The 141431-nt window shown below is 42.9% G+C and overlaps 1 protein-coding gene and 1 long non-coding RNA gene across 3 annotated transcripts; one reads left to right on the forward strand and one right to left on the reverse strand.

The window, feature by feature from the left end:
- Nucleotides 1–55316: 55316 nt before the first annotated feature.
- LOC147899450 (ABC transporter C family member 14-like) lies at nt 55317–121633 on the forward strand. Of its 2 annotated transcripts, XM_087377847.1 has the most exons (13): nt 56810–56863; nt 56955–57831; nt 59060–59380; nt 65671–65757; nt 65965–66648; nt 66930–67094; nt 67223–67517; nt 75623–75837; nt 76114–76419; nt 101889–101952; nt 102097–102336; nt 113559–113697; nt 121507–121633. In XM_087377847.1, exons 2-12 carry the CDS (start codon nt 57019–57021, stop codon nt 113666–113668), a joined length of 3300 nt encoding a protein of 1099 aa, XP_087233973.1. In that variant the 5' UTR covers nt 56810–56863; nt 56955–57018; the 3' UTR covers nt 113669–113697; nt 121507–121633. The 2 variants fall into 2 exon arrangements, with proteins under 2 accessions (XP_087233972.1, XP_087233973.1); XM_087377846.1 differs by having other exon boundaries at nt 55317–57831.
- On the reverse strand, nt 100669–113619 carry LOC147899451 (uncharacterized). Its single transcript, XR_015541393.1, has 4 exons — nt 113540–113619; nt 101106–101239; nt 100895–101029; nt 100669–100783 (listed from the first exon to the last, which is right to left on the reverse strand). It is a non-coding gene; the product is annotated as an uncharacterized LOC147899451 (long non-coding RNA).
- Nucleotides 121634–141431: the final 19798 nt, after the last annotated feature.

Below are 141431 nucleotides of genomic sequence, written 5' to 3' on the forward strand. Positions count from 1 at the left end.
TCCTTCTTCCTTCATGTTCCTTGACACATGATGATATTGTCGCTAATTTTTCTCCCTTAGAAGAATGAACTAGAAGAAATGTCATCTTCTATGATAACAGAGTCAAATATACTTAGTAGTTTAAACTTAATAAACTTTGTAATTCAGAACATAAATATGAATGGGTTATTAGTTTGATCTTTGGGATTTATTGGTATGGCCTTTATGCATACCTTATGTCCAAAGTTTTGAGTGTTAGTATAGCCTTGTGGGTGAAAAAAATGAGGAAAAAAGATTGAAAGTTTGCTTAAATGTTTGACCACTTTGTTATGGTAACTAATATGAAAAGGAAGAGCAAGTTTTAATCATTTTGTTAGCTTTAGCAACTTGTCAAGGAATCATCATGTACAAATGTTTTTTTAATTTTGATTTTCAAATGTTTTGTTTTAAAATAATAATAACTAATTTTATTGATATGAAATTTCTCTTTCCTTAGTTATTATGGTCAAAATGAATTCCATTGTCCTTATCTCTCAACTCTATTATGATCCCACAATCGCTTTTTTTTCTGTTCATGTCATGGTTACTTGAAGGTTCACGGGTAGGCAAGTGCCAAGGCCTAGGGGGAATGTTTTCTAGAAGGGAAAATTGCTAACTTTAGCTCTTTGCCCCCACGCCAAGAGTCCAAGAGTCCAAGCCCCAAGGGAGACCTCCTTGTTTTGTTGAAGTGCTACTTTCCCAAAGATGCAATGAGACCCACGTGAGGAGGGTCTCCTCCAACAAAAAGTGCTCCCTAGGCCTTTTATAAGGTTGCCTCCAAGCTTTTTTTTTTTTTTTGCAGTGCATGTTTCTCCGAATTAATGCGCAGCATAGAGAGTCTCTTTTGAGCAAATTAGGACCTGAACAGATCCTTACTCCCTTTTCGGGTGATAGGTAGGATCCTGAACTAAAGTCCTTCTTGAGGCTGCCTTCTTTTTTTTTTGTACATTTCACTTTTTCGTTCAATATAATTCTGGAATCTGCTATGTTACCGCAAAAAAACATCGTATAGCGAAATGATGCTGCATAGTACAGACTATGGCTACAGTGCACACCTAGCATAAGCAGCCACCGTTCCGTGCGAAATTACGCTACGTAGTACAGACTATGGCTACAGTGCGAACCCAGTATGGATGATGCTGTCTGTGTTCACCGAGCTGTCGGTGGTAATACCCTGGTATTCGCTGACTTGTTTAAGCAAAATGCCCTGGCAATTTGCGAACCTCATGACGGGCCGTTTATAAAATTTGAGGAGCTTATTTAAAGTTCGATGCGGACTCGCGGACTGGCTAGTGAGGCTGTCCGACGTGGGTTCCCGTTCCGAATCAGAATTTCCGATTCCAGGGGCGGAGTTTTTGATTGCGTGTTCCAAGTCTTGCACATGGGCAACGCCATTACGTTTAGGATATATAAGAATACGGTACGTACAATGATGTAAACTTTATCGTCGTCCAAGAAGCAGCGTCACCGACTTGCAACAAAAAAATGATTGCATCTGGTGATCTCACCTCATATGTCAACACTCGAGAGAGATCAGTCGAGACTCGAGACCGAATTAGGAACTCGTCCGGGGACGACTGAATCGTTCAATTGTTCCTTGTCATAGCGTTTTTGTGGTACCAAAGCTCAACTTTTCCCTCTCGACCAATGAAGAGGTGCCAACTCATCTCCCAGCAAAGTAAAGACTTCCTATATCCTCGAAGCTAGTTCCTACACTCAGTCAAAGTTAGCCATGTCAAGCCTTGAATGAGGGTCAAATGTTGTGATTGTGCATTTACTATGAAAGCTTCTATGAAAGCTTCAACGAATGCCAAAAGGTGTCATGCTAAGTAACAAGCTCTAAGGCTTAGTGCACACGAGGCCACCAGTGTGAAGCTGGTGCGCCTTTGAATTTCCATTCCCAATTGTCTACGTGAACCAAAACTGATTAGCATTTAATAGGGTGCAAAGTTTGTACCTAGGTGTAATGGAGCTCTCTGACTGGCTACGTGAGCTACTGTAGAGTCTGTGTTATCTTTGAGGTGCCCATTCGTTCGATTGGGCAAAAGAAGTCTGAAGAACTTCTGAGCGGGAAAAGCATTAAAATAAGGCTGGAGGACCTTTTGGTGCACCAAAGCACCTCCAAGATCGAGGAGTGGATTGGAGCATTGGAGTCACACTGAAGCGGCATTTGCTCGAACACAACCATTTACGTGTCTTTCTACCCGTGGTGCACTGGCCCTAGGTAATTGGCAACCAAAGCTACTCATCTAGCTTGGCATTACTCATGTCATGCAAGGAAATAAATATCTAAAGTTGCCATTTTTCCTAGCATGGAATTGCTCATGAGTGGTACTAGTGCCCCAAATAGGTGTCTTGGCTCAAGGATGAGGATGACTCAATCATTGATCGCATCATTATCTTGTTGTTGATCACCTCCTATTTGCATTCAAGAGACCTACATAGCTCTTTATGCTTTTTACACCTCCCATAGGCCTAGATTCTTGCAAGTGTACAAGCTTCCTACTTTAACTCCATGCATTTTCTTGCATGAACAACACAACTCTCACTGCTAAATTTGTAACAACGCATGACGTAGCTCAACGCATGGTTAGTTTTACCAATACTGCACCCAATAGGTTACAGAACCAAGGAGGCTAAGTGAAGTTAGCATGATGATAGTGTTGTTGCTCGCACCTTCAATCTAGAGCAACCATCTATAAGTACTTTTACACAACTAGCTTGCCAATCAATCAAAAGCCCGAATTGATTTTACAAGATCCGTGAATGAGTTGAGCATCCAATTCAAAAAGCAACAATTAAGCCTCTAATGAAACGCTAGGGAGCTTTGAAGGAGGTTTAAGGGGGGGCCTCCTCTAATGCATGTCACGTGGGTTTAGAGTGGCCTTTCTCATTCATTACTTCCTTTGTGCTCTTCGTTTCAATCAATGGAAAGGGGCGAGGAGGGGGGAGGGAGCCCTCCTCCAATGCATGTCATGTGGGTCACCTACATAGAGTGGTGTTTCCCATTCATGACTTCCTTTGTGCTTCTTGTATCATTAATGGAAGGGTTCATAGAGTCTTCAGACACGAAATAACCCTTGGGGGGCTCGAGGGCAGTTCAACCCCACACAAAATGTGTGTTAGAAGGTCATTATAAAATTACTATTTGACTAATGCTACGTCCTAGGTAATTACTAATAATATATTGAATTTATATTTGAGACCATCTATGATATGTGTACTTGATTGAATGGACTCAATTGAGTATAGGAGCATCGACTACATGCTAAGTTAGGACTCTCGAGGCAACAAATCTATTATTTCTAATGTGCCAACACCTCTTTGAACTTTGTTGTGCCAACTAGTGATGCAAATAATTTACAAGTAGTACAAGAAAACCTCAATCCCCAAAAAAACATATCACCATGTGTAGGTCTATGCTCGGGGGGGTCACTCATCATATGTAACCCTATCACGTGAGTTCAACAGAAGGATTTTTTTAATTTCTAAAATTTACAAAAATAAATATACATAAGGGACTATTTAAAATAGTTTTGAAAAAAATTTACAGATTTGTATAGAAAAGGGGTACATTTTATTAATGAAATTTTTTACAGATAAGGGACTTTAAATATAGGCCTTGAACGCACGTGATATAGAGGGTTTATACATAGTGACCCCCCCGAGGGTCTATGGACCTAAAATACCATGAAGCTAATAATAAGCCCTTCCCTCTATGGTCTAGTTATACATAGCCTTCCTAATACGAGGCCAGTATAGGGACACTCTGTTCTAGTAGTTATATGAACTTATATTTGAGACCATTTTGGGTAGGCAACTATTCAATGATTTTGATGGGGGTGTGATAATAGCCATTGAGTGGGAAGTAGGATTGCCTTGCCAAGTAAAAAAATCCTATGATGTAATGAATTTAGTGGTTGAATAACTAATCTAAGTAGAAAAGACAGCATTCTCATTTCCCTCGAGAAGGGGAGGACTTATTGTAACATGATGGCTTAGTTAATGGAATATGATTTTTTATTGGGGCACTTACATGTCATTTACATATAAGATGAGGTGTATAAAAATGCTCATCTAGTATAATTATCCTAGGTGCCTATAAAAAGATGAATATTAAAAAATGCTCATCCAATGTAATTATCGTGGGCGAATATTGAAAAATGAATCTTAAATCCAATTATGGAAGGGGTGAACCATTATGGGAAATTTTATGAAATGTTAAATACAGGGGTATCTGTCATTTACATATAAGAGGAGGTGTATAAAAATGCTCATCCAGTATAATTATCCTAGGTGCCTATAAAAAGATGAATATAGAAAAATGCTCATCCAGTGTAATTATCATAGGTGAATATTGAAAAATGAATCTTAAATCCAATTCTGGAAGGGGTGAACCATTATGGGAAATTTTATGAAATGTTAAATATAGGGGTATCTTAAATGTATGCTTGCTTGCTTGTGCTATGTGGGTTTTTACAAATCAGTTGGCTACGCCAAAATCATCTCCAAATAGAGCATATCACCATGCATTGTGTCTTGCAACCTATAATCTATGTAATAGCCTCAGGTAATAGCTTGTTGGTTATTGTGGGGCAATTCTAGAAAAAACAAAGCTCTCATAGCTAGATTACTCTCGATGATGGTGGAAAATAAAGAGCTTCTTAATCAATCATATGTGGGCATAAATGTAATTTTGCAACTCAAGCGATGGTATGCCAAGTAGATTTAAGGTTGTTGAGACTTCTTAGCCTCCATGATGGCTATATTACTCTCCATGATGGTGGAAAATTAAGAGCATTTGAATCAACCATATGTAGTCATGTATGCAATTTTGTAGCTCAGGTGATCATATGCCAAGTAGACGTAAGGTTGTCAATTTTTAGCCTCCTCATAGGCCAAAATGGGGTGAGATTGGATGAATTGTTTGTGCCTATTCATGTTGCAAAGAGGCCTTTTGAGTCAACAAACTATTTGTCTTGACTACTTGGCGGCACTTTCTTGTTGTTTACTCCCATGCATATGAATTAAGGGACACTTGGTGAGATGAGCAAAAGGGTTGAGAGACAAGGGCGTATGAGTAAAGGGACGCTTGGTCAGATGAGCATAAGGTTTGAGAGACAAGAGGAGAATTTACTGAACAGGTAGAAAGTGAGCGCTTAAAGAGATAATAAAGAGTGAAGGTAGCTTCTTTTTGGGAAAAAAATGCATGCCCAAAGAAGAATACCAAACAAGTTATAAGTGTTCAGTAAAACACTAAGGCTAGTGAGAGGGCATGGCAGTCATAGTTTCAATTTTGTAGGTGAGGTGATAATATTAGATAGGTAAATACAAAAGGTTTTTGAAAACCCAAAAATCAAGTGGGAACTAAGCTTCAAGTTTAATTTGCTACAAATCTACAATGTCAATACCTAGTAAGGTAAATAAATTGGAGGGAAGGCTAGAGCAATGCCTTTTTGTGAAAACCAACGTGAGACCAAAGCGTGCAAAAGGTGACAAGCCATGCAACTTCTATCTATCCATGTCCCAAGTGAGAATGCGCCATATCCTAGCAATCTCGTGCTTTTTACAACCAAGTGGCAAGTGATGAATGAAAGAAAGTTTTAGTGAATGATGTTTTTATTTATTATTTTGTTTTTTATTGTTGTTGCTTTATGACTAGTGGTATAATACATGCCAACTTGATAGCGATTAGTTAGTGAGGGTAGGAGTCTATTGGTGGGTTTTTAAAAATAGTCTAGTCTTTAAGTTATTAACAGAGTTAGTATTGCTCTACATGTGTGTGTGTGTGTGTGCGCGCGCGTGCATGCATGCGTGCGTGCATGTGTGTGTGTGTGTCTATGCATGCACATGCATGCATGAGGCATGTGTGTGTGTGTGCGCGTGCATGCGTGTGCACGTGTGTGTGTGTGTGTTTGTGTGTGTGTGCACGCATGCACATGCACACATGTGTGTGTGTGTGCACGTGTGGCGTGCGTGCATGTGCTCCTAGGGTGCCTGGTAGACTAGTCAAATTGATGTCCTTGCACTAGTGACATTCTCCCATTGCAATTTCCTAATTTAAAATTTTGGATTTGCAATGGAGAATGGCACTAGTGTTGTATAGAAAAGAAGCTAACCAATAGAAAGATTGTCAAGTATTGGAGTACTTCTCATCTTTAGCAAGAGTGCTTCAAGAACATTGTCCATGGATGATGCTCCTATCTGAGATGACTAAGTATATTAAATATTCAAGCTATAAGATGTTTTGAAAGATCAAGCATATGAAGGCAACCTCTATCTTTAGGATGTGTGACAATTCTCCCAACTTATAGTGGCATTTCCCTTCCCACAGGTATTGCCAAACTAGACAAATTGAATTAGGCTAGATTCATATTTCCTTAAGTGAGTTAAATTTATTCCATTGGATCCATAGTAGATAGAATAGAATTAACGATTGCAACATACATTGCATAACCTTTAGCCTTACATGTAAAGGCCAAGTTTAACTCAATAGTTTTTTACACAATGTCTCCAACTTAGGCCCATGTGCGAGAATGCATAGGGGTGAGGCCTACCCCTATTGGATAACCCAAAAATTTGCTAATCTTGCCAGCATCTTCTGCTACTACAGCTTCAAGGGAGCATGTAGAGAGTTCCTTTTAGAGAGAGCACCCAATTTTTAGCCCAATTGTACACACACCTACAACAATAGAGACACACGTACAACAATAGAGAAAAAAATGAAGTAATCCTTTAGCACATTCCATGTTTCCTTGCAAGCTTTTGGAACCATGAGCATGTCTTCAGCAAAGGCCTAGCTTATGAACTGACATCTTGAAGGTAGTTCTAGGCCTTCAATATGCTTATCATTTTTCAAAGCTTGCAACTTGCATAATAGTGGGTGGGTGGCTTCTCTCCTGAGCTCATTGCTGCCCCTCCTTGCCTCCCCTATCCCAAAGCCCTCTCCCCCCTTCATTCCTCCTCTCTCGCCTCTCCTTTGGCCACGCCTCTCCTCCTCCTTCCCCTGCCCTCTTTCACGCCCTCTCGTACCTCCCCCGCATAGCTCACCATTTTGCAAAAGGGGCTGACCCCAATTTGGGGAGCCAGTGGTGTAGAATGCTTCACTACGCATACCTAGGGGATTTCTTGCCTAGCCTCCTACGTCCTTTGTGCAACCCATAGCATCGTGACGGTTTGGATTCCCCGCCTAGCCCCTGGTAGACAAGGAGGCCTCAACCCCCTCCATATACTAAGGGAGGTTGGTAAGCATCCCCCCCCTGCCGCTAGCATGTGTTGCTCGTGGGGGCACTTGGGTAGTGGGTTGGGCCTCTCGTGAAGTTGGAACACTCTTCTAGCGCTTCAAGCTGCCCCCCCAAGTGTTTTGCGAATGACTCCTCTAGCTCCTTAGTTTTGACACCCCTCTTGGTAGTTCTCTTGGGAGGTGGCTATCCTCTTAGCTCTCTAAAGGACCCTTTTCAAAGGTGCTTTGAGCACCCTTCAGTTCTTTTAGTGTTGTCCCTTTTGGGGTAGCCCACATCTGGACCTTGGCTAGATGGCTAGTTGCCTATGTTTTTATTTGATTTTGGAGCTTCTTGGTAGTGGTTGGCACCCTTGTACCCCTTGTTGGGAGCTCTCCTGTCTGATCGTTTTTCAGCCCCCTTTTTTTGGGTCAATTGAGAGGGTTTGTCCTCTCTCCCCCCCCTTTTTTTCTCCTTTATTGTAGCATAGCATTGTGTTTTCTATTGGAGAACGAATCTTGGTGGTGACCATTGGTCTAGCCAGAGGGGCTCAGATGGTAACAGCCTCAATTCACCAAGCCATTAAGGTTCTTTTCTCTAGATGATTAACACCTGGTGAAGAAATCCATACATTCACTATAGGAGATGACAATGGTAGGCCAGATAGTTGGCCTCACGCCACCCAAGAGCCAGGTGCGTGATTGGATCCAAGTGAGCTTAGCATTGGATGGGGACCACATTCAAGAGGTTACCATCTATGGCAGAGGGGTTTCCTTCAATCATCTGTGTTCCCCCCAACACTACTCGGTCACTGGGGTGGAGTGTAGCCTGATCCTCTTAGGCCCTTATCTTGTTTACCTTATCTATTGGTACCACGGGTTCAGGTTGATGATATAGAGATGACCCATCATGTACCTCACTTCCCTGTGACACTTTGATTCCCGGGGCTCCCCAAGGATTATAGGCCCATTCTCTACTCCATTAGGGGAGCCTTTGGCATGAGGAGCCTCCTCCTCAAATAGCCACTCCAGTGGTTGCAGATGATGGGATCCCCAAACTCAAGTTGATTGTGGAGTGTTTGGAGACTATCCTGGAGGAGATCCTTTTAAATACTCTGGATGGTGGTGAGTTGAGATAGCATATAGAGATTTTAGGTTTGCCAAGGTAATGCTTACGGTGCAAGCAAATGGGACATCTGGCGAAGGACTACAGGAGAGGTCAAAGCAAGGCAGTGGGAGTATAGCATGGGACAAGTCAGCAGATGGAGTCCTAGAGACCCTAGGAAGAGGATTTTAGATGGGACCTGGACCAAGGTGAAGTAAAAGAAACCCAAGAAAGATGCCTTAAAGCAATGAAGATGTTGAGCCAGACAAAGAGAGCAAAGGAGGACAGAGCATGAGGCCATGTCTCAGACGTAGCAGAAGTAGGCTCCTCCCCACCCTAAGGGAAAGCAAGTAGAGGGGATAGGAGTGGGGCATTACTATGCTTAGGGGATGGAGACTCTTGTGGATACTCAGGTAGTTCCATGGCTTCAACAAGCCAATGTTTGAACAAAAAGATCAAAGGGCTTATGCAGCATAGGTGTTAGCCAATTCAGGAACCTCTTCCTGCACTCCCCAATGGTCATGATAACTCCCTCTCCACCTCCCTCCCCCCCCCGCGCCCCCCCCCCTCCTTCTTCTCCCCCTATCCCCCTCTGCCTGCTCCTCCCCTCCCTCCTGCTGCTATCTCCCTCACTAATCACCCTTGAGTTGTTAGCCCTCCCTCTCCCCCCACTCCCTCCCATTGAGGCAAGGCCAGCAAGTCTCTTCTTCATCTTCACATCCCACCCTTGACAAAATATGAAGAGGGGAGAGGAGAAGAGTGGAGATGAGGAGAGAGGGCACAACTAGAGAAGAGCACACCACAAATGACTAACTGTACACTAGATTTAGTTGAAAATGTAGAATATATACAAACCCATTTAGGGTTAGGATTAGGGCATCTAACCCTTTCCTTTATAGCACTGTATTGGGTTAGTGCTATCCACATATGATCATGTGATGGTGCTATGCACACATGACTACATGATGTTGAGCGTGAACTCTCAACACCTTCCCTCATGATCAACATCATAAAGTAGGCCTTCCCTGAAGATGATGATTTCGGGGAATCGAAGAAGGACTGAACATTACATTTCATCACACCCCTTTAATGGAAATGTCATTCCTCTGTGTCAAACCAAATCAGTGTTTCTCGAAAAGCTCTTTACCAAGTGGTTTGCTAAAGATGTCTGCAACATTCTCTTTGCTATCACAATGCTACAGTGTGATGTCACCAAGTAACACTCTTTCTCTGATGAACTGCTCTCTAACATCAATGTGCTTTGTCCTGGAGTGATATACTAAATTCTTGGCCAATGCTTAAGCCGATTGTTTATCACAGTATATTGTTGTTAGCTTTGACTCATCAAAGTAATCTGTTTCTGACAATAGTCTTCTAACCCATATAGCCTCACACGCACCTATAGTGAGTGGCCTATATTCTGCTTCAGTCGAAGACAAAGAAATAGTTGGTTGTTTGTTTGACAACCATGATATAGCACCTTGACCAAAGAAATATGCATATCACTGTGTCGATCTCCTGGTCTCATGATCTCCGACATAGTCACTGTCACAATATCCATGCAATCGTGGATGACTTCCTTTGTATTCTATTCCAAACTGTCTTGTACCTCTGATGTATCTCAAGACTCTTTTGGATGCATTCCAGTGAGATTGTTTTGGATTTGCCATAAACTGTGCTAGTGAGCTTACTGCATAACAAATATCTGGCCGAGTGATAGTCAGATATATAAGAGATCCAATGAGCTACCTTTAGTACCTGTCATTGAATGTAGGCTTTTCTAAATCTTTAGTAAGTTTCAAACTCTATTCCATGGGAGTGGCTGCAATTTTGCAATTTTCCATATGAAACTTGTTTAGGAGACTGTCAACATACTTGAGCTGACTCATGAATGTGCTATCTAAATCTCTCCAGAACTCAATACCAAGACAATAGTGCATAAGTCCAAGATCTTTCATCTCGAACTCTGTAGATAAGTCTTGTTTGAGTTTTCTAATGAAGATATCCCTTGCTTCCGGTCACAATCAGATCATCTACATACAAAAGTGCAATAGTGATGCCTTCCCCTTGAACTTTGTATTAGAAAGTATGATCTGCATTGGACTTCATGTATCCCAGATCAACAAAATACTTTGTATACCCATTTGTTTGCTATGGTCTTCTTTCCTAGTGGAAGGTCGCATAATTCCCAAGTATTATTCTTATACAAAGCATCCATTTCTTCATTCATAGTAGTTTGCCATTCTGGCTTGTCTACTATATCTTCGAAGTACACTGGCTGTTCTGTTGCCATGATGGTAGTCATAAGAGCATAGTTCATCATTTAGACCTGAATTGCTTTGCCTTTCTAAGCATATGTCAATCTAGCTGGTGGTCTACTTTCCCTAGTAGACCGTCTAAGTTGCTGTGGCTCTACTTGGGGTATTGCTGGCAATTCTTGCTCTTCATCATCAACCTATTTTGTAGAAGACTGTGAAGTCAATTCTTCCATCTCCTGTGTATTTGAGGTTTTCCATTCTGATTCCTCATCAAATATTACATCTCTTGAGATAATGACCTTACGGTTGATGGGATCATACAACTTGTATGCTTTGCTTTCTTCACTGTAGCCAACCATGATGCATTTGCATGACTTCGCATCCAATTTCCTGCGATGATCGTCATGTATGTGGGCATATGCTATGCAATCAAATATGTGGAGATGCCCAATGTGTGGCTTGTGTCCAGTGAATGCTTCATAAGAAGTCATTCCCTGTATCAGTTCGGTAGGCAGCCAATTAAGCAAATAGTTTGCAGTGGCTTTTGCGTCTGCCCACTACTGATTCGGAAGATGCTTCTCACTAAGCATTGCTCTAGCACTATCTACCTCGTGCATGAGAGGTACTTCTACCAAAGTTGGTTCGCTTTTGTTTGCCGAAGCAGCATGCTTCGCAAACTTTTCCAAGAAACTGTAGCTTCGGAATCCCGAGTTATCTTCATCTCTCAGCAGAAATATGCAAGGGAGATCTTAAAGGCATTTGATATGTCCGAGTGAGTGCAAGGAGATAGCTACACCTATGGAGGTAAATGCAAGGCTGTCTATGGAGGATGCCTCACCACCAGCAGACATCGGGAGGTACAGGTTGGTCAGCACCATTGTCGATATACCAAGAATCCTATTCCGCTTGGTTGACTTGATAGCTAAAATCCTCTTTGGGATTGTAATCAGTGTCTGGGTACACTGTCTGGGTACACTAGATCAGTCTATTGCATTTCCTCATTTACAAGAAACATATTCCCATGTTCATTTGCAAAATGACTGTGACTAGAATGTCCACCATGATGATTTCCTCTGCCGCGAAAATTCCCTCGATTACTATTGGATTGACCGCCTTGGTCGTATTGCTTCTTGCGGCAATCTGTTTCATAGTGTCCAAACTTATGATAGTAGTTGCACTGGATGTTTGACACATTAGTGGATGCATTCCCTCGTCCTTGGAATCTTCCTTGATTAAAATGATTTCCTCTGTTGATTGTAATGTTACTGAGGATGATACTGATGCTGATGCTGATTTTGATTTTGTTGTTGATGATGACCACTTTTCTGGTATGATTGTTTGTCTTTTATCTAGAGTACATAAGCATGACCGATTTTGCTGCTGTTGCGAAAACTTTGGTTGATTTGGTTTCTCGGTGTGAGAATCCTGGAAGTGTTCTTTGAGTCGTAGAGTGCTGCGAACATATCCCATGCTTCTTTTAATGTCTTGACTGTGTTGAGCTATCCTAGCATGACATCTTGCATATTCTGCTTGATCAGATGATAGGCATACTTGTCTTTCTTATCCCATTCTGCCTGAGCTCGGGCAATGGCAGGATCTGCTACAAGTGCAAAAACTATTTGTGTAGCTATAGATCCCATTGTAGATCCCACTATTGGTGCTATGATAACAGATGGAGTAGAGCTACTGGTCGCTGGATCGTCCAATGGTCTAGGTGTAGATCCATTGACATACTCCCATTTGTCCTGAAGTGTTCTTTGACTCGTAGAGAGCTATGAACATTCTGTGTTATAAGGCTTGTGGCAAATGATGCCGGGAATAGCCAAGAGGCTTTACAAGGCTGAAATGATATGCACAATGCCATGAAATAGCCGTGTAGGCTTTACAATGGTGGCATGTGTGTGAAATCAAATGCTATCTACCCACTGAACAATTCAATGCCTCTGAACAACTCTGAAGTCTACTCACTGAACTGATGGACATCATGTTTTAGATAATGTGATGTGAAACCGTATGTGAGTGTGATGTGAAACCGTATGTGAGCGTATGGACTGAGTCGGAGTAGGTACTAGTCAGGAATTTCGGGCAAGGCTTAGATTGGCAACTTGGGGAGATTCAAAGCGTCCCCTCTATGGCAATCTTGTCTACTCTGATCTAGATCTATACCAACCGTCAATCGATGAAAGAACATCAAATAATTCCTTTTCTTTTGTTCTTTTTAAGTGCTGGGTCAAATGCATCGATGTAGAGGCAAATGTGCGTGTAGGAAGTGGATTTGTCGGCGAGGCTAAAAGTTAAGTGATACTTGTGCCAAAATATGCACGTGATGTGACGAGTGCGTAGAGCACGAAAAAACAAGCAACTTTCCTTTTTGGAGTGCCTTCAAATTCTTCCTGGACCAAGAGATACAACTTGATCTAGGTGGAGGGGCAAAAGGAGTGCAAATGGTGCTCAATGATAATGTGTCATTGTGGGTCACATGCAGTGATGATGTGGCACTATGCCTAGCAAGAGGTGTGCCTGTGGAGTAGTGTGCTGAGATGACAGCTGTGTGCACATGCAGGCTACATAGTGTGCCTGCAGGGGTCAGAGTGCCACGTGTCACTGATGATGTGGCAACTGACTGGGATGCTGATGTGGCAGTGTTAACTTGTCAAGCTAGTCAATGATGACTTTGAATGGAATGCTGATGTGGTAGATGATGTGGCACAGGTGACATGGTAGATGACGTGATAGAGGTGATGTGGCACAAGTGACATGGTAAATGATGTGGCAGAGGTGACATGGCATAGGTGACATGCCACATCAACGTGGATGGATAGGCTAACGTGGCAGCCTCATGGGGTTGCTGACGTGTCAGCTAGGGTGACGTGGTAGATTGAGGATGAATTACCACGTGGCAGAAGGGTGACCAACCCTATGTAATCCTGGAGAGGATAAGGTGATCCTGGTGGGTTAGCTCTTGTGCCACGTGTCACTAGGCACTAGAACCTTTAAGATTCTGACGAAATCTTGAAGATTCTGTCGTCTTCTCCGTGGTTGCCTTTGTAGAAGGGTTGTCTTCTCCGTGGCTGCCTTGGCTTTAAGGTCATCGAGGGAGTCTTTGCGCATCGATTGGAGGTGTGGAGGCCTTTGTGAGGCTGCACTTTGGCTGGAGTCTCATTGTTGGAGCTAGGCCGTGGGTTCGTTGGAGCGCAAGAGCAGAGAAGCATCGCTTGTGTGCACTAGTAGTTTGGAGGCTCTGAGGTTACCATCGGTGCTGGCGTCGGGTTAAGAGGCTACCCGTGAAGGAGCATTGGAGCAGTTAGGACACAAATCCGCAGCTACAAGTTCCTTAGTGAAATTCTGGCGTTTGCTGACATTCTTGTGTTAATGCCCCAGCAGAAAAGTTCATAGCTTGGAATGGCGAAACGTCACACAAGGAGAGAGTCAAATATTTGCAAGCCGTTGCAGAGTACGTCCTCGCTAGCGAGAATAATTGTAAATGAGAACCAGCGGTGGAGAGACACAAGCTTAGAATTCCTGTAGCACGATTGTGCATTGTTAAGAACGGCTTCCCGCTACATGCATTGGAGAAACGGAACAGAGTATCCCCCACTGTTGCAAGAGCTGTTGCTGGAAGACAAGGCGTTGCTGTTCGGAAGCTGATGTGAGCAGGGAGGTAGCCTTGGAGCGCCCATTGAGAGCGGTTTTGCAGAGGCTTAGGAGCTCACTGGCATGGACGCTGGGTGCTAGGCTCTTTGTTCGTTGATGGCACGGGCTTTGGAGCTATTGCAATAGATATTGCACGTTGAAGCTATGCTGTAGCAGAGTGTTGGAGAGAGCAGCAGCAAGGTAGCATTGGAGATAGCTTATGCACTGAGTTGCCAGGTAGTCAAGCTGGTCGACGTGTTGAAGGCGGATATGGTGACGTTCTTGTTGAGGCTTTGCAAAGAAGGCAATAGAAGTCGAAGTATTCTATTGAGGGCTGTCGAAGTTGCAGAAGGTCTTTGCTACAGCTTGTTGCAAGCCTTTTCTAGTCGCTAGTAGAAGAAAACACTGGACCTCATGAAGAAGAAGACCCTCTCCTCTCATAGAGAACCTCTCACACAAAATCTCAATGGACGAAAAACTCACAATGGCAGAAACTTCCTCTCAAACTCTCTCAAGTGAAGTTCACTATAGCCTGAATCTCTCAAACTCTCCCAAGGTCGGAATTCCTTCAATGCAATGGAAGAAATCAATGGATGGAATTTTCTTCCAATGAACGGAGATTTTCTCTCACTCTACGGAAGTGAATGCAATACTTAATCTCTCTTGATCTCTCCCACAAGGATGGCGCCTCAACTCTCTCGATGTATGGTAGTGTAGAGCCTCGAAAAATGGAGGGAGCATCTAGAACAAAAGCTATTTGCTATTAATTACAGCAAGGGTGAGTAGTATAGACAAGGAGAATGAGCTTGAAGAAACCGACTTTCTAAAGTAAACAACTTGTAAATAATTGTAAATATGAATTGAATTTGCAACATAGCACTGTTGTAGGCATAGCCACACATTTGGCCCATCTACCGGTAGGTGCATAAGATGATCCCAACGACATCCTACCTCATCAAGGAGTACGTACAAATAGTTTTCATTACGTAAATAGATTATAAGTCATATTGAATAGAATATTATTGTCATTACCCAAATAGAATATTAATTTCCATGTGTTTTTTTTGTGCATGCGCTAGCTAGCGCACAGGTTTGGAACCACTATTCGTATGCAGATAGAGATTCTGAGAGCTGAGATGAGGGCACTGCAGGATGCTAGGGCACCCCCTCACTTGGTTGCGAGTCTAGATTCAGTCATTGAGGCTCTGGGTCAATTGGACACAGTTGAGGACATTGTGGATACCTTTCAGGCACAGGCTGAGGCAGAGATCACTGGTCATGGCTTGGATTGGAGAGCCATTCGAGAGTTGTTTGAGCGTGAGTCACCTCATAGGCAGGCTTTAGAGGATATGTTTTGGGATGGTCACACTGAGGCGATGCGACCACGATCAGGGCTGCCCTTGCATGTTTTACGTTGTAGGCACCCCGTCATAGCAGCACACATTTATCCAAGATATCTCGCTGCGAATGGTGGTCGATTGCCTCACAACCATCAGATAGCCAGGTCATTTGCCATGTAGCTATACGCTGAGTTTGTGCTTGGTCATCGGGTAGACTACCTTAGTACCCGTCCAGGATCAGGAGCAGGACATGGTAGGATGGGGCATCAGGAGCATCAGACTATAGGTGTTCGACGTTGACACGAGGCATCAGAGTTGCACACAATCCCTTCACCGGCATTGTGAGCTGTTGGAGGATGGATTAGGGGGGACGTTCATTCAGTGGCATCATCCTTGCACGACATGGTCTCTGCCCTATCGAGATCACTTTTGATTCCACCTCCCCCACCTCCCACATCTATGGAGCCTCCCACATCTACACCACCTCCCACATCTACACCGCCTTAGCATGAGTTGGGAACTCGAGACGCATGGATTGCAGAGTTGGAGGATTGTTGACCGAGTCTAGGGATGAGGTTAGTTATTCTAATTATTTTAGTTTATTTTTTTGTTGCGTGTTTTGAACTGAAGTTTTTTGGTTAATTCTCACCATGTACGCGACATGTTTGCATTGCAGGCACATCTATTGCGACAGGATATGGAGTCTCGTGTATGACTATTAGAGGCAGATTTGGAGGAGCATAGGATTCGGACATGCATAGCGTACCATCGTGCGGAGCACTATATTTTGCAGTTGAGACATATTAGTCGTGATCCATCTCGCCATAGGATCGGACCCCAGCATGGCCCTATACCCCGCTCCTCCAGTAGATGTGCCGACTAGGACACCCATAGATGCACCAGTCATAGCCAGGCTTCCTACCGCCACTTGCGTCCTTTGCCACGAGGAGTTTGACACCGTAGGGTGGTTTGGACTAGGGTGCGACCACATCGCACATCTCCATTGCATGACCCGCCACATGGTGGCACGATCAGTGTGCCCTGTATGCTTTGTTGACATTGATGTGGCCACATACAGAGGACTAGGCATGGATGATCTGTATCCTGGTCATCGTCAGGCCATTGATCCATTCGCCCGTGTGGTCTTGACAGGCGTGTAGACAGCACTGCACGGCCTTTTGGAGGAGGCCGTCAGAGTGTCTTCCGGCTGTAGACTCCTGGATTGGAGGTGACTTCAATAACGTGGAGTTTGGGGAAGACAAGCAGGGCGGTGCCTCGTTCTCTGAGATTCTAGCAGCAGAGCGTAGCACCTGGGAGCAGTTCATTTTCATGATTAGTGGCAGAGACCCGTGGAGAGAGCCAGATTTCAGCAGGACACCTGGCAGCCTTCTCTTCGCCTTTGGACAGAGGAGACACAATGGATTGCTAGAGAGATTAGACCGTTCTCTCCTCATCTCCACTCTTCTCCTCTCTCCTCTTCATATTTTTTCATGGCATCAGAGCATGGTTCAACCGTGAAGGGTCCTTGTAGGCGTTTGTTGCAATCATAATGTCTAGAGAATGGTTTATAAATCTAGATTCTAGTTTTTTTTTTTTTTGCAGTAAAAGAGTTCCATCAAAGAGAAAAGAAAAGTATACAAACTAAAGGAAACAAGGTGAATGATATTTAATCAAAGTGGAGAAAAAGGTGGAGGATTCCAAGGGAAAGAAATAGAAAGTGGGGAGGTGGACCAATCATAAAATTTAGACTTTCACAAAAAGAAATCTCTGAATTTTGGCTTTCATGGAACACACCCTTGGTCACTATACCCTTCCCCCTTGGGACAGGCCAAAAACTAGCACGAACCTTAGTTTCAGATCCTCCCTGTCATCCTAAGAGCAGCTCCCCGTGCTCTTCAGAATGCTGAAAATGTAGCATTTGGATGCTACGCTGGCTTTGCGAAAGGCACGTCCCCGTGAAGGTATGTGAGGTTGCAGACTACTATAATGATGGCGTGACATGGATTTCGCAGGTTCGTTCAGCCAACAGGAAGACCATCCAAGTCTCTAGACCAATCAGAGCACCTGGGCATTGTAATGCTAGGGTAGCAAAGCTTGAAATGGGGTTGCTGGGCTAGAGGTGCAGAGCTGAAAGAAAGCCAGCTCTGGCAGCCCAACAGTCATGGGGCTGTGCAGTAGGGCCGTACTGGCCTGCGCGGGTGCTACTCTAAGGTTCTGGTTCTTTTCGCAAAAAAACTGTATAGCTCTTTTTACGTCCTCTATTAGTTGCATTAATCGAAAAATTAAAAAAGTTCAGGCGCGTTTATGAGCAATAAACTTTGTGGTCAACACTCCAGCAACGGGAACTTGGAAGAAACGAAATTCGCGTGATCTCAAACGCGACTCGCGAGCGATCGAGAGTCGAGGCTCGAGAGACCATTTCCGTTGAGACAAACACTCGGATCGCCCTTCCAAGTTCCCACATCCAGCACATTTCCACAGGCAGGGAATCCTTCGATATGCCAAAATCCAGTCATTGAAGAAAATGACCGGCGAATAAGCATCTCTCAAACTCGAGTACCATGAAGAGCGGTTCCCCTTCCCCGTTTGAAAATTTTCGTTCGTGACGGTTCCATTCCCTCATCCTCTCTTATCCCCAGACCGAGATTAATAACCAGCTCCACAAATACTTCAGTCATGCATGACAAGCGAATCTTTGCTGATAGATCATAGATTTCCCTCCACGGACCGCTAAACGCCCAAGCCTCCTGTATACTGTACAGCAAAGGACAAGAATTAACGGGCGAACAAGAAACGGCTGGGTTACGAATTTGATGGAACTCGTGCGAGTCGTGGGGAAGGATCGCCGGGTGCAGGAGAGTTGGCTGGGATGAGAGGTGGATTCGTTAATGAGCGCACAACGAATAGGCCGAAAAGTATGGGTAAGCAATGAGCAATGAGCATCAGCGGAGACACGAGCTTATGTCCGCTAGGCGATTCTAGTGGACTGGTAATTATTATCTACCTATGGGTGGATCGAGGCAACCCTGTAACAAGCAACTCGAGAAGCAGATGGAATCCTCCCGGCAAGCATTTTGAGATAAGAGCCGGTTCTCATGATATGCACCTCGGATTGACGTCTACTAGAGCAAGGGGAAACACTTCACCTCAAACGATTGGAATCTTATGAAAATACATGCTCAAGAGTTTCTCCTTTCTTTTCGCCATACTTGTATAACTAATAAGCCTTCGAATTGCTTCATTAACGTCACCAATATGGATGATTTTTCTAAGGAGGTCTAGATAGGTTTCCAACCTATTGCAATTTGCAATCAACAGAGCTCTGAGCATGTGTCGGGCAAGACATGGGGAAGAGTGCTTGCGGAAAACATGTTTCAAGCAAGACACTCTTTAATTAAGTAAAATCTGTATTCTATGAACAGGGAGAAATCTGAGCCGGTTTTTTCCTTGATGCAAAATTTTTCTAGCATTCTACTGTCCAGAATCCAGCGGCAACAGCCCACTCACCCCGTCCTACATGAGCGCCAAATTGATGAGAGGAGACCCCGGTAGAAAATAGCCCAAGCAATAGGGCCAGCTACTGCTGGTGATTGGAGCTTGCATGCAGTGAAAATCCGGTCAATGGGCAGGAGTTGTAAGGTCGCATGCGGCTCATCCTCTTGTCATCTGGAGGTGGAAAAGCCTGATGCATTCTTCTTTAAGTGTTGGACGGATGGGTTTGTTTCTGGAAGTTGGATGGGTTGGACGTTTGATGATTGAAGGGAGGGGAAGGGGAGAAAAACCGAGAACGATTTTGGTTAGATGAAGGACTTCCTAGAGTTCTATTCTGAATGGATCCAAAAGGAGGGACCTGCCAAACCGCCTAGCAAATTTTGGAGCCATGGCTCCCCAAAAAGCTCTACACGTACGCTTTCACACCGAAAAAATATGAAGCGTTCAGGTTTTCCCCCTTCCATGGGACCAAATTGATTATACGAGTAACCTGACCCGTCTACGACGAGCTAGCGACCTGCTCCGCCGGGTCTCAAGATGCTAAAATGTCTGAAACCAGCAACATATTCTAACCAAAAAAAAAGTCTACGACATAGTACTTCAAAATATTTAAAAAAACCTATACAAAGATTACTGAAATGAAGATTTCCCACCCAAGAAAGCCTCAAGAGGGTTTGAAAGAGCAATGTCATACTCCTAGGCTCTTGCTGTTGCCAATTGCAAAACTTCCTTGTACACAACATTTGTGGTAGAAGTATTATCCATCTCCTCGCCCCTAGCATTAGATGCACTCTGCAAAATGAAAACCTTAGGTAACAGTGTTTGATGCTCGGATATGTGAAAATGCCACGTATAGTTGGCCATGATTGAATACCGGTGTCACCAAGTACAGCCCCAAAAACAAACAATGTTTGGCCCTGTGGCTTATTGATTGTCATGCAAAATGCCAAATCGGATAGGAAATTGCCATCTCCTCATGTCGAATGGGAGTTTAAGGTTGGTTGAAATGAATGTTATCCTTCCAATAAACGTTCTATCACCAGCATTGGTACCCGTTTTTCAGCTTCTAACACTTTCTGTGAAACTCTTTCCAAATACACATCCGCAAACACAGTCATAATTGAACATATAAAATCTAAAATAGACACCTAAAAGGGAAAAAGTCTGCGGCCATGTACTATAGGGAAAAAGCCTGCGCCGACCATGTGCTCCACATCCGCCATGTCCAAAAAAAAATTTATCTATCACAGAGTACTTCAAAAATATCACATCCAAAAGTGCAATCACATGTATGAACATGCAATAGCTACATTAAACAACTGATTGATATATCCAAATACACAGCCGCAAATAAAGTCATAACTGAACATACAAAATCTACAACAGACACACAAACATTCCTAAGGGAAAAGTCTACGACCATGTGTTACACGGAAAGGCCTGCGACGTTCGCCACATCCACCGCAGTTATGAAAATACAACGGGGTACCAACATTCGTATATGGGCCAGCATCACACAGAAAGATAAATTGGGAACTATAATTATTGAGCCGGCAATCTAGGACAGCGTAATATCCCATATGGATTGTGGATGTGGAGATTCATTAGAAACCCTAAATCAGGAACAGTCCTAAAAGATAAACAATAGCATGTTTTCCCACTCACATATAATCGAAAAAAAACCTTTTATTTTAACAAAAAAATAAAGCAACAAACAATGTATACGATTCTTACCCAAGGTAGCTCTCCAGCTCAAGCAAATCCAACAACAGTTGCGCGCTCTCCAGAGATCCCCAGCCCATACGATTTGCAATTTTCTAAAAGTGAGTGACTATACTATTAAACATGTCAACATAAAACGTGGTTGTCAAGCAACTATGTACCTTGCACCTGCGCTCTTGTCATCTCCTCATGTCGAATGGAAGTTTAAGGTTGGTCGGAATGAATGTTATCCTTCGAATAAACGTTCTATCACCAGCATTGGTACCAATAATGATTTTAGCTTCTAACACTTTCGTGTGAAACTTTTTCGAGTAACCTGACCCGTCTACGATGGGCTAGCGACCCGCTCTGCCGGGTCTCAAGATGCTAAAATGTCTGAAACCAGCAACATATTCTAACCAAAAAAAATATCTACGACATAGTACTTTAAAATATTACATCCGAAAGTGAAATCAGAGAACTCATTAATATGTCCAAATACACATCCGCATACAATGTCATAACTGAACATACAAAATCTACAATAGACACACAAACATCCCTAAAGGGAAAAGACTGCGGCCATGTACTATAGGGAAAAGCTTGCGTCAGCCATGTACTCCACATCCGCCATGTCCAAAAGAAAAATTCTGTAAGACAGAGTACTTCAAAATATCACATCCAAAAGTGCAGTCACATGTCTGAACATGCAATAGCTACATCAAAGAACTGACTGATATATCCAAATACATAGCCGCAAAATAAAGTCATAACTGAACATACAAAATCTACAATACACACACAAACATCCCTAAGGGAAAAGTCTGCGGCCATGTACTGCAGGGAAAAGCCTGCGATGGCCATTCAGTCGTCCACCACGTCCGCCGCGTCCACCACGGCTACGAACATACAACGGAGTACCAACAATCGTATCTGGACCAGCATCACATAGAAAGACAACTTAGAAACTATAATTATTGAGCCATAAAACTTTTATACATGTATGTTGGTAAAACCCAACTCATTCTTTAGAGTACTTACTCAGACGCAAAGGGCTGTCAACAATGCTGGCAAAGGTGTACGTGTAGTCCCCATTTTGCCCTCGATAGAAAATTCGTGTCCACACACATTCATAGTATCCCAGCCAATGAACAGTGATGGTCTGTGGTCCATCATCCCTATGAAGCCGGCAAGCCAGGACAGCGTAATATCCCAAATGGACTCGTCCATCGAAAGGATTGTGGACGTGGAGATTCATTAGAAACCCTGAATCAGCAACAGTCCTAAAAGACAAACAATAGCATGTTTTCTCACTCAAATATAATCCAAAAAGACTTTTGTTTTAACAAAAATAAAGCATTAAACAATGCACACAGTTCTTACCCAAGGTAGCTCTCCAGCTCAAGCAAATCCAACAACAGTTGTGCGCTCTCTAGAGATCCCCAGCCCGCAGGATCTACAATTTTCTAAAAGTGAGTGACTATACTATTAAACGTGTCAACATAAAACATGGTTGTCAAGCAACTATGTACCTTGCACCTGTGCTCTTGTTTCGCTGACAAATGTGAACTGCCTAGACATCCTATCACATTGCAAAAAAAGAATGCACGTGTCAATCTACATATACTGGAAAAAAACAATAGGCTTTGAAGAGAAAATAGCCTGTAGTGTATTGCAAAACCATAACTCAAATTAGAAATGAAATCCAAACATTATCAAGGACAAAGTCATGAAATATTACGTCTCACTTCATCTTTGTATAAATAGCCAACATTCCCAAAGACCTATGATAGTTGGAATACTGAAAGAACTTAAAAAAAGCTATACAAAGATTACCGAAATGAAGATTTTCCACCCAAGAAAGTCTAAGAAGGGCTTGAAAGAGCAATGTCATCATACTCCTAGGCTCTTGCTGTTGCCAATTGCAAAACTTCCTTGTACACAACATTTGTGGTAGAAGTATTATCCATCTCCTCACCCCTGGCATCAGACGCACTCTGTGAAATGAAAACCTTAACAGTGTTTGATGCTCGGATACGTGAAAATGCCACATATAATTGGCCATGACTGTATACCGGTGTCGCCAAGTACAGTCCCAAAATTGACAATGTTTGGCCCTGCGACTTATTGATTGTCATGCCAAATGCCAATCGGATAGGAAATTGCCATCTCCTCATGTTGAATGGAAGTTTAACATTGGTCGGAATGAATGTTATCCTTGGAATAAACGTTCTATCACCAGCATTGTTACCAGTAATGATTTCAGCTTCTAACACTTTTGTGTGAAACTCTTTGCATATCAACCGTGTCCCATTGCACAAACCCTGGCGAGGATTCAAATTACGCAACAAAATTATAGGAGCATTTCTTTTCAAAACCAACCGATGCGGGGGATATCCACCACCAAGATCAAGACTGTTCAAATACTGGACTGCAAACGAAAAGGAATCTCCCCCTAAGTTGTCCACTGAGTCTGCACTTAGGTACTCCCTTTCCTCACCGGGCATTGCCTTCAATGCCGTAGCATTAAATGATATGTCCAAATACACATCCACATACAAAGTCATAACTGAATATACAAAATGTACAATAGACACACAAACATCCCTAAAGGGAAAAGTCTGCGGCCATGTACTATAGGGAAAAGCCTGTGCCGGCCATGTACTCCACATTTGCCATGTCCAATAAAAAATTTCTCTATGATAGAGTACTTCAAAAAATATCACATCCAAAAGTGCAGTCACATGTCTGAACATGCAATAGCTACATCAAAGAACTGACTGATATATCCAAATACACAGCCACAAAATAAAGTCATAATTGAACATACAAAATCTACAATACACACACAAACATTCCTAAGGGAAAAGTCTGCGGCCATGTACTGCAGGGAAAAGCCTGCGACGGCCATTCAGTCTACGTCCACCACGTCTGCCGTGTCCACCACGGCTACGAACATACAACGGAGTACCAACAATCGTATCTGGACCAGCATCACATAGAAAGACAACTTAGAAACTATAATTATTGAGCCATAAAACTTTTATACATGTATGTTGGTAAAACCCAACTCATTCTTTAGAGTACTTACTCAGACGCAAAGGGCTGTCAACAATGCTGGCAAAGGTGTACGTGTAGTCCCCATTTTGCCCTCGATAGAAAATTCGTGTCCACACACATTCATAGTATCCCAGCCAACGAACAGTGATGGTCTGTGGTCCATCATCCCTATGAAGCCGGCAAGCCAGGACAGCGTAATATCCCAAATGGACTCGTCCATCCAAAGGATTGTGGATGTGGAGATTCATTAGAAACCCTGAATCAGGAACAGTCCTAAAAGACAAACAATAGCATGTTTTCTCACTCAAATATAATCCAAAAAGACTTTTGTTTTAACAAAAATAAAGCATTAAACAATGCACACAGTTCTTACCCAAGGTAGCTCTCCAGCTCAAGCAAATCCAACAACAGTTGTGCACTCTCTAGAGATCCCCAGCCCGCAGGATCTACAATTTTCTAAAAGTGAGTGACTATACTATTAAACGTGTCAACATAAAACGTGGTTGTCAAGCAACTATGTACCTTGCACCTGTGCTCTTGTTTCGGTGACAAATGTGAACTGCCTAGACATCCTATCACATTGCAAAAAAAGAATGCACGTGTCAATCTACATATACTGGAAAAAAACAATAGGCTTTGAAGAGAAAATAGCCTGTAGTGTATTGCAAACCCATAACTCAAATTAAAAATAAAATCCAAACATTATCAAGGACAAAGTCATGAAATATTACGTCTCACTTCATCTTTGTATAAATAGCCAACATTCCCAAAGACCTATGATAGTTGGAATACTGAAAGAACTTAAAAAAAGCTATACAAAGATTACCGAAATGAAGATTTTCCACCCAAGAAAGTCTGAGGAGGGCTTGAAAGAGCAATGTCATACTCCTAGGCTCTTGCTGTTGCCAATTGCAAAACTTCCTTGTACACAACATTTGTGGTAGAAGTATTATCCATCTCCTCGCCCTTGGCATCAGACGCACTCTGCGAAATAAAAACCTTAACAGCGTTTGATGATCGGATACGTGAAAATGCCACATATAATTGGCCATGACTGAATACCGGTGTCGCCAAGTACAGCCCCAAAAGTGACAATGTTTGGCCCTGTGACTTATTGATTGTCATGCCAAATGCCAATCGGATAGGAAATTGCCGTCTCCTCATGTTGAATGGAAGTTTAACGTTGGTCGGAATGAATGTTATCCTTGGAATAAACGTTCTATCACCAGCATTGTTACCAGTAATGATTTCAGCTTCTAACACTTTTGTGTGAAACTCTTTGCATATCAACCGTGTCCCATTGCACAAACCCTGGCGAGGATTCAAATTACGCAACAAAATTATAGGAGCATTTCTTTTCAAAACCAACCGATGCGGGGGATATCCACCACCAAGATCAAGACTGTTCAAATACTCGACTGCAAACAAAAAGGAATCTCCCCCTAAGTTGTCCACTGAGTCTGCACTTAGGTACTCCCTTTCCTCACCGGGCATTGCCTTCAATGCCGTAGCATTAATTGCATCAACCTCGATGTTTCGAGGTGCAAGAATAGCACGCTCTCGAAAGTATGGTGCATAGTCCAAAATAGTTGCAAGCCCTCGATACACCCATCTAATGAGGCCTTCCATGGACTTTGTCTCTAAAAGCATATGCGATGGAATCACAACAGTATCTTCTTTTGTACATCTATTTATCCCATTGCCAATGTCCAGAACCCATTGCATGAACTCTTGCTCAGCACAATTATCACCATTCCGAAGGACCCGCATATTCTGCGTTAACTTCAATACTGTAGTGCGACCCCAAATCCTTGAGTGGCATAAGGTAGCATTGACAATGTCCTCTCGTCCTGCCTTTGGAAGAACTGGCAAGACTTGCCTAAAATCCCCCCCCAACAATACCACCTTCCCACCAAAAAGTTGCTCATTGGACATGATATCTCGCAAAGTTCTGTCTAGTGCCTCAAAAGCAAACCGATGAGTCATGGGTGCCTCATCCCATATTATCAGCCTAGCCATCTTCAAAACATCTGCCAGTTGACTATTAACCTTAATATTGCAACTGCTAGTACCATCCAGCTCCAACGGTATCTTGAATCGTGAGTGTGCCGTGCGTCCATTGGCTAGTAGCAATGCAGCAATCCCAGAAGATGCACATGCCAAAGCGATGAGCCCCTCCCCACGCAATCGAGAGAGCAAGCAATTGTAGAGAAAGGTCTTTCCAGACCCTCCTATACCATCGAGAAAAAAGACCTCACCACCGTCTCCATAAACCCTTGCCAAAATCCGATCGAATGCAGCACGTTGACAGTGATTCAAGGACATTTCCATTTGCTGGGCAGTCTGTGCTTCTTTCACACAATCAAACATTCTTTCTTCTTGCAATAAGCCATTTTCAGCTTCTAACAAAGATGTTCTATCTACAACAGGCATTCCGTCAAACTCAGCCAACCTTCGCCCATGTTGTTGAAGAATGTGCTCTAAGTGCAATATAGCCTTCTTTATTGCTAGTTCACGACGACCAATTAAATTCCCCATACTTGATTCCAATATATATAAAAAATCATCCGAAAGCTCAAGGGAAAATTTTTCCCACAAAAGTTGAGGAGATGTTGGCTCACAAAAAACCAATATTGTGACAAATAGGTGTCTCAATTGTGCACTATTTTGATAAAACACAGCCTCTTGCATACACACAAACCATTCATCATCACTCTCCAACAATCCCCGTGCTATGCATGCTGCCTTGAAAGTAGGGTACACTTGGCTGTCAAAAGTACGTAGGTCATCAAAGGACTTGCATCCCGTGCACACATTAAGAAGCATACGCATGAAGTAGAGCTCACCAGCTGAGGGGGAAATATTGTACATCCGACCTATGGTATTCCCCTTTTGTCTTCTAGTCCACCGCTTACTAGTTTTGTTCCAAACCAACTTCTCTGGCAAGTCACCATACAGCAAGTTGCTTGCGTCAGATTGCAACTGATTATAAGTGAACCATTCTGTGAGGGTGGTCTTTTGATTTTGTTCCCTGCCTACAACATTTTGCAAATCATCATCATCTCGAAAGATGATGTTATTCCGCATCGGAAGATGAACTTGCAATCTTTGCACATCGGGTTTTTCATCGTGCGTGGCATACTCATAAATCCGCCAACATGCTTCTGATGCTGACACGTAACGTGCATCTAAGTAACTACTAATCTCATCAATGCCACCGTCAACTATGTTGTGCAAATGCCCTTGCTCTCCTGCATTATTTAGCTGCATCTTGATAATGGCTCTGTCATGACCTTTGTACACATATTTATACAAATACTTAACTGCAGTGATTGTGGAGCATATTTCAACATTGATGTGTGCCTTGTACTTCATGGAGAGAAAAGGATTAAATGGCACAATCCAACGATTATCAATCACACCCCCTTTCACTTGTATCTTTCTACCATCATCACGACGCATGTAAACTGGATAGCCATCGTTGCCAACAATAGTCGTCTGTGAGAATCCACGTGGATAATGACGAATGCATTTTCCATCAACCATGCAAGCTGCAGATGGATTTAGTGCACCACACGGACCATGGACATTACATTGCCCAATAATATCATGCAACTCCGGGAACATAGCCTTATCTGGCAACTCCGCACACACTAATCGGTCATAGTGACCGATCTCCACGGGTTTGAAACCACTTTCTAATATCAACAATATGTGTGAGTGTGGCAGGCCTCTCTTTTGAAACTCTATGACACTCACATATCCAGCCACCTTCCCAAACAAATTATGTTTTATAATTGACTGCATCATGTCCTTATGCTTTTGGAAAAACACACGGGCTGTCAAATCTGGACGGTCTTGTGCAGTTTGCCCCGGCAACAATGCTATAGATATTTCAGCCCATTTGGGATTACAGGTGAATGTTATGAATAAATCCGGTTTGCCCCTTTTTCTGACAATTGCCATAGCATCTTGGTATAGCTGGCACATATACCGAGGCCCTCCCGTAAAAGAAGAAGGCAACACCACCCTACGCCCTGCAGTATTGCCAAGCACAGTACGTGTCCCATCAGCTATATTCACCATGTCCATCAACCCTTGATAGACTTCAGCGCGTAGGGAAGCTTGGTTGTTTCGTATCCACACCAACCTAGACTCTTCCATGCTACTGTAGGCATCAACCATGTATTGCTGCAGCAATCTACCCCCACGCAAAAGACATGCATTTGTATCATATCTCACTTGCAAAAGATATGCGTAGTATTGTCTCTGGGTGACACAACTCTGTCCACGTATCTCGTGCAATGGTGTGTGATTAGGAACATCACTATATGGGATATATGGATGCCAGCCATCTTCTCCCCGAGGGAACAAAAGAACATACATGAGAGGCATGTATGATCGATGCAAATTAGATATTCTACGCACAAACCCATTGCGGCTAACAATCTGAATGTCCCGATTTCCAATATCAAAGTCATCCCCTTGTCCTGGCATGATTGCAGCAACCTCGCTAGCCATAGGAGCCAAGTACTGCCTTGAGGTGGAGCGACTCTCACAAATAACCATCCTCAGGTTTGTATGTGGATTTGTTCTTAGCACTTGCCCAATAGCCATCAATGCACTGGCATATGGATTGCTCTCGTGCATCATCCTCTACAACAACTCCAAAATGCCTGGATCCAAACCAGGCATCCCATGTAAACGGTGTTCTAGTTCATGATCAGTATCATACACGTACAACTGTGCAAAACGTGGCATCTCTTGCCTAGCCTCATCCGGCAACAAATTTCCAACCTGATGATACACACTACCATGGACTCGAAAGTTTTGTATACCCCCATTCCCACGGAACATGTGATCAACATGGGCTCCCAATGAAACAAATGCCATGGCACTATTATAAGCCCTAATGTTTTTCTTAAATAGTCTGCTTCTAGCATCATGTCCGTGCAGTAGAACTCTCAAAATCTCTGGTGGTTCTTCTAATGGCAACAATGACACACGACCAACTTTGCAACAGTGCTTGCCCACAACTTGATGCATATGCATTCGCGTCTCTTGTTTTCACAGTTGAGCCTGGCAAAAGCTACATGTATGATCCATGGATCCGAGTGCATGAACAGAAGGAGCATTGAAGACCAGTGGATACAAAGATGGATGCTCTACATTTTCCCTTAACGGAAAAGTATGCAAGATAGAGAGGCTCCCCCCTGCACCCAAAATCACAGCCCTGTTGTGAACAACACGCCTTCGGGCTCCTAAATGAGTAGCATCCCTGGTTGCATCCATATGAGTAGTTGTACATACTACTGGAGCATGTTCATGCTCATTACATACTATTGGTGCAGTATGGAGGTCCATTCTATTTTCAGCAGTGCATCCTACATTACTGTGCCCATGCATTTGATTATGTTCTCTGCGTAGGCCAACTTCTACATCCATAGATTCCATTGCCCCCCTCACACTTCTAGCAACTTGTGTTCTCGACCTTGTTCTTTGTATAGCATAAATGCGACGGGCCGCCCGCGTTGAATCCATTTGAGTACTTGTACCTATTACTGGAGCATGTTCATGCTCATTATCTACAGTTGGTAAAGTATTGACGTCCATTGTATTTTCAGCAATGCACGCTACATTACTGTGCCCATACATTTGGTCCTGTTGTCTACGAAGGCCGTCTTCTACATCCATAGATTCCACAGCCACCCCCATGCTTCTAACTCCTTGTGTTTTCGACCTTGTTCTTTGTATAGCATAACCACGACGGGCCGCCCATGTTGAATCCATTTGAGTACGTGTACCTATCACTGAAGCATGTTGATGCACTCTACCTACTGTTACTGAAGTATTGAGGTCCATTGTATTTTCAGCCACAATGCATGCTACATTACTGCATCCATGTATCTGATTGTGTTGACTGCAAACTCCTACTTCTACACCCATAGATTCCACAGCCACCCTCATGCTTCTAGCACCTTGTGTTTTAGACCTTGTTCTTTGTATAGCATAAGCACGACGGGCTGCCCGCGTTGAATCCAACAATCTTCTCCTATGAGAACGTATTGAATGTAGCCTCTCTTCTATTTGTCTTGCCATCTTCTGTATCCACTCAACCAACTACATAAATATCTATTCCTCAAAGGGAAAAATAGATTAATCAAATAACTTATGCATCATCCCTAACCATGACAAAGCCATCCCTTTCCCATCTATCTAAAATTGAGAGCGGACCATCTATGCATTGAACCCATTATCTTTGGTAAGAGTAATGCTCATATTTTTTCAACATGTGGCAAAATACAATACCATATGTGCAACCATCATTTGAAACATAAAAACCAAAGCTAACATATCTAAAAAAACTCAAAGTTGACCATCTCAAAAAAAGTATAAGCGTTGCATCAGCATTTATGCAAAGAAATTACAAATATTTGAGTATATCTTAAATAAAACGAAAATGGGAAGGAACAATAGGCAATTCAAATATTGAATTAAATTAGCTTCCATTGCCATATATATGTCAAATGAAAGTAAATATAATCATTTGCAAAAAACTTGTCTTGCCAAATAACATAAGGACAACCCAACTACATGAATCCCATAGAAGCATTTGGAATTCCAGTACAAAAAGTGACATAAAAATCTCAGGAGTCAAACTTGTCTTGCCAAATAACGTAAGGGCAACCTAGAAGTACATGAATCCCATAGAAGCATTTGGGATTCCAGTACAAAAAAGTGACATAAAAGTCTTAGGAGTCTCTTAATTGTCACGGGTTGCGACCTGCTCTAGTTTACGGCTCATCCTGGTCATCAAAGCAGTTAGCCTATTTAAACCAACTTTGAACATTGACACCTCAGTGGACAGTAGTTGAACTTGTTCTTTCAGCTTATCAACTTGTAGTCTACACCCATTCTCACATACAACTGCCCCTTCTCCACCTCTCCCCAAAATCTGCTGCATCCATTGATTAGATTCCTTAACGCTATTCTCAATTTGAGAAATCCTTGCAATGAGAGTTCCAGGGAATTCTGCCATGCCCTGCGCTATTACTGCAGCACCATCTGAATGGATTTCTCCCCACAAAGACCCCAAATATCGTGTGTTCATGGCACATGCATCCTTATTATTCTCGCACATGGCTTGAATGGACTTTAAAAGATTGTAATGACTTGAATGCTCAGTTGCATGGGTTGAAGCTCTCCCCCTTGTAAGTCGTTTCATTATATTAGCAGTGCGACGTTCGCGGCTAGACTTAAAACACTTTGAAGGCAACTTGGGACCGTGATTTGCTCCATGGGTTGAAGTCTCGGCCCTTGCCAAAACTTGATTTATCACATGAAGGCTATCTGGCTCAGGAAAAGATGACAACACAATGTCAGAAATTGCAGAGCCCTCCAACCTAGCAGCTCGCTTCATTGCCCGAAGGCTTTGTCGCCCATGGAAACCCGACTCCCCAAGATTTGGAACAACGGTAGAAGCCATTTCTGGAGCTGCATCCATAACAAAATACAAAAACCTTTTCAGGTATGTATTGGCTCAATTGTATAATTGGATCACACAGATTCCATAGAACAAACATGAGCAGAAATGAATTGCCATAGGACGTAGATACCCAAAGATTGTAGCCCATCTCCTCTTAGCAAAGAATTTGGAATCAAGTTGGATGGATTGAGATATTTGTGAATGAGCTCGTGCCAAGCACTCGTGCAAATATTTTCCGATTTAAAGGCGGTAAGTTGCTTAGAGTGACCAAGGATATGGTGGTAGGAAGTAGAAATCATAGGACATGTTAAAAGGAGAAATCGACATGGAAGGCACATGGCCCTAGCGTCTATTTCAAAAATAAAATCCCCCTAACCTCCCCTTGCCATGCATTAGCCTCCTCTAACGAACCCTAAATCTAAGACCTTAGTCCTATGATTTCTACTTCCTACAATCTTACTGTCTGCTCATGAAGGTGCTCCTGCGAAAGATACAATTAACTTTGGACCTTTCATATCCAACCACATCATGGACTTATTTCACTTCTGTCCACCATTATATTTTGCTCTGTGTGTGTGTGTGTGTAGCCCCATCTATCATCCAATCGCCTCATCTCTCGAGCTTAGTTCTCATGGCTATAAAGCACATGACGTGAAACACACTTAATCCTTTACTCTCCTTGAGAAGCAAGACTAACTTCTGAAAGAGGTTAGATTAGATCACTTAGGGAAGAGGATGCTGGCTTATCTCTAGACATACTGCCAGCTCGATGCTCCTAAGAAAATACAAATACCTTTAATGATTACTGATCCAAACACATCATGGCCTTGTCTTATTTCACTTCTGGCTACCATTATATTTCTCGTCCCCTCTCTCTCTCTCTCTCTCTCTCTCTCTCTCTCTCTCTCTCTCAATGTAGCCCCACCTATCATCCAATCGCCTCAGGTCTTAAGCTTAGTTCTCATGGCTATAGTCCACACGACATGAAACATATTTGATGCTTTACTCTCATTGAGAAGCAAGGCTAGCTTCTCAAAACAAAGGTTAGATTAGATCATATTTAATGATTACTGCTCCGACCACATCATGGCCTTGTCTTATTTCACTTCTGCCCTACCATTATATCCTTTCATCCTCTCTCTCTCTCTCTCTCTCTCTCTCTCTCTATGTGTGTGTGTGTGTGTAGCCCCACCTATTATCCAATTGCCTCACGTCTCGAGCTTAGTTCTCATGCCTATAGTCCACATGACATGAAACATATTTGACGCTTCACTCTCATTGAGAAGCAAGGCTAGCTTCTCAAAACAAAGGTTAGATTAGATCACTTAGGCTAGAGGGTGCAAGCTTATCTCTAGACATATTGCCAAGTCATCAAGATGCTCCTAGGAAAGATACAATTACATTTAATGATTACTGATATCCAATCGCCTCACCTCTGGAGGTTACTTCTCATGGCCATAATGCACATGACATGAAACATACATAATCCTTTACTCTCCTTGAGAGGTTGATTAGATCACATAGGGTCCAACCACATCATCGCCTTGTCTCTAACTAATACACTAACTTCATTCACTTCTGTCCATCACTATATTTTCCCTCTCTCTCTCTCTCCCTCTCTCTCTCTCTCTCTCACCTCTATTATCTTTTAGTTCTTCCGTCTCAATAATATAATCATCTAGAAACTATAAGATCATAATGGTTTGCATGATTTAAAAAATGTAGCTTACATTTAATGATTACTGGTCCAATCACATCATCGCCTCCATTATCTTTTAGTTCTTCCATCTCAATAATATAATCATCTACAAACTTAATTCCTTTCTGTCCACCATTATATTTTCCCTCTCTCTCTCTCTCTCTCTCTCTCTCTCTCTCTCTCTCTCTCTCTCTCTCTCGCCTCTCCTAAGAGATATGCACAGACAAAGCAGGCATGGAGGTATGAGACTCTACACACAGAGCAGCACAACCACATCATTGCCTTGTCTCTAACTAATACACTAACTTCATTCACTTCTGTCCATCAATATATTTTCCCTCTCTCTCTCTCTCTCTCCCTCTCTCTCTCTCTCTCACCTCTATTATCTTTTAGTTCTTCCGTCTCAATAATATCATCATCTAGAAACTATAAGATCATAATGGTTTGAATGATTTAAGAAATGTAGCTTACATTTAATGATTACTGGTCCAATCACATCATCGCCTCCATTATCTTTTAGTTCTTCCATCTCAATAATATAATCATCTACAAACTTAATTCCACCATTATATTTTCCCTCTCTCTCTCTCTCTCTCTCTCTCTCTCTCTCTCTCTCTCTCTCTCTCTCGCCTCTCCTAAGAGATATGCACAGACAAAGCAGGCATGGAGGTATGAGACTCTACACACAGAGCAGCATAGCAAGGTCCACAATAGAAGAGATCATGCTGAGCCAATAGAAAAGGATTGTAGAAAAGGCTGGTAGTTTAGCATGCAACTGTGTTGTAGGTTGGGCTACTGTAGGTTGGGAGAGAGAGAGAGAGAGAGAGAGAGAGAGAGAGAGAGGTACCATGTTTTTGAAAAAACATGGTTCTTAGTTCAGTTTTCCCCTCCCAAGAATCTAAGCGTCCACGAATTATAAGATCAGAATGGTTTCAATGAATGTAGCCTGCAAACTCACACACACACACACAATGTGTCCTAAGGAAGCAAAGAATTCATGAATGATCAGATCGGAATGGTTTCAATGATTTTGAAAATGTAGCTTGTCTCAAACGATGCAAACTCACACACACACACACAACGTGTCCTAAGGAAGCAAAGAATTCCAAATAGAAAGCAAAGTCAATTGAAAAGCAAGGCTAGCTTCTCAAAAATGAAGGTTAGATTAGATCACTCAGGGTACACAGTGCAAGCTTTATCTCTAGACATATTGCCAGGTCATCAAGATGCCCCTACGAAAGATACAATTACATTTAATGATTACTGCTCCAACCCCATCATCGCCTTGTCTCTAACTAATATACTAACTTAATTCACTTTTGTCCACCATTATATTTTCCCTCTCTCTCTCTCTCTCCCTCTCTCTCTCTCTCTCTCTCTCGCCTCCATTATCTGTTAGTTCTTCCGTCTCAATAATATAATCATCTAGAAACTATAACATCATAATGATTTGGATGATTTTAAAAATGTAGCTTCTAAATCTCTCTCTCTCTCTCTCTCTCTCTCTCTCTCTCTCTCTCTCTCTCTCTCTCTCCTCCATTATCTTTTTGAAAAAAGATGGTTCTTAGTTTAATTTTCCCCTCCCAAGAATCTAAGCATCCACGAATTACGATCAGAATGGTTTCATGAATGTAACAGAGAATTCATGAATTATAAGATCAGAATGGTTTCAATGATTTTGAAAATGTTTAAGATGCAAACACACATACACACACACACACACAACACACAAAAAAAAGTGATCACCTACCTGGATAAACAAAAGTTGTGGAGAGAAGCTAGTGCTAGTCCAACAATAAAATGAAGCACCTGCAAGAAAAACAACCCAAAACAAAAGTAAAGCTAAGCAAACTGTACATCTCTCTCTCTCTCTCTCTCTCTCTCTCTCTCTCTCTCTCTCTCTCTCTCTCATAGAAATACGTAATGACATACACCCCCCCCCCCCACACACACACACACACAAACACACACTCTCTCTCTCACACACACATATAATCTCTCTCTCTCTCTCTCTCTCTCTCTCTCTCTCTCTCTCTCTCCCCCCTCTTCCACTTATCTTTCTCTTGCATTGGATCATCCCTCAAGATGGTTTTTAAGCATGTGCAATTCTCCCCCCTCTTCCACTTATCTTTCTCTTGCATTGGATCATCCCTCAAGATGGTTTTTAATCAAGAAATTCGCCGGTATTGGCAGCAAGGAAATACAGGAAATAATTTAATGTACTTAATGTGTCTAGTTAGAACGAATGGACTAATGTTGGGTGCTCCAATAACATACAACAATGGCTAGAGGAAGTGAATCATATGACTATATGTGATATAAGGTAGACTGATACAGTTAATTACTTGAAGGGAAAGGAGGGTGTAGCATATGTGTCTACATGCAAGGTCATATGATAATCTCGTTAGTCATTTGATAAACCCTCGACCTCCCCCCTCCCCACCTCTCTCTCTCTCTCTCTCTCTCTCTCTCTCTCTCTCTCTCTAGCTATGGTTTTGTGCATATCTTTATTTTCTTTCATCTCCTTTCCTTAGATATTCATGCCCTTTCACCTTCCCCCTAGCATCCATCAACCCCTACACCTCTCTTTCTCTCTCTCTCTCTCAAAACCTCCCCCCCCCTCTCTCTCTCTCCCTCTCTCACAAAAACACAAAAGCACACACACACACACACACACACACACACACGCACACACACACAAACACACTCTCTCTCTCTCTCTCACACATATAATCTCTCTCTCTCTCTCTCTCTCTCTCTCTCTCTCTCTCTCTCTCTCTCTCTCTCCCCCCTCTTCCACTTATCTTTCTCTTGCATTGGATCATGCCTCAAGATGGTTTTAAATCAAGAAATTCGCCGGTATTGGCAGCAAGGAAATACGGGAAATAATTTAATGTACTTAATGCTCCAATAACATACAGCAATGGCTAGAGGAAGTGAATCGTATGACTATATGTGATATAAGGTAGACTGATACAGTTAATTACTTGAAGGGAAAGGAGGGTGTAGCATATGTGTCTACATGCAAGGTTGCATGATGGCGATTGATTGACCTATAGGAGGGTGCACACTACCTCTTTTCCTTCAGGAAAATCTCTCCTTGCTTGCTCAAATCTACCTTCTTTTGTTCCTCCATTATCTTTATTTTCTTTCATCTCCTTTCCTTAGATATTCACAAAAACACAAAAGCGCGCACACACACACACACACACACACACACACACACACACACACACAAACACACACTCTCTCTCACATACACACATATAATCTCTCTCTCTCTCTCTCTCTCTCCCCCCTCTTCCACTTATCTTTCTCTTGCATTGGATCATCCCTCAAGATGGTTTTTAAGCATGTGCAATTCTCCCCCCCTCTTCCACTTATCTTTCTCTTGCATTGGATCATCCCTCAAGATGGTTTTTAATCAAGAGATTCGCTGGTATTGGCAGCAAGGAAATACGGGAAATAATTTAATGTACTTAATGTGTCTAGTTAGAACGAATGGACTATTGTTGGGTGCTCCAATAACATACAGCAATGGCTAGAGGAAGTGTATATAAGCGAACTGTACATCTCTCTCTCTCTCTCTCTCTCTCTCTCGCCCAACCTACAGTAGCCCAACCTACAACACAGTTGCACGCTAAACTACCAGCCTTTTCTATAATCCTTTTCTATTGGCTCAGCATGTATTGGCTATCAGTTAATTACTTGAAGGGAAAGGAGGGTATAGCATATGTGTCTACATGCAAGGTCATATGATAATGCCGTTAGTCCATATTTGGTTTAATCCATATTCTTTTGTTTTCGGCGCATGTAATGAAATAGTCATTGAACTGAATCACACTCCCTCACCTTTATGTCTGCACTCTGCATGCCTTTGCCCCCTCGAGATTTGCATTCGGGTCCTCACACACACACCGTCTCGCTCTCTCTCTGACCTTGCTCACACACACATATGGACTAATGTTGGGTGCTCCAATAACATACAGCAATGGCAAGAGGAAGTGAATCGTATGACTATATGTGATATAAGGTAGACTGATACAGTTAATTACTTGAAGGGAAAGGAGGGTGTAGCATATGTGCTCTCATCACTATCAAATGGGCACTTGTCAAGGTGTTGGATTCTGCTCAAACAGCTAGTGACATTCAAATTTCACAAAAGTGAGGTAAATTCTAAGGATTTGGACTCCACTCACCATTTAGATTCTAGGGGGGGGGAATTCCACTTGGGTTTGAAGAAGCGATGGAAGTCTTATTGTATCTTCAAAAACTTACTCTTATCTTAGGGGGGTGGTCAGCCCTGCCAAAAAGGACCTATCCGACATTTTTATTTTTATCTATTTATTTTTTGTAAAGCTCACTCTTATCTCACCAAAGAAACTACTCCTAGTAGCATTCGTGCTCTCATCACTATCAAATCGGCTCACACACATATAATCTCTCTCTCTCACACACATAATCTCTCTCTCTCACACACTATAATCTCTCTCTCACACACACATATAATCTGTCCCTCTTTCACCCAAAGGAAACGTGCATGCATTAAATTTGAAGCATTTAAGGGCACATTTTTAATTTAATGCCCTTTACATCCTTTAAAATATCCATTTATAGAAGTAAGCTTGTGAAATAATAATATTACTTTCTTTCTTTTCTGACTCACCCACCCAACTCACCCACCCGGTTGAGGCTTTTGAGGAGATGCCGCCCTGCCTCTACTCCCTTAGGAATTCGAATGAGGGCCATCGCCTAGGTAGGCTAGCAGCCCTTCCACTGGGCTGCCGCGGCTTTCTCAAGAAGATTACTTTTAGCACCACCTTGTTTACAATGTTTCAATGGAGATTCAGATTTATGTTTTCCGCCTCTTCAAAGAAGGGCGTGGTAAAGTCTTATTGTATCTTCAAAAACTTACTCTTATCTTAGGGGGGTGGTCAGCCCTGCCAAAAAGGACCTATCCGACATTTTTATTTTTATCTATTTATTTTTTGTAAAGCTCACTCTTATCTCACTCTTATCTCACCAAAGAAACTACTCCTAGTAGCATTCGTGCTCTCATCACTATCAAATGGGCACTTGTCAAGGTGTTGGATTCTGCTCAAACAGCTAGTGACATTCAAATTTCACAAAAGTGAGGTAAATTCTAAGGATTTGGACTCCACTCACCATTTAGATTCTAGGGGGGGGGTAATTGCACTTGGGTTTAAAGAAGCGATGGACGTCTAAATGCTTAAATTTCATAATGACCTTCTCTTTTCCGTGAAAAGCATTATCTATAAGAATTTTTTCGTTCCTAGCATTTCAGTAATTGCATTTCTTTCCTACCAAAATCCAGACAGCAAGAAAATGAGGCATAATCTTCCACACAAATCCTGTATGACGTCTAAATGCTTAAATTTCATAATGACCTTCTCTTTTCCGTGAAAAAGCATTATCTATAAGAATTTTTTCGTTCCTAGCACTTCAGTAATTGAATTTCTTTCCTACCAAAATCCAGACAGCAAGAACATGAGGCATAATCTTCCACACAAATCCTGTATGATTCTTGTGTAATTCTTCTCAGTGCCTGCTTTGTCAATGAAACAACAGGAGGAGGAGGATCGAGGCTGGATCGAACCTAAGGAGATGGAGCCAGCCGCAGGAGGTGGAGCTCGATCGAACCGCAGGAGGTGGATGGAGCCGGAGGTGGCACAGGAGGTGGAGCGATGGAGGGTGGTGGAGCCTGAAGGAGCCGTAGGACCTGCGAGCTGGACGTCGATGGAGCTGCTGGTGGACGCTGGAGGAGCTGCAGGTGGCGATGGAAGCTGGCGGTAGGTGGCGATGGAGCTGGAGGTGGCTGGAGTCGCACGACGTGGAGGAGACGCAGGTTGGCGAGGTCGTTGGACGTGGAGACGAAGGAGACGCAGACGAAGGAGACGCAGGAGACGCAGGTTGGCGTGGAGACGAAGGATATTGGACGTGGAGACGAAGGAGACGCAGGAGACGCAGGTTGGCGTGGAGACGAAGGATACGCAGGAGACGAAGGAGCCAGCCATGGAGCGGCGCGGCGGCGGTGACGGCGACGGCGCAGTATTTTGCATTGAAGCCATTGATGAAGGCGCGCCTCCCAGCCAAGACGCCTCCCACCTCGTCGACACGTGGCGCTCCCACCTCGTCGACACGTGGCTATCCTCCCTCCTCCTCCCTCCTTAATAGAATAGATAGATGGTAGTGAGACGTGATGTGGATATATTTGACACCGTCTTCTCGAGAGATTCTTCTCGGACTACGTCCATTCTTAACTCCATGTGGCATGTATATTATTAGTTTATAACTGTGTATAGAATGACCATCTTGTTTTTGTGTTTCAAAGTTGAAAGTCAAATGACAAATCTTATTCATCACGAAACTGACTGAGTCTGTAAACATTTCTCTGATGGGTATATAGTGATGGTACTCCTCCATCAAGCTCCTGACTTAATTCAGGTGAACTCTTTGTTGCTCACCCCCTTTATCATGCTTTTGCACTCTTCCCTCAACTCCTTCGCCTTCCTCATCGCCTTCTGCATCGCTTGCTTCGCCTTCTCCCACCACCGCCTCGCCTTCTCCGCTCTGCTTCTGTTGGCCTCTTCCCTCCTCCTCCACTCCAAATCCAACGCCGACAGGACCAGCTCTTCCATGGATGTAGAATCGGTACAGGACACGAGGAGTATGGAAACAACCAAACTAGAGACGGTACAGGACAGTAAGAGGACTATGGAGGCAAACAAACTGTCACGTAAATCCGCCCCCAGATTACTTCGTTCGATCTCAGATACGGTGCCCAGAAACCATTGTCGTCAAGTCGATGAAATGCGCGGAGGCGAGTACAAAGAGCCGATTCGATTGTTGCAAAGCCCAAACGAGACATCGGCGGGACGCTCACCTGTGGGTTTTGCGACCCTGATGTCTGAAGCAAGCGATCCCAAATCCGAAGCTGCCAGTCTGGAGAGAATTCCCAGCCTCACAGCTGAACAAGTGAACCAGTTGGCGGATGCTTTCATTGCACGTTTTCACGAGCAGATGAAACTGCAGAGGCAAGAATCTTACAGGAACTCGATTGAGAGGCAGAAATCCTACGAGAGATACAAGGAGAGGCTAGACAGGTCCGCAGGCTGACGATGCTAGCTCGATGCTAGCTCATTGGTTAAACCGACTCATGGACTCAACTCTCACCTACAATCACCATCTTCACCGATACGTTCTTTCTATTAGAACTGATCCATGTACTGCCGTAAGTGTTCCAATTTCTCCAGCTTGGCCATTTTCAAAGGGGAAGCATCATACAGCACATGTCCAGCTGCTACGTGAATATCCCTTTGTGGACTCGCAGTCCTTCATATCAAAATTTGATATGGTATACCAAAGTTGAGTAAGCTTTAAAAGAACACATCTTAGCCCATCAGAAGTACACGTACCATACTTCATGACTTCATCATTGATTTTGTGTTCATGTGATTCTTCAATTGAAAATTTTTCAAAAAGCGCTCATGCCAATATGCATGCTTAAGCAGAGTTGTGTCTGTACATGCATGTCTTTCGCCCACATTCCTAGATGCATGCTTGCATGCTTAAGCGGCACACCTTAAAAAATGTAACTATATGACCATAAGGGGTTCCTTAATCCAACATAAAAATACCTACAAAAGTGGTTTCTTAATACATAAAATCAAATATATATACAACGAAGGTTTTTAAAATTAAATGCTTATATATAGAAAGGAATGTAGGGCACAACACATCATATGTAGGCTTTTCAAGAAGTGCACACTAAGTGTGCATGAGAGAGAGAGAGAGAGAGAGAGAGAGAGAGAGAGAGAGGGGAAAGGGGGGGAGAATGATGGGTTGTGTTTTGATCTGCTTATCCTCAACCTCAGCATTATCTACACATGAAGTTTGGATTCTTGAATATGGGCATTTACTTCTTTCTCAAAGATGTGTAGTGAGTTCTTGTGATTATATATCTTCCTACCCATGTGAGGGAAGGACTTTTTAAGTACACTTTCAAGATGTTTCCAAGGTCCATTCTGATAATGCCAAATGTGAGAAACATGCTATACGGAGTTGAAAAATGGTGGCAATTCACATATCATATTATTATTACAAGATCCATCAAACGTTATTTATGGTTGTATATAATGTAAAGGGGCTAGGGTAAAAGAAACCCTCGTGGGTCCATTGTGAGAATGCCACATGTTTAAAACATGGGTAAAAGAAACCCTTATGGGTCCATTGTGAGACTGCCACATGTTAAAAAATGGTATAAGGAGTTGAAAATGGTGGCAATTCATATATGGGTGGAAGCACATTAACCCGCTAAACTTTTTGTGCTTTTTAGCATTGACAAGGTAGCATGAGTTAAAAGCACACACATTTGAGAATGATTCATGTTGATTTGATATTTTTATTTTTTAAAATAATGTTTAAGAGTACATGAATAATCATAATAAGGCATGGCCTTGCTCTCAAGTGAATGCAAGTGAAGTTGAACAACAGTTGAGAGCCTTAGTGAGTAGCTCAAAAAGTGTGAATTCTGTAACGGGTGATGTGCTTACACAACCTGATCATCGTGGATAGGAAGGGAAGGAGTGGCAAGCATGGGCTCCACAACTTCAGGGAGGGAAGGAAGCACAAGAGAGAACAGGTTCGAGAGAAGCCAGAGCCACCTCTAGCTCTAGCTCCGAAGAAGACTGCCAACAGGAAAAGAGAAAGCTACTCCTGCGAGAGAAGCAAGAGCCACCTCCAGGTCCAACTTTGAAGAATATTGCCAACAATAGCTTTCGAATACAAGAACAACAATGATGTAGCATCATTTCATAAGAGGTACAAGATATTGTGTTTGCACTTTAGACTCAGGTAATACAGGTGTCTCCTAGCAAGAAAGATGTTTGCACAAGAGGATAGTAGAAAAAACTACACAACACATCATGTGCATCTTCTCAAGGAACCTCAAGTTGAGTACATTCAGTGCCTTGTAGCATTCATAGAACCCAATAGATAGACTAATTTCAATGGACATGTGCAACATTACTTTACATGGTAATTGTACCCCCAAGAATTCTATTTGGTGACAACCATCACAACATATATTTTTATCAATTACTCTATCAGAGAAATATATTTCTAACCAGGAATATATATATTCACTGCTTGGGGACGTGATGAGTCCCACAAGCAGTAGAAAAGAGGAAGTTGCTCCTGCGGACTTGACAGAAAGGGAAGTAGCTGAGCCAAAGGTTCGCCTGAAGAAGAAGAAAAAACCCCTCGAAAGAGGAGGAGAGTCAACATGCAAGCTTCTTCTACTGCTCGTTTGTCCTTTTTTTAAACCTACAGGTTTGGTTTTTACTCTATGTGTCGTCTCCACATCGTTTCTTTTGTGTTTATGGCGATGGAAAGCTCCCAAACTGGAGTATTCAAAGCAAAACATAGTTGTGCCTTATGAAGGAGGCTTTTCATGCTGAATACAGCCTTAGCTTGATGGGACGTGATCCAAAAACCTTAAAGGAGGCTGATCTGTTTGAGAGGGAGTGGTTGGGTGTGTTTAAAACTCCCAAGGATCCGTCTATGTATAGAATTAAGTGCAACAGTGTCCGCCCTGAAGCATATAGGGTTTTTCTTCTTTTCCACAATAAGGTGTACCAAAAACAACGCCGTACTAATAAGGTCACAATGGCCTTTAAAAGGGCATACATAAAACAGTTTAGACTGGTTCCAATCGAGTAGGGCAGTTAAGTCGATTTTGCACAGGCAATTTTTGCAGAGCAGCCTTGGGGGGGTTCACCTCATAAAAATTTAGTGTACCACATGCATTCAAAAGGAGGGGTATTTGAATTTAACATTTTGGAAAAGTTTAACAGGTCTACAATAACAACAGGGGTTTTTTAATTCAACTTTAGAAAAATATCACTTAGTTCATAAGTAAAGAGGAGTGTTTTTATTGGGGGAAAATTTTAGTTGAGGGGTTTTTTTAATACCCCTTGAATGCACATGATACATAGGGTTTCTAAGTAGTGCACCCCCCGAGAGAGCAGCACGTCGAGGAATTAAAGAAAGCAGCTATTTTGAGAGCCACATCATTAAGTGGAAGAGAAATAATGAAGGAAGTTATGCAATCCATGACGATGAGGAATATTACTTTCAGGATGACATCCCTGGAACAGATGAGAAGGGGCATCCTAAAGCAACCCCCATATCAAGGAGATAGTTTATAGGGCATGGCAAGAAAAATAGGGGCCGTATGCTTGTTCACCACCCACATGCAGATGAAAAAATTATTTCTTTGATTGATCACTTTGATGCTAAGCTTAAAATTGTTATACAAGAATTGGAGAGGGCAAACACTTCATTAACAGATGAAATGGTTAGGAAGAGGAGTTGGGAAAGTGTAATTATAGTTGTGAAGCAACTTAGAGTAGAGAAGGAGGAAGCAGAGATTGCACTGTGATCCTTGTAGCCAAACTTTGCAGATACAAAGAGTATGTTTGAGATGCAATTGACAATTGAACATCTGTCTAAGACCCTGGCATGCTTGGACACTGAACATCCTGAGAAGGACTTGTTTGATGCCCATGCATGTGCATCCAACTTTAATAGTCACTAGTCCCAAGTTGTGTTTGTATATATTCATTCAATAATTCTATGACTTGGTCCATGCTATATCATGTTTGCACGTTGTAGTTGACCTACACTCAAAGCATTTGTCAGAGTTGGGAGGCTAGCATACTCTAGCTTTGCAGATGCTACATGACTTGAATAGCAAGGGGCATGCATAGTTTGTACCTTCCCCTCCTCATCCCCGGCCTATAATAAAGGGATAAATCAATGTTGCAGGGTGGTGCATAGGTTCCAGGGTGGCCCTTCAGCATTAGCACGCCATGATTTGGTAAGCTTGCCATGCAAACATAGCTACCATGTTCTATGCTTTGCCATAACTTAGTCCATATGCTCAGGCTTGATCCAGAGGCTGCTCTACATGGTCCAAGCAATCCCTATCATCATTTTCTGGAGAATCTGTTTTCTGCTGCTCCATCCTGTCCTGTACAGTATGTTGGTGCTGCTCCATTGTCTCCTCTACTGCCCAAGGAGCATCTGTTTACTACTGCTCCATCTTCTCCTCAACAACATCAGCAACAGGTCCTTGCTCTTGTGGCTTCTCCTCATCAGCACTAGGTCCTTGTTCCTATGGCACCACATCAACTTCATCTGTGGCATCAAGGTGTATGACACCTTCTTGTATGGCACCTATAGTGAGTGGCCTATATTCTGCTTCAGTCGAAGACAAAGAAATAGTTGGTTGTTTGTTTGACAACCATGATATAGCACCTTGACCAAAGAAATATGCATATCACTGTGTCGATCTCCTGGTCTCATGATCTCCGACATAGTCACTGTCACAATATCCATGCAATCGTGGATGACTTCCTTTGTATTCTATTCCAAACTGTCTTGTACCTCTGATGTATCTCAAGACTCTTTTGGATGCATTCCAGTGAGATTGTTTTGGATTTGCCATAAACTGTGCTAGTGAGCTTACTGCATAACAAATATCTGGCCGAGTGATAGTCAGATATATAAGAGATCCAATGAGCTACCTTTAGTACCTGTCATTGAATGTAGGCTTTTCTAAATCTTTAGTAAGTTTCAAACTCTATTCCATGGGAGTGGCTGCAATTTTGCAATTTTCCATATGAAACTTGTTTAGGAGACTGTCAACATACTTGAGCTGACTCATGAATGTGCTATCTAAATCTCTCCAGAACTCAATACCAAGACAATAGTGCATAAGTCCAAGATCTTTCATCTCGAACTCTGTAGATAAGTCTTGTTTGAGTTTTCTAATGAAGATATCCCTTGCTTCCGGTCACAATCAGATCATCTACATACAAAAGTGCAATAGTGATGCCTTCCCCTTGAACTTTGTATTAGAAAGTATGATCTGCATTGGACTTCATGTATCCCAGATCAACAAAATACTTTGTATACCCATTTGTTTGCTATGGTCTTCTTTCCTAGTGGAAGGTCGCATAATTCCCAAGTATTATTCTTATACAAAGCATCCATTTCTTCATTCATAGTAGTTTGCCATTCTGGCTTGTCTACTATATCTTCGAAGTACACTGGCTGTTCTGTTGCCATGATGGTAGTCATAAGAGCATAGTTCATCATTTAGACCTGAATTGCTTTGCCTTTCTAAGCATATGTCAATCTAGCTGGTGGTCTACTTTCCCTAGTAGACCGTCTAAGTTGCTGTGGCTCTACTTGGGGTATTGCTGGCAATTCTTGCTCTTCATCATCAACCTATTTTGTAGAAGACTGTGAAGTCAATTCTTCCATCTCCTGTGTATTTGAGGTTTTCCATTCTGATTCCTCATCAAATATTACATCTCTTGAGATAATGACCTTACGGTTGATGGGATCATACAACTTGTATGCTTTGCTTTCTTCACTGTAGCCAACCATGATGCATTTGCATGACTTCGCATCCAATTTCCTGCGATGATCGTCATGTATGTGGGCATATGCTATGCAATCAAATATGTGGAGATGCCCAATGTGTGGCTTGTGTCCAGTGAATGCTTCATAAGAAGTCATTCCCTGTATCAGTTCGGTAGGCAGCCAATTAAGCAAATAGTTTGCAGTGGCTTTTGCGCCTGCCCACTACTGATTCGGAAGATGCTTCTCACTAAGCATTGCTCTAGCACTATCTACCTCGTGCATGAGAGGTACTTCTACCAAAGTTGGTTCGCTTTTGTTTGCCGAAGCAGCATGCTTCGCAAACTTTTCCAAGAAACTGTAGCTTCGGAATCCCGAGTTATCTTCATCTCTCAGCAGAAATATGCAAGGGAGATCTTAAAGGCATTTGATATGTCCGAGTGAGTGCAAGGAGATAGCTACACCTATGGAGGTAAATGCAAGGCTGTCTATGGAGGATGCCTCACCACCAGCAGACATCGGGAGGTACAGGTTGGTCAGCACCATTGTCGATATACCAAGAATCCTATTCCGCTTGGTTGACTTGATAGCTAAAATCCTCTTTGGGATTGTAATCAGTGTCTGGGTACACTAGATCAGTCTATTGCATTTCCTCATTTACAAGAAACATATTCCCATGTTCATTTGCAAAATGACTGTGACTAGAATGTCCACCATGATGATTTCCTCTGCCGCGAAAATTCCCTCGATTACTATTGGATTGACCGCCTTGGTCGTATTGCTTCTTGCGGCAATCTCTTTCATAGTGTCCAAACTTATGATAGTAGTTGCACTGGATGTTTGACACATTAGTGGATGCATTCCCTCGTCCTTGGAATCTTCCTTGATTAAAATGATTTCCTCTGTTGATTGTAATGTTACTGAGGATGATACTGATGCTGATGCTGATTTTGATTTTGTTGTTGATGATGACCACTTTTCTGGTATGATTGTTTGTCTTTTATCTAGAGTACATAAGCATGACCGATTTTGCTGCTGTTGCAAAAACTTTGGTTGATTTGGTTTCTCAGTGTGAGAATCCTGGAAGTGTTCTTTGAGTCGTAGAGTGCTGCGAACATATCCCATGCTTCTTTTAATGTCTTGACTGTGTTGAGCTATCCTAGCATGACATCTTGCATATTCTGCTTGATCAGATGATAGGCATACTTGTCTTTATTATCCCATTCTGCCTGAGCTCGGGCAATGGCAGGATCTGCTACAAGTGCAAAAACTATTTGTGTAGCTATAGATCCCATTGTAGATCCCACTATTGGTGCTATGATAACAGATGGAGTAGAGCTACTGGTCGCTGGATCGTCCAATGGTCTAGGTGTAGATCCATTGACATACTCCCATTTGTCCTGAAGTGTTCTTTGACTCGTAGAGAGCTATGAACATTCTGTGTTATAAGGCTTGTGGCAAATGATGCCGGGAATAGCCAAGAGGCTTTACAAGGCTGAAATGATATGCACAATGCCATGAAATAGCCGTGTAGGCTTTACAATGGTGGCATGTGTGTGAAATCAAATGCTATCTACCCACTGAACAATTCAATGCCTCTGAACAACTCTGAAGTCTACTCACTGAACTGATGGACATCATGTTTTAGATAATGTGATGTGAAACCGTATGTGAGTGTGATGTGAAACCGTATGTGAGCGTATGGACTGAGTCGGAGTAGGTACTAGTCAAGAATTTCGGGCAAGGCTTAGATTGGCAACTTGGGGAGATTCAAAGCGTCCCCTCTATGGCAATCTTGTCTACTCTGATCTAGATCTATACCAACCGTCAATCGATGAAAGAACATCAAATAATTCCTTTTCTTTTGTTCTTTTTAAGTGCTGGGTCAAATGCATCGATGTAGAGGCAAATGTGCGTGTAGGAAGTGGATTTGTCGGCGAGGCTAAAAGTTAAGTGATACTTGTGCCAAAATATGCACGTGATGTGACGAGTGCGTAGAGCACGAAAAAACAAGCAACTTTCCTTTTTGGAGTGCCTTCAAATTCTTCCTGGACCAAGAGATACAACTTGATCTAGGTGGAGGGGCAAAAGGAGTGCAAATGGTGCTCAATGATAATGTGTCATTGTGGGTCACATGCAGTGATGATGTGGCACTATGCCTAGCAAGAGGTGTGCCTGTGGAGTAGTGTGCTGAGGTGACAGCTGTGTGCACATGCAGGCTACATAGTGTGCCTGCAGGGGTCAGAGTGCCACGTGTCACTGATGATGTGGCAACTGACTGGGATGCTGATGTGGTAGTGTTAACTTGTCAAGCTAGTCAATGATGACTTTGAATGGAATGCTGATGTGGTAGATGATGTGGCACAGGTGACATGGTAGATGACGTGATAGAGGTGATGTGGCACAAGTGACATGGTAAATGATGTGGCAGAGGTGACATGGCATAGGTGACATGCCACATCAACGTGGATGGATAGGCTAACGTGGCAGCCTCATGGGGTTGCTGACGTGTCAGCTAGGGTGACGTGGTAGATTGAGGATGAATTACCACGTGGCAGAAGGGTGACCAACCCTATGTAATCCTGGAGAGGATAAGGTGATCCTGGTGGGTTAGCTCTTGTGCCACGTGTCACTAGGCACTAGAACCTTTAAGATTCTGACGAAATCTTGAAGATTCTGTCGTCTTCTCCATGGTTGCCTTTGTAGAAGGGTTGTCTTCTCCGTGGCTGCCTTGGCTTTAAGGTCATCGAGGGAGTCTTTGCGCATCGATTGGAGGTGTGGAGGCCTTTGTGAGGCTGCACTTTGGCTGGAGTCTCATTGTTGGAGCTAGGCCGTGGGTTCGTTGGAGCGCAAGAGCAGAGAAGCATCGCTTGTGTGCACTAGTAGTTTGGAGGCTCTGAGGTTACCATCGGTGCTGGCGTCGGGTTAAGAGGCTACCCGTGAAGGAGCATTGGAGCAGTTAGGACACAAATCCGCAGCTACAAGTTCCTTAGTGAAATTCTGGCGTTTGCTGACATTCTTGTGTTAATGCCCCAGCAGAAAAGTTCATAGCTTGGAATGGCGAAACGTCACACAAGGAGAGAGTCAAATATTTGCAAGCCGTTGCAGAGTACGTCCTCGCTAGCGAGAATAATTGTAAATGAGAACCAGCGGTGGAGAGACACAAGCTTAGAATTCCTGTAGCACGATTGTGCATTGTTAAGAACGGCTTCCCGCTACATGCATTGGAGAAACGGAACAGAGTATCCCCCACTGTTGCAAGAGCTGTTGCTGGAAGACAAGGCGTTGCTGTTCGGAAGCTGATGTGAGCAGGGAGGTAGCCTTGGAGCGCCCATTGAGAGCGGTTTTGCAGAGGCTTAGGAGCTCACTGGCATGGACGCTGGGTGCTAGGCTCTTTGTTCGTTGATGGCACGGGCTTTGGAGCTATTGCAATAGATATTGCACGTTGAAGCTATGCTGTAGCAGAGTGTTGGAGAGAGCAGCAGCAAGGTAGCATTGGAGATAGCTTATGCACTGAGTTGCCAGGTAGTCAAGCTGGTCGAAGTGTTGAAGGCGGATATGGTGACGTTCTTGTTGAGGCTTTGCAAAGAAGGCAATAGAAGTCGAAGTATTCTATTGAGGGCTGTCGAAGTTGCAGAAGGTCTTTGCTACAGCTTGTTGCAAGCCTTTTCTAGTCGCTAGTAGAAGAAAACACTGGACCTCATGAAGAAGAAGACCCTCTCCTCTCATAGAGAACCTCTCACACAAAATCTCAATGGATGAAAAACTCACAATGGCAGAAACTTCCTCTCAAACTCTCTCAAGTGAAGTTCACTATAGCCTGAATCTCTCAAACTCTCCCAAGGTCGGAATTCCTTCAATGCAATGGATGGAATTTTCTTCCAATGAACGGAGATTTTCTCTCCCTCTACGGAAGTGAATGCAATACTTAATCTCTCTTGATCTCTCCCACAAGGATGGCGCCTCAACTCTCTCGATGTATGGTAGTGTAGAGCCTCGAAAAATGGAGGGAGCATCTAGAACAAAAGCTATTTGCTATTAATTACAGCAAGGGTGAGTAGTATAGACAAGGAGAATGAGCTTGAAGAAACCGACTTTCTAAAGTAAACAACTTGTAAATAATTGTAAATATGAATTGAATTTGCAACATAGCACTGTTGTAGGCATAGCCACACATTTGGCCCATCTACCGGTAGGTGCATAAGATGATCCCAACGACATCCTACCTCATCAAGGAGTACGTACAAATAGTTTTCATTACGTAAATAGATTATAAGTCATATTGAATAGAATATTATTGTCATTACCCAAATAGAATATTAATTTCCATGTGTTTTTTTTGTGCATGCGCTAGCTAGCGCACAGGTTTGGAACCACTATTCGTATGCAGATAGAGATTCTGAGAGCTGAGATGAGGGCACTGCAGGATGCTAGGGCACCCCCTCACTTGGTTGCGAGTCTAGATTCAGTCATTGAGGCTCTGGGTCAATTGGACACAGTTGAGGACATTGTGGATACCTTTCAGGCACAGGCTGAGGCAGAGATCACTGGTCATGGCTTGGATTGGAGAGCCATTCGAGAGTTGTTTGAGCGTGAGTCACCTCATAGGCAGGCTTTAGAGGATATGTTTTGGGATGGTCACACTGAGGCGATGCGACCACGATCAGGGCTGCCCTTGCATGTTTTACGTTGTAGGCACCCCGTCATAGCAGCACACATTTATCCAAGATATCTCGCTGCGAATGGTGGTCGATTGCCTCACAACCATCAGATAGCCAGGTCATTTGCCATGTAGCTATACGCTGAGTTTGTGCTTGGTCATCGGGTAGACTACCTTAGTACCCGTCCAGGATCAGGAGCAGGACATGGTAGGATGGGGCATCAGGAGCATCAGACTATAGGTGTTCAACGTTGACACGAGGCATCAGAGTTGCACACTATCCCTTCACCGGCATTGTGAGCTGTTGGAGGATGGATTAGGGGGGATGTTCATTCAGTGGCATCATCCTTGCACGACATGGTCTCTGCCCTATCGAGATCACTTTTGATTCCACCTCCCCCACCTCCCACATCTATGGAGCCTCCCACATCTACACCACCTCCCACATCTACACCGCCTTAGCATGAGTTGGGAACTCGAGACGCATGGATTGCAGAGTTGGAGGATTGTTGACCGAGTCTAGGGATGAGGTTAGTTATTCTAATTATTTTAGTTTATTTTTTTGTTGCGTGTTTTGAACTGAAGTTTTTTGGTTAATTCTCACCATGTACGCGACATGTTTGCATTGCAGGCACATCTATTGCGACAGGATATGGAGTCTCGTGTATGACTATTAGAGGCAGATTTGGAGGAGCATAGGATTCGGACATGCATAGCGTACCATCGTGCGGAGCACTATATTTTGCAGTTGAGACATATTAGTCGTGATCCATCTCGCCATAGGATCGGACCCCAGCATGGCCCTATACCCCGCTCCTCCAGTAGATGTGCCGACTAGGACACCCATAGATGCACCAGTCATAGCCAGGCTTCCTACCGCCACTTGCGTCCTTTGCCACGAGGAGTTTGACACCGTAGGGTGGTTTGGACTAGGGTGCGACCACATCGCACATCTCCATTGCATGACCCGCCACATGGTGGCACGATCAGTGTGCCCTGTATGCTTTGTTGACATTGATGTGGCCACATACAGAGGACTAGGCATGGATGATCTGTATCCTGGTCATCGTCAGGCCATTGATCCATTCGCCCGTGTGGTCTTGACAGGCGTGTAGACAGCACTGCACGGCCTTTTGGAGGAGGCCGTCAGAGTGTCTTCCGGCTGTAGATTCCTGGATTGGAGGTGACTTCAATAACGTGGAGTTTGGGGAAGACAAGCAGGGCGGTGCCTCGTTCTCTGAGATTCTAGCAGCAGAGCGTAGCACCTGGGAGCAGTTCATTTTCATGATTAGTGGCAGAGACCCGTGGAGAGAGCCAGATTTCAGCAGGACACCTGGCAGCCTTCTCTTCGCCTTTGGACAGAGGAGACACAATGGATTGCTAGAGAGATTAGACCGTTCTCTCCTCATCTCCACTCTTCTCCTCTCTCCTCTTCATATTTTTTCATGGCATCAGAGCATGGTTCAACCGTGAAGGGTCCTTGTAGGCGTTTGTTGCAATCATAATGTCTAGAGAATGGTTTATAAATCTAGATTCTAGTTTTTTTTTTTTTTGCAGTAAAAGAGTTCCATCAAAGAGAAAAGAAAAGTATACAAACTAAAGGAAACAAGGTGAATGATATTTAATCAAAGTGGAGAAAAAGGTGGAGGATTCCAAGGGAAAGAAATAGAAAGTGGGGAGGTGGACCAATCATAAAATTTAGACTTTCACAAAAAGAAATCTCTGAATTTTGGCTTTCATGGAACGCACCCTTGGTCACTATACCCTTCCCCCTTGGGACAGGCCAAAAACTAGCACGAACCTTAGTTTCAGATCCTCCCTGTCATCCTAAGAGCAGCTCCCCGTGCTCTTCAGAATGCTGAAAATGTAGCATTTGGATGCTACGCTGGCTTTGCGAAAGGCACGTCCCCGTGAAGGTATGTGAGGTTGCAGACTACTATAATGATGGCGTGACATGGATTTCGAAGGTTCGTTCAGCCAACAGGAAGACCATCCAAGTCTCTAGACCAATCAGAGCACCTGGGCATTGTAATGCTAGGGTAGCAAAGCTTGAAATGGGGTTGCTGGGCTAGAGGTGCAGAGCTGAAAGAAAGCCAGCTCTGGCAGCCCAACAGTCATGGGGCTGTGCAGTAGGGCCGTACTGGCCTGCGCGGGTGCTACTCTAAGGTTCTGGTTCTTTTCGCAAAAAAACTGTATAGCTCTTTTTACGTCCTCTATTAGTTGCATTAATCGAAAAATTAAAAAAGTTCAGGCGCGTTTATGAGCAATAAACTTTGTGGTCAACACTCCAGCAACGGGAACTTGGAAGAAACGAAATTCGCGTGATCTCAAACGCGACTCGCGAGCGATCGAGAGTCGAGGCTCGAGAGACCATTTCCGTTGAGACAAACACTCGGATCGCCCTTCCAAGTTCCCACATCCAGCACATTTCCACAGGCAGGGAATCCTTCGATATGCCAAAATCCAGTCATTGAAGAAAATGACCGGCGAATAAGCATCTCTCAAACTCGAGTACCATGAAGAGCGGTTCCCCTTCCCCGTTTGAAAATTTTCGTTCGTGACGGTTCCATTCCCTCATCCTCTCTTATCCCCAGACCGAGATTAATAACCAGCTCCACAAATACTTCAGTCATGCATGACAAGCGAATCTTTGCTGATGATAGATCATAGATTTCCCTCCACGGACCGCTAAACGCCCAAGCCTCCTGTATACTGTACAGCAAAGGACAAGAATTAACGGGCGAACAAGAAACGGCTGGGTTACGAATTTGATGGAACTCGTGCGAGTCGTGGGGAAGGATCGCCGGGTGCAGGAGAGTTGGCTGGGATGAGAGGTGGATTCGTTAATGAGCGCACAACGAATAGGCCGAAAAGTATGGGTAAGCAATGAGCAATGAGCATCAGCGGAGACACGAGCTTATGTCCGCTAGGCGATTCTAGTGGACTGGTAATTATTATCTACCTATGGGTGGATCGAGGCAACCCTGTAGCAAGCAACTCGAGAAGCAGATGGAATCCTCCCGGCAAGCATTTTGAGATAAGAGCCGGTTCTCATGATATGCACCTCGGATTGACGTCTACTAGAGCAAGGGGAAACACTTCACCTCAAACGATTGGAATCTTATGAAAATACATGCTCAAGAGTTTCTCCTTTCTTTTCGCCATACTTGTATAACTAATAAGCCTTCGAATTGCTTCATTAACGTCACCAATATGGATGATTTTTCTAAGGAGGTCTAGATAGGTTTCCAACCTATTGCAATTTGCAATCAACAGAGCTCTGAGCATGTGTCGGGCAAGACATGGGGAAGAGTGCTTGCGGAAAACATGTTTCAAGCAAGACACTCTTTAATTAAGTAAAATCTGTATTCTATGAACAGGGAGAAATCGAGACCCCGGTAGAAAATAGCCCAAGCAATAGGGCCAGCTACTGCTGGTGATTGGAGCTTGCATGCAGTGAAAATCCGGTCAATGGGCAGGAGTTGTAAGGTCGCATGCGGCTCATCCTCTTGTCATCTGGAGGTGGAAAAGCCTGATGCATTCTTCTTTAAGTGTTGGACGGATGGGTTTGTTTCTGGAAGTTGGATGGGTTGGACGTTTGATGATTGAAGGGAGGGGAAGGGGAGAAAAACCGAGAACGATTTTGGTTAGATGAAGGACTTCCTAGAGTTCTATTCTGAATGGATCCAAAAGGAGGGACCTGCCAAACCGCCTAGCAAATTTTGGAGCCATGGCTCCCCAAAAAGCTCTACACGTACGCTTTCACACCGAAAAAATATGAAGCGTTCAGGTTTTCCCCCTTCCATGGGACCAAATTGATTATTTGAGGTGGCTTGGGTGGAAAACAGGCCCAGCAATCGGGCTGGCTAGTACTGGTGATTCCGATGATCTCTTGGAGTGAAAATCCGGTCGATGAGGAGAGCGGGTGAGGTCCGAGGGGAGCAAAGTGCCAGTGATTTCGGTGATTGGGAGGATATTGCAGGCTGGAGTGAAAAATGCGGTGGATGAGGAGAGAGCCGTGTAAGGTCCAAGGGGAGCAAGTAGAAAGTGCGGGAGATAATGTAGGTGAAAAAGTTCGGATGCTCTTGATGGGTTGAGGAGTCTAGTGCAGATGTTCGATTGGAACCATAAATCTACGGGTCTCCTGTTTGTTTTATGGGGAGCCTTGACTAGTGTAGGACTCGCTGTTCTGACGGCCGAAAAAGTTGTCTGTGCTTATGAATAAAAGTCTATAGACAATCGGCGACCGAACGCAGGACCAGTCCTCAACCACAGTTCTCAACCATTCGTGAGCTCTACCACCAAGATTCACATTCGCTTATGCACATATGTTACGTAATTATATACATACGTTTATATACAGTTTCCCGGTCACGTCGGCATCGGAAAAGAGCTCTGGCAACGTCGGGCCCTGCCACATCCTCTACGGACAAAACAAACCCCCTAAATCTGCAGGTTGCAGGTTGAGGCTGATGATGGGAGGGGAAGGGATTGAGACTGATTTTGGTTGCATGCGCAAGAGCATGAAGCGGATGATTCGTTGATGAGGGTGACACGACGATGAGGGGGAAAAAAAGAAAACGAGAATCTTGATAATAGTTGATGAGGCAATGAGGTTGACGATGAGGAGAGAAAGAAAACGAGGATCTTGAGGAATGCGAAACGTGGTTCTTGCGCTCTCGGGAGATAGATACGTATCGATAATACGTTGTCCTCCCACGAATGCATATTTGGATCGTATATATTGAAGTTATGAAGCATCGAAAATCTTGCATTATGAACGATCGACAAACTTCCCAACGATAACCATTACCCTTCCCACGATCAATTATGACCGATCGACAAGTTCTGGAACATCGAAATCTTGCATTTTATGAATGATCGACAAACTTCCCAACGACAAATCATTAACCTTCCCACAATCAACTATGAACGATCGACAATCATACTCTTCCCACGATCATAAAATCTTCCAGTTTGCAAGTCCCCAAGTTTGCAGCGACGATATAATTTATATCGTCGCTGCGTGTTTGCTAATTGTAAAATCGTTGTATCCAAAACCACCCATTAATCCTCGTCACTCTATAAAACTTCAAATCCAAATCGAACACCCCTCCCCGAGTTCTGTCGTCGCCGGATCCGTTCCCGGCTACACGCACTTCACATGCTCTCAGCAATCACTCCGAAAGTTCATAAGAATTCGTCCCTTCCTCCCTCAGTCCCTGGTTGGTGCTGCAGTGCTGCTGCTTCCTGACAACGAAAGCCGGCTTTCGAAAACTAATCAACTGACCGTGATGCACTGCCCCAGACTACAGTGTACGCTGAGTCTTGTGTAGATATCGATCAGTAGAGATCTCGCGATCACGTACTTCCACCTCCAACCCTTCTTCCTTTCTCGTGAATTGCTATTGCTCGATCTTCCTGATTGTTTGTCTTGACAAGCCGCCTACCGCATACGACAGCAGCAGCTGCTGCGGCTCTTGGAGCTCCACTTCTCTTTCCCTCCAGCTGGAGCTCACAATGACCTCGAGCTCCCAGCTGCATCGCCCATCACCCGTCTAGCTCCCTATTTCATCACCCATCACCCCCGAAGCAGCTCTCTTGCACTCTTTGCTTCAAGCAATGTCGTGGATTTTATCCTCGACCTGCTCGGGACCTTGGGAGACTCTCGTAGACGCCACTACAGTTTTTGAGCGAGTCCAAGAATGGCTTGCCTATGTGCTCTTCGCGCAGTGCCCTCAACACTCCATTGCAACTGTCGTTCACGCGGCTTTTCTGGGGGCCGCCGCATTCCAAAACCTTGGCTGTTCACAGCGTGGGATTGCTGCCACGTTTTTCCAAGATAAGAATCAATTCAAGCAGTCGCGTCGAAACAAGGCTAACTGGACGTTCGTTCTTACGCTAACGTCAGCGATTGGTCTGGCTGCCCTCTCCACCGGAATTGTTGTATTCGGAGCTTGGGATGGTATCAGTTATGGATGGACAGAGGGAACTATTCGTGAAGAAATTTTCGTAGCAGTTGAGGCCGTAGCGTGGATAGTATGCATCACAATCTTGATCAATGAGAGAAAGAGTTGTGCCGTCGAACATCCTATGGCTCTTCGCGTTTGGTGGTTTTTTAACTTCTTGCTGTCAATCTTGGAGCTTTTGAGTTCGATCTTTCGATTATCCACGTCTTCGGGTCTCTCGTATGATGTTGTCCTTGAAGCGTTCGACATATATGCTTTGGCAAAGTTCCTTATTATGCTCTTCCTTTTGGCCATAACGATACACGGAGTTACGGGCATACAAAGTTTCGTTGATGCGTCTTACGACAAAGTTAACGAGCCTCTGTTAGTCACTGGGATTAAAGATCATGGCGTGGCTATCAGTGGCTTCGCAAAAGCCAGCATCTTCAGCAAGGCCACATTCACGTGGCTCACTCCACTGCTTGTCGCAGGATCTAAAGAGTCACTCGAGGTGGGAGATGTCCCGCAATTAGGCCCTCGTGACAGAGCCGAGAGCATGTACAACTTATTTCAATCAAACTGGCCAAAGACTGATAATCTACATCCGATGAGGGTGACAATTCTAAAATGTTTTTGGCCACAATTGATCTTAACTGGGTTGCTGCAGCTGCTTCGAATTTCAGTCATCTATGCTGGTCCACTCCTTATAAGCAGTTTCACTGACTATGCGAGTGGGAACCGTGCGTCTCTCTATGATGGTTATGTTCTTGTCATTCTGTTGCTGATAGCAAAAGGTATCGAAGTATTTTCATATCACCACTACAACTTTCATTGTTACAGATTAGGTAATAACTTACGGACAGCGGTAGTGACAACGCTTTACAGGAAAGGATTGCGTCTTTCCAGTTCGTCCAGGGAGAAACATGGCATTGGCCAGATCACTAACTACATGGTAGTGGACGCTCAGCAATTATCAGACGCGTGCTTGCAAGTACACCTCTGCTGGAGCCTACCGTTGCAAGTAGCTCTGGCAATGGTGATTTTGTTTTACGTGATTGGCATCTCAGCGTTAGGTGGGCTGGTCACAATGATTCTGATAGCAGGGTTAACTATGTACAATTCAGAGAGGCAAAAATATTTCCAAGGTCATGTCATGAGAATGAGGGACACGAGAATGAGATCAATCACTGAAGTACTTGCTTACATGAAAGTGATAAAGTTGCAGGCTTGGGAAGAGAAATTCCAGGAAAAAGTGGAAGGCTACAGGCTTGGTGAATTCGGCTGGCTTTCAAAGTTTGTTATCGTCACTGCACAAAACATGTTCACACTTTGGAACACTCTGCCTTTAGTCACCACTGTTACTTATGTGATTGCAGTCTTGCTCGATGTGGGCCTCACCACATCTAAAGTCTTCACAGCATCTTCTATATTTAGAATAGTACAGGAGCCTATAAGAAATTTTCCACAGGCAGTCATTGCACTTTCCCAGGTCCTCATCGCATTAGAGCGTCTTGACAGGTTCATGTTAAGCTCTGAGATCGATCAGTCAGCCATAACAAAGGTCTTGGTTGTTGATCAATTTCCAGTAGTTGTCGAAAGAGGATACTTCACCTGGAATGAGTTACAAAAAAGGCCTATCCTAAGTGATATCAACCTCAATATTAAGCAAGGTTCTCTTGTTACTATAGTTGGAACTGTGGGATCGGGAAAGTCATCACTATTGGCTGCCTTGCTTGGAGAGATGGTGAAACTTTCTGGAACGGTATGCTCTCTTGTATTTGAAATTGTTGGGATTGTGCATGTTGTAGTCTAAATAAACCTGCTACTGACATTTCATTTTATGTACTTTTCAGCCTTGTTCTTTGTCACACTTTCCTCGAATGAGTCTAACTGTGTTAATATGTGTACGTAACAAAGAGATATAAAGAATCAAAATGATGAAAATTGACTTTCACAGTTTTCACGCTTAAGCCCATTCAGCCTTGTGACTGTTCCACTTTTCTCTAGCAGATTAATGTTGTTCATGAGTCAACCAACTAATAAAAACAGACGAAACTATGTTGAGTACGTTATCAGAATGGAATGTCTCTGCACGAAAGTTAATTCTATATAGTTTTTTAAGGTAGCCACTAATGATTGTAAGAAATAGCAATTTTTAAGATTACAGAAAAGATCTTTTCAGAGGTGATAGAAGAATGCTGACCAGAAAAAGAAAGAAGGGTCTTGCCAGATGATCATAAGATTAGATACAGTCAGCAGCCAGGGATCAGCCTAATATTATGCTGAAGATTATACATCTGGCATTAAACCAGGAACACATAAATAGCCTTTCTGGGGTGTTAAAAGTGAGATGTCTCAGGAAAATTTTCCAAAGGTGAGAAAACTCTCATTTCAAGGTCGCTTCAGGTAAAACATAACTGAACTCTGAGCTTTCTGAGCAAGGAGCTGATAACCTGAACGATCGACATTTACACCTGCTAAGAAAAGCTACAAGATCTATTTAAATGCTTTCGTAAAAGTCCAGGTTAAAAGTCTTTTTGAGCAACAGGAAATTTGAGGACTCCAAGACTCAGGGGTATAATGACCGAGCAATATGTCTCCATTGCTTTCTGTTTGCAATAATTTGTGCTGTTGGATACTTGAAAATAATTTGTGCATAGGGCTAATGCATTGATATCACTGTGTCTGATATAGCAGACAAAGGAATGTTCTACAAGGCAAGAACTCTCCTGAGGTTGAGACTCTATAATAAGCTAAGTGACATGAATAGTATATCTAGTGAAGAGGTTTCTGGTTTATATAGCAGCTGAAATTATGGACGTTACAACGGAATGGGTTTCCTTTTGTTCGAATTCATTTGCTATTTGTCTTTGGTGTGAGAAGATTTCACCTGTTATGTTGTAAGATTGGTGGCAGAGAGAGTTGAGTGCTTAGATCAGAGTTCTATCTCAGAATGTGATCTTCCATTTTCGGGGTTTTGGTTATGACAGGCTAAAGTTGCTGGAAGTGTTGCATATGTCTCTCAAACCGCATGGATCCAAAATGCCACCATTGAAAATAATATTTTATTTGGACTACCTATGGAGCATGCTCGCTATCGAGAAGTGCTGCACACATGTGCTTTAGAGCCTGACCTTGCGTCTATGGATTATGGAGATCAGACAGAAATTGGGGAAAAAGGTATCAATTTGAGTGGAGGACAAAAACAACGAATCCAGCTGGCACGGGCTGTTTACCAAAATTGTGACATTTATCTTCTTGATGATGTCTTCAGTGCTGTTGATGCACATACAGGCTCTCATCTATTCAAGGTGTGAACCTGTTCTGTATTTTTCATAGTATCTGCAATGTGGCCTTACTTTATTATGTATAATAGGACGGTAAAATTTATATTATATGAATGCAAACTTAGAAGCTCTGGTTATCAAGGGCCCTTAAACCTTTTATCCTCTATAAAGAGGCTCTCTTTCGTCAACTTATCCGATAGACTGGCCCTGTCACAATGTCTTCTCTAGCTCAGCGAGATTATCCATTGTCCTGCTTCGCCTACCAGCTCCTGGTTTCTCGGCTCATTTTTTGATGCTCACTAGCCAATAGATAGAGCATCCTATCTATAGTTAGACATTGTAGTGATGCTATCTGGGTCTACATTCACTCTGCAAGAAAGCCTTGAAATAATAGCTTTCCTTTGCTTGACTATTTGCAGGTGTTCCAGCATTCCCATGTGCCCCTCCAAAGCGTCCCTAATCTGTTTATACTCCACAGCACTCGTGAGAGAAGTTTTAGCCATGTTGATGCCACAAGCAAAATGTGCAAGAGAGAGAAGTGTATTCATGCATGCAAGGTCATTACCCCTTCATTTACAACCCTTGGGTTTACTCAAGGACCACCTCCCCATTTAAATCTGCCCTTAGCCTAGGACTCATATACCTACCCTTTAATGCATCCTAATGCACCCTTTTCCTACTTCCCCTAGGATCTAGACACGTGAGTGAGTATCTCTATTTTAGTAAATATTGGCAAGTATAATACTGTTTGTTGGTACTATCCCATACCAGTTGGTCCCATCAAGACCTGAGGGCTGTGTCAAAACCCCTGGGCCCCAATCGAGATCTAGGCCACATAATAAGGCCATCCATTTAACACTATCAATATTACAATCAAGCACATAGCATGACAATCGCCAACGAATGTACACAAACATTGACACCATTGGTGCCTCAACTATAATCATGTCGGTGAATGTCATCGATCATGTATTTTAGCCATGGGGCAGTAAGCATCGCATCTACGGAAAGACAACAAGACAGACACCATCAATCAGAGAGTCAATTCCACTTTACATGATTCTATACAGTTTTTTTTATTATCTAGATGTGGAAATCATGTAGGCACAATAGAAATTGTGGCTCCTCCTGAAGCACCCACCCCATATTTGTGTGTGTATGTGTGGTTTTGTCCATGTTCTTGTGAGTTAATTGATCTTCTTCAGCAGCGCTTGCGAGCAAGATTCCCGACTGTTCCTTTTGGGAAGTCTTTCTGGCTCTTTGGTTTTCATCCACCCAGACCAGAGTTTCATCTTTTCTTTGTTTGGGTTCGCTATTGGGCACTCTGGACTTTATGGACAGACAGGAACTGTAAAGTCTTTAGTGATCCTATATTTTCTTTGTTTGGCTTTTTTAAGCGTCCTTCTTTGATTGCTTGCAGATGCACTGCATAGATCATGATGTATATCTAGCATACACTGAGATTTTCAGCTGATGTAATTTTGGCTGCCTCATTTTGAGGTTGCTACTCTTGTAATATAATCAATCAAAAATTTTCACTAAAAAAAAAAAGTGTGTGTGTGTGTATGTGTGTGTGTGTGTGTGTGTGTGTGTGACTGTGAGCGACGGTGAGTGCAGGCGATACCCTCCTAGGATATCTTCCCCTCCGTCCGTACGTCCGTACGATCGCCGTACGGACTCTCCTGGTGTGCAGGACCGTACAACTCGTCGTTCTTCCGTACGTCTCTAATTTTGCCGTCAGCCCTTCCATACGACGTGACACCGTCAGTGTACTCAGCCTTTCCGTACCACCCCGCCTCTTTTCGTACAATTTCGTACTTCTTTGTCAGCACTCCCTGTCCGTACAGAATACCGCTGTACAATCCTCCGTACAGCTTTCCCGGTGCTCCGTACAGTTCACATCGTGTATGACCATCCGTACAGTTTTTTCCGTACAGCACCTCTTCATCCGTACAGTGCTCTCCGTACAGTTTCTTCCTGCTGTTCCGTATAGCCTATCCCGCGCAGGCCTTCCATACAGCCTCTCCGTACAGCTTCTGCCGTACTGTTTTTGCACCTTCTCCCGGTGCCTTTCCGTACAGTTACTGTGTCTGCTTTGTCTTTCACTCTATTTCTTCCTTGCTTTGCCATATCTCAATCATGGCTTCAGGTTCAGATGTCTGTACATATGCTAGAAAAGAAAGATCTGCAGATGCCAAGCCTCGTCCTTCTCAGCCTGCATCTCAGGATGATGAGCTTACTATGGAAGCTCAATATGTGTTTGATACACTCAAGGATGACTTTCAGCAGTCATGACAGGAATGGGGCAAACCAGTTCCGGAGGTCACATACAAATTGAAATTGCCCTCCCTTGTGAATCCCCTCAGGAAGCTGTCTCAAACCGCAGTAATTATTTTCTTTCCAGGAAGAATCCCAGCCTCCAGTGATGTTGCGCAATGGATCAAGTCTATCCTTGGAGGATGTTTTGTAGAGGGTGTATATTTTGCCTCCAGAGGCTTTTATGAGGTGCATTTATCAGATGCTTTGTGCAAGCAGAGGCTCCTTGAGCTTTCTCCCCTCTTTTATGGGAAGCAGATGGTACATGCCATGCCTTGATCCCCAAACAAGGACTACCAAAGTCTTATACGTCATCATTGTCCTGTATGGGTTGAGGTTGTTAACTTCCCGGACTATATGCATGAAGAATTGCCTGGCCTGGCCGCTTCATTGGGACAGGTCATTTTCCTCCACGCCCCATGGGAAATCGTAACAGATTTTGCATCCTCTGGGACACTAATATACCTACCCCTCCTTCTATTGCAGTGGAAGTTGAGGGTGTGCAATTGGGGAAAAAGTTTTTTGACTTGAAATGGGGTGTATTTGCAGGCGCTTGCTTTGCCTGCCACAAGTTTGGGCATCTAGCCTCTGAATGTCCAATGGTTCTGCATCAACCCCCTCCTAATGCCTTGCCACCTCTGACAAGGGAAAAGAATGAGACTTTGCAAGCCAAGGCAGCAAATCGAAATGGAGCAAAGAATGCTAACCAGTTAATCAGGTGCAATCACTTGTTGGAAAAGGGAAAGAAAAAGAAAAAGAGAAGATGAAGGAATCTGTGGGGACAGATCGGGATGGGTTTCAACAGCCTAAGAAGGTGGTTGTATTGAAGCAACGCCCCTTTCAATCTCGGCAATGGGATGCTTCCTCTCCTTTACCAGGACAGGCTTCTACTTCAGCTCCTGTCCTTCAAAATTGGGTGGGGGTTTTGAAGAAGGGTATCCCCATATGTGATTCTGAAGAAGGGGAGAATGCCATATCTTTTATGGATCATGAAAGCCTGCAACCCATGCAGGCAGAGGCTTTGCCTCTCTGATATCTTGTTTCATACTTACATTTTCCTGTGTATATCTCTTTTATGCATCAAACACTTAAGTGCTTTACATACAATGTACAGAGCCTCTGCAATGTCTCAAAGTGGAGGCTTTTCTGGAATTACGTACATAAAATGCAGCCAGATATTGTTTGTTTGCAAGAGCATAATCAACACTCTAAGGCTGGTCATCATGATCACTTTGGCGGCTATGATGTTTATTATGCTGGTACCACTACCTATTCAGGTGTATACATAATGGTCAGACATGAGTTGGAGCCTCAGTTAGCATTCAATGACAGCAGTGGCCGATCAATAGTCATACAATGTAATGTCAATGGTGACATTCTTGAGCTTGCATCAGTTTATGCCTCCCAGACCTCTGCCATGAGGGCTTCTCTATGGGAATCTTTAAGCAAATATCCATGGAGATCAAATGCCTTTATCTGTGGAGATTTTAACAATTCTCCTCTGCTGAGAGATAACACCACTTCAAGATCTCATATGCTTTCATCGGAAAGACAGAAATGGGATAGCATGCTTCTCTCTGTGCAGGCTGAAGATTTATGGCTGCTTCTACAAGGGTTAGTGCCCGGATATACTTTCCATCATAATGCATTTACCACATACTGGGCAAGGCTTGACAAATGGTATCTGTTCTATCCACAACAATATGCAGATTTTAGCCTTCATCTCCTCATAGATTTCTCATTGGGATTGTCAGATCATGCCCCATTATGGTTAAATCTGCAATTTGGTATGCCACTGGATGATTTGCCGACTCTCTCCAGCAGATTACTGCATGTTAAATCAGGCTTATCTTCGACATCAATATTTCCAGCAAATGATCAGATTTGCAATTCATCCCTTGCTTTTGCATGCTCAGGAGGACATGAATTATGCTTGGGACAGCTTTGTCTCTCGTATACAGAATGTCATTAGGGACTATGGAAAATGGCACATGGCTACATGGAGGAATGAGGTCAAATGGGCAAAAAGGACAGCACAACAGTTGACTGAATTCTCACATTTAAGGCCCCTTTCTGAATCAGAAAACGATTCCCTTTCACAAGCCCGGATCAAACTGACTGATAATGATCAGCGGAAATTGCACAAATGGCAGATTAGAGCAAGAATGAAGCCCCTCATGGATAAGGGCTGCTCATCAAAAGCCTTTTTCCAGGGCCTGCATGCCACTCGAAAGAAAAACTCATGTCTAAGGGTCAGGAAACTAGATGGATCTTGGACGCACTCTTTCTCTGATCTCCAAGATGAATGCCAAAATTACTTCCAGACACTGTTCTCTACCCCTGGCTCCCAATCAAATCAAATGACTGATGCGAGGACTGAATTTCTTCAATATGTTTCTGGGATAGTGAAAATGGATGATGCTCTATTATTTGAGAGACCTTTTACTGACACAGAACTTGATAATGCATTGTCCCATCTCGACAAATACAAGTCCCCTGGCTGGGATGGTCTTACGGTGGAATTTTATATTTCTTTCTGGGATGATTTGAAAGATGTTCTCTTACAAATGATCAATGTTGCCTGGCAAGAAAATCAATTGCCGCACCTCTGGAAGCATGGCATAAATCAAACTTGTGCCAAAAAAAAATCTTTGTGATCATATGTCAGATTGGAGGCCTATTACTCTGATGCCTGTAGTTACAAATGAAACAAAGACTTTTTCTTTGGAGATGCATGACCGGCACAGTGTCAGTGGGAATAACACTTGCCAAACGTCACATTGCTTCACCCACTTGCTTACGGTGTCATGCTCCTTCAGAGACTGACCCTCATTTGCTTTGGCATTGCTAGTCTACTCGGAACCTCCTGGGGAAAATTTCGGATCATCTTCGCCTCCGTTTCCTGAGTCACATATTTGAGAAACACTTTTGGTTATTTGGCAGATTTAGGATGCCTTTATCTCAATACTCACTCTTTTTCTCATGGGTGAGATATTGGGCTCTTTGGACAATATGGGAAGAGCATAATCTGGCATACTTGGGCCGTCAGTTTCAAAAATCATATGAATCTTTTAGAGCCTCATTGAGGCAATCTTTATATGATGCATGCCATGAGGGTGATATACATGCATCTTGCATCGAGCTTTTCTTTTAATGTTTTTGATCTGTGGAATACTCTCCATCTTGGAGACTTTCCCTCTTGTAAAGTTATGACTATATAAATACACTGCACTGGATTTTACCCAAAAAAAAAAAAAGTGTGTGTGTGTAACTCTGTCTAGGAAGCACTTGTACCATTTCTTTTGCTGCACATCACCTTTTGTTATCACTGATCCAAGAAGTAGGTGTAACCTTTTGAAGTCATCTTATGCCATTGTAGAAGTAGGGTATCCAAGGCAATTCTCAATAAGGTTCGTGACGTTCTTGCCAAATGGCTTAAGACAGTCAAATCTTATCAGTTATTTTCGCAAAGTCCTAAGAAAAGACTGAATCTGGACAACCCCAAGCTAACACGCATATAGATGAGAAACAAAGAGAAGTCGATTTTTAATGGAAAAGAGCTACAAATTATCTCTTATTACTTGTATTTGGAATTGGAGGTCATAGATGACTACGAATAAAATGCATGTGGGGGAAGAGGAGCTCTTTGTGGAGCATGGACGACTCACGTGTTTCTTGGATGAAGAAGAGCAGTAAAGGAACGTAGATGGATGAATGGCGATAAGAGAATGGGGGGCTGTCTAATATTCTAGATAAATGCAGATGGGCTTTTCAATGCAGGGAAGCTCATTTTGGCATTTTCTTCAGCTTACATTGGTAGAAACATACTGTGCTATGTTTTTACAGTGTGGGAAGATGGTCCTTCCGGTGGTATGTTTTTCTAAATTTTCCACGAAAAAGTGTAAGCTCTCTCTCATTCATGCTATTTTGTGGATTCCTTGATCTGATCTGTTGATTTAAATATAAGAATCTCCTTTGACACTCTGTTGCTTGTACAGGAATGTATCCTTGGAATTCTTAAAGGAAAGACGGTTTTATTGGTGACTCATCAAGTTGAATTTTTGTCAGGAGCTGACCTTGTTGTGGTAAGAAAATTATTATAGCTGGTCTTTAAGAATGTTTCAAAGTGTATTGATGATCTTCCCGCTTTTCTGATTTCAAATTTGCAGTCTCTCGTCTTTCTACAAGTGTGGCTCAACCTTCCATTTTTATTAATCCATGGTGCCCTGATATAGAATATGGCTCCTGTTTTTTTCAAACTTGTAATCAAAAGTGTTAACTGTACTGGACAGGTTATGAAAGATGGTCAAATTGTACAGTTGGGAAGCTATGATGAAATACTTAATGTGGGAACAGATTTTGCAGCCTTAGTTGCAGCCCACAATGAAGCAATGGATCTTGTAGATTCAGAAGGATTACAAAATGATAGAAATAAGGGTGTAAATGAACCGTCAGAGAGATTGAGCTTTGAAAGAGTTCTTTCTATTGAGGAATTTGCAGACAAGCGTTCTACTTCCTCAGGAGGACTGGTTGATAAACTGCCTGCTACAGATTCATTTGTGGATTCCAGAGTACCAGAGGGTTCTTCGAAGCTTATTGATGAAGAGCAAAGAGAAACTGGTCGAGTGAGTTGGTCTGTGTATTGGTTGTACCTTACAAAAATATATGGTTGGGGCGCTGTCGTGGTGCTGCTACTGAATCAGTCTTTGTGGCAAGCATCTCTGCTAGCCAGTGACTATTGGCTGTCTGCGGAGATACCTGAAGATTCCAGTCAGACTATAAACAAACAGAGATTTATACCAATATATGTGGCTTTGAATGCCTCAGCTTGGATAAATGTGCTAATAAGAGTGACTGTGGTGGCTGCTATTGGGCTGAAAACTGCTCAAGGTTTTTTCCTGGATATGCTGCGTAACATTTTTCGTGCACCAATGTCTTTTTTTGATACCACTCCTTCGGGAAGAATCCTGAGCAGAGTAAGGGCTCCTAGAATTTACAAAAACTTTTGTCCCTACATAAGGAATATCTAGTACAGATTGAGGTTATTATTTGCGTGCCTGTTGCTTTTCATTAGGTACCAATAATTCTGGTTTTCTTGAATAGGAGTGAAGCCTGCTTATATTTTTCATGGGGATAGGTAAGGGAAAGATGGATATTTAATGGTTATTTTCTAAAAGCACCACAAGCTTTTCACCTAGACACTCTCTACCATGGACATTAGATTCTATTACTGAGAAGAGTTTCTTTCTCTTTACAGTTCTCAGCAGATCAGACAAACATCGATTTTACCCTGCATTTTTTCATTGGTGGAGCAATAAGCACCTATGTCTCTGCAATTGGTGTGATTATTGTCATATGTATATCCACATGGCCAATCATATTTCTGATTGTGCCTCTTGCCTGGCTTTACTATTGGTATCAGGTATTCAGTCACTTTGAAGAAGAACTGTCCCTATGTATTTGCAAATGCTCTGTATAGTACAATCATATAGACATGCATGGCATGATAGTTAGAGAATCTATATAAAAGTTAGAATTCTTGATTTGCAGAAATTCTACATCACTTCATCAAGGGAGATTACACGACTTGATTCAATAACTAAGGCACCACTCATTTACCATTTCTCAGAGACAGTTGCAGGGATTGAAACCATTCGCTGTTTTGGCAAGGAGGAAAATTTTGCTCTACAAAACTTTGATCGAGTCAATTCTAACATGAAAATGGACTTCCACAACAATTCAGCCAATGAATGGCTTGGTCTTCGACTCGAATCCATTGGCACAGTCATATTATGTACAACAGCTTTTCTCTTTGTTGTTCTCCCCGAGAATTCAATTAAAACAGGTGTTGTGCTCTTGCATGCATGCGTCTCTATAAGTTTGCTCACAATAGTGGATAAATGAATAGCATGGTGGGTAATCTTATAAGCACAAAAGATTGAACATAGGGAGAGAGCATATTGCGAAGGTCTATTGTTTTATGTCAGGTAGACAAGTCAGCATCTTCATTCCAACAAAAGCTGTTTTATCATGAAGTACTAGGTGGTAATAAGGCAGTGGATAAAAGATATTCATTTGCAAGAGAGTTTGGATGCTTGATCTACAAGTAAGTGCATAAGTGTCTTCCTAGGGGACTGACGAGTGGCTCCCTGCTCCCCTTTGCATGCTGCACTCCTTTCCCCTCGCTTCTGCCCTGCTCCCCCTCCGCCTTTCCTTGTGCCTTTCCCTTCTCTATTTTACGCCTCTTCTCCAGCCTCATTTTACCATTTTTTACTTTGCCAGCACCCATTTTTCTGGCCGCCTGGATTTTCCTGGCTACTCGGAGCAGTCGAGGTGCTTTAGCACACCCCGGTGCCTTTCTTCAAGCTGGTTCTTGATCTCATGGGATCTTTCCAGCAGCCAGCCTGCTCAAGCAGCCTCTCCAGTCTTTCACGCCAGCCCTTAGTCAGTTCACAGCTCCAAGAGTTCCTTCAGATCCCATTTCACAGAAATTTCCTCTGCTCAGATTGTGCCTGGCCTGCTCAGTGTTTGCTGATGTTTTTGGTTTTGGGAGTCCTTGGATCACCCCTCTAGTTGCTGGCACATTTCTCAAGGAGGCCGGTCCTTTCTTTGACGCCGGTCGCCCCTTTGTTTGGCAGTGGCTGTAGGCTTCTTTCCAGCCCACAGCTTCAAGCTTTTTGGCTCACGTGGCCCCATTCCAAGTGAGCTCTTTGGACAGCCATCTCAGTGCTTGAAGCAGCCTTTTGCTTGAGCCCTTGGCTTGTCCTCTTGAGGGGACCCTTGTCCTCATTCTCTCTCCCGCTGCCCCCCAACCCCCTCGTCCCCTTTTCCTTCTTTTTTCTCTTTTCCACCCCCTTCCCTTTTCGCAGCACAGAGTTTTTATTTTTGCCTCAAAGAAAAGAAGCTTGGTGGTGGCATTTTGCTGGCAAGAGGGGCTCTTATGGCAGCACATTTGACTCCCACAACTATAAAGGTTTTGCTTTTTCTTCAAGACGACAAACAACAAGCTCGGTTAGCATTTCAATCTGTACAGGATACGGCCATGCTAGGCAGGATTGTTGGGCTCCCGCCTTCAAGGAGCTAGGTACGGGATTGGCTATAGGAAAGCTTGGTGTTGGATGGGGATCATATTCATGAGGTCACTATCTATGGGAGAGGAGTCTTGCTTCTCTAATTGAGCTTCCCCAACACCATTCTTGCCCTTGTGGAGCAGAGCCCTATCTTCCTCGGCCTTTACATGGTCTATCTGCTTCCCGGCCCTTGTGGAGCAGAGCCCTATCTTCCTCGGCCCTTACATGGTCTATGTGCTTCCTGGGGCTCTCAAAAGAGTACTGACCTATCCTTCACTCCATTGGGAGATGCCTTGGTATGGTGCTTGAGTCTCTGCCTCAGTAAGCAGCGTCAGTGGTAGCAAATGACAGAGTTTCGCACCTTAGGATGATAGTTGAGTATCGGGAGGCCCTACTAGAGATCTTTCTTGAGACTCTCAACACAGGATAATTCAGATAGTGAGTCGAGGTCTTGGGTCTACCATGTCAATGTCGATGGTGTAGACAGATGGGGCATGTGGCACATGATTGTCAGAGCTCTGGGTAGGTCTCCTCCTCTCAAACTTGACAAGAGTAGAGGGTAGCGCACTCAGATAGACCGCAACACCCGATTTGACAGTAGCAGGAGTCCTAGACACCCTGGATAGCGATTTTTGAGAGGCCTTGGACCAGGGTGGATCATAAAAACCATAGAAAGAAGGCATTGAAGACTAGCAAGTGGCACGCCAAACTCCGAGAGCACGAGAGTGCGAGAGGGCAAGGACGAAGGTAGCTTCCTAGTCTCAGGGGAAGCGGTCAAAGGGTGTGCCAGCAAGCCGCCCCTAGACTCCGAAGGATGACACCTTCTTTGATCTTGTGGAAGACCCCAGTGACAGGAGTCCAGAGCACCCAGGCTCCTGCACAGTAGCAAGATGCCGAAGTTCCCGCGGAAACATCCCTCCTCTCCCCACCTTTTCCACACCCCCCTTGCACCTTCTCCCTCTCACTACTCGCCCCCATTTGCAGCTCTGCCCGCTTCTTTCATTGCCCGCCCGCCCCCTCAGCCCCGCCCAGATCCCCAGCCCTTGGGCATGGGTGTGGTTGACCCCTCCCCCGGGTTGTGGCTTCCTCTTCTTAGCCGCAGCCCTAGCCGCAGCCCAAGCCCCCCTTTTCGCAGGATATAACCTTCTAGGAGCAGCTAGGGTCAGGTGGTCTATTTGCACAACTTCTAGGGTCCCGTAGCCCCGCCTTGGGAAACCCTTGCTGAAAGAGTTCTAGAGGCTTGGACTCTGGAACTACCTGCAGATTCTAGATGAGTGTCCTTCCTCTTTAAAGATGATGGTGTTGATTTTGCAGCCCCAAAAAGAAAATCCATCGTAATAGGTTCTCACACTCGCCCTTTCTAGGGATTCCAACAACAATTGTTTCACATGATGGAGGAGTGGTTGGGCCCCCAGGGGAGGGAGCTTTGGATCATCCACGATGACACAACTACCTTCCAATTCGATGTCACCTCGGACAAGTAGGGCATTGTAGTCAGTGTGATTCAATTGGGGCCAAAGGAGCAGCTCAAGTAGGCTACATACTAGATGCTTAGCTGTGTGCTACCAGGTTGGGGGGTAGAGGTCTCCTTCGTGATGCAGTGGACCTTGAAGGTAGGCATAGAGCTTGTTATGCCTCTGGAACACTGTTGCATGGATGTTGATTACTCTCTATCCCAAACCCCCTTGACGTCATAGAAGTCCGTTATTGTTGTGTAGGCTCCCACTCATAGGAGAGCCTTGTTCGTCAACCCCTCTTACCCATGAGTTGGACCTTGGTAAATTGAAACGTGCCTAGGCATCATGATTGTGGATGGCAGCAGCCACAACATTTGATACTTTGCCAATAGTTGCAGAGGGCCGTTGTAGGATAGGCGGTAGACTTTCTCTTTATTCAAGAGCATATGTTATCAGCAGCAAATGTCAGATGGTGGCGCCGTCTTCTCCTAGGTGGGAGTCTTGAGGTGCAGTCTCTCTCAATAGGCAGGAGTGAAAGGTTTTGCATTTCTGTCTCGTAGGATGTATATGATCTAAGTGAGCTTATCACAGGGGGCAGTATGCCCTCCTTCTATCAAATTGGAAGCCACATCCATGTGAGGCCTATGGCTGAGAGCATAAAGAGTAACCCAATGCCCCAACTACGAAAAGGAAAAGAAAGGGGTGAGAGGGGGGTGAGTGGGCAGCCCTGCTGGAGAGAGAGAGAGAGAGAGAGAGAGAGAGAGAGAGAGAGAGAGAAGACCTTGCCTATGTGGCCACCAATAAGTATCTAACTAGAACTCATAGTGTGTAAGTACGAGACTCCTCTAATCCATTGGTCTGAGAAGCCTAATCTCTGCATGGTGCCCTCCAAGAAGCACAACTACACCCTATCATAAGCCTTCTCAACATCCAAAAGAAGGATCGCAAGAGGGTGAGACTCCTCCTTTGCCCAATCTAGTGCCTCCTAAAAGGTGAAGATATTGTCCCAGGATGTAACGTTCTTGAACAAAACTGTTTGCATGTCGTAAATGATATCCACTAGACGGGGCCATAACCGCAATCTCAAGACCTTGGCTGAGTTCTTGTATGCGATGTCTAGAAGAGTATTCGGTCTCCACTGATGAAAATTAGACCTCCTCCCTCTTCAGGATAAAGAAAACCCAACTACACCTCAAAGACTGCAGAAGATAACTTGAGTCAAAAATTCCTTGAAATGCCAAACGAAGGGGTAATGGATGCTCCCGCAAGCACCTAAAGAAGAACGGTGTCAGTCCATCATCTGTAGGGCACTTCTGTGAGGGGAAGGCCTCCCAAATCTCCTCATCATTGAAAGGCTACTGCACCTACCTCCTCATACTCAAAGAGACTACTATCGGGATACGGGCCCAAACTGCCTTGTGGGCTGCATCAACATAGGGACACCACTCCTATGGAGAAGATGCCGATGAAAGTATGTGATCATCTCTAGGATCTCCTAGGGGTTAGAGTGCATATGTGTGCTCTCATCTCTCAATATCTTTAGCTGCATCCCTATTGATCGGGGCCTATTGGTCTACAAAAACTGTTTGGTAATCCTGTTGTCACCCACCTTGCCTTGGAATAGCGATAAGAGAACTTCGCATGAGGAGTCTCAATGTCTTGGAGGTTGGGCCACGGGCACTCGTACCGATCCGCAAGCCAGTGAGAACTTGAGTTTTGCTCCCTGAGACGATCTATGGAAGCCAGGTCTTGTCTCAATGCTCTCTTGTGCTGGCGGAGAGCTTGAGACTAAAGCCCCTCACTACTCCTCTGAATCGCGTCTGTTGGCAGCCTCCCTCAGGTGGAGTGTCAAGCTACTGCCAAATCTCTATAATAGCATGATGTACCTCCTCCTCTTGGAACAAGGCATTTGAATGCATATCCCTTTTTGGGGGAGTCCCCAATGGGGCTGCCCTAGGTGTAGCAAGATTGGGGAATGGTAAGACATCATGGTACCTGCCGAAATGCCAGTGGCTCCCCCCCTATGCATTACACAATCACCCACATATCACCTACCCAACCTTTCTAGAAGTCCATGATGTTTTTGCTACTCGAAGGAGAAGCATAGGCTATCTGGAAGTTTGGAGAACTCCACCTCTTGCCAAAGGTCCTTGCCACAGATCGCAAAGATGAACTATTCCCTTGTGCTCCTCTCGGTCGTAGGCATCTCTGAGAAAGAAGGCTCTGCCCTGCTTGTTCTCCCCAAACTCTAGATTGTTGAAGTCACCAACAACAATCCAAGAGCCCACATCAAGGAGGCTCTTAATCAGCCTTCTTCAAAATGCAGGGTGTTGCTATTACAAGTAGGTGTATACACATTCGGATGCCGATCCTGGAGCCACCCAATCGTGAATGGCCCTATGTGTGGAGGGTTCAACAGAGCGGTCAGGGGGGTCCTGGATATCTATTGCAAGACCTCTAGATGGACCAAATAAGGTGGGTTCCTTATAGAGGAGGCCCAGGATAGAGGTGACCAAGGGCTTTCCTTAGTTTTATTGTATTTCATGTGGATAGACAACGAGATACCTTGGTTGCAGGGTGGGCGTAGACATATCAATAGAGCAATGCATTGCCCCAATACTAGAGAAAGTGCGGCGCAAGCTTCTTTATTGGAGCTCGGCCAAACTCTCCCTAGTAGGCAGGGCCTTGGGGCCTTGGTGGTTGATCCAATACAAGAAATCCACAAAAGACAACCTGAGGGTGAATGGTCAAGCTAAAGCAAGGAATAAGGTGCTCAAGATGATTCTCATATGAGACAGTGAACAAACCTTAAAACGATTGAGACCCCAAGCTTCAAATTGCACTATAGGCCTACTGGATTGCATTCAAAGTCACTACAAAGCACACTCCTTTAGTCTAGAAGCAATCATACTAGTGGAATTCCTTGTTCTAAGTCCAAGGGTAGCTATTCAAGATGCGAACGACTAAGAAGCCTTCCTTGCCTGGATCCTCAACTAGATGATTTAATGCACTAATAGGACCAAGAAAGCAAGTTGCAACAATGATGTTATGTTACTATTATCCTACAACACACATGATGCATGACTTGTCTTGATTCTTGGGTACACTTATACATGAGAAAGCCCAAAGCTTGAAAGAGCCATTAGTCATGACTTAAAAAAGTTTAAGTTATAAATACCAAGTTCAAGCACTTATGAAAACGTTTAAGAGACCAAAGTGGTTTCATATCCTAACACACGCACAGCAAGAGGGCTATGATGATTGGAATGAGTTAGATGCATTAGCAAAGTCTACTATTAGACTTCATCTTGCAAAGTTAGTTTATTTCACAGTAGTAAATGAGCAGACTACGGAAGATTTGTCGAAGAAACTGTGTGCCACTTATGAGAAGGAAACTGCCTTTAATAAAGTTCACCTCATGAAGAGGTTGTTTGAGCTGCAGATGAAGGAAGGGGTCTCCATTGCTTCTCACTTGAATGAATTCAATATTATTTTCAGTCAGCTTTAGGCTCAGAAGATGAATTTTGATGCGGAGACTAAGGCAATATTTCTCTTATGTTCATTGCCATCCTCATGGGATACCTTCCGTACAGCTGTCAGTAACTATGCACCTGGTGGAGTACTGATGTTGTGAGTAGCTTGTTGGCCAAGGAGACCACACAGAGAGGGACTGAGGAGCTGAGACAGGAGAATGGGAGCAGAGGCAGGGAGCTGGGAGGGAGGCGAGGAGCTGGAGAGTTGAGCGGGGGGGGGGGGGGAGAGAAGGAAAGGGAGATGAGGGAAGGGGCAGTAGCTGAGGAGCTGAGACAGGAGAATGGGAGCAGAGGCAGGGAGCTGGGAGGGAGGCGAGGGGCTGGAGAGTTGAGCTGGGGGGGTGGGGAGAGAAGGAAAGGGAGATGAGGGCAGGGGCAGTAGCTGCCAGCAAAGCAGGAGGTCTGGGAGAGAGGGAGGGGCTAGGAGAGACGAAGGGGTGGAGGGGAAGGGAGAGGGGAAGAGCATAGGGAGCTGAGAGGAAGGGCAGACGATATGAGAAGAAAGATAGAGAGAGCTGAGCTGTGCACTGAGAGGGAAGAACAGAAGGGAGACTGAGTGGAAGGAGTACCAGGGGGGGAATGACAGAGACAGTTGATAAGTGCTTGTAAGAAACACTTGCAATGCATGTAACAAATGAGTTCTCACTATGATTGGACTTGGGTTGTCAATAATTAAGTCCAAAAAAGGCTATTATTCAACATCTGGCTGGTTTTGTAGCACCAACTGATGTAAGGTCAATGCTGGCAACTTGTCAATTACCAGAACCACTGTTGTAATGATGATTGGCACTCCTTGATGAGAAAAAGGCACCGGAATCTCTATTCACAAGTATGACATGATCAGCATTGTTGGCAAAGTTCAATTTGAAGAACACGTACAACGACATGGAAAGAGTATTTGAACAAAGCATGCTAAGTGCACGTCAAGAAAAAGGCCAATGGATTGCACAAGGCAATTGTGTGTATGGCACACCAGTGAAACAATATTTTTGAATAAAAGTAGTCGAAGTGTGTGATGCATGTTGTAGAAGCAGGATTGATGTTCAATTTCCATCTTGACCCTAATGTTCCGAGTCAGAGGGCTGTGAGTGTGTAGCCAGAAGTTTTAAACCATGACACCCAGTAATTGGTTATTTTTCTTCGGTTTACTAAGTAGCAGAATGTTGATGAGTTCAATTTGCATGTTGCTGGATAGAAGCAACCTTTGTTTGGTAGGTATCAACAGGATTGGAAGAGATGGTGGTGTATATCTGGTCTCTGTCTTGTGTTTGGCTCCATAAACATCCTTATCTGAGGTCTTCTTGTCTGGGAGAATCTCCTCATCGTACTTAGACAACGTAATATCTAACTGTGCTGAGCCTAAGGTTCTTGTATTTGCAAAACTTAATACATCCTCTACTGGTACTCATGCAACTGGGCAATTGTAGTGACAAGCAAGTAGTTAGCATCTTTATTTTTTCTCTTGTTAGTTGTAGGATTACTGGTAGTCTGAGATACTGCTGTGCTATTAGAATCATCATGAAATAGTGGAGAAATGATCTTTCTTGAGTGCCAGGGTTTCTTCAATACCTACTTGTACAACTAAATGATGATTGAGAGAAGATATAAAATTTTATAGTCCTTGATCCTGTCCATAATTATGTTTGTAGGATTCTTGTGTTTTACGTGGCCTAAGCACCATTTCTGTACAATACAACCTGTCATTTTTCTGCTCAGAGCCTCATTTCGAACCTTTTTTATTACAATTTAAAACCATGACTGTATGGGCTTTCTCTTTTATCAGAAAGGTGCTTGTTTTTCTGCCATAATGATTTTTAATAGAGTTTCTACTATTGACTATATCATGCTTTAGTTTGATTTTGTTCATATGATACCTCTTCTGACATGCAGAGATAGTAAGCCTTGCATTATCGTATGCCCTTGGACTCAATGCAGCCCTATACTGGACAGTGTGGCTAACATGCACAGTGGAGAATAAAATGGTTTCGGTTGAGCGTATTAGGCAGTTCACACATATACCAAGTGAAGCAACCCTATCCATTCCAAACTGTCTACCATCACCCAACTGGCCCATGACAGGAAAGATAGTCTCAACAAGATTGAAGGTATTGTTAGAATTATGTCAAGTAACTTTTTCACAATACTTATTCTAATGTAGGTGATTCAAAATCCTCTTTTATTTGAATGAAATCTGCTTCCTAACATTTTCTGTTTCTTTTATTGCTTTAAAAAAGACACAGTCTAGACCCTTCGGTTTTTGCTTTGCTATGATCTCATATTGCCTTTTACTTCTCAAATTTCAGGTGAATGTATATAGGTCAAGAACTAAAGAGTTTGTCTCACATGTAGTGCCTTCTTTGTGATACTTTTGGTTTCTTCAGCTGCGATACCGTCCAACTACACCTTTGGTTCTGAAAGGTGTAAGCTTCAATATAGAAGGTGGGGAAAAGGTAGGCGTTGTTGGAAGGACAGGAAGTGGAAAGTCCACACTTATTCTAGCACTGTTCAGGCTAGTAGAACCTGCTGGTGGCCAGATTTTAATTGACAATGTTGATATTGCAACTATTGGACTGCATGATTTGAGGAATCGACTGGGGATCATTCCTCAAGACCCTGTTCTCTTTGAAGGAACCATCAGAATGAATGTGGACCCTCTCGAAATCTACACAGATGAGGAAATTTGGAGTGTAAGTCTTTTATGCTTCTTTACTATTTACAATCCTGCAGAAGACTCATTGGCATGTAAAAAATGATTACATTTCTGCACGACCTCTTTCTTTCTACAATGGGCTTGCCTGTGTGCATGCAAGCAGATGTGTTAATGTAAATCTCTTTCTTTCTCCAACACAGCAGGAAATTATAGATATGTAGCACAATTCATAGGTTTGACAAACGTAGCAACAAATCTATGAACACATTGTTACACTCATGATTGCTATACATGATTGCTACGTGTGGAAAAAGAAAGAAAGTTTATTAACATCTATGAAAGACCGAAGGATCAATGAGACTAAAAAAAAACAAGGTACAATGAAAGCTAAAAGGCGGGGGTTTATTAACGTCTATGAAAGACCGAAGGATCAATGAGACTGAAAAAAAACCAGGTACAATGAAAGCTAAAAGGCCGCCGGGGGGGGGGGTAAGGTTATTAAAAACGGGCACCCATACCCAAGGATGATGTTGACACGAGAAAATAAATGATCGTGTTGTCGCTGAGAGAGAGAACCCAAATGTAAAGGACAACAAGGGGAGGTCCCTGGCCATGGTCAATAATCAGCGATCCATCCAAGTGATCGGACCTGTGCTTTTTGTCCGTGGAATCAACTCCACTGGTCGGCTGAGGATAGACAAGATAAGCTCTTCGAATAGCAGCTCTAGATCTGGTGAGGCCTGGCATCATCAAGGAAGAAAAATAGTGATGGATTGCTGCTGTTGTTGCTCAGCATGAGCAGACTATCCAGGCCTCTCCCCCCTCTATATTCTCCGAGAGGAAGCTGACTTTAGACAAGTGCTAGCGCCACTCTAGTGGTCTATCTTCCCACATCAGTTGTAGAGAGGAGATGTCTTCAGTCCTCATGTGAATGTCCATCTTCATGCACTTGGGGTCTCTACTACGTCTCATCACTGCTTCCCCTCACTCATGTCACCGCTGAAGAAAAGTCCATGATCATCCTTTGACAGGGCTTTGACGATCCCTCATGTGCTCTCCTCTGAACTTGTATGAGATGATCTCTATGTCTCTGGGCCTCGAGAAGAAAATGTCCACACATCGCTAATCAAGATGTGCCAAAAACTCTCTGAGTGGGCCAAAAGCGTTACTGAAAAGACAATGATGCCATTCATGGATCATATAAAGTGCAGATCCACCTCTCATGTGGGATGCCCTCTACCTGTCCTGTCTCAATCCGTAGCCTGTGAGAAGATACCCAAAATCACCCAATTGAGATCCTTAGTGCATGTGGGAGATAAATCTCAGGGTGGCCTGTTACTTCGTCAAACCCCTCCTCTGAGATCTGTAAGTAGTGAGTCAGATGAGAGAGAGAGAGAGAGAGAGAGAGAGAGAGAGAGTGGAAAAAACCGAGATGCAATGGAAGATAAGGGATAGGGCCACTGAAAATGGGCACCCATACCCTAAGGCTGGTGTTTGAAAGAAGAAAATACATACATTGCACTATCACTAGTAAAAGAGAGAACCCAGAATTTAAAAGATAATGATGGGAGGCCACTAGTTGGCCACTAAGTTAGCTATCCTTTTAGGAGGCTAGGCCTATGTATGGTGTCCATGGGACCAAGTCCACCACTCGAATGAGAAAAGAAAAGATGGTCTCATCTGACAGTGGCTTTGGATTTAGTGAGGCCGGTGTCGTCGAGGAACGAAATCAGTGATGGATCACTGCTCTGTTGATCAGCATGCCTACACTGTCCAGGCTCCCTTGTCTTCAGAAGCCTCTAAGATAAAGCTTGTCATCTGACAATTATATATATATATATATATATATCATGGTCAATATATATGTGGATTGTAAGTGTCCATTGTTAGAATTATTGATAAATTCTAGGCAGTGACCAATGTAAAGTCAATAAGTGGGTTAGGGGCACTTTTCCCTCTTTAGAGGTTTTTCCCCCTAACCGCAGTTAGTTCACTAACTATGGTTAGTGAAGGATAAGGTTTGTCACTAGACAAAACCTTATGGCCTCTTTGTATTGTTTTACTCTCTCTTCTATTGCATATTCGACCTTTAGCTCTCACACTTTTTTGCTTCCTGCTCTCTTTCTCTCTCTCCGTTTCCATCATTTAGTATCATAGCAGCTTGAAGTCCTAGACCATCTTTTCTCTTGCATCTGTTAGCTCCCACAGCTCCCAAACATTCTATACCTACAAGAATCCTACACATCAACTACAAGCCTCTGTTCGTGCAAGTTAACCAGCAACTCACGTTGTTGTCCGTACAGACGTACGGTGGTCTTGTGCCGTACCACTTGCTCCAACCAGCAACTCACGTTGCTATCCGTATAGACGTACGGTATCTTGCGCCGTACCACCTGCCGTGCAATCCGTATAGCTCTGCCGTACAATCGTACAGACACTTCTGTCAGCCGTCCGTATAACATGCGCAGAGCTGTCTGTACAGCTTGAGCGTGCATCCGCACAATTGAAAGCAGACCGCCGTACAGTTGACCGTACACCTGCAACAATCTGTACACTTGTTCTATGTGATGTCCGTACTGCTTTTGACAGTCCTTCTGTACGTACCTGCAATAGCTCCTCTATCAATGCATATTTGGCCATACAACAGTATAGCCATCCGTACTATTCTGATCAATTGTACCTACACTGACTTCTATACCTACGCTGACATTTGGGCCGTACAACTCTCATTAGCTGTCCGTACAGTTGTACAGTCCGTACCGTATGGGCTGTTCTAGTATTTCTATAAAAGGGTGCCTTGGTTTGGAGAGTTCTCATTGCACGTGAATCTTGCAGGTGTTTTTCTTTTGTCAGGCATTTGTGCAGTGAGCCATTTATTGGTTGTGGATTCAAGCAAGTGCATTTTGGGATTTTGGGTGTGCTCATTTGCACACATTTGCAGTAGAATTTGGTTCTTTTGCAGATAAATTGCAAATTGGGGCTTTCAGTCAATTTGCCCCTTTAGAGTTGCAATTTCTTGCAAAAATTTGGGGCTTTTTGCTTTACACTGCAATTTCTTGCATTTTGGGGACTTTCAGGCAATTTGCCCTCTTTTGGATGCAATTTCCTTGAAGAAATTGGGGCTTTTGGCATTCTGATGCAATGTGGCAGTGTACAAGCATTTTGGGACTATTGCGGGTAATTTTGGACTCATTTTGAGTAACATTGCAGACATTGGCAAGTTTTGCAGTGTTTTTTTGGTAGATTGAGAGCATTTGCAGGATAATTGAAGTGCATTTTGAGCCTTTGATAGGCTATGACAATATTTGCCACTGTGGGCAGATTTTTCCTTGCATATTTTACTTGTGCATTTTACATCCTGTGCATTTTACATCCCAGGAAGGGATTTTACTTGGTCCGTTGGCTGTATTTTTTGAGATTATTTGGTGAAAATGGCTCAGAATAACCCCAATGAGGTGTTCGGAGTACTCACACAGGAGGATAAGTTGGATGGCACAACCTACTCCTTGTGGTGTTTCATGGTTAGCAATATCTTGGTTGGTAGACATCTTTGGGATTATGTCAATGGAGATGAAGCAAGACCAGATACAGCAGCTACACCTGTCACTCCTACAGCTGGAGGCAGGGGTAGAGGTGCAAATGCAGCACAAGTAGTTGGAGCATCCGCTCCAGGAGCTCCCACAATAGAGCAGAAAAGATGGGACTCTAGAGATGCACAAGCTCTTTCAGTAATTTCTCTTTCTATCAAGAGGTTCATTATACCTCATATATGGTCATGCAAGACATCTATGGTAGGTTGGGAGATACTAGAGAGTATGTTTGCAGCAAGAAATGATGTCAGAGTTTCCTTTCTGAAGCGAGAGCTTTCCCATACGCATATGGATGAGGGAGATTCCATGAATTCTCACCTCACAAAGCTTCAAGACTTGTGGAAACAATTGCTGAATATTGATGAAGCCATTCCAGATTCAGAGATGATCACCACCACTCTAAACTCTCTTTTTGAGTCCTATCTCGGTTTCCACACCTTGCTGAATTTGTCATTGAGGGGGGACAGCAATCCTCTCTCTTTTCACGAGTTGATAGGACTTCTGTTGCAGGAGGAGCAGACACACAGAAATATGGCAACCCGGGCTGGCGAGCATGCCATGCTTTTCAAGTTCAAGCCCAAGGGTAAAGGGCAACAAAAGCCACATGCCAATCAGTCCACAAATCACAATAAAGCTGATTCAAGACAGCCCTCTTATAAGGCCAAGGGTGATACAAATAAGCAGAAAAAGAAGAGCATCTATCATTATTGCAAGAAGCCAGGTCATTATATTGGAGAATGCAAGAAGCGCATAGCCAAAGAAAAGAAAAGGGATTCCGATATGGCTGTGTCAGATGCATCAGCTCCACATTCTCATGATGGGGGAGATGTTGCAGCCAACTTTGTGGAAGAGCACTATGCCTTTTTTTCTTGCACTTTAGATTTTTCAGTGGGTAGTTCAAATGCTACAGCCACTAATGATGATGATCTATATACTTTCTTGACTTGCAGTTATGATCCTTCAAAGGATGCATGCTCTCTTAGTGTTGATGAGACACTTCATACTTGGTATTTTGACAGCGGTGCTTTAAAGCACATCACTTCCAAGAAGAGTCTGTTTGTATCTTTGCATCCTCCACCCACAAAAAAGAAGGTGACTTGTGCCAATAATTCTTATTATTCAATGTGTGGAGTTAGAGACATTATTCTCACATCCACTGATGGCACAGATTTCAGAATTTTAGATGTTCTCTATGTGCCAGAGATAAAGAAGAATTTGCTTTCAATCTCCTCACTCAATAGAGGAGATTTCAGGTTGTTTTTTATGATGACAAGTGTACAGTCAGAGACAAAGAGAATGACTATGCTTTTATGTTGTCTGGCACTTTGTATCGGTATCAGGGTCTTTTTCAGCTTGATCTATATGAAAAAAGATCCGATCTTGCATTATCACTTAGCACTCCCACTGCTGCGATGCAGAATGCGGAGTTATGGCATGCCAGGTATGGGCACATGAGCTATGGCAGCTTAATGACACTTCAGAAGCATGATATGGTTCGTGCATTGGCTCCTTTGGAGTCGCCTCCTCCTCATGCATGTGAAGGTTGCATCCTTGGAAAGATGCATAGACTTCCCTTCAAGAAGGATGGTGCAGTGAAAGCTACACGAAAATTACAGCTTATTCACAATGATGTCTACGGTCCCATGAGGACACCTGCTTTTGGGGGTTATCTCTATTTTGTTACAGTTATAGATGACTTCACCAACTACACTTGGGTCTATGGTCTCAAGGCAAAAGCAGAAATGTTTATGCATTTCAAACACTTTGTGGCTATGGTTGAGAATGAGACTGGACTCAAGGTGCAGACACTTGGCGCAGATCAAGGGGGGGAGTATATGTCTCATGAATTTGAGACATTTTTGAAGGAGAAAGACATCACGCATCCGCTTACAGTGAGGCTTACACCTCAACAGAATGGCAAGCTGAGTAGAAGAATCGCACTCCCATGGAGATGGATAGATGCATGCTCATAAGTGAGAAGTTGCCTCACATGTTTTGGCTTGAAGGCCTCATGTATGCCAACTATATTTTGATACGAGCTCCTACAAAGGCTTTGAAGACAATCACTCCATATGAGGCATGGCATGGGAGAAAGCCTTCAGTGGACCATTTCAGAGTTTTTTAATGTGTTGCATATGCCCATGTGCCTGCGGAGTTTAGACACAAGTTGTCAGATAAGGCACTCAAATGCATTTTTGTGGGATATAGTTCACAAAGCAAAGGCTATCGTCTCTACAATCCTGCTACACGCAAGATTTTTGTTAGTAGAGATGTTATATTCTCTGAAAATTCAGCACATACACATACTTAATTTCAAATTCCAGCTTCTTCAGATGATGTGTTTGAGGGGATGCTTCCTATAGCATTTGGTTCCCCTGCTGAAACTCAAAATTTACAGCAACCTCCTCCAGATCCACATGTCCAAATTCAGCCACCGGCTGATTTAGTACCATCTCAGAGTGTGGATGAAGTTGTCAAGCAAGAGATTCAAGAGATACACGCAGCCAAAACTGTCCCGAATTGGTTGCTTCAGACTCTCAAGGAGAGTAGGCTTGAGGCTCCATTGCCTGGCAAGACTCGTAGTGAAGTGAGGCATGCAAGGGGGACTCCTTCAGTTGAGACAGCTTATGCAGGGACTCTTCTTGATGAAGAGAAGCCTGACTCTTTTGAAGAAGCAAAGGATAATGTGCATTGAATGCAAGCCATGCACAATGGGTTTTGGGCATTGATTATGAGGAGACATTTGCTCCTACATCCAGGATGACAACCATCAGAACTGTTATTGGCATGGCTGCACATTTGGATTGGAAAGTCCATCAGTTGGACATAAAAACGGCATTTTTAAATAGAGACTTGTTGGAAGAGGTGTATGTGAAACCACCTTCAGGCTTTGCGGTATTAGATGATATACATAAGGTATGTAAGCTGAATAAAGCTTTATATGGCCTGAAACAGGCTCCCCATGCTTGGTATGCAAAGATAGATGCCTTTCTGTCCAGCAAGGGTTTCAGCAATAGTCCAACTGAAAGCACCCTCTACATCAAGAAGGATGAGGGGGAAATCTTGGGCATCATTCTTTATGTAGATGATCTACTGCTCACAGGTCCAAATGGTGATTTCAAGGCTGAATTGAGAGCCACATTTGACATGTCAGATTTGGGCATGTTACATTATTATTTGGGGATCCAATTCATTCAAGAGAGAAGTGGTATCATTATGTCTCAATCGAAGTATGTTCAAAAACTCTTAGATAGATTCAGGATGCAAGATTGCAAGCCTATAGCTACTCCCATGGAGCCAGGGCTGAGGTTTACAATGTATGATGCAGGAGAATCTGTAAATGCCACACTCTACAGTCAGGCGGTTGGATGCCTCATATATCTGTGCAATACACCGCCCGATATTCAGTTTGTAGTATCTCAGGTGAGCAGGTATATGCACAGCCCAAAGACAACGCATTGGCAGGCTGTAAAACACATCTTCCGTTACTTGCAAGGCACAAAGTCTTATGGCTTGATGTTTCCCAAGGGGAGTGACTTGCAGATGCATGCTTACAGTGATTCAGATTGGGCTGGAGACTATGACACTAGACAGTCCACCAATGGTAATTGTTTCTTTTTGGGCAAAGCTTGCATTTCTTGGCTGAGCAAGAAGCAATCTACTATGGCTACTTCCTCGTGAAGCTGAGTACAGGGCAGCTTTCGCAACGACAGTTGAATGTGTTTGCTGCGTCGTTTGCTTGCTGATCTTCATCTTTCATTGGAGGGTCCTTCTCCGATTCTCACTAATAGTCAAAGTGCTATAGCAGTGGCAAAGAATCCTGTGTTTCATGCTCGCACAAAGCACATTGAGATTCACTATCACTATGCCAGAGAGAAGTTGCATGCAGGAGAGATAAGTATGAACTATGTGTCAACACATGACAATGTTGTAGACATCTTCACCAAAGCACTTCCACGTGAGAAGTTTGAGGCATTTCGCAGTGCCTTGAACTTATCTCCTTTTGATGATTGATCATTTCCTTGTACATGACATTGGCACTGCAGGGGGGTGTTAGAATTATTGATAAATTCTAGGCAGTGACCAATGTAAAGTCAATAAGTGGGTTAGGGGCACTTTTCCCTCTTTAGAGGTTTTTCCCCTTAAAGAGGTTTTTCCCCTTAACCCCAGTTAGTTCACTAATTACGGTTAGTGAAGGATAAGGTTTGTCACTTAGAAAAAACCTTATCCCCTCTTTGTATTGTCTTACTCTCTCTTCTATTGCATATTCGACGTTCAACTGTCACACTTTTTTGCTTCATGCTCTCTCTCTCTCTCCGTTTCCATTATCCATCTGAGGTTGAGTTTATCGAGTTGTGCATTGTGACTGTTTGCTATGTCTAGTCCCCTGCTGCCTTGTCTTGGTTCATCGGGGAAATTGAGTGATCTTTCTTTGATTGGGATCTGAAGGTTCCTCTTGTGCTCTTCTTTGCTCTCGTATGAGCTGATCTCTCTGTCTCTAAGCCTTAAGGAGAGAAACAACCACACATCATTGATTCGGGTGTGCTAGAATTATTGATAAATTCTAGGCAGTGACCAATGTAAAGTCAATAAGTGGGTTAGGGGCACTTTTCCCTCTTTAGAGGTTTTTCCCCTTAAAGAGGTTTTTCCCCTTAACCCCAGTTAGTTCACTAATTACGGTTAGTGAAGGATAAGGTTTGTCACTTAGAAAAAACCTTATCCCCTCTTTGTATTGTCTTACTCTCTCTTCTATTGCATATTCGACGTTCAACTGTCACACTTTTTTGCTTCATGCTCTCTCTCTCTCTCCGTTTCCATTATCCATCTGAGGTTGAGTTTATCGAGTTGTGCATTGTGACTGTTTGCTATGTCTAGTCCCCTGCTGCCTTGTCTTGGTTCATCGGGGAAATTGAGTGATCTTTCTTTGATTGGGATCTGAAGGTTCCTCTTGTGCTCTTCTTTGCTCTCGTATGAGCTGATCTCTCTGTCTCTAAGCCTTAAGGAGAGAAACAACCACACATCATTGATTCGGGTGTGCTAGAAACTCTCGGAGTGGGCCCAAACCCCTATTGTAAAGACAATGATGCCTCCACAAATCTCATAGTACATATAGTATTTGAATAATTGAACCTCCATCTCTGTCTCCCACATATCACATAAAGTGCAGATGGTCTCCCACGTGGGATGTCCTATGTCCGTTGTGTCTCATGTGTGAAGATTCGCAGCTGTCCAGTCAAGATCCTCCACACATGGGAGATAAATCTGATTATCATCCAATGTTTCGGTAAACCTCTTCTCTGAGATCCATAAGCAGTGATCTCTATACAAGCAGAGTTTAACTAAAAGCTTAGTAGGTGCTAACCAAGTCCTATATGTGTGTAGCTGCAATAGATCCTTTGGGTGAGTGGTTTTGGCCTTAGTAGAGTAGGGCACCCGAAGAGGATTATATCGGTGTCCTTCTCATAGACTATGTGCATCAACCGGTGTCTACAGCTAGAGGTGGTCGCCTAGACCTTCGAGAGAGAGGCATTGGGTGGAGTAGCAAGAGGTCTCACCTATAGACTACCCTTCATCACGGATAGATAGACCAAGAGAGACTATGAATTGACCCATGGTTGGAGCATATTGGAGGTGTCACCGCTGTGTAGAGAGAAACCTCAAGATGATACCGCACTGTCCATGGAACTACCCCATAGCACAGAGGATTGGCAAGAGGCACTTTGGGTTGCGGCTCAAACCCAAATGACACAACATGACTTTGCTTATGGCATTGTAGCCTGGTTGATAGAGGGGTGTCATGCCAATTAGATCGAGATGATCTCGCCAGCCTACATGATTGTTGGTCAGACGATTTTTTGATCAAGGTGCATGACTCGATCCTCTATCCAGTCAGCAGCCTGCACCCTCACTTAAGGATGGTGTTTGGGAGACGGTCCATCATACTGCTTGGAATATCTGGGTCACCCATTGTCGTTTGGTGATGGGAGGCCAGCAAGTGCCTCCAGCAGCCACCGTCATCGTTTGCAATCTTGTAGGATATCATGTATACCTTGTTTGCCACATTGGAGTGAGGGATGATGGGATTCTCGAACAACCATAGGAAGACGTACTCATTTCTGCAAGGCTTGGCTTGCATGTGTATTCTAAACATTCATGGATCAAGGCTTCCATTGGTTCTATAGCCCCTCACCATGGTTGTTGGCCTGTGTTTCTGAGATTTCCTAGGCAATGAGCTGGGTTCTTCAGAAGCAAGCTGGATAACAACAACAATTTTCCTTTACTTTCTTCCACTCCAATGCACTTGCAACTTTTAGTAGGCTGATCAATCATGTGTTGAGGACATTTTTTATCACGTTTTCCATCATTTATTTGGATGATTTACAGAAACTCCTTAGAAGAGCATCTACTGCATGTGGAAAAGGTAATGAAGAAGCTGTGTGAAAATTGGGTGTACACCAACCTAGAAAAGAGTGGGTTTTGCAAGATGTCTTAGATTTGTAATTTCCAACAAATGTCAAAGCTATAGTGACATGGATTGTCCCTCAAGCAGTGATGGAAGTCAGAAGATTCCATGGTCCGGAAGTTTTTGAAAGATTTTTCTAGGCAGTCTTGGAATGTTGAATTCTGCAGTGTAACAGTTTATGGTTCTAGTGGTTTGAGTCTTTTTAATAGACATTGTCTATGATGGCAATGTACTTGTGTTTCACATCATCAATGATGTCAGGTGTGTGTTAACTAAGTCATAAGATAAGGCTCGCTCCTTTTCTATAAAAGCATTGTAATCGGTGTATCCATGTACCAATCAACATCTCCTACTTTGCAATATGGTGTCGTCTCTCATTTTCTCATTAGTTCTCTCCTTTAGCATTTCTCTCCGCCATGGTGATCCAAAGTATACACCCTCCACAGCTGGCACATGCTTCCACATTTGGTATCAGAGCATAGGCTTGTCCTAGCTCCCTTGCATCTATCCTTTGATTCAGATCTGCCTGCCAGTTTGCCCAAGGAGCTTGCGTGACTGCTTAAGATCTACCTAGCTTCTGCCGCGGTGGCAGCAATCTCTTGGAGATCCGTCCTGACTGTTCTCAGCGAATCTGCCACCATACAGCAAGAATCTTCCCTGATTTGCCATCCTTTTGACTGGTTAACATTCCTCTACTTGGCTGACTGTCACATAGCTGCCGCCTGACCTGCCGGCCATCTTCTAAATCTGCCCCGATTTCTGTCTACATGGCTGCCCCTGGTCCATTTTTTGTCTTCCTTAGGCTGCTGCCTGGTGCTTCTCATCTGGCTGACCAGTTCTAGGAGTAAGTTACTTTGCTCTAATACTCAGTCAAAATCGTGGCTCATTTCAGATCAATGGCTGGCCCCTTTTCTCTTCCTTAACTGATGACTGCACTAGCCCCAGCTATTGATGGCTGATTCTTGACCATTTGTCCTTATCATACTAAGGTGTATTTGCTTGCAGCTTCTTTACTTCAAAATGGCTTTATCAGCATTTCGTCTCCCAATAAAGTAGCTTCTTTTAATGCGAGAAGACTATGGGAGATAGTTTCGAATGAAAGGAAGCTATCTTTTAATGCGAGAAGGACTACAGTAGATAGTTTCTGACGATGAGGAGGCTTCTTCACCAAAAATCATGGAGTTCAAAGCGTGGAAGCAACGCAATCAGCGAGCACTTTTGCAATCATTGGGCTTGAGCTTGGGCTTGCTGACTCTCTTATACATCATATCGACTTCAAATTGTCTGAGAACGAAGTATGGAACAAGCTGGAAGGTATTTCTGGAAATAAAATATCCAACTATAAGGTCTTTTGAAAGCTTCAATATTATGATCAATCATCATCTAGTTGAAATGTACTCCAATCATTAATCAACTCACAAGTCTTAAAAGTGAGCTTGATGGTGAGGATAGGATTGTGAGAATGAAAGGAAGCAGGAAGCAAGTGTGAGCAAGAGCAAAACATAGAGTGTGCAATAGAAAGATAAGGTGGGTACAAGTGAGAGGATAGTTTTGTCCAAGTGACAAAACTATACTAACCCACTAACTGTGGTTAGGGGAAAAATCCTCCTAGTGAGGGAAAAGTGCCCCTAACTCACTTATTAATTACATTGGCCACTGCCTAGAATATGCCAATAATTCTAACACCCCCCGGTAGTGCCAATGTGATGTACATGGAAGTGATGAATCACCAAAAGGAGGTAAGTTCAGGGCACTGCGAAATGCCTCAAACTTCTCACGTGGAAGTGCTTTGGTGAAGATGTCTACAACATTGTCATGTGTTGACACATAGATCATACTGATCTCCCCTGCATGCAACTTCTCTTTGACATAATGATAATGAACCTCAATGTGCTTCGTGTGAGCATCAGGATTCTTTGCCACTACTATAGCACTTTGACTATTAGTGAGAATTGGAAAAGGACCCTCCAACAAGAGATGAAGATCAACAAACAAACAACGTAGCCAAACACATTCAACTGTCGCTGTGAAATCTGCCCTGTACTCAACTTCACATAAGGAAGTAGCCACTGTAGATTGTTTCTTGCTCAGCCAAGAAATGCAAGCTTTGCCAAAAAAGAATCAATTATCACTAGTAGACTGCCTAATGTCATAGTTTCCAGCCCAATCTAGGCCGCTGTAAGCATGCATCTGCAAGTCAGCCCCTTGGGAAACATCAAGCCATAATATTTTGTGCCTTGCAAATAACGGAAGATGTGTTTTACGGCCTGCCAATGTGTTGTCTTTGGGCTGTGCATATAATTGCTCACCTAAGATACTGCATACTGAATATCGGGCCGTGTATTGCACAAATAAATGAGGCATCCAACAACCTGGCTGTAAAGTGTGGCATCCATTGATTCACCTGCATCATACATAGTAAGCTTTCAGTCCCGGTTTCTATAGGCTTGCAATCTTGCATGTTGAACCTATCTAAGAGCTTTTGCACATACTTGGATTGAGACATAACAATGACATGCTTGCCTTGTATGAACTGGATTTCCAAATAGAAGTTTAGCATGCCCAAATCTGTCATGTCAATTTCAGCTTTCAATTCAGCCTTGAAATCTGCAATTATTTCCTCATTTGACCCTGTGAGCAGCATGCCATCTACATAAAGAATGATGACCAAATATCCCCCCCATCCTTCTTGATGTAGAGTGTGCTTTCCATGGGACTGTTGTGTAACCACTTACTTGCCAGAAAGGCATCAATTGGCATACCATGCACGTGGAGCTTCTTACAGCCCATGTAAAGCTTTATTCAGCTTGCAAACTTGAACTGCATTGCCCGAAAGTTCAAATCCAGGAGGTTGTTTGATATAAACCTCTTCCTGCAAGTCCCTATTAAGTAAAGCTGTTTTTATGTCCAACTGATGGACATTCTAAACAAAATTTGCAGCCATGGCAATAACTGACCTGACGGTGGTCATCCGTGATGTAGGAGCAAAAGTCTTCATAATGTATACCCTTTTTCTGAGCATAGCCTTTGGCAACAAGCCGTACCTTGTACCTTTCAATGGACCCATCTGGCTTCCTTTTCACTTTGAAAACCCATTTGGTACCAATGGCATGTTTCCCTGGTGGCAAATTCACAACATCCCAAGTGATTTTTCTCAATGGGCTGCAATTCATTGTGCATGGCTTGCATCCAATGCACATTATTCTTGGCTTCTTCAAAAGAGTCAAGTTCTTCTTCATCAAGAAGAGTACCTGCATACGCTGTCTCAACAGAAAGAGTCCCCCTTGCATGCCTTACTGCACTATGAGTCCTGCCTGGCAAAGGTGCCTCAAGCCTACTCTCCATGATTGTAGCAACCAATTCGGAACTGTTTTGGCTGCATGTATCTCTTGAATCTCTTGCCTGACAACAACATCCACACCCTATGGAGGAACAAAATCAGCATGTGGTTGAATCAAGGCATGTGGATCATGATGAGGTTGCTGTAAATTCTCATTTTCAGCATGAGCTTATGAGCTATGGGAAGCATTCCCTCAAAAACATCATCTGAAGAAGCTGGAAGAGTAAATTCAGCATGTGTATGTGCTGAATTCTCTGAAAAGATAACATCTCTACTCACAAAAATCTTGCAAGAGGCAAGATTGTAGAGACGATAGCCTTTGCTTTGTGCACTATACCCAGCAAAGATAGACTTGAGTGCCTTATCGGACAACTTATGTCGAAAATGCACAGGCACGTGGGCATATGCAACACAACCAAAGACTCTAAAGTGATCCACTGAAGGCTTTCTCCCATGCCAAGCCTCATAGGGAGTGATTGTCTTCAAAGCCTTTGTGGGAGCTTGATTCAAAACATAATTGGCACACATGAGGCCTTCAAGCCAAAATCTGTGAGGCAACTTCTTACTAGTAAGCATGCATCTATCCATCTCCATGAGAGTGCGATTCTTCCGCTCAGGTTTGCCATTTTGCTGAGGTGTAAGCCTCACTGTAAGCTGATGTGTGATGCCTTTCTTCTTCAAAAATGCCTCAAATTTATGAGACATATACTCCCCCCCCTCTGTCAATGCGAAGTGTCTGCACCTTGAGTGTTGTCTCATTTTCAACCATGGCCACAAAGTGTTTGAAATGCATAAACACATCTGATTTTTTCTTTTGACCAAGTATAATTGGTGTAGTCATCTATGAATATAACATAATAGAGATAACCACCAAAAGTAGGTGTCCTCATGGGACCGCAGACATCACTGTGTATTAGCTGTAATTTGCGAGTAGCTCTTACTGCAACATCCTTTTCTGAGGAAATCTATGCATCTTGCCAAGGATGCATCCCCCACATGCATGAGGAGGTGACTCCAAAGGAGGCAATGCGTCAACCACAGCATGCTTTTGAAGTGTCATCAAGCTGCCATAGCTCATGTGCCCATATCTGGCATGCCATAACTCCGCATTCTGCATTGCAGCAGTGGGAGTGCTCACTGAAAGTGGAAGATCGGATCTTTTCTCATAAATGAAAAAAATCCCAATACAAAGTGTCAGACAACATCAAAGCATAGTCATTCTCTTTGTCCCAGACTGCACACTTAGCATCATTAAATATGACCTGAAATCCTCCTCGATTGAGAGAGGACACTAAAAGTAAATTCTTCTTTATAACTGGCACATAAAGAACATCACTAATTCTGAAATTTGTGCCATCCGTGGAGGTGAGTATGATGTCACCTACTCCACACATTGAATAAGAAGAATTGTTTGCACATGTCACCTTCTTTTTAGCGGGTGGTGCATGCAGAGATGCAAAAAGACTCTTCCTAAAAGTGATGTGCTTAGAAGCACCACTATCAAAATACCAAGTGTTTAGTGTCTCATTGACATTGAAAGAGCATGCATCCTTTGAAGGGTCATAGCTGCAAGTCAAGAAAGCATACGAATCATCCTCAAGAGTGGCTGTAGTATCTAGACTAGCCACTGGAAAATCTGAAATGCAAGACAAAAAGGCATAATTCTCTTCCACAAAGTTGGCTGTAGCATCCCCTCTATCATGGGCATTAGGAGCTGATGCATCTAAGACAGCCAAACCCGAATCCCTTTTCTTCTCCTTAGCTATTCACTTCTTGCATTCACCAATGTAATGACCTGGCTTCTTACAGTAGTGACAAATGCCCTTCCTCTTAGACTTCTCTGCATCACCTTTAGCCTTATGAGAGGGCTGTCCTGAATCAGCTTTATGCTGATGTGTGAGCTGATTTCCATGTTGCTTTTGCTGTCCTTCCCCTTTGGGCTTGAACTTTGAAAGCATGGCATGCTCGCCAGCCTGTGTTGCCATGTTCTTTCTTATCTGCTCTTCCTGCAACAAGAGTCCTACCAACTCGTGAAAAGAGAGAGGATTGCTGGCCCCCTCAATGACAAATTCAGTGAGGTATAGAAACCGAGATAAGACTCAGAAAGAGAATTCAGAGTGGTGGTAATCATCTCTGAATCGAAATGATCTCATCTATATTCGGCAACTTTTTCCTCAGATCCTGAAGTTTTGTGAGGTGAGCATTCATAGAATCTCCCTCGTCCATATGTGTATGAGATAGCTCTCTCTTCAGGAAGGAAACTCTGGCATCATTTCTTGCTGCAAACATGCTCTCTAAAATCTTCCAAGCTGCCTTCGAGGTCTTGCAAGATCGAATGTGAGAAATGATAAACCTCTTGACAAAAAGAGAAATAACTGAAAGAGCCTGTGCATCCTGTGAATCCCACCTTTTCTGTTATGCTGTGGGAGCCACCAAAGTAGCAGTTGCTGCTCCTACCACTTGTCCTGCATTTTGACCTCTACCCCTACGTCCACCTGTAGGAGTGACAGGTGTAGCCACAGTTTCTGGCCTTGTCTCATCTCCATTGACATAATCCCAGAGATGTCTGCCAACCAAGATGTTGCGAACCATAAAACTCCACAAGGAATAGTTGGTGCCATCCAACTTATCCTCCTGTGTGAAGACTCCAAACACCTCATTGGGGTTGTTTTGAGCCATATCTGCCAGAAAACTAAAAAATGCAGCAAACTAGATGAGTAAAATCCCTTCCTGGGATGTAAAATGCACAACCAAAGTTTGCCGAAAATTCTGCCCAAAATGACAACTGCTGTCACAGCCTATCAAAGGCTTGAATTGCATCAAAATGCTCTACAAAGGCCATCTGCAAAAAATGGCAAAGGTCTACAATGTGACTCACTCTGAGTCCAAAACTGCTTGCAAAGCTTCCAAATAATATGCCAACTGCCGAATTGCATCCAAAATGCAAAAGCCCCAAATTCTTGCAAGAAATTGCACCTGAAAGAGGGAAAATCAACCTAAAGCCCCAAATTTTACAATTATCTGCGAAAGCCCCAAATTTTGTCTGCAAGATTGCAAGCAGAGTCAAAAAGCCCCAAATTTTTGGAGCAGATTGTGTAACCTGACTGCAATGCCTGCTCCAAGTGTGCTCCTAGAATACAAGCCAAACAATGGTTGTCTGCAAAATGCACCTGTCAAAGATCACCTGCAAGGAAGAGCCTATGCGCAAGTACGTCCTGTACGGCCAGGTACACGCAATTGGAGTAAGAACTGTACGGTTGTACGGCTGATGGTGTACGGACACTCAACGTTGTACAGACCAGCTGCACGGAATGTCTTGCAGATATATGACGGTACGGACTATCCGACTGGTATGGATGTGGAGCAGAATAGTTGCAGCGGTACAGACTGTAAGCAGGTACAAAAATGTACGGGTGAAGTTCATACACCTTACGGAGGACGAGCTCCCACGTGCGGGAGCTGTAGAGATGGTGCTCCACGGACTGCTTCATACTGTACGAAATGCTGCACGCATACAGACGGAATGCGGCAGTAGCAAGAGCAGGGGGTAAGGAGCAGGTCCGGGAGCTGCCTGCTCTGATACCAAATGTGAGAATGAAAGGGAGCAGGAAGCAAGAGTAAGTAAGAGCAAAATGTAGATGTGCAATAGAAAGATAAGGTGAGTACAAGTGAGAGAATAGTTTTGTCCAAGTGACAAAACTATACTAACCCACTAACCGTGGTTAGGAGGAAAAACCTCCTAGTAAGGGAAAAGTGCATCTAACTCACTTATTAATTACATTGGCCACTGCCTAGAATATGCCAATAATTCTAACAAAGATGGCAATCCTAATCAAGAGTATTAAGAATGTAACTCGATTTCAGTCTTCCCTTGAAGTACTTCAAGTTGCGTCAACCACATTTGAAGATATGGTGGCCTTATTGCTTGAAAAGATCATAGAAACAAGCACAAAAACATTAGCAAATGAATAAATGGGTATTGCCCTTGTATCTTCTTCAAAATGAAAGGATGGAAAGAAGATTCAATGCCAATACCTCAAATGCTTTGGTCACAAGGAAGCATTTTGCTTCAAAAAGAAGGAAAAGAAGCAACATGCTGGAAGAAATGGTGTTAGAGGGAGAAATAGACAGCTAGGGAGGATAAAAAACAAACATGGATACAAGGGAAGATTTGACAATACAACCTAGACAGTTTATTCATGTTGCACTTCCTCTCAAATAGGCTCAAAGGATACATCATAGAGAGCGAAACTCAATCCTGGATCATCTCCTTGATTCTCTCAACCAGCTCATTTTGTTGTCCACTTGACATCACAACTTCGATCACTCACGTAGACACACGTTGTGATCACACACAGACACACGTAGCCTTGATATGTTCAAAGCTGTGTGAATGAGGCCTACGCAGGGACTAAGAGTTTGAAAAGTAATATAAGGAGAGATTTTCTATTTGGTTGACAATTGAAAGCTAAGCTCCTCTGTCAATCATACTCAACTGCACGGTATACCATATACATAGTACTTAAAAAGCATAATTGGTGATCTTGGTGCCCACCTTGGTATTAGAAGATGCACTAGTTGAGCACAAAATGCGTTCGTCGAAGTAATGTGCTGTGAAAATAATGTCTTTGCGTCTATGAACAAGAGCATAGACAGGATAAAATATGAAGAGGGGAGACGAGAAGAGTGGAGATGAGGAGAGACGGCACACCTAGAGAGCACATCACAAATGGCTAACTGTACACTAGATTTAGTTGAAAATGTAGAATATATAAAAACATGTTTAGCGTTAGGGTTAGGGCATCTAATCCTTTCCTTTATAGCACTCTTTATATGTTAGTGCTATGCACATGTAATCACATGATGTTGAGCGTGGTCTCTCAACTCCTTCCTTCAAGATCAACATCATGAAGTAGGCCTTTCCTCAAGATGATGATTCTGGGAAATCAAAGAAGGAATGAGCATTACATTCCATCACATCCCTTTAATGGGACGTCCTTCCTCTGCGTCAAACCAAGAGCTTGTCAGTGTTTCTCGAAAAGCTCTTTACCGACTGGTTTGGTAAAGATGTATGCAACATTCTCTTTGCTATCACAATGCTGCAGTGTGATGTCACCAAGTAACACTCTCTGTCTGATGAAGTGCTCTCTGACATCAATGTGCTTTTTCGTGGAATGATATACTTGATTCTTAGCCAATGCTTGAGCCAATTGATTATCACAGCATATTGTTGTTGGCTTTAATTCAGCAAAGTAATCCGTTTCTGACAATAGTCTTCTGAGCCATATAGCCTCTATGCACCTGTAGTGAGTGCCCTATATTCTGCTTCAGTCAAAGATAAAGAAACAGTTGGCTGTTTATTTGACAACCATGATATAGCACCTTGACCAAGGAAAATTGCATATCCTGTCACCTGTCATTGACGGTAGGCTTTTCTGAATCTTAGTAAGTTTCAAACTCTATTCCATGGGAGTGGCTGCAATCTTGCAATCTGGCATATGAAACTTCTTCAGGAGACTGTCAACATATTTCAGCTAACTCATGAAGGTGCTGTTTGAATCTCTCCAGAACTCAATTCCAAGACAATAGTGTATAAGTCCAAGATCTTTCATGTCGAACTCTGCAAATAAGTCTTGTTTTAGCTTTTTGATGAAGGTATCCTTGCTTCCAGTCACAATCAGATCATCTACGTACAAAAGTGCAATAGTAATGTCTTCCCCTTAAACTTTGCAGTAGAGAGTATGATCTGCATTGGATTTCATGTATCCCAGATCTGCAAAATACTTGTAACTTTTGGATGCTTGCTTTAAGCCATAGAGACTTTTCTTAAGATGGCAAACCTGATTCTTCTTTCCTAGTTAAACATAACCTACTGGTTGTTACATGTAGACTTCCTCATCTAGGCAACCATTGAGAAAAGCATTCTTGACATTGAGTTGATACACATTCCATCTACTGAGTGTCGCCAGTGATATCAAGAACCGTATGGAATCCATCTTTGCTATTGGAGCATAAGTCTCATCATAGTCTTGATTGTACTACTGTGCAAATTCTTTTGCAACTAGTCTGGCTTTGTATCTTTCGATGCTTCCATTTAGATTGTACTTCACTTTGTACACCCATTTGTTTGCTATGGCCTTGTTTCCTCGTGGAAGGTCGCATAATTTCCAAGTATTATTCTTGTACAAAGCATCAATTTCTTCATTCATAGCAGTTTGCCATTCTGGCTTGTCAACTGCGTCTTCGAAGTACACTGGCTCTTATGTAGCCATGATGGTAGTCATAAGAGCATAGTTGGTGGTTTCAACCTGAATTGCTTTGTCTTTCGGAGCATATGTCAATCTGGGTGGAGGTCTGCTTTCTCTAGTAGACCGTCGGAGGAGTTGTGGTTCATCTTGGGGTGCTTCTGGTAATTCTTGCTCTTCGTCATCAATCTTTTCTATAGGTGACTGAGTAATCGGTGTGTCTATCTCCTATGTATTTAAGGTTATCCATTCTGATTCCTCATTAAAGATTACATCTCTGGAGATAATGACCTTGCGGTTGATGGGATCATACAACTTGTATGCTTTGCTATCTTCACTGTAGCCAACCATGATGCATTTACGTGACTTTGTGTCAACTTTTATGCGATGATCGTCATGTATGTGGGCATATGCTATGCAACCAAATATGCGGAGATACCCAATGCGTGGCTTATGTCCAGTGAAAGCTTCATAAGGTGTCATACAGTCACTCGGTTCGGTAGGAAGCTGATTAAGCAAGTAGTTTGTAGTGGCTATTGCTTTTGTCCAATACTGATTCGGAAGATGCTCGAGCATTGTCTGCTAAAGTACCATTCTTCATTTCAGCTCTTGCATTTTGTTGAGGGGTATCTGCACAAGTGAATTGTCTTCAAATGCCGTGACTTCTGCAAAAGTTGATGAATGCTGAAGACATGTAGTTACCTCCTCTCTTTGATCTCATGACTTTGATCTTTCTGCCTGTCTAGTTTTCTGTTTGTCTAGTGTTCTACCATGACTTTGAATTCTTGAAATCTCGAAAACACTTCAATTTCTCTTTCAGAAAGTAGACCCAACAATATTTGCTGTAATCATCGATGAAAGTCAAGTAGTAAAGTGAACCATTGATGCTGCGGGTCTGGGCATAACCCCATACATCTGTATGTATCAAATCAAGAATATCTCTTGCTCGAGAGGTGCTTCTACCGAAGTTGGTTCGCTTTTGTTTTGCCAAAGCAGCATGCTTCACAAACTTTTCAAAAATTTATAGCTTAGGAATCCCAGTTGCCATATTCTAAGATGACATTCTTTTGACCTTCTAATGGTTTCATCTCTATGAACCATTCTTGATGCTTTGTCATGTGAGATGATGCACCGTTGTCGATGTACCAAGGATCGTGATCTGCTTGGCCGACTTGATAATTGAAATCCTCTTTTGAATTGCAATCAGTGTCTAGATAGATTGTATCAGTCTTTTGCATTTCCTCGCTTGCAAGGAACATATTCCCGAGTTCATTTGCATAATGACTGTGACTAGAATGTCCAGCACGATGATTTTCTCTTTCGTGGTGATTCCCTCGATTGGTGCAGGATTGACCGCCTTGGTCGTACTGCTTCTTGCGACAATCTCTTTCATAGTGTCCAAACTTATGACAATAGTTGCACTGAACGATGGATGCATTCCATCGTCCTTGGAATCTTCCTCGGTTGGAATGATTTTCTCTTTGTTGATTCTAATGTTGCTGAGGATGATGATGGTGATGTTGATTTTGACTTTGATGCTGATTTTGTCGCTGATGATGACCACTTCGCTGGAATGATCTATCTTTGTCTCTGCCTCTGCCTCTACTTCTATCTGAAGCTATGAGTGCTTGATCATCGGAATGACGTTTGTGTGCATGAATGGCCTGAGTCTTGAGTTCTCACCAAGTAAAATTGATTGAAGTTCTTCTAATGTCGGAATTTGCTGTTGGATGGCAATACTATGGACTAGATTTCCGTATCCTTCTCCTAGTCCATTCAGGATGACTTAAACCATTTCTGCTGGATTCATGGTCTCTCCTGTTGCATGACCGGTTTCACTGCTGTTGCGGAAGGTTCATCTGGTTTCTCAGTGAGAATCCTAGAAGAGTTCTTGGACTCTAGAGAGCTGCAAATATATCCCATGCTTCTTTTGATGTCTTGACTGTGTTTGCTATGAAAACAGGTGGAGTAGAGCTACTGCTGGTTGGATCATCCAATAGTCTAGGTGTAGACCCATCGACATACTCCCATTTGTCCTGAAGTACAGGAATGATCTCCATTCGGTATTTTCATGTGTCGTAATTGGAGTTGTCTAGCTTAGCAGATGCCTCCAGATTGAGGTTGCTAGTCGTAGACTGGAGCAAGTGAAATCTGAACTGTCGGTGAAGGTAGAATTGCAATATATGATCCAATCTTAATTACAGACCTATGGCAAATGATGCCAGAAATAGCCAAGAGGCTTACAAGGCTCAAAATGATGTGCACAAATGCTAGAAAATAGCCTGATTAAAGGCTTTATAGTGGTGGCAATATGAAGTGCAAATGTGCAATAGTCTGCAATCTGCCAACTGATATAATGTTCCAATACCACTGAAGATTGCTCACTGATCCAAAGATGGTAGAATTTCAGAAAATATAATGAGTGTGAAACCGCATGTGAGCTTAGGAAGTGACTCCGAGTAGGAACTAGTCAGGAATTTTGGGCATGGCTTATATTGGCAACTTGGAGAAATTCAAATTGTCCCCACTATGGCGATCTAGTCTATTGTGATCTAGATCTAGACCAACCGGTGATTGATGAAAGAGCAGCAAATAATTCATTTTCTTTGTTCAATTTAGGTGTTGGGTCAGATGCGTCGATGTATAGGCTGATGTACGTGTAGGAAGTGGATTTGTCTGCAAGGCTCAAAAGTGAGTGATACTTGTACCGAAATGTGCATGTGATGTGATGAGCGCGTAGAGCACCAAAAAACGAGTGATTTTTCTTTTTAGAGCGCCCTCAGATTCTTCCTAGATCAAGAGATACAACTTGATCTAGGTGGAGGGGCCAAAAGGGTGAAAATTTACAGTGATGATGTGGCAGTTGTGTGTCACATGTAGGGGTGTGCTATCTAGGACACTGTGTGATGAGTTAGTACAAGTATTCGCATGCAATGCCTAACAAGGGGTAACAGTGAGTGCCACATGGCAATGCTAATGTGGTAGTGCTGATTGGGCAGGTGAGATAGCACTTTGACTGGTCAACAGATGACTTGGTAGCTGAGGTCAGCCTGGTGACATGAAAGATGACATGTCAGCGATGACGTGGTTGACTTGGCTGAGGCACGTGTCAGATAAGATGACATGGCACAAACGGAGCGACTGATGACATGGCCACTAAGACCCGAGGACGTGGCAGATAAGTGATGAGGTGGCAGCTGGACTGTCACGTGGAGGTTATGGTCAAACTAGTGAGGGCCACGTGTCCTTTCGTGGGCGTGCCGCGTGTCTCAAAGTTGTTGATAGAAGTCGATAGAATCTTTGAGATTCCGTCACTATGGGATTCCGTTGGCTTGCTCACATACCTCATGGTGCTTTCGGCCCCACAAGTTTTTCCTTGTATTCTGAACTCTGTAGCAGGCCTCCCAGCCACGCATACTGGTCTTGCAGTCATCAATAGCGCCACCCTTCGGAACGTAGCCTTTGAAACAACCAAGCTGCCCATCTATTGAATAGCGCCGCCCTCTGCCGTGGGCTCTTCAGGAGTTTTTTTTTTAACGACGACTGCGGCCCTACTATGCCTTTGTCTCGATTAATTGCGAAGGCTAGCCGCCTCTAAAAGACTTTGGGGAAGTTTCTCTTTTTTGCACGCAATCCCACAGTCTGTGACCCGCAGTCCTGCAGTGCTTAATAGCGCTGCCACCCTCGGGAGAACCAGCCGTGCAGCGCAGAATCCTTTAGAGACATGGAAGCGTGCATGGAGACTAAGTATTGAAGCTGAGACAAATTTTAATGCTTGGACTAATGAAGGGAGCTCTGTAGTGACCAAAACATGTGCACTACCGTTTCGTTGATTCAACATTCTTCAATCAACTCGCCTCGCCCCACCCAGATAACTACAAGGGTGAGCTGCATGGGAATCTGCAGTGACTCCCGAGATACGATGAAGCAACAAGATTGGCTTGGACCTGTACGAGAAAGGGAGGCAACTCGCGAGGTGCCACAACTTACAATGGAGAAACATAGATTCGAGTTCCTTGAGAAGCTGTTGAAGGCGGAGTTGGAGGAAGTCGAGCTATGTAGAGGCGTTGACAAGCTCGTGGGTGAGCCGCTTGGAGGCTGCCGTCCCGTGGAGATCCAGCTTGTTTGATGGAGCGAGGTTTCAACTAAAATATCAAGTACTAGAATATAGTAGAATGCATTAGGAAGAAGATATGCATTGCATCTGGACATAGAATCATGCATATGACAATATTAGAAGGTAATAGGCTAAAAGCCCAGGGTCTTCTCTAACATAAGATTCATCTTTTTTTCCATTATAAAAATTAGACACATGTTCACATTAATATAAAGCACATTTGGCCAGCGTTGGAATGCCATAAGATACATCATCACAAAGGGCTCCTTCAAGCTTTAGGGAAGCTTTTGAAGGGCCCTTAACATATCTATTACCCATATCCCAATGGATTATTTGTGCCAATATTGCCTTGAACTCTGTTAACTTTGAAGCACTGCTTGAAAAGAAAATGTATTAACATCTCAAGACATGTGATCAACATGTAGATTTCCATCCAGATTCCATACGTCTCCACTCAGGGAGTATAGTTATAATAACTGTAACATAGCAGAGCAAATACCTTTAGTTCAGCATACGTGAGTCAAGAAGTGGCTGATTTGTCAAGCCCTAACAGGTCCATGTGTGATGGTGCAGCTCTTGGTCTCCTATAGAAGTTTCTTGGTCTTCTTATGTGATTTGTGAAAGGCATCCTTATGAATTCTCTCTCCTGGCGAACCAAAGCGGGAAGGCAGCTTCTGGATTAGTGGTAACATTATTAAAAAAGGAATGCTTTTCTTGAAAGACATATATGCCACAGTGCATGAGATTCGATTCTTACCGTAAGTCTCTCTTGACCTTGCATGCTTCCATTTGCAAAATGGCTGCACAGTTTTCCATACTTTCCTGGCAGGAGGGAAAGCATAGAGGTGAAAGACATCCTTCACAGTGTTTCTGCACCTCCTGCACATTCCATCTGTTTTCCCAATTCTTAAGATTCTAGCATTTGTCAAGACAACAGGCCTCAATCAGAACGGGTTTTGACAACTTACTAGCAGAGGGAAATCCTTCTCCTTTAGGCTTCACAAGGGATTCAAATAGCTTTTGAGAGGCGAAATAAACATTCACAATCTCCTTGAGGTCCAAAGAAAGACTCAATCCCAAGAGCATATACTAGATATTATTGCTGCGGTCCAAAGAAAGACTCAATACCAAGAGCATATACTAGATATTATTGCTGCAAAAGCCAAACAATTGTATAGTCTTTCACAATTGTGATGCCTCCAACAAGATATAAATTGGCAAAATATGGATGGAGGTGAACCTCTTTAGACAGACAACACGAGAGAGTTCTTGCCTTTATGGCGTTTTGACTCATCCTTCCATTCATTTGATGCAATGTTATTTATTATGTTGCCTGTTGAGAGGTAATCGAGCACTAAAGGTAATGTTTCACCTTGTCAATAAAGCCAATTAGATCACTTTTATCAAGGTCATCCATTTCTATCGTAGAATTGCATTCCTTGAAGTAGCTAAAAGAATGAGTCAAGATAAAAGATAGACGGTTGGAGTTATCTAGTATATCCTTTGAGATTCTGTGTTCCAGAAATTTATATTCCAGTTCTACATTTTGCAATGAGCAGCTACACCTGTTCCTATGGTTGCATTATTTTGCATCTTTCCAAATTTCCTAATGCTTGTGATTTAGGTTTGCCCTGACAGTGTATTCAGTCTATGATTGTAGAATCAATTATTACAAACATTTTATAGAAGGAATTGACAGTCCGTTATTCCATCTTGCAGCCCTGAACAAATTACTCATTTATTTGATGCAGGCGTTGGAGAAATGTAAACTCGCACACATTATACATGACAAGCCTGGAAAATTGGAGGCATCAGGTATGCATATAGCTTTGCCCAAAACTCAGCTTCAATGTTTATATTTTCCCGGATATATGCCAGTCTACTGTCTCACAAGATTTTACATTAAAAAGTAACAAGAAATGTTACACTGATCCTGTTCTAGTCATTATCTGTTCACAGTCACTGAGTACGGTGGTAATTGGAGTGTGGGTCAAAGGCAGTTGCTCTGCTTCATACGTGCGCTTTTGAAACACAGCCGAGTGTTATTCTTGGATGAAGCTACAGCATCAGTCGATGCACAGACTGATGCAATGATACAAGGAATTATTCGAGCTGAATTCAAAGAATGCACAGTAGTCAGCATTGCCCACAGAATACCGACAGTCATGGACTCAGATAAAGTTCTAGTAATGGATGCAGGTATCGTTCAAACCCTATGGAGAAAATTATAACAGATATCCATGCTAGTCTTTGTGGTTTAGCCTTTCCCTTTCCCTATGCATATGATAAAAACAGCCCAAATAATAAAAAGGATCATACAGAGAGAGAAAGAGAGAGAGAGAGAGATTGTGTGTCTCATTGTACGTATGGTATAATAAGAGTTGCATGGTACTCATTTTGTATGTCTGGAATCAATCATTTTTCTTGGCTCAAGAAGTTTGAATCTTCTACCTACTTGATGTGGACTTTAATAAACTTTCTTTCTTTCTTATTGTACATCTTTGGTGGCTCTTCTTCGAACTAGTTCTCTCTCTCTCTCTCTCTCTCTCTCTCTCTCGTGTGTGTGTGTGTGTGTGTGTGTGTTTATCCAGGGCCTGCATGCTACTCGAAAGAAAAACTCATGTCTCAGGGTAAGGAAGCTAGATGGCTCTTGGACGCACTCTTTCTCTGATCTCCAAGATGAATGCCAAAATAATTTCCAGAAATTGTTCTCTGCTCCTGGTTCCCCATCAAATCAAATGACTGATGCGAGGACTAATTCCTCCAATATGTTTCTGAAATAGTGAAAATGGATGATGCTCTTACCTTGGAGAGACCTTTTACTGATACAGAACTTGATAATGCATTGTTCCACCTTAGCAAATACAAGTCCCTTGGCTGGGATGGCCTTACGGTGGAATTTTATATTTCTTTTTGGGATGATTTGAAAGATGTCCTCTTGCAAATGATCAATGTAGCGTGGCAAGAAAATCAGTTACCGCACTCTTGGAAGCATGGCATAGTCAAACTTGTGCCCAAAAAACATCTGTGTGACCATATGTCAGATTGGAGGCCTATTACTTTGATACCTGTAGTTTACAAACTCATTGCCAAAATGATTGTGTATAGGCTTCACGGGATACTGAATGGGGGCCTTCATCCTCATCAGTATGGGTTTGTGACATGAAGACAAATCCATGACAATATCTCCAATGCATTGACTGCAATTGAATATGCTAAGTACTCGCATCAAGATGTGCTCATATTGCAGGTAGATATTGCTAAGGCATATGACACTGTTCAATGAAATTTTATCTCTCAAATCATGACGAAATTGGGCTTTGGTCCAAAGATAGCAAATGCAGTTTACTGGCTTTATTCTGGCTCTACTTCTCAGTGCATTCTTGGGGGTCATCTATCTCGGTCATGGACATTGGGTAGATCAGCTAGACAGGGCTGCCCTCTTAGTGCTCTCTTCTATGCCATTGCGACCGATCCTCTTTTAATGTATCTTGATCATCTTACAAACACAGGACAGATGACTGGTCTTAAAATCCCTGGGGCTGCATCTTTTTTGGCACAAGCATATGCTGATGATTCCTTCTTTATGCCATAGAATTCTCCCTGAGAAGTTCACATGCTTATGACCACTCTATCATTGTATGGATTGGCAGTGGGATTGCATGTCAATTTTGACAAATCTAAATTGCTTCCCCTGAAACAATGTGATTGGCATTCTATTCTCTGGCCAAGTCAGGTGGTGCATCCCAAAGATGTAGTCAGGCATTTGGGATATCCTATAGGATGGCATATCACCAAGAAGCAGTAGTTAAAATGGATCTTCCTAAGACTTCAACATAAACTGGAATACTAGAAAATTTCTACTTGGCCACTTCATGTCAGGCTCAGAATAGTACAGTCCGTTGTAATGTCCTATGTCCAGTTCTTTTTGCCTTTGCTGCATTGGTCCTCTAGAGATATTTCAGCCTTTATGTCTCAAGCTATGGAGATGTTATGGAGAACAAAAACTGTTGTGAAAGCATTGAGACTGATGAAGATGGAAATGGTGTGCTCTCCTAGGATGCATGGTGGACTTAATATCCTCAACATAAGATATCATGTACTTGCAAGGAAGGCGACTATGCTCCATACTTTTTTCCGCCAACAACAGCCATGGACTTGTATGATAGCATCCATGTGTGTCAACATGAGGACTTCTGCTTATGGTCATTGGACTACTGATCATTGGGAGATTTGTAGGGAAGATACCTGGCTGTCCTTTCTCTACTGCTTTGATACTTGAGTGGAAACAAGTCCTTTCTAAGGTCAAATGGGCTCCTGATAATTGCTCGGGGGCTAACTCAATGAGGCAAGAAAGTATTCATTCGAGTGCCATCTTTGACATTCCACTTGCTTTACAGGAACCTGTTCGGGCATACAATCTCATGAAATTGGGAATTAGATACATACATGATGTGGTAGATAATCAGGGCTATGTTTTATCTTTTCCTCAGGCCACTGCTTCCTATGCATTGGGAATGCACCATAGGTCGATATGGAAGAAAATTGCTGATTTGTTACATCCTTTTCTACCTGTTCCCCCTGTGGCTGACACAGACAGGCTTATGGATTGGCAATTGCAACCCTCTGCTACATGCTCTCATCTTGTTCCTCTGCCTGCCTTGACCTCCATCAAAGCCTACATGCTTCTTCAGCCTGCTCCATGGATTCAGCAATATGCTAATACTCTGTGGCATATCAGGAAGCCTCTCTCATGGTGGCGGAAGAATCTCCGGATATTATGGAAGTGTAAAATGCCTTTGAAACAAATACTTTTTCTTTGGAGATGCATGACAGGCACATCGTCAGTGGGAGTCACACTTGCCAAACGTCGCATTGCACCATCCACATGTTTACGATGTCAGGCTCCTTCAGAGACTATCCCTCATTGGCTTTGGCACTACCAATGTTCTAGGAACCTCCTCGGGAGAATTTCAGATCATCCTTGGTTCCGTTTCCCGAGTCACAGATTTGGGAAACATTTTTGGTTATTTGGCAGATTTATGAGGTCTTTGTCTCAATACTCACTATTTCTCTCTTGGGTGAGATATTGGGCTCTTTGGACAATCTGGAGTGAGCATAATTTGGCATACTTGGGTCGGCAAATTTACAAGTCATATGAATCTTTCCGAGCCTCATTGTGGCAATCCTTATATGATGCTTGCCATGAGGGTGATATAGATGCTTCTTGCATAGAGCTTTTCTTTTTATGTTTCTGATCTTTGGGATACTCTCCATTTTGGAGACTTCCCATCTTGTAAATTTATGAGCATATGAATACAGCACTGGATATTACTAAAAGAAAGTGTGTGTGTGTGTTTAGGCACTTCCTTTTTTGGGGATAGTGTCCCTGTAATATAATGCAAAAGAAATTTCACAATAGAAAAAGTGTGTTTTTTGTTCCGAGCATCTTTATGACAATCATTTTATGATTGCCTACATGCGCAGAATGTAGATTATTCTGCCTTCTTGTCATATAATGACATCTTCTGATATTTGTAGCTGGTTGTCCCTTTCTTTCTGTCTGGTAAGTGAATTTGAAGAAAAGGAAGTGTGTGTATGTATGTATATATAGATATGTGTGTGTGTGTGTGTGTGTACATTGGGATGCCTCTACTTCCACCCCTGGTCACGCCTCTACCCCTGCTGATAGCCTGACTTTTCGACTGTGGGTTGATGTGCTCAAGAAGGGCATTCCTGTATGTGACAATGATGAGGACGATAGAGCTATTGATCCAAGAGGCCAGGTGGACGTCGATGTCATGGCTGAGGCTTGACAGCTTATACCTTTACTATGTTTCTTGGTTCGACTGTACATATCTTCTATGTCTGCTTCAATTACTTGCATTACATACAATGTTTAAGGTCTTTGCAATGTCAATAAGTGGAGACTTTTTTGGCACTCCCCTTGGGTCTGCATCATAGGCCCATTTGGAGAATACTTACAACTAAGTTGCAGCCATTTGTTCCTGTTCCCCCGCTGTTTGTACAGGACAGATTACTGGACTAGAATCTGACTTCCTTGTCTCCTGCTACCTGTTCAGTTTCAATGCATAATTTGACATCCTCGATGGTCTACCGATTTCTTCTTCCACCGCCATGGATTGATAAGCATGCCAACACTCTTTGGAATTTGGATAGGCCTTTATCTTGGTGGCAATCAAAACTCAGGAAAATTTGGAAAGCTAAACTGCCATTGAAACAGAGGCTTTTCTTTTGGAGATGTATAGTGGGAGCTTTTTCCATTGGGGTGAATTTGGAAGCACGTCGTATTGATTCCTCTTCCTGTCCCCATTGCTCTCATCACCGTGAGACAGTTCCCCATTTGTTATGGTCTTGCCCGCTATTGATCACTCATGTCTCTCATTTGCTGCGGCTTCGGTTTCCCTCTATCAGATTCGGGAAACTCTTCTGGATGTTTGGATGCTTCTCATCTCAGATGTCTCCATTCCTCCTTTTCTTTCACTGGGCTCGCTTTTGGGTACTATGGACTATTTGGACACAGAGATAGCATTTTAGGATGGGATAACAGTTTCCTCAGGGATATGCTTTCCTCAGAATGTCCTTCAAGCAGTCTTTAGATGATAGTTATGCTGCGAGGGACTTGGATGCTACTAGCCTTGAAGTGTTTTCTCGCTGTTTTTGAGTTCTTTCATTAGGCTCTCTTTTGGAGTCTAATGTCATGTACATTGATTTCATGTTAATTTTAGGTTTCACAAAAAAAAAAAAAAAGTGTGTGTGTGTGTGTGTGGAGAGAGTGGTGTTCCGCACAGTTCATCTCCATGTTGCTGTGTATCACCCGCTCCATATCTGTGCATAACCTCTGCTGCCCTTTTGTCCTGACTTAGTCCATCGGCCCCCGACTGTCTGCTCTCTTCTTCTTTCGCTTCATCAATCCCGCCCTGCTTACCCCCATGGAGGACCATATTAAAAGTTATTCCCGGAAGGATTTCTCTCGGGACCCCAAAAGACAGCAAGTCGAATTGTCTCCTTCAGCCTATGAAGATGCTCACTATGTTTTCGACATGCTCAAAATTCCACCAGAGCCGGAAGGAGTGGGCCAAACCTCTCCCGGCCCTTAAGTATAAGCTGAAGCTGCCCTCATTGATTACTCCTCTCCGGAAGTTCTCTCAGCAAGCAGTTATCATTTTCTTCCTTGGGAAGTTACCTTCTGCAAATGATGTGGCTCAGTGGGTTCAGGCTTTGTTGGGAGGTTTCTTTGTTGAAGGAGTATACTTTGCTTCTCGAGGTTTTTATGAAGTGCACTTTTTGGATCCCTCATATCGTCAGCAGATATTGGAGATGTCCCCTCTATTCTATGGCAGACAAATGGTGCATGTCATGCCATGGTCGCCAAATAAGGATTATCACGGTCTTATTCGACACCACTGCCCTGTATGGGTTGAGGTAGTGGATTTTCTGGATTATATGAGGGCTGAGTTACCAAGTCTGGCAGCTACTTTGGGGCAAGTTGTATGCCCACCCCGTCCTTTGGGCAATCGAAATCGGTTTTGTGTTCTTTGGGATACAGATTACCCAACCCCTCCTTCCATTGTGGTAGAGGTGGAGGATGTTCCCTTGGGTGAAAAATATTTTAACTTGAAATGGGGAGTATTTGCAGGTGCTTGTTTTACTTGTCATAAGTTTGGCCATCTAGCTTCACAGTGTCCTGCAGTCCTACATCAACTCCCACCTACAGCTATTGCTCCAGAAAATACTACCCCCCTAACTCATGGTCCGGGGTCCAAGGCTATGCCTAGCAAGTTGGGTGATGCGACATCTAAATCTATTCTTCCCAAAGAAAGTGTGGTCCATGTTTCAGCCAAGCAAAAGGATAAGGGAAAGGGCAAAATTTCAGAATCCAATGCCTCTCCCCAGCGTGCCTGGCAGCAACCCAAAAAGGTATTTGCGCTTAAGCCACGAGCGTTACAATCTCGGCATTGGGATGCCTCTACTTCCACCCCTGGTCAGGCCTCTACCGCTGCTGATAGCGTGACTTCTTGACTGTGGGTTGATGTGCTCAAGAAGGGCATTCCTGTATGTGACAATGATGAGGATGATAGAGCCATTGATCTAGGAGGCCAGGTGGACGTTGATGTCATGGTTGAGGCCTGACAGCTTATACCTTTACTATGTTTCTCGGTTTGACTGTACATATCTTCTATGTATGCTTCAATTACTTGCATTACATACAATGTCCAAGGTCTTCGCAATGTCAATAAGTGGAGACTTTTTTGGCACTATGTACATAGAATGCACCTCGATGTAATTTCCTTACAGGAACACAATCAACACTTCTTGGCTGGCCAGCAAGGCCACTTTGCTGGTTATGACATATTTTATGCTGGTTCAATGCACTTTTCCCGGGTATGCATGCTGGTGAAACATGATATGCAGCCCACGGTTGCTCACAATGACCCTCAGGGTTGATGAATGGTAATTAGATGCATCTGTCATGCCGATCTTTATGAAATAGCATCGGTTTATGCCTCTCAAACTTCTGCGACAAGAGCTCGCTCAAGCAATATCCATGGCTGTCCAATGCTTTTTTGTATGTATAAACCATATCTCTTTCCCTTGTTGAGAGCCATAAATCTTCTTTCTTGCATGTAGAAGATTTATGGCTCTCAACAAGGGAAAGAGATATGGTTTATACATACCGTCACAATGCATTCACTCATTACTGGGCTCGACTTGACAGATGGTATTTGTTGCATGCTCAGCAGTATCCTAGTTTCACATGTGCATTATGGGTTGATCATTCCCTCTTGCTATCTGATCACTTTCCAGTATGCTTGACATTATCCATAGCACGTTTGACAGATGATATGCCTTTTTTCGGTCGTCATCTACTCCATATCAATAGTGCTTATTTGCTTCATCAACAATTTCAGAACATGGTGAGAGTGGCTGTCCGCCCCCTCCTCTTACATGCTCAGGAGGACATGGATTTTGCTTGGATCAGTCTTGCCCCCATCGCTTGCAGGCTGTTATTCAAGATTATGGACGGAGTCACATGGAAAACCTCAGGCTTAAGCTGAAATGGGCTCAATCTCACAAGCAACAAATGGATGTAATCAGCTCTTATAGGCAGCTCACCTCTGAATAGGATTCTTGCGCTTATGCAGTTCATATCATCCATCAAAATGATCTTCGCAAATTAAAGAAGTGGCAAATCCGAGCTCGCATGAAACCCCTCTTGGATAAGGGTTGCTCCTCCAAGGCCTTCTTTAAAAGCCTGCATACGGATAGACGAAAGGAGTATATTTGTAGGATCAGGCAGGATGATGGCACCTGGACCAACTCCAAATCAGAATTGGAATCGCAATGCTCTAGTCATTTCCAGCATCTCTTTTCTCCTCAGCCTGATAATTCGATGCAAGTGAATGCAGCTAGGTCTCAATTTCTCATGCATGTTCAGCCTATATTGTCTCCGGAACAGGCTCACGCATTGGAGCAGCCATTTATGCTTAATGAACTGGATGATGCTTTGAGTCATTTACGTAACGGTGGCTCTCCTGGTTGGGATGGATTGACTGTTGAATTTTCCCGTGCATTTTGGGGTGATCTCAAGCACACTCTTCTTCTCATGATCAATCATGCTTGGGCAGAACAATCTCTTCCTCCTCCTTGGAAACATGGCCTTGTCAAATTGATCCCCAAAAAGGTTGTGCGAGACAATGGTTGATTCGTGGCCCATATCTCTTATGCTAGTCATTTACAAACTCATTGCCAAGATGATTGTCCTCAGGGTTCGATTTATCTTGCAAGCAGGACTTCATCCCAGGCAGTATGGGTTTGTTCCCAGAAGGCAGATTACTGACAATATCTCTAATGTTTTGCTTGCAATTGAGTATGCCAAATATTCTAAAAAAGATGTTCTCATTCTGCAAGTGGACATTGCGAAAGCATTTGACACTGTCCATTGGGATTTTATTTCTCAGACTATGCATAAATTGGGATTTGGCCTTCGGCTGGTCCATGTTATTTACTGGTTGTATTCTCATGCCACTGCGCAGTGTCTCCTTGGTAGTGGGTTGTCAAGGACATGGACTATGACCTGTTCAGCGAGACAGGGATGCCCTCTTAGTTCGCTATTGTATGCCATTGCTACTCATCCGTTATTGTTGCATATGGACCATCTTGCAGATGTAGGGCAGCTTCATGGCTTGCAAATTCCAGGGGCACAGCCGTTTCTTGCACAGGCATATGCTGATGATTCATATTTCATGCCCAGGAATGCTCAAAGTGACCTCTCTCATTTGATGCATACTTTGAACGATTTTGGCATAGCTACTGGATTGCATATCAACTTTCAGAAATCAAATCTTCTAGCATTGAAAGAAGCTGATTGGCATGCACTTCTCTGGCCAGGCCTCATTATTTCTTCCCATCCCATTGTGAGGCATTTAGGGTATCCCATTGGATGGAATGTTACCCCTCAACAACATCTTAAATGGGTGCTTCAAAAGATTAACAAGAAGCTGGAATACTGGCACTTGTCAACTTCCTCTACATGTTCGACTTCGGATAGTACAGTCTATCATTATGGCATATGTGCAATTTTATTTGCCTCTTCTTCACTGGTCTTTTAAGCATTTGCCCTCCTATATGTCCCAGGCTATGGAGATATTTTGGAAAAGTAAATCTCACAAAAAGGCTTTGCGACTACTTCCCATGCAGTCTGTTTGTTCTCCTAAGACTCATGGGGGACTGAATATTCTCAATCTTCAGTTTCATATGTTGGCAAGAAAGAGCACTATGCTTGCTGATTTCTTTTAGCAAAAACAGCCATGGGCTATTATGTTAGCAGCTATGTGCGGAGACATGAAGTCCCACGCATATGGGCATTGGATTACAGATCACTGGGAAGCAGTCATGTCCACGTTTCAGGGGAAAATTCCTGGCTGTCCTGTTTCTACTGCTTTGATTCATGATTGGAAGAGAATTCTCTCTTATGCTAAATGGTCAGGTGCTTCCTCCCATCATGGTAATTCTCTTCGTTTGGAAAGCATCCATTGGAGCAAGGTGTTTGAATCGCCTCTTGCTTTACAGGCACCTATCAAAGCATATAATCTTATGAAATTGGGCATAAGATTGGTCGGAGATGTGATGGATCAACATGGTTATGTGCTTTCATTTCCACAAGCTTGCAAGACATTCCCCTTTGGTCTGCATCATAGGCCCATTTGGAGAATACTTACAACTATGTTGCAGTCATTTGTTCCTGTCCCTCCGCTGTTTGTACAGGACAGATTACTGGACTGGAATCTGACTTCCTTGTCTCCTGCTACCTGTTCACTTTCAATGCATAATTTGACATCCTCGATGGTCTACAGATTTCTTCTTCCACCACCATGGATTGATAAGCATGCCAACACTCTTTGGAATTTGGATCGTCCTTTATCTTGGTGGCAATCAAAACTCAAGAAAATTTGGAAAGCTAAACTGCCATTGAAACAGAGGCTTTTCTTTTGGAGATGTATAGTGGGAGCTTTTTCCATTGGGGTGAAATTGAAAGCACGTCGTATTGCTTCCCCTTCCTGCCCCCGTTGCTCTCATCACAGCGAGACAGTTCCCCATTTGTTATGGTCTTGCCCGCACTCTCGGATATTGATCACTCATGTCTCTCATTTGCTACGGCTTCGGTTTCCCTCTATCAGATTCGGGAAACTCTTCTGGATGTTTGGATGCTTCTCATCTCAGATGTCTCCATTCCTCCTTTTCTTTCACTGGGCTCGTTTTTGGGTACTATGGACTATTTGGACACAGAGATTGCATTTTAGGATGGGACAACAGTTTCCTCAGGCATTTGCTTTCTTCAAAATGTCCCTCAAGCAATCTTTATATATAGTTATGCTGCGAGAGACTTGGATGCTACTAGCCTTGAAGTGTTTTCTCACTGTTTTTGAGTTCTTGCATTAGGCTCTCTTTTGGAGTCTAATGTCATGTACATTGATTTCAAGTTAATTTTATAGCTACTGGTTTCACAAAAAAAAAAAAGTCTGTGGAGAGAGAGAGAGAGACAGAGACAGAGACACAAAATATAGCAACTGCGAGAGATGTGTATGTGGATCAATAATCAGGCTGTGTGTGTATCTGAAGTACCATAGAGTGTGGCCTCTTTGCCCCTGACGATATGAGATGTGGTCTCTCTAGATTTTCCATCTCTGAAGTAAATTTCTGATTTGTCTATTCATAATCTGTAGTCCCGTATCTACTACAGGTCTTGGATATTGTTATGTAGTTTCTTGAATTCTACATCTTCCCCTTTTGAAGTATGAGATGACTGCATTGATTACTCTATGATTCAGCATAGCCACAAAGATCCCACTCCCCATCTGATGCTGTCAGCTCACAGCACAGATATCACGGATCCCTAAATTCATCAAATACTTATCTTGTTGCAAATAAATTTTTTTTTTGTGTGTGTGTGTGTGTGTGTGTGTGTGAGAGAGAGAGAGAGAGAGAGAGAGATGAATTGATGATTATAGCAATGTTTCATATTATTGATTGACATAGCTACGGTACACAAGTAAATTTAAAATTGATTGACATAGTTAAGCTACACAAGTAAATTTAAGGTCCTCTCTTCAACTCAGTTTGAAAAGAAACTAATTCAGCGGGTGCTGATGCAGTGAAAATCATACATACGTATATATATATATATATATAGAGAGAGAGAGAGAGAGGGATGTTTAGTTAGTTTCTCTGAAGACCCATTAGGATCTATGTGACAAAAAGACTTCTATTTTGCGCTGGAATTTACATTGTAGTTCTTTTACAGCTTCCTGTTTCTCCTAGCATTGTTTGCTCCAACGGTTCTCAAATTCTTACAATATATGATCCTCATTTCCCCACACACTTTTTTTTTGTGAGAAATCATTTCCCCACACACACACACACACACACACACACACACACACACACAAGGTTCAATACCAAAGAGGTTATCTTTTTATTTCGTGTTTCCTTGATAGGAGACCTCTTGCTAAACTAAGTATATGGGCTTCAAATATCACCATGGGGCTTTTACTTCCTAAGGAAAGGACAGAGTGATATACGCCACAAACATGCACACTAACTGTGTGGTGCTCAAGTTGCATGCTTAATACTCCATGGGGGCATCTTCCCCATTGACATCCATGAAGACACGGCTGCATGTGATTTCCATGGTTTTTTGCTGTTATCCTTACAGTTTCAGGAGGAGAGGAAGAGGGATGATCTATAAACCTGTAACAATAATAAAAGAAAGAAAAGAAAGGGTAAAAGAGCACTTGGGGGAGGGGGGGCGGGGGGGATCCTGCTGTTGGTGATTGACGTACTGAACAATGAAGTATGCTGTTAAGCAAGGATTACTAACTGATTGTAAGTGAGTGCAGGCCGGGTCAAGGAGTTTGACAGCCCATCAAATTTGTTGCACAACTCAAAGTCACTATTTGCAGCCCTTGTACAGGAATATTCAACTCGTTCTGGACAAGAGACAAAATGAAATAGTCTTAGTTAAAATTCAACGGCTTTTTACTTGGCCAGCACTAGGAAGTTTTTTCAAATTCTGAAATCCTGTGCTTCCACATGGCACAATATACACCCTTAGATTTAAATTCTGAAAGCCCAAAAGCTTTGAAAGCTTTTGAAAAGCCATCTGCGTAAAAAGCCAAGCTTTGAAAGCTTTTGAAAAGCCATCGGTAAAAAGCCAACTGCACCTTTAAATATAGGCGAAACATACCGCTTGTCTATTAAATACGAGTACCGCCTCTCCTATCGATCAGACCCAAAAGAATATCTCTAGAGGGACAGTTTGAACGATTATGTGCATGGTTTGTTGCTTCTTGCCGAAGACTTGCGGGAGAGAGAGACGCGACGGAACTGCCGCCATGCCTTCGCTGTGAACGATTACGCGACGGAACTGCCGCCATGCCTTCGCTGTGACGCTCAACGGCTTGAGCTCTTGCAGCTCAGTTTGCTGCATCATGTTTTGCCTCCCTCTCTAGATTCTTTGATGCTCGGTGCGGCGTCTACCTCTATCTATGTTGGCTCTCTGTCCTTCAGCTTCAGGTGGCTCGTGCCTTCCTTCACGAGGCTCGGTTATGGTCTTCCTTCGTTTCTTAGCTTCATAGCCTGTGTTGGCTTCGTGTTGCTCGGGTGAGCTCGTGAGATGGAGTCGTTCGGAGGCACTCTGTAGTTCTACGCGTATTTGTGTGTTGTAGCAGTGCGTACCCTCGGCTTGGTCAGCGGCTGGCTATTGGGCAAGGTTCTCTTGGCTATGCGGTTCTGGAGGCAAGGTAGTGGATCTCAGCCCTATGGTATCTCCTTCGTAGGTGCCTGCCTCAGTGGTTTATGCTTCGGGCGGTCTCTTTGGACGTGCATAGTTCGATGGAGTCGTTCGGTGGCACTCTGGAGTTCTACGCGTATTTGTGTGTTGTAGCAGTGCGTACCCTCGGCTTGGTCAGCGGCTGGCTATTGAACAAGGTTCTCTTGGCTGCGCGGTTCGATCAGAGAGTCTGTTGACGGATGTAGACACCCTTCCATTCGCAGTGAGTTCTCTCCCGTTGTTGCGATGCAACGCCACCACCGGTGACAAAGAAGGAACCTTGGAGCCGCGTAGTGACGGACAGAACCTTGGAGCCGCGCAGTCCAGCCAAGAACCAAAGGTTGGCATATAAGGCCATAAGGCCCCAAAATAACGCTATAGCCAATTGGTGCATAATAGGTACTAAGTTGCGATAGTTTTTTGAGTGGGAGGAAGAGGGTCACGTGTTGGAATCCGGGAGAGTTCCCTCTGGTTAGAAGCACAGTGTGCTTGTAATTGCAGCGCTACCACAGGTCAAAGCAACAAGGTTGCGTTGGCTTGCCACAATCTTGTAGGTTGGGATGTGAACCCCCTTTTACAACTCAGAATTTCCAATCAATAGTGCATATAGGTCGATAGACAAAAGTACTAAAACGCTGATGAGAAATTTTGACATTCTCTAGCTCGCTAGAAGCTCGCAGCATTGACAAATAATTACTAAAGGAACTGAGCCTCCGAGAGATAGATATCAGCACACGGACGATGTCTGACATTGGATTGTGTATAGCTTTTGTGCTAGAATTTATCATCTTTAGGAAATTGCACATATGCTAACCAACATATCTAAACATGCAAAACACGAGGAATGCATATTGACTAATCATATTTGTTTTTCAAATTCCAACATTCCAGCATAGAAATAGGCGACTTCTCGTCGAGCTGTGGACGTCACAAAGGACACTCCACGTAAGTAGAATGTACGGTCATTTCAATTCTGAAATGTTTCTGCACCGTCTGTTGCTCTGGTCCGCATTAATGCGCTACACCTCCAACACTGGAGGTGACTATTCGAAACGGGGGGATGGCACGTTCCCCTATGATATATAATTTTTGGAGAGACATGTGCCAGCTCTCCACCATACATTACGTATGGTTTTTTTTTTTTTTACTCCTCATCTTGAGCACGCACACTTCTTCGCACATTCTGTTTCCGCAAGGGAACATTACATTTGCTTGGTTCGACCAACATACTAATCATGTCTGCAACACTTTTGTTTTCGAGATGTTTGCAGCCTCCAAACGAGTGTCTTCTCCTAAAGGTATGCACAACAAAATGTATTTGCTTGATTCAAGTTATTTTATCAATTCTTTCACCTTCTAAAGATAGAGGTTCAGTCCATTTTGGTTTTCCTATTGCGTTTAGACAAAACCACGTGAGTGAAATTATAGCAAAGTTTCGGATGTTTTTATTATTAATTCCTGTAGGTGTTTAAACCCGAACATAAGACATCGATTCATGTCACGATGTAGAAATGACCACCGGAAACTCCTTCGAACATGACCATTCGTCAACGCTCAGAGCAGCCAGAGGTCGAGCTATTCAACTTGATATAACATCAAGAAAGATGTCCTTGAGGCCAGCTACGTCATCATGGTTGACCATCGCAGATAGATACAAGCAATGGGTTAGTAATTGCGCGGCTATTTTCTCTAGCCTTCAAATCTGCGGTGTCTGTGGCATAACCACGCTACTGTCTGCAAACCAAAGGATCGTTTCTTCGCAAGGCATAGGGATCTCAAGCCACAGCGCCGCACTCGGAAACATGATACTTTTGGATGCCTGCGAGAATATGGGCATGCAAGTGACTTATTGGAAATGCCAAAGCTGCACACGAGATGCCCAGTGGAGCAGATACATTGTGCGGTTGATGCCACAGTACTCTCGGCAGTTGCTTAAAACAAACCACCTCCACACGCAACTGCTAAGCATCATAGATGTATCCATTTCAGTTACCACGACTACAAATGCGATTGCTCGTGGCACACTCGATCGAAGGTCACTTCTAGACAATCCTCTGATATCTTGGCGAAACATCCCACTAAGCTCGGCTCAAGAAATCGTGACGAACGAGCTATCAGGTGTGCTCGGATACAACATCGAGAACAATCCAATATTGCGCAAGTACAATTCTTCAGCAGAGCGTGCGGACATCAAGATGGGTATGTGCATCTTGAGTCCTCAAACCATTGCAGGTATCTTGGAACTACACGATGAGACAGCTCCCTTCGAGTTAATGTCAATAGCGGAATCTCAGCCTGAACTCCTGCTTTTGCAAAACATGGTGGACCCCGCGAACCGTCGCGCCTTTGATGCAAGGGACAAGCATGAGTTTGCCTCCATACAGCTACGGGGTACAGAAATGCTTTCAAAGAGGGTCGCTTCATTCCACGTCGACGGAGTAGCAGCAGCTAGCAGTGCGTGCGTTGACATAACCATGGAGTCAGCAGTGTTCCCATTCCTGTTCCCTTTCGGACGGGGCAACTATGATGGCTGCATACAGTTCAGCAACTATGTGAAAATGAGAATATGCACCTTATTCTCTATCTACACGCTCTACAAGCCGTACTTGTTGATCATGTTCTAGTTAAAACAGGCAGTGATGATTGCCAATTCAAGCAACTCTACATGCTTGCAACGAGACATCGACCAATATAGGAAAGCCAACCCTGCCACGACCGATGAAGACGCAATGAGACACGTGCTTCGCTACAGCATGCCATCAACAATGCTGGGGTCCCCATCGTGGCATCGACGGCAACTAAAGGACCTCATAACGATGGTCGATGCTTGGGGCTTCCCAGATTTCTTTCTGACATTCACTGCAGACGAGGTCACCGATACACGGTGGCAAGAAATTAATGTGATCGAGAGCATCGCAACGCATTATAATGCGCAATTCACTTGGAAGGACTGTCCTGTTGAATGCGTGGCACTTTTCCACGCACGCTTCCACATGTTCATGCACAAGCATTTGCTTTCATCCGACGGTCTGCTTGGCCGAATACAACACCATGTCGTTCGTTTTGAGATACAAAACAGGGGCTCCCTACACGCCCATGTCATATTGTGGGTCCACCATGATGACCATCAGCGAATTGCAAATGAGATTGCAGCTTACGTCCCTAGGGACGAGGCCCTGGATCCTCGAAACACAAGGCTGCGAGAACTAGTTCTCAGGAAGTAGTTGCACGTATGCAGGAAAGCGTGCTACGTCGGACCGTCACACCACAGTTGCAAGCACGGCTTCCCTTTCGCAACACAGCCAGAATATGAACCCATCCTCGACCCTCTGACGCAACGTTGGTTGTATTACCGGCCGGGACATGAGCACCGAAATATCGTCCCTTACCACCCTTCCGTGTTACTGTTGTGGGGTGCGCACATGAACATACAGCGGGTGACAAACTCTTCAATCTCTCACTATCTCCTCAAGTACGCGATGAAATCTGAACCAATGGGCAAACTGAACATCCGTTCAGAAGACGCCTCACGTTTGGGGTTGCAACATCTCGACGAAGTAAAGCTGAAACTCATCGCCGCGAGCCTGCTATCAAAACCAACCTCTCCAACAGAGGCCGCGCTAAACTGCATGCAGATACCAATAATCACAAGGAGCGAGACCGTTCACTATGTCGACTCCTCGCCACCATCTCTAAGACAACGCATCGTCTCACGAAACAACAACGTCACCCTGCACCCGATCGACATATACTGCGGGAGACCGAGCGTCATCGAGGAGAGCACGTTCTACGATTACCATAGGCAATATGTGATACGAAAGCCCAAGGAAACGCAACGTGGAACGGTCGGTCTTGACCTCTTCGGCAACAGGATCGCAAAATGTGAGCGAGTAGTCAAATTCACTGGCTACCACCCTGGACATCAACCAGAGGGGTACTTCTACAACGTGCTCTTGCGAAAACTCAGCTTCAGGAATGAAACGGAGCTCATATCACCTGCCAACACAGCTGGATCCTACTTTGTCGAATGCCAAATGCGCGGCCTCATATTGAGCAACGAGGACCTCGAAATGTATGTGACTGAATACACGCAAAAAGGAACTTGCTAGCAACTGACCACATGGACCAGTTGATCAATATGATATTGCAAAAGGTTGCAATCATCCGAGACTGCCCGACGGAAGCGCCTAACATCGACCAGCAAACCGTCGAAGGGCCAACACGCGCGAGGATGTTGCAAAAAATGGCCGAGTTTCGCACTGTCGCCAATGCCGCATTGACAGTAGAACAACAAAGAGTCTTCGAAAGCCTGGCTTCAACAAGCTCGGGGCTACACGTCTGTGGAACACCAGGTAGCGGCAAAAGCTTCTTGATACGGTACTATGTTTCGCATCTGGTAGCGCAAAACAAAACGGCAATACTCTGTGCATCAACAGGGGCGGCTGCGACGCGGCTGAGCGGGATTGCAACCACTGTACACTACCAATTCAAGATCCCTGTGTGTAGCAGTCAATACCCACTGAACATCCATGAGACGGATGAGCGACACCTCGCAATCAAGGAAGCCAACGCGATCATCATTGACGAGATGTCCATGCTAACAATGATGACTTTCGATCTCGTGGTAAGACAAATCGTCAATGTCACTAATGGCACATTGCATGAGCCATTCAGACACAAAATGCTGATAATTTTTGGTGACCTGGTGCAATTACCGCCAGTCTGCAAACACAGCGAGGATCTCTGCGAGCCGTGCCACATCACGTCCTTCACGCACTGGCCTGCAGCGAAAATGTACCACATGCAATTCTCGGTGCGACATGCACGAGACATGCCGTTCCTGGCATTCTTGCATACCATAAGACTCAGGACGCCCACAACTGACGAGATTTCCGACTGTTTGGGGCAGTGCATTGTCGACAAGGAAGGTGCATGCCACTTCATCGATGCCGAAACAACCATCATTTGCACGCACAGAGTCGATGTCGCTACCTTCAACGATGAGCTTGTGGAGAAATTCAACACTCCCGAGACGATTGTGCATGTTCAAATACACAGTAACGCCGCGAGCGAACCAGCTCTCAAAGAATGGTTGGAGGACAAACGCTTCAACGAGATAGGAAAAATTTGCGTGGGGGCGAAGGCAATGATAACGGAAAACATCGACCTCGCAACAGGTGCCGCAAATGGAGCAATGTGCAAAATCAAGAGCATCAATGCAACTAGCAAAGGGGAAATCAACGGTATCACTGTCGTCGTGGACACAACAGCGGCCGTGCTCACATTACGACGCTCGAAGCATCAGCGAAAGGCAATAAATGGAAAATGGTTCCACAAGTCCAAAGAATCTTTTTTTCTTGAAGATTTAAAAAGACGGCTCATTTGAAAAGACGGTGTAATAAGTCGTGCCTGCAAGCAGCTATTTGCGCTATACAAAAGCAACGCGAAGGCAACAAAACCTCCACCAGCAAAGAGGAGGTTCTTCCTAACCACAAAGCAATTCCGGCTAGCAAACAATGCAGGAGAACGTCCGGGAGCTTACATCAACGACTTCAACACGTATGCGGAACTACGCGACTTCATTGACAACTGCAATAGGCGTTTGCCAGCTAAAAGAGAGCCGGGAGGCTTGAGATTCGCAAATGGTGCGTAATGCTTCCGAAAATTTAAAAAAAACACAACAATTGAGAAAAAGAATTAACGAGTTGCAAGAACAACAAACTCATCATCGATTGCACTTCTCCTGCAGGACTCCTCAAAGAGATCCTTGTCGAGCTTGACATTGAGTTCGATGAGACCGATAGGATGATGGAAAGTTTGGAGGGCCAGAAGCTACTAGACACGAAGATGAAAGGAATCACAGCGTATGCGTGCGAGCTGCTGCATTACGGGTACAACGTATCCTTGGAGTTACTGAGGGACACGACGCGCGATCAAGCAACGGCTATACTCGAACAATTCATGGAACAATTTGGAGGGACGCACGACGCGACGCACCCGGTGATGACAATGGAGAAGCTAATGTATATTTTCGACAGGGACTTATACGAGGAGCGCTTCGGTATTGGAAACGATCCTTTCACGCCAACAGAGAAAAACCAGGGCAAGTAAATAAATGCATTCTATTATGGAACTCAAACGGGAAAAAAAAAGACCGAAAACCTCGATGACTAACGTAATTGTCAATGTTTACGCAGGTACGACATTGAAAGACGCGAGCCTCGAGATGAAGGAGGAGCCTCCACTGAAGCGCCTGCGCAAGGGAATCACGCGAGCCTCGTCTGCATCACGTGCAAGCCCAACAACAGAAAATACATAGGGAGCACGATGGACCTGCCGCGGAGGATCAAACAGCACAATAAAAAACCACCGGCGAAAATGAAGGAGGACTTGCAACGTTACAAGCCCTTCAAAGAAAATTTCGAAATCAAAGTTTTGGAAATAACAGACACTGTAGACAAAGCACGAACTTTAGAGCAGTACTACATAAGGAGCCACAACACAGTAGATCCATTAGGTTACAATACGCTCGAGGGCCATCCGGCTAGAGCACGGAAGTACTATTTTCTAAAGCGTAGGAACATAATTTGACCCAAAAAATAAACATATGTGCCTTCGAAAAAAGGGATCCAATGAAGTTGCAAATGGTGTTGGAACTTTTGTCGTACATGCAATGCAGCTTTGGGTTTGGATTTTTCCTGTCACAGTTGCATGCTTCTGGCTCAATTTGGTTTTGATTTATTATTTATACATTTCTGAAATACATCTCCTTATCATTCGCTCAAAGTGGAATGACAATAGATTTGCTTACAGTGCAAAGAATAGGAATTTGTCTTCCTCCGAAAAAAAGAAAAACTACGTTTTACTGTCGACATGAACAACATCTTTAAAAAAGGTTGCATGCAATTGAACATCAATCTTCTGCATCATTTCTGACAACGTGACTCATGTGAACCTCAACAAGATAGCAAAAGAGAGAAGTATTCATCAAGAGCCCAGCTGGCCAAGCACTCTAGTTTGTAATTGTTCAATGAGTGTAAATATTCTGGCAATTTGATAGCGGCAATCGACAGTCGAGAAGATACAGTTGTCCTTGCCTTTTCGAGTCAACATAGTAAAAACTTGAGGTAGGTTTTTTCCCAATCAGTTCGTGTGGTACTTTGGGAGATGAGAGCAAGAGAGCTGGAAATTTTTTTTCCTTGCGTTTGACTTTTCTTCGAAAACTATTTGCGATTATGGAATAGCCTCTCTCTCTCTCTCTCTCTCTCTCTCTCTCTCTCTCTCTCTCCATCCATCCACACACACACACATAATGGCGTCTAATCTCACTGTGCAATTTCCGAATTTTGGAAGACGAATTGCATCTGTACTTTTAACAGAAAGCCTACATCTAAGGTTTAAGGTTGTAATAAAAAACAAGTAAAAAGATCACACGGTCCTAGCTATTGGGAGACAAGGGCACAATGTGTTAGTGTAACCCTTTTTTGCAAAGGTGAAAAAAGAGAGGCTCCATTCAGAATGAGGGCATGAAGTGAAAAGACAAGGTTTCTAGATATCGAATACTTGATTACACTAAGTCTTGTGCTATGCTAGTTATCAAAAGTAAATTATAATTAATTAACACTAAAAAGTTAAGCTTACTCAAAAAATTTAGAATTTGGACAAGCTCGCTATCTCCTTTCAAACCATCATGTGGGCCTACATGTGAAGGTGTGAAATGTAGTAATGTCAAATAGAAGGCTCTATTGTACAATTTGAATGGAAGTATAAATGCATATTTAAGAGCACATACAAGCATTTTCACTTTTTACTTTTGGGCAAAAACTTATGTATTTTATTCCAAAAAGAAAAAACAATGAGTTAATGTACACATTATGATGAGGGAGCAATATTAGATTTATTCCTCTTTTTCTCAAATTATGTGTCTTTTTATAAACTAGAGGATGTGAGCCTTCTTTGTCACTTTTTCTTTCATATAGTTCTTTTAAATAAATTTTCATGCACATTGTTTTTTATATTTTGGTTCTCATATGTGCTTGGTGCATAATCCAAGCTATCTCTTCCTTTGTTTTTACATGTATCTCTTTCATCATTATCTTCTCAAAGGTATCTAACCTTACGATTTTAACATTCTATTACAATATTTAGTGCACTATTTTATTTTACTCTTAATAGAAACTCTTCATTACATATTTCCTCATTATCTAAGTTACTATTTTTCCACAAGTCTTGTGAAATATTTTAATGCATCTAATTTTTATTTCAAGAAATATATCATAGTCTTCTTGAAATAATCACCAATGAAGGTGATGAAGTATAGTGCTCTAATGATGGTGGGGTAGAAGCATAAACCTTAAGCTAGATTGAATGATCTTGGAGAACATCTAAACTTATAGGTTATGGTGTTGGAAATGGTTGGATGTGCTGCTTTCCCATGAAGCATGATTCATAGGCAACTTTTTAATATTTTAAATGAATTTGCTTGAACTTTGAATTTTCCTCTTGTGATCCTCTTCCTTTCGTAGAGAATGCTTTTTCATGAATTTTAGCGCTACTGTTTCCACCTCTTTAGATCGATTCTTTGATTAAGTATGTTGAGAATAATTTTAAAGGATAGTGGTGCAACTCTAGTGATGATTGTTGTTACAAATTGATCATAGTCTTTATCAAGGCCATTGATTGCAATCTAAACTAATCTTTCAATTTTGATCTCTTGACGGATAGATGTCAGTTGAGATCTTTTATGTTGTTTAGTCTGACCAAGTAATCAAAACCTATCTATACTTGCAATTTGGTTGCATTATTTAACTGATTTTCAAGCATGATTTAGGATATGTTCATTGCATAGAGCCGATTCTCTAAATATTTCCATGCATCTCAACTAACTTCTTATCTCTAATAATTGGAATTGTGACATTTTTGACGTTGAAGTTGATAAGATTATTTCCATTTTTGTTATTTCATCCCATTCATTTTGTTGTTTAGGAAGTTGATCTATTATCAGTGGTGTTGATGACGTTGGGGCTTTTAGTCTCTTTTCTTCCTATGTAATAACATTCCACCATTTTTTCATTTAAAATATGTTCAAAAGTTTAAACTCCCATTTTTCATAATTACACGACAAGGATTATTAATTTTTCCTTTCCATGAAAGAAGGATACTAGTGAAAAAAAAAAATTGAACTATTGACATCTAACAAGTATGTAACACCAAAAGAAAAGTTCGTGGTAGATATACATCATGCAAAGCATGAGGTACATGCTCATCCAAGAGAGCTAGGTTATGGCTAAAAGTGCTATCTCAACCCTACAAATGGCTATGAGAAAAACAAGGAGCCACTGTGCTCCCTAGGAAAAACAATACTTTTGGAAAATGTTATATGGGAAGACCCTGCATGCTTACCCTTCCAAGAAGCGTGCACTAAGTTGTGTGAAAGTTTGTAAATAGATTTTGCAACATTGTCTAAAGAGCATGAATCAACTAGATGTTGTCGAATGGAAAGAGTCCAAGAAGAGTCATGCCTCTCCTAAAATAATTGAGGCCCCAAAAGAGAGAACTAAGCCACTAAGCCCCAAGTTGCAAAGAAGGGAGAAGAAAAAAAGTGCTCAATAGACTAGAAAATACGATCCTCGCCTATTTGAGTCCCATAAACAATGCTAAATAGACTCCTCAATAGAGAGGCAAGGGGGCAAGTAGAGTTTGTGCCAAACCTGGACCTCCACTGGCTTGTTACACTCCCTGTATTGATACAAAGCCAAAAGAAACAAGTGAATTTTCTATTCCCGAGGTATTCCTAGAGTCTCCTTCAAAAGGATTTCAGTAGTTTAGTAGAAATCTAAAAATTCTCCCGAAGATGAGCTTTGGTGGGCTTCTAGCCTCTAAGGTCGAGCTGAAACTTCCTACCATTATTGACCATGTAGAGAAAGAAGAGGAGGCTTTTCTCTCAGTGCCTTGCATCAATCCACTATACTCCTTAGGGTGCCCTTGCAAATACTTTAAGGGGATACCTCCATAGCACCAAACCTTCCATGGACCTAGGGGAAAGTATGTGTGTTAGGGTCAAGATACCACCTTGAAGCCAAAAAACTATGCTCCACATGACCTAAAAACCTAATAGACTTAAAAGAATCATCCACAAGGTATTCCCATTTGTAGTTCTAGATAATCTACCCCTATATTGAACATTAATGGCCAAGGCATCCCCATACTTGACCTCAGAAAGGCCCCCAACCAAGTTGAGCAATAGTGAGTCCTATCATCTATAGCAATCCAATCCACATATATGGTTGCATCAATCCACTGACTTCTCCTTGCACTTCCTCTGAGATGACTTACTAATTGGGCTTTATGATCATATGGAAAGTTTTTGAAATCCTTTCAACATCCATAGAGGAAGTCTTCGATCTACTTCAATGCGTATAGTGATAAGTATCAAGTGGTCTTCCATAATCATGAAGTATCCTATCATTCCATATGATAGGATGCCTATCAATCTCTTCCTGAGAGGAAGGGGGAATGCTTGAAAGAGTTGTGCCAAGCTCCAGCCACCATAAGGAGGGAGCCCTAATATGGGTTGAAGAAAAACCACACCTAGTGAAATCCCATTTGTCAAAGGAGAATAGGACTTTGTGCATCAAATGAAAAGTTTTCCAAGGTTCCCGCCATTTTGGCAAGAGCCCCTTAACCACCATCTTACACATCAAGGCCTTGCATTACAAGTCTGTTTATGTTTTAATGTCACAAGGAATTTTCCGGCTCTATAGTCCTCCTCCCTGGCTATTAGCCCCTTTTCCAAAGATTCCATGGGAGGTGAGCTAGGCTCTCAAGAAATAGGATGGTCTTCTTGTTGTAGCCAAATTTTTATGTTGTTTCCCATGGTCAACACCTCAAGGATAGCTGACTTGTATGGTTGATTTTCTCAAGCATTAATAGAAGTTTTCTTTCTCTATTGTTTTGTTTTTACAATTTCCATAGATCGGGTGTCATTGAAAGTCTTAAAAATGGATTGTAAAATCAATCATGAAATGTATATATATATATATACAAGGTAGGCTAGGTGAAATCAATAGTAGTGACAAGAGAAATGGGATGAATAGATTGGAACTAATTTGGCTCGTTAATTACACTATGGGGATGGGAAATATGAGGAAGGTATTGATTGTAGATTATATTGATGTTGCAAATAGTAGATAGGATAAAACACACACTTGCATTACCATTTAGGGATAGCAAAATTCTTTGATGCTAATGGGATGCTTGATGCAATGATGATTACAGCAATTCTCAATGTGGCACCACGATCTGAGAGGATTAGGCTATGTGGAGCCCCTCCCAGCCCCATCCCTTGGATGCCAAGCAGTCCTAACCATGTTCAATAAGTTTGTGCATGATGCCATCATTGAGCTAGACTCACAGGAACTGAAAGAGAACCCTGATTGCAAGAAGCTGTTACTGTTACAACTATCTTTTAATGATTGGTGCTGCATCTTGGTACTTGGCAAAGGGAATGTTGAAAAAACCATCTCACTCTGGTAAAGCAGCTAGCAGAGAGTTTGGATCAACTCATGGAGGAGAATAGCACTGCTTTACTGATCTTTGCTGAAAAGACGCTTGATATTATGCGAAACCTATTTATCCTCTCTAACCTTCCTCCCCCCACTGGTCCACTTTCCCCAGAATGCTTGGGACTAAAGTGTTTTTCCTTGCTAGAATCCTCATCTAGCATCCCACAACATAGCTTCTATGACACACACACACACACACACACACACAATCTCTCTCTCTCTCTCTCTCTCTCTCTCTATATATATATATATATATGTATATATGCATACATATATACATACATGGGTCAATGCATGATTGGGTGTAGCCAATCATAGAATTATTTTAGCGGCGATTTTGGGGCCGCGACGCAACATGTTGGTGGGTGAATTTTTGAATTTCAGGGAGACTCGTGCTCCGCCAAAAATTTTCCCAACGTAATGATTACTACATCGTAGTAATGAGACACAACCTGTCAAAACTTGCTATTTTGAACATCGTAGAGCCCGATTCACGTCACTACATTAGTAGTTCTGCCCTCCTTCATGATGCAGTCTATGTGCTGCATCTTCACGTTATCAGACTATTCACACTTTGTCCTGCCACGTATTCGTGGCTCACCACTTACCATTATACGTGTAGCTCACCACCTGTTATCTACCCGTAGCTCACCACCTGTCATCTACCTATAGCTCACCACTTGTCATCTACTCATAGCTCACCACCTTATCATCTATTTGCAAGACTTTGACATATGCAAGACTTTGACATAGCTCACCACCTCTCATCTACAGGCAGGTCTAAACTCATAAAAATATGCACATGCAGATCTAAACTTGCAAAGATCCATGTAGATCTAGATTCACAACCATAGTATTGACAGGGTGGTGGCACTGGCTTGGAGCAACCACGGTGCTAGTTCTTGGAGTTATTTTAGTGATGGTTGTAGTAAGCCCTAAAATTTATTTCTTTGTACAACCAGCTAGACCTTAACTTTGGCTGGGCCACGTGAGACCTATGTTGGAGTTCCACAATGATAGGGTTATTTTGTTCATATATTTTGCATCATTTGCCATCTAGGGGTCCCGTTTCATGTCAATATGGCCCTTGAGAGATCCCCTTTAGGGCAAGGGCCATATCGACATGCCATATATGTCTAGTGGCATGCCGATATGTCCCTTGCCCCTAAAGAGGACTCTTCAAGTGCCAAATCGACACTTATATTTTTAAATAACTTAATTTATGTTCTTAGCGTGCCATTAGACACATTTAAAACCAGCACGGTGGTTGGAACAACCCTGGGGGGATCACGATGTAAAAGAGTGTAATTAATAGTCTAAAGAAGTACATATGTATGTTGTTTGTGCTTCTTTAGAACCATTTTCATGTGGTAACAATTTTTGTGATAATACTTATAACTATTACTTATATTAAAGTTCAAACAAAAGAGATTACATCTGGCAAGGATAACAATTCAACCATTTCTCAGAGCCTCATTGAGAATAAGTTGAATAAAAGAGAGTACATCGAAAGACAAATTTTGCCATAATAGTATTATATGAAAGTTGAAACAAAACAGATTACATCCAGTGAGGATAACCACTCAACCATTGCTAGGAGCCTCATTGAGAAAAAGCTGAACAAAAGAGATTACATCTAAAGAGGATATTGTACAATCTAGTCATTGTTGAGGGCCTTATTGGGGCTTGCTGATGGACAACAATATATTATTGTATTTAGAGGCAAGCTTACTACGCCCAAATTTTTGGGGAGTTGATAGAGGTGATGTGGAGATTCTTATGGAGCCGATGGATGGAGAGGCCGAAGATTGTGCACAATTGTAGGCATCAAAATTTGGGGCCGACAACAATACGAGAAAACTCTACCATAAAAATCCTCAGCCCTTCATCAATGTCTATAGGGTATCCCATAGAATACAGCTAAATAGATGTGAGTTGTGTACATGCCATCCAAGATGATGATGACATAGAGATGTTCGGGGAGATGATGGAGAATACACAAAATATGCACAAGTGCAAGCATCTCAATTCAGGTTGAGTGCAACACGATGGCCTTGTACAAGAAGTCAGACAAGACAGGGATCACATTGATATGAGGGGGGCTAAATTTGGGTTTGGTAGGAGGCATGGCAATGATGAACAGGTGAAAAGAGATGAGGGTGCTGGATGACCATGATGAGAGCTAGGAGGGAGCGTGGAGCAAAGTAGCAAAATAGCAGAGAAGGAGAGTAGATTAGTGGATGAGAGCTAGAAGTGGGGAGGTCGAGCAAAGTAGTCAAATAAAATTCTTCGTGTTTGGGGCCATGGTTAAATAGTAACCATGACACTCTACTTAATTGTCCAAATAATAATGAGGCACCTTCAATTAGTAAAAAGTGGAGCTACCCAATTAATCCTCATGGGCCACTACAATGACAACTGGAAGATTAATTGCACATATGCAAGCCTAGTGGTGCCATCCAATTAATAATGAGCCATCCAATTAAGCAAAATTTGAGCTGCGAATTAATCACATGATCGTCTACTACAGTGTTGTATTTTGGAACCTTTAAAGGCATCCATATGCCATACAATGCTTTTATGAGATGTCTTTTATACTTGTGGAAAAGTTGTGTTACTATTCGCCAATTCAAGCTACCAATTACCTGGCCAACCACCATGGTGATTGATAAATATGCCTTAGCTAACCATTTCGATGGTCTTCACTTGAGCCAACCACCATGGTGGCCCTCACTCTACTTAAGCCTCCACTATTCCATTTCATTTGCCATTTTTGACTCCTTTCACTATTTCGTCTAGGCCTTCCTTCTTTGCCATTTTTGACTCCCTTCATTGTTTCCCCTTAACCTTTCTCCCTTGCACTCTTCCTACAACTTCTATCCTCTCTCACAATGGATTCCCCCAAGCTACAAAAAGTGTCATCCTGCTCCTCCATCTCTGCATAGTATAAGAGCTTCTCATATATCTTTCCTTCCCCTCACCATAGTGTGAGAGCTTCTCATACAATCTTTACTCCCCCAGCCTTGAAATCGTGACATACGAGAGATCCTCACACAACCTTTTCTCCTTTAATCTTGAAATCATGACATATCAGAGCTCTTCTAACACAATCTTCAAAAGACTAATTTGGATTCTCTCTCAAACTTCACCAAGTTGATAGTTGAAGTGAATGTGGAGGGATGCATTGTCTATCAAAGTCAAAGGATTAACATTAGTAAAAGCACTATTTAAAAGGCATAGGTATTCTTGGAGGTGATTTTCAAGCACAATTCTTGGAGAAGTCATGGAAGAGAAATGATATTTTAGTTTTATACCCCAACTGGAAGATTAGTGCAGGTGGAAGTGATTGCATATTCAAGCAATGATAGAGCAATTAATCAGACATACGATCTCTTTCTCAAGGGCAATCTCTTGGAGCATGAAGACTAGCTTGAAGAATTGCAGGGATGGCAAATCCAAATTACCATCTCAATAAATTGGACTCAGGGGGGTCACTATGTATAAACCCTCCATATCACGTGCGTTCAAGGCCTATATTTAAAATCCCTTATCTGTAAATTTTTTCATTAATAAAATGAACCCCTTTTCTATACAAATCTGTAAATTTTTTCCAAAACTATTTTAAATAGTCCCTTATGTATATTTATTTCTGTAAATTTTAGAAATAAAAAATATCCTTCTGTTGAACTCACGTGATAGGGTTACATATGATGAGTGACCCCCTCGAGAAATTGGAGTTCATATGCACCTAATTGGGACTTCCCTCAAATTTATGAGTAATACAATAAGAAGACGACTTTTCTACATATGAAATATAGTGCTACGTGAGAGAATACTCAAGAAGGGTACAAAAGCCAAGGGAGAGGAGGCAGAAGCAATTCCCTTGTAGCATGAGAGCAAGTTGAAGGCATTGGAAAATTGCTGAGATGGAAAGGCATAGAAGAGAAGAAGCAGATCGAGATGGACATCGAGATGAAGTATCAACAGCTTGATGAAGTTAGAATGGATGGGGACAAAACGGAGCAAAAGCTAGCAAGGATGAGGAAACTTCTTTAAGAGCAGAGAGCCAAAAAGGAGGCTCTTTACAAATGAATCTGCAACATGCAACGCATTGGACATTGATAAAGACAGATTGATAGAGCAACTAAAAAGGGAAATGCAATAGCTACTACAAGAGAGCTTTCAAGGCTAGGAAGGATGTAAATCAAGTAGAGAGTAGCCATGGTGGAGAGCAAAATGAGATTATGCAATATTGGCAAGATAAGTATAATTCCATGCAAACTATGACTGTGTAAGACTTGCCATGGCTCTTGAAAGTTTTAGAAAGTAGTCCTCCACCATGACTGAAACCTAACATAGAGTGGATGTCATGTTAGGTGCCTAAGCAAATGCTACTAAACAATTTCACTAGCTTCAAGAGAAGCTGAATCAGATAGAGTTGTTGTAGAGTGTGAGAAACAAGTGGAGGTTCTAAAGGAGAATGTCTACATCCTTAGGATGGGCTAGGAAGGAATCAAGAAATAGCTTGCTGATGTACATGTTAGATCAGTTGCAATAGTTAAATCGAATGACTATCCTCTTGAGATGTGGTAGGGTTCTTGGTCTGCCATGGGCACATCATAGATGAGTGCATGGTCTGATGGCCCTAGTGTGGCCACCCTCTACATCTGCTTTTATTTGGGGTGTTTGTGGATGCAACCTCAAAATGCAGAGATTGTAATTTGCCACTACCCAAGTCATGGAAAGGTCAATTGTGCCTGCTTGTTGCAACTATCCACAACAAAAAACTAGATGTTGCAAGAGGATTCACCATTTGGGATGAATGTGCACAAATAAAGGTCCTTGAAAGGAAGAACCATCCCCTTGAAAGAAAGGAGCCTAAGGGGAAAAGCCCAATAACCAATCCCTTGGAAGAAAGGAGCCTAAAGGAAAGAAGTCGAAGCTCAAGCCTTAGAAAGAAGGGTTGATCCTCCCATCAAGGAGTAGACGTAGCTCAAGGAGCCCAAAGAAACTTGATGAGGGGAGCTTAAAGTAGAAAGTAAAATGTGGAATGAGCCCCTTGAAGGAAAGGAGAAAAAAAGGGCCGATCCTCCCATTAGAGAGGTTAAAGATCTTAAAGCGATCGAACGTAGCTATTTAAAATGCCTCAATGTATGAGATGTGTATCTGTTCAATTATTAATGAAACCACTCTTTAATTATTACTAGAGACATCAAAAGTTTGTAGCCATTTGAATACAAATTTCCTTTCTATAAGCTGTTTTAGGATTGCAACTAGCACGATGATAGCATAGGATATGTGGTCTCACAAGTTTCCTTTATAAAGCTGTTTAAATAGTCACTAGCACCATGGTTGGTTGCACATGACATATGGGCCCTTGAGGGGTCCCATTTAGGTTTAGAGGCCATATTGACATGCCATATATGTCTAGTTCCATGTCGATATGGCCAAAGGGGACCCCTCAAGTGCCAATCACAAAAATTGCATTTATACAAGATGTTTTAGGATTGCACCCAACAAGATGGTTGGTTGCACACAATATTGGATAAGTCAGATTACCTAGCACCAACAGCCACCATCGTAGTGATTTCCTTTGATTATTATAAGATGAATGGCATACAATTCATTCATTCAAGATTAGAGGTCACTAGCCTGGTGGTTGTTCAAGATAAGTGGCATACATTTCCCCTTGTTTCAGATTGCTAAAACAAGCATGAGGTTTTTTGGGATTTACTATTTGGCATTTATTAAAACAAGCATGGTGGCTATTTAGGATTTACTAAAAACAAGCATAGTGGTTGTTTAGGATTTACTAAAAACAAGCATAGTGGTTGTGCAAGTTGATTGTAAATACATTAATTCCCATTTTCCAAGAGAAGTGGAATACTTTTTCCTTGGTTATTTACACCCACACAATGAGAATACATTTTCTTATACTATCTTAGTCATCCACTAACCAAAGACACCCCATGATGTACTCATGCATGTCTGAATCCATTTTGAAGAGACTCTTGCCCTTCTTTTCTTTAGGCATAGCTTGCAAAGCTAGAATTTAGTAGCTCTTACTTGATAAGAGTACACAAACATTTGTAGCTCTTATGTAACAAAATGCAATTGTGGCCTCTATTGGATGTTTTTAATACCAGATAGCTCTAGCTACTACATCCCACTTCTCATAGGTTGGTCCCCAATGAATGCATCATTTGTATGAGCAAAAGCCTTTGACACTATTGCGGATGAAGTGAGAACTATTTTGTAGAAATGATAACTAAATGGAATATTCTTTTTTATACCATTAAATATTGCCATTTTTTACTCATTTTTGAAAAAATGACTTCCTATCATATGTCCCAAAAGAAAAACATTGGAAAAATGGAATTCTTGACTTGATTGGATTGGCTTGAATACATAAAATTGAGCACATTCTCCATCAAACCGATGTATACACAAGGAAGAAAGCTAACATGATTGTAATTTTATCATATCAAAATAAAAGAAGAAGCTATCCATCATACTCTTGGATATTTTTCTCTCCTCATCAAGTGCATATTTTGTAATGCTAGTCAACTTACTACATAACAAATATTTGGTCATGTGATTGTCAGATATATAAGAGATCCGATGAGCTGCCTATAGTGTCTATCATTGATCGTAGGCTTTTCTGAATCTTTAGTAAGTTTCAAACTTTGCTCCATGGGAGTGGCTGCAATCTTGCAGTCTGCCATATGAAACTTCTTCAGGAGACTGTCAACATACTTGAGCTGACTCATGAATGTGCTATGTGAATCTCTCCAAAACTCAATTCCAAGATAATAGTGCATAAGTCCAAGATCTTTCATGTCGAACTCTGCAGATAAGTCTTGTTTCAATTTTTTGATGAAGCTATCCTTGCTTCCTGTCACAATTAGATCATCTATGTACAAAAGTGCAATAGTAATGTCTTCCCCTTTAACTTTGTAGTAGAGAGTATGATTTGCATTGGACTTCATGGTGCTTGCTTTAAGCTGTAGAGACTTTTCTTGAGATTGCAAACCTTATTCTCCTTTCTTGGTTCAACATAACCTGCTGGTTGTTGCATGTAGACTTCTTCGTCTAGATAACCATTGAGAAATGCATTCTTGACATCGAGCTGATATACATTCCATTTGCTGAGTGTCGCTAGTGATATCAAGAACTGTATGGAATCCATCTTTGCTACTGGAGCATAAGTCTCATCATAGTCCTGACCATATTGTTGTGCAAATCCTTTTGCAACTAGTGTGGCTTTGTATCTTTGAATACTGCCATCTGGATTGTACTTCACTTTGTATACCCATTTGTTTGCTATGGCCTTCTTTCCTAGTGGAAGGTTGCATGATTCCCAAGTATTATTCTTAAACCAAGCATCCATTTCTTCATTCATAGTAGTTTGCCATTCTGGCTTGTCTACTGTATCATCGAAGTACACTAGCTCTTCTGTAGCATTAGGAAAAAAGGGAGCTCATTTTGGGGCCCTGTAAGAAATTCACTATTTTCTCTTTTCTCTCTCTACAAAAGCAAGAAAATATGGATACTTGCGTGAGGAATGTCAGTGTGAAAAGGAATAAATATATTCTTTCACATGCTTTACATTCAATGTTCATATAAGAGCAATACTTTTTTGTGCAGAATTTGGCAATTCTGACACTGCAGACGCGTCCGCAACGGCCAAAACCCCAACAACGGCACTGGAAACGCTGGAATCGGACATCCGGAGGCCTGGAAGCGGCCAAAAAAGGCCGAAAAGTGGGATTTGTAGCAAAATGCGATTTGGTACCTTTTGAAATTTCAAAAGGTACCAAATCGCATTTTGCTACAAATCCCACTTTTCGGCCTTTTTTGGCCGCTTCCAGGCCTCCGGATGTCCGATTCCAGCGTTTCCAGTGCCGTTGTTGGGGTTTTGGGCCGTTCCGGACGTGTCTGCGGTGTTAGAATCGCCAAATTCTGCATAGAAAATAAATTCTTTAAAGATTCAAATTAGATCACCTCATTAATGTGACATGCTTCTACGAACATATAGTACTATTTCTTTTTCTTATTTTCATCTTCTTTTGTTGAATTTCAACGTTACGTTGGCCCACTCCTGATTGGTTGAGAGCCTATTTTCTCTCTCTTTTAAAAGGCCCCAAAATGAGCTCCCTTTTTTCCTAATGCCATGATGGTAGTCATAAGAGCATAGTTGGTGGTTTCCTCCTGAATTGCTTTACCTTTCTGAGCATATGTCAATCTGGCTGGAGGTCTGCTTTCCCTAGTAGACCATCTGAGCTGCTATGGCTCTGCTTGGGGTGTTGTTGGCAATCCTTACAGTTCTTCATCAACCTGTTCTGTAGATGACTGTGAAGTCAATGCTTCCATCTCTTGTGTAGGTGAGGTTCTCCATTCTGATTTCTCATCAAAGATTACTTCTCTGGAGATAATGACTTTACGGTTGATGGGATTATATAATTTATATGCTTTTCTTTCTTCATTGTAGCCAACCATGATGCATTTGCGTGACTTCGCATCCAATTTCTTGCGATAATCATCATGTATGTGGGCATATGCTATGCAACCAACTATGCAGAGATGCCCAATGTGTGGCTTATGTCCTGTGAATGCTTCATAAGGAGTCATACCCTGCATCAGTTCAGTAGAAAGCTGTTGCTATAGCTATTGCTTTTGCCCAATACTGATTCGAAAGATGCTTTTCTCTAAGCATTGCTCTAGCACTATTTGCTAAAGTCCCATTCGTCCTTTCAGCTCTTGCATTCTGCTGAGGAGTATCTGCACATGTGAATTGTCTTCGTATGCCGTGACTTCTGCAAAAGTTCATGAATGCTAAAGATATGTATTCATCTCCTCTATTTGCTCTCATGTCCTTGATATTTCTGCCTGTCTGGTTTTCGACCATGGCTTTGAATTGATCTTGAAATCTAAAAAACACTTCACATTTCTCTTTCGAAAAGTAAACCCAACAATATCTACTGTAGTCGTTGATGAAATTCAAGTAGTAAAGTGAACCATTGATGCTACAGGTCTGGGCATTACCCCATACATCTATATGTATCAAATCAAGAATAGCTCGTGCATGAGAGGTACTTATGACAAAGTTGGTTTGCTTTTGTTTGCTAAAGCAACATGCTTCGTAAACTTTTCCAAGAAACTGTAGCTTCGGAATCCCAATTGCCATATTCTGATTCCTGAGATCTAACATGTACTTGAAGTTGACATGACCATACCTCTTGTGCCATTTTGCAAATAGTGGCATCTGTTGCGATTGAGTTGACATGGCATGCTAATTTGGTATTATAGCTAGCATTCTGTACAAGCGTCCTTTGACACCTTTTGCTACTAGCTGACATTTTTTAGGTTTATCCCTGATAGTGCATTCATCTACGTCAAAGATGACTCGATAATTGTGTTCCGTCATTTGACCTACTGACAAGAGGTTCTTATTGAGCTTTGGAACATAGAGCACATCTTTCACCAATCCTTTTGTACCAGTGAAATTGTTCATAGGGATAACACCTGTCCCTTGAACTAGATTCGGTGTATTGTCTACTGTGTAGATGACATTCTGCTGTCCTTCTAATGGCTTCATTTTTGTGAACCATTCTTGATGATTTGTCATATGAGATGATGCACCGTTGTGATGTACCAAGGATCCTATTCCGCTTTATCGACTTGATAGCTGTAATCCTCTTTGGGATTAAAATCAGAGTCTAAGTACACTCTGTATCAGTCTGCTGCATTTCCTCATTTGCAAGAAACATATTCCCATGTTCATTTGCAAAATGACTGTGACTAGAATGTCCACCACGATGATTTCCTCTGTCACAAAAATTCCCTCGATTACTGCTAGATTGATGCCTTGGTTGTACTACTTATTGCGGCAATCTCTTTCATAGTGTCCAAACTTGTGACAGTAGTTGCACTAAATGTTTGACATGTTGGTGGATGCATTGTCCTTGGAATCTTCCTCGATTGGAATGATTTTCTCTTTGCTGATTTTGATGTTGCTGAGGATGATGCTGATGCTAATTCTGGCTTTGCTGATGATGACCACTTTTCTGATATGATCTACCTCTGCCTTTACTTCTTTCTGAAGTTATGAATGCCTGATCATTAGAATGACCTTTATGTGCTTGAATTGCCTGAGTTATGAGTTCTTCACTAAGTAGGATTGTTGACTGAAGTTCTTATAGTGTCAGAATTTGCCATTGGATGGAAATACTTTGGACTAGATTCTCGTACCCCTCTCCTAGTCCATTCAGGATTACTTGAACCATTTCTGCAGGGTTCATAGTTTCTCCTGGTTCTGCGAGTTGATTGTTGTAGTCCTTTATCCAGAGTACATAAACATGACCGGTTTCGCTCTTGTTGTGGAAACTCTGGTTGATTTGGTTTCTCAGTGTGAGAATCATGGATGTCTTCTTAGACTCGTAAAGAGCTACAAACATATCCCATGCTTCTTTCGATGTCTTAACTATGTTGAGCTGTCCTAGCATGACATCTTGCACATTCTACTTGATCAGATGATAGGCGTACTTGTCTTTCTTATCCCATTCTGCCTGAGCTTGGGCAATGGCAAGATTTGCTACAGGTGCAGAAACTGCTTGTGTAGCTATAGATCCCATTACTGGTGCTATGACAAGAGGTGGAGTAGAGCTACTGGTGGCTGGATCATCCAATGGTCTAGGTGTAGACCCATCGACATACTCCCATTTGTCTTGAAGTACATGAATGGTCTCTATTCGGTCTTTCCATGTACCATAATTGGAGTTGTCTAACTTAGCAAATGCCTCTAGATTGAGGTTACTAGTCGTAGACATGGTGCAAGAAATGTACTCAAAAGTGTCATGAAAATCTCTGTATGAATCGATTGCAAATACACTAACTGTGCCAAGTGAAATCTCTGAAAAATTGGTGAAGATAGAATTGCAATATATAAAATCTTATCTATATTACAAGGCTTGTGGAAAATGATGCTAGGAATAGCCACGAGGCTTTACAAGGTTGAAATGATGTGCACAATGCTGTCAGATAGCCGAATAGGCTTTACAATGGTGGAATGTGTGTGTGAAATCAAGTGTGTCTTGCTGGTGTTAGGTGCGCTGGAAGGACGAGGATGCTACAGTTTGTTGAAGCACTGGCTATGAAGCATCGTCGAAGAGCTATGGTGCTAGCTGTGGGTGGCTGTACGTCAAAGCTTTTGTCGATGTAGAAGGAGGTGTTGGCGCTCGAGGGAGCTCACTGCAGGAGTTTGCTATAGCCTGTGCATGGGCTTAAGGCTAGTTCATGGCACAGCTGTTGGTTGTGAAGCTGTAGTGGAGGAGCTTGGGCTAGCACGGCTCTAGATCAGCCCGTGTGCATGGAGCGGGTGAAGCTGTAGGAGCCGGTTGGTGAGGCGATAGAGAAGCTACTATTGCATGTATCTCGTAGCTTGTAGGTGCTGCCTATTGAAGGAGCTACTGAAGCCTCAGCCTTCCATCATGGAATCTATCGAGGAGGCCGTTGTTGAGGTCGATTGCAGGCTATTGCTGAGCCTTTTGAGTTGGTTTCGAGTTTGTTGGAGGAGCCCGTTGCAGTTTGGAGAGCTGCCTAGATTTCGAGTCGAATGAGTCGAATAGAGACTTTGTAGTTGGCTCTCTTGCAATCAATAGAGAGTAGGAGCCAGACTTGAAGCTCATTGGAGAGGCTGTTGGTTGTGGCCTTGTTTGCTGAACTCCTCTCTCTCCTTAAGAGAAGAACAAATCTCTCTCTCAAAAGAATGATGGAAATCACTCTCAAGAAAATTTCTCAAGAATAACAAACCTCTCTCTCTCTCTCTCACTAGAACATAATTCCTCTTAATGAAATGCAACAAAAATATCTCAATCCTCACAAAGAAATCACTCAACCTCACATAGACGAAAATTTCTTCAAGATATCTCAAGAAGATGAATGGAAATCTTAAGTGATGACGGAAAATTTGCTCAAATGGACGAAAATTTTCTATCACTCATCGGAAGTGAAAGAACTCTTGATCTCTCAATCAATCACACTCTCTCATGCTCTCACAAAGAAAGATGGCATCTCAATGGAAGGTAGAAGCATGCTCTGATACCATGACAAAATATGAAGAGGGGAGAGGAGAAGAATGGAGATGAGGAGAGAGGGCACAGCTAGAGAGCACACCACAAATGACTAATTGTACACTAGATTTAGTTGAAAAAATAGAATATATACAAACCCATTTAGGGCTAGGGTTAGGGGATCTAACCCTTTCCTTTATAGCACTCTATAAGGTCTGTGCTATGCACATATGATCACATGATGGTGCTATGCACACTTGATCACATGATGTTGAGCGTGAACTCTCAACAACCTCATGCATTGGTTTGCCTACGTAATTGCATGGTGCTTTGACATTCGACCAATAGAATCTCTTGTAAGATGATGGTTGAAGTGGATGGTCTCTTCTACAAATAGGTTGAAAGGAGATGATCTCATTTCTCTTTGTCCAAACTCTCATATGAGAGTCGGTGTCAGTAGTAGCAGGTCATTGAGCAAACTCATTAGGGTCCATAGAAGAGTCTTGCTTCATTCCATGTAAAGCCTACAAACTCTGTAGAGGTGCGGCCAGAGTCTCACTATGTCAGTTCTTCTCTAATAGAGGTTTTTGCCTCTCAAGTTGTGTTGCAATTGTTTGTCTCAAATGTATTTAGAAATATGTCTTTTGAAAGGTCTCATGATTTTATGATGTATCATTGAAATACATGATTGAGCATATGATTTGTCATTTTATGTGGTTTCAATTTGTGGCTCCAAAAGCCAACATACCTATCATTGGCTGTAGGATTTTTTGAATCTTTTGTAAGTTTCAAACTTTGTTCCATGGGAGCGGCTACAATCTTGTAATCTACCATATGAAACTTCTTCAAGTGACTGTCAAATATTTCAGCTGACTCATGAAGGTGCAGTCTCTCTAGAACTCAATTCCAAGACAATAGTGCATAACACTACAAGGCATAGGCCATTTTCCGACGGAAATACCGACGCTTTTTACATTAAAATTTTTTTTTTCACGGGCGCAAAGGTCGCTATAAAAGTCGTTAAAATCGTCGGAAAAGGAGCGTCGCTATAAACCGTCGCTATATAGCGACGCTGTTAATCGTCGCTATATAGCGACGATGTAAACGTCGCTAATATATAGCGACGATATAAACGTCGCTATATAGCGACTCTGTTAATCGTCGCTATATAGCGACACTGGTAAACGTCGCTATATAGCGACGATTAACAAAAGGTAAAAAAAATGGTTAGTGGGGCTAAACAGGGCCAAAAGGAAGCCCTGTTTAGCCCCACTAACCATTTTTTTTTTTTTGTAATTACAAAAGAAAGTTTTTTATAACAAAATTTCCCTTGCTTGCAGGGTGATACAAAATTGTTCTTGTGAACGATGAGGAAGAAATGCATATACATATACAACTGTGTTTGAAACAAAATTACCCTGTGAAAGGGCGATACAAAATGGCTCTAACGAGCGGATATGAAAAATGCTACTACCACTACTAATCCGAATCCGAATCCGAATCGTCTTGTTGGGCTGTTCCCTGGTCCTCGGCACCTGCATCTTCTCCCTCGTCCCCGACACCTGCGTCTTCTCCTTCGTCATCGGCACCTGCGTCCGATCCTTGCCCCTGTTGATCGCTCGTCTCTGATGATGGGACGCTTGAGCTTTAACCCTGAGACTGAACCAAATAAATCGAAAATTAGATTGGAACTTAAATTAAAAAGTGAGATTACAAGCAGGAGTAAACTTATACCGTGCGAGCAGCCACCTCAGCCCAATCGACTGTCGCTCCCATTGCCTCTTGCTCAATGAACCACGGCTTGGTTCCTATCCGAAATGCGCGCCGCGTCTCTGCATCCGTAGGAAGACGACCCATCACAGCTTGCTGTGGATCCAATTTACGAGAGTTAGAGTTAGCTAAAGTGCATGTAATATGTAAGTAAAACAAATAGAACAATACATTAAATGGAAAGAAGTAAACTTACCACGGTTGCCTCGAACGCATACCGTCCACCTGCACCAAAGTGCGAAGTACCTACGACATCCAGCTGTCTCTTCGCAGCCCTCCTCTGACCCTCGAACATTTCAGGATGGTCCCTATTCTGCTTCTTCAAGAACTTCCAATCAGCTTTGTCTGCCCAGCTGGGTTTAGACAACCCCTTTGTAATGGAAGTACGCATGGTTGATCTGCGATGCTTTAGGACCAAACCCATGCGCTCGAGCATATAACTGTTATTAAACTCCACATTTGGCGGATTAGGAAATCTGAGTTTTAACTCATCGATCACCGCCTGCTTCTTTTGGCCATCTTGATACCGCCAATCGATATTTATGCCGCTCTTGAAGTGATGACTCATCAACCGCCTCATGGCGGCCATCACTGCTTTGCCCTTTTTGTCTTCTATTATCTCTCCGGCAGATGTGATTTGATAGGAGAGATCCCCTGATGAGTAAGGGGGACTGACGGTAGCAGAGTCTGAAGGAGTGGAAGCTGCGCGACCGCTTCCGGATCGAGGAGTAGCTGTGGGAGTAGGAGAGGGAAAGGGACCTGACTGATACTGTGTCTCCGGACCAAGTGGAGACCTAAAGAAGCGTGAGTGTGCTGACTCGTCTACATCTCCTGAGTCATCAGCACAACATGAGCCGCCCATCCTACTCTTCCTTCCCTTGCGGGAGGCATGCGCAGGTGATGATCCCGCGGTCGAAGGGGCGCGAGGGGATGGCTGGGCTGTACGTCCACCCGTCGGTGTAGGGGAAGGAATTGCGGAGGTCCTCTGAGAGAGCAGAGAGAAGAATCTCGCTGCCTCCTCATCGCTCATCTGCGCTACAAACTCGTCGGGAGTCCCAACAAATCCATGCGCGGCTAGCAAAGGAGTCCCCTGAGGGGTAGTGGCAGTGCTACGTGGAAGAGGGGTCGGATCAGGGGTAGTCACAGTGCTAGGACCGAGAGGAGTCGGACCAGGGGTAGTCCTCGGGGTAGTCGCCTGAGAGGAATCAAAGTCCTCTGGAGCATATAGATCGTGAGCTCTCCTCCTGCGAGGCTCTCCGTACTCGTCGGATGAGCGACGTGATCCCATGTCTAACATAGACACAAACACGAAAACAGAAAACAAATAAACAAACATGAGCATTCTCATAGGCATAGGCATAGGCAAGAAGAAAGAAGAGGGAAAGGAAAGAAGAGGGAAAGGAAAGAGGGAAAGAAGAGGGAAAGAAGATGTAAAGGAAAGAAAAGAATGAGAACGAGGAAATAGAGAATGAGAGAAAGGGAAAGAGATGAGGGAAAATAGAGAATGAGAGAAGGGGGAAATGAGAGAAGGGGGAA

This window comes from Dipteris shenzhenensis, chromosome 8, assembly GCF_047967505.1.
Source record: "Dipteris shenzhenensis isolate YYH24624 ecotype China chromosome 8, Dip_SZ_1.0, whole genome shotgun sequence".
Taxonomy (NCBI): domain Eukaryota; kingdom Viridiplantae; phylum Streptophyta; class Polypodiopsida; order Gleicheniales; family Dipteridaceae; genus Dipteris; species Dipteris shenzhenensis.

Excerpts from the sequence above, each read along its gene's own strand:
- LOC147899450 (XM_087377846.1), top strand. The coding sequence starts at position 55,744 with ATGTCGTGGATTTTATCCTCGACCTGCTCGGGACCTTGGGAGACTCTC. Across the intron at positions 59,381-65,670 it reads CAGGCTCTCATCTATTCAAG|GAATGTATCCTTGGAATTCT; the intron begins GTGTGAACCTGT and ends TTGCTTGTACAG. Across the intron at positions 76,420-101,888 it reads CAGATGAGGAAATTTGGAGT|GCGTTGGAGAAATGTAAACT; the intron begins GTAAGTCTTTTA and ends TATTTGATGCAG.